General features: G+C 39.9%; 6 protein-coding genes and 1 pseudogene across 15 annotated transcripts; 3 read left to right on the forward strand and 4 right to left on the reverse strand.

Annotated features, from left to right (window-relative positions):
• Window positions 1-6459: 6459 nt before the first annotated feature.
• Window positions 6460-8256, reverse strand: LOC146651066 (toll-like receptor 8 pseudogene; annotated as a pseudogene).
• Window positions 8257-12808: 4552 nt separating this feature from the next.
• Window positions 12809-18379, reverse strand: LOC146651067 (toll-like receptor 8). Its single transcript, XM_085384883.1, has 2 exons — window positions 17921-18379; window positions 12809-16067 (listed from the first exon to the last, which is right to left on the reverse strand). Exons 1-2 carry the CDS (start codon window positions 17921-17923, stop codon window positions 12960-12962), a joined length of 3111 nt encoding a protein of 1036 aa, XP_085241009.1. The 5' UTR covers window positions 17924-18379; the 3' UTR covers window positions 12809-12959.
• Window positions 18380-18498: 119 nt separating this feature from the next.
• On the reverse strand, window positions 18499-21931 carry LOC146651068 (toll-like receptor 7). The gene is made up of 2 exons (XM_085384179.1): window positions 21917-21931; window positions 18499-21645 (listed from the first exon to the last, which is right to left on the reverse strand). The coding sequence occupies exons 1-2, from the start codon at window positions 21929-21931 to the stop codon at window positions 18499-18501; spliced, it is 3162 nt and encodes a 1053-aa protein (XP_085240305.1).
• A 1508-nt stretch (window positions 21932-23439) lies between these two features.
• Window positions 23440-60931, reverse strand: LOC146651069 (FERM and PDZ domain-containing protein 4-like). 2 transcript variants are annotated; one of them, XM_085385323.1, is made up of 17 exons: window positions 60809-60931; window positions 41265-41381; window positions 36632-36792; window positions 36252-36354; window positions 35541-35586; window positions 34535-34639; window positions 33510-33617; window positions 33010-33141; window positions 32442-32561; window positions 32159-32295; window positions 31721-31847; window positions 31392-31481; window positions 31101-31283; window positions 30796-30928; window positions 29747-30709; window positions 26702-27907; window positions 23440-25160 (listed from the first exon to the last, which is right to left on the reverse strand). In XM_085385323.1, exons 1-17 carry the CDS (start codon window positions 60880-60882, stop codon window positions 23905-23907), a joined length of 5061 nt encoding a protein of 1686 aa, XP_085241449.1. In that variant the 5' UTR covers window positions 60883-60931; the 3' UTR covers window positions 23440-23904. The 2 variants fall into 2 exon arrangements, with proteins under 2 accessions (XP_085241449.1, XP_085241450.1); XM_085385324.1 differs by lacking the exon at window positions 60809-60931 and adding an exon at window positions 48315-48623.
• Window positions 60932-63851: 2920 nt separating this feature from the next.
• On the forward strand, window positions 63852-90942 carry LOC146651070 (rho GTPase-activating protein 6). Of its 2 annotated transcripts, none has more exons than XM_085384424.1 (13): window positions 63852-64256; window positions 74994-75153; window positions 75736-75807; window positions 76573-76835; window positions 77034-77229; window positions 77711-77766; window positions 77856-78006; window positions 78119-78267; window positions 80408-80587; window positions 88568-88665; window positions 88835-89085; window positions 89594-89662; window positions 89747-90942. In XM_085384424.1, the coding sequence occupies exons 1-13, from the start codon at window positions 64110-64112 to the stop codon at window positions 90313-90315; spliced, it is 2361 nt and encodes a 786-aa protein (XP_085240550.1). In that variant the 5' UTR covers window positions 63852-64109; the 3' UTR covers window positions 90316-90942. The 2 variants fall into 2 exon arrangements, with proteins under 2 accessions (XP_085240550.1, XP_085240551.1); XM_085384425.1 differs by lacking the exon at window positions 63852-64256 and adding an exon at window positions 70530-70748.
• Window positions 90943-99790: 8848 nt separating this feature from the next.
• mid1 (midline 1) lies at window positions 99791-126035 on the forward strand. Of its 7 annotated transcripts, none has more exons than XM_085384049.1 (11): window positions 99791-99915; window positions 113893-114614; window positions 115821-115880; window positions 119686-119781; window positions 120227-120334; window positions 122588-122736; window positions 122833-122960; window positions 123582-123725; window positions 124275-124436; window positions 124527-124734; window positions 125011-126035. In XM_085384049.1, the coding sequence occupies exons 2-11, from the start codon at window positions 113949-113951 to the stop codon at window positions 125357-125359; spliced, it is 2070 nt and encodes a 689-aa protein (XP_085240175.1). In that variant the 5' UTR covers window positions 99791-99915; window positions 113893-113948; the 3' UTR covers window positions 125360-126035. The 7 variants fall into 7 exon arrangements, with proteins under 7 accessions (XP_085240175.1, XP_085240172.1, XP_085240173.1 ...); XM_085384046.1 differs by lacking the exon at window positions 99791-99915 and adding an exon at window positions 103536-103681; XM_085384047.1 differs by lacking the exon at window positions 99791-99915 and adding an exon at window positions 106481-106630.
• Window positions 126036-128648: 2613 nt separating this feature from the next.
• Window positions 128649-142565, forward strand: cog3 (component of oligomeric golgi complex 3). 2 transcript variants are annotated; one of them, XM_085384871.1, is made up of 23 exons: window positions 128649-128854; window positions 129098-129244; window positions 129345-129406; window positions 131237-131402; window positions 132441-132515; window positions 132836-132928; window positions 133929-134054; window positions 134156-134236; window positions 134323-134366; window positions 134488-134614; window positions 135247-135338; window positions 135611-135750; window positions 136889-137049; window positions 138918-139026; window positions 139119-139237; window positions 139351-139440; window positions 140058-140178; window positions 140478-140566; window positions 140692-140826; window positions 141266-141341; window positions 141451-141578; window positions 142063-142161; window positions 142328-142565. In XM_085384871.1, the coding sequence occupies exons 1-23, from the start codon at window positions 128687-128689 to the stop codon at window positions 142355-142357; spliced, it is 2478 nt and encodes an 825-aa protein (XP_085240997.1). In that variant the 5' UTR covers window positions 128649-128686; the 3' UTR covers window positions 142358-142565. The 2 variants fall into 2 exon arrangements, with proteins under 2 accessions (XP_085240997.1, XP_085240998.1); XM_085384872.1 differs by lacking the exon at window positions 129098-129244.
• Window positions 142566-144179: the final 1614 nt, after the last annotated feature.

Here is a 144179-nt window from a genome sequence, read left to right on the forward strand (position 1 = left end):
TTTTCATGTGGAGAAGTAGGCCATCGTGCTATTGGCTGCTTGAAAAGGAATATGCAGTCGGGAAACGAGTGCCGGTCAGGGCTGAGGGGCAACCCCTGACCAATCCAAGGGACAAATCCCAGCCCCATGATGCCACAGTACTAGAGTTAGGAAAGAGGGACCAGTCTATGAGCTTACAGATGGGTAACCACCTACCCCCACCTGAGAAAGTTGCCCCACTGATTGGCCGAAAATCCCTATTGAAATGCAGCATGAACGGCTATGCAGTGACTGCCATGTTAGACACAGGGGCAAATGTGAGCATCATAGACCACGCCTGGAAGAACAAGTACCTACCTGAAAAAGAGATCCGCCCACTGAGTGAACTAATGGATGAGGAACTCAGTGTAACTGCTGTCACGGGGGAGGCAGTGCCATATGATGGGTGGATGGAAGTGGTGGTAAACCTGCAAGGCAACAACGATCCAGATCTATCCATTAGAGTACCTTTTCTAGTTAGTCGACTAGATTTAGAAAGACCATTGGTTGGTTTTAATGTCATCCAAGAACTCATCAAGAGTAACGAGAGCAGACCCAAAATCATGTCCATCCTCGTCAACCTGCTGACTGGTGCCCTAGAGATCAACAGTGCAAAGGCAGAGGCTATTGTAAGCTTCATACAGACCAAACCAAAAGTAGAACAGAATGCGACTGTAAAGGTGGGCAGGAAAGGTGCCACTATTAATCCTGGTCAAGTAGCGTATATTAGGTGTGGAGTATCTTTAGACATTAGTGATTCTAGCCCACTCGTGCTGTTTGAACCTAACCTAGATGACACACCACTGTTGCCACTGAGTATAGGTGAAGGGCTATTGGCAATCCAGCAGGATGAGAGACCCTTCGTGAAGGTACCAGTTTCCAACCACTCTACCGAGACGGTGGTCCTGCCCAGCTCCACGGTCCTAGGCACCATTGAAGCTATTGATGGAGTAATAGGAACAGGCAGCCCAAGCGGCGAGCACAGTCAAGCCCGGGGCAACACTGACCCGCCACCAAGCTCCATGAGTGACCTGTCCCCTACTACACTGTGGCACCCGCCAGTGGATGTTAGTCACCTAAGTGATGAGCAACAGAGAAAGGTGAAACAAATGCTATACGAGGAGTCAGGAGCTTTTGCTTGTGATGACGAAGACATAGGGTGTATTCCAAGCCTGCAAATGTCCATAAATTTAAAGGACAACATCCCAGTACAGCGAACCTATGCTGCAGTGCCCAAACCCCTCTACAAAGAGGTTAAAGAATACATCCAAGATCTGCTTGCCAAAGGGTGGATAGTTAAGTCAAAGTCACCGTACGCAGCACCTGTCGTGTGTGTCAGAAAAAAAGATGGAACATTGAGATTATGTATCGATTACAGGCTTTTAAATCAAAAGACTGTACCAGACCGCCACCCACTGCCTCGCATCCAGGACCTCATAGACACACTAGGAGGCCACAGCTGGTTCACCATCCTGGATCAAGGCAAAGCCTATCACCAGGGCTACATGGCAGAGGGATCCAGACACATGACAGCATTCATCACTCCTTGGGGTCTCTATGAATGGGTGAGGATCCCATTTGGGCTCTCCAATGCCCCAGCCGCTTTTCAACGCAGCATGGAGGAGATGTTAGATTCCCTGCGTGATAGCTGCTGCATCCCTTATCTCGACGACATCCTCTGCTACGCAAAATCTTTTGACGAGCATGTCGAGGGAGTACGTCAGGTCCTGAGGTCTCTAAAAGCCCATGGTGTCAAGCTTCGGCCCACAAAATGTGAGCTGTTCCGGCAGGAGGTCAGGTATGTGGGGAGGCTGGTCTCAGCTGATGGTGTCAGGATTGACCCAAAAGACACTGATGCGATCAGGCTGCTGCAAGAGAAAACACCCAATACAGTGGGTGAGGTGAGGAAGCTGCTTGGGTTCCTGAGCTATTACAGAATGTACATCCAAAACTTCTCTAGCATCGCTAAGCCAATCTACGAGCTGCTGAATGTGAAAACCGCCCCAGCAGTAACAAGTGGAAAGCTCACGAAGGGAAAGGGGGCCCAGCTGCCATCAAAGACACCTATCGTGTGGACAGATGAGCACCAGAGGATATTAGAGCAGCTGATAGACACTCTGTCGCACCCACCCGTGTTGGCGTATCCAGACTTTGAACTCCCGTTTGTACTCCACACAGATGCCTCTAAGGAGGGACTAGGCGCTGTGTTGTATCAGCGCCAGGGTGGAAGAATGAGGGTCATCGCTTATGGCTCGAGAACTCTGTCCCCTGCTGAGAAAAATTATAACCTGCACTCAGGGAAACTGGAGTTCCTCGCCCTTAAGTGGGCGGTATGTGAGAAATTCAGGGATTACCTGTTTTATGCACCCCATTTCACAGTCTATACGGACAATAATCCCCTCACCTATGTGCTGAGCACTGCAAAGCTTAATGCGGTGGGCCACCGCTGGGTGGGTGAGCTGGCAGATTTCCGGTTCGATGTCAAGTACAGGCCGGGGAAGGTGAACATAGATGCGGACACATTCTCCCGGTTCCCACTTGACATCGACACCTATCTCACAAAGTGTACGGAAGAGCTCACGGGAGACGCTGTCCATGCTGCCTGGGAGGGTTGTGAGTCAGCAAAGACAGAGGACGTTGCATATGTTGCTGCCCTGAGCTTAACATGCCCGGAGCCACCGGTGAACGGATCACCATTTACAGTCTGTCACAGTGATCTGGTGACATCACAAAGGGGGGATCCTGTTATCAGCGAACTGATCAAACTGAAAGAAACAAAAACAGTAATAACGAATGACGACAGAAGGAGAGCCAGTGGCCCTGTGAGGAAGTTGATGCACGAGTGGGGAAAGCTCAATATCGAAAACCAACTACTGTATCGCACGGCAGGACAGCGGAGACAGCTTGTGCTTCCAACACAATACCACCCCCTAGTGCTGAAACATCTTCATGATGACCTGGGTCATATTGGGGCAGAGAGGGTCATTCACTTGGCAAGGGACCGTTTTTACTGGCCTTTTATGAAGAGGGACATTGAAGCGTATGTGACCAGGAAATGCCCCTGCATTAAGAAAAAGAAGCCGGTCAAACAGATCAGAGCCCCGATGGGATCAATCTCCACTTCTGCGCCGCTTGAACTGGTGTCTGTGGACTATATGCACCTAGAAGCCAGTAGGGGGGGCTACGAGTACATCTTAGTAGTCATCGACCACTTCACCAGGTTTGCTCAGGCCTACCCCACGAAAAACAAGTCGGGCTGGGGTTGCTCACTCGAGGACGACACCATATCATCCACAGGGCAACCCAGCCGAGCGATTTAACAGGACGTTGCTCCAAATGCTAAGGACGCTGGAGGAGAGGGCGAAGAGCAACTGGAAGGAGCACCTACCCCAGATAGTGCATGCCTACAACTGTACCAGGCATGAGGCCACAGGCTTTTCACCCCACTACCTCATGTTTGGTCAGCACCCCCACCTCCCAGTAGACCTAATTTTTGGCCTGTTAACCAGAGATCAATCTGAAACACCTCAGAGTTATGCCAAAAAGTGGGCATCACGGATGAAGGAGGCTTACCGTATTGCAGCTGAGAACAGCCAGCACTCCAGTGCAAGGGGTAAGAAGTATTATGATCGTCACATACAGAACACAGTCACTCTCCAGTCTGGTGACAGGGTCCTAGTCCGTAATATGAGTGAGAGGGGAGGACCTGGAAAATTGAGACCCTACTGGGAGCAAACTGTGTATGTCGTCAAGGAACAAGTGGGTGACAGTCCCATTTACAAAGTATGCTCTGAGGCAGGTGGTGCTAAAACCCGCATACTTCACAGAAACCTTCTACACCTTGTAAATAATCTACCTGTGGACTTACCTGACCTGCAGAGGGGGCCATTGCCATCCAGAGGGGCTCGAAGGAAAAGGAGTGACCCTGCTGTGGGACATGATGGGATGGAGACGCCCGAAAGCAGCAACTCTGAAAACTCAGACAGTGAAGCACCCAGAGTGCAGTACTGGCTCAGAGTATCACCACAGGCTCAACGCCAAACAAAGAATCTGAGACCAATGCATCAGTCCCAGAGAAATATTGAAGGAGCCCAGAATGTCCCTGGAAAACAAATATACATGCCACGGTCAGGAGGTCATATGGCAGAGCAACCCAGAGGCACTTCTCCTGAAAGAGAAGTTGAACAAGAACAAGGTGAAAACCAAATTGCAGACTGCTCTGTTGCTGATCCAGAACACCTTGATGCGGAGGAGTGTCCAGAGACAATGACTGAGGGTGATGAGGCTCGACCGCTGACTCCGCAGGAAGCCACAGTGAGGAGATCCGCCAGGGGCAGGAAACCCCCTCGGGTTCTCACATACGAGTCCCTGGGCCAGCCATCTTACCGAGCACACGGGTCACTTAACCCCGCTGGACTTTGTACAGTACAGGCCCTGCCAGTCTGGGGAATGCCACCCCTCACTGTGCCACACTACATCCCATACCAACCATTCCCCTGCACTGTTGTACCATACACAAACCCATATTGATACACACACTGACGAAATACCTTCGCTCTGAAATATGAAGATCAAGAACTGTTTCTAGGTGAGCGAGTTAAAGTGTTAAGAAGTGTGAACTTTTTGTGTATTTTCTTGAAATGTCTGGAGCCATCTTTTTTTTTGTTTGGGAGCATGTGATCCACACAGAAATGTGGTCACAATTGTGAGTTAAGTGTCGTGATATATGGAGATTATTTTGCATGTTTTATTTTGCTGGTTTATTGGTGTAATTTAAAGCCACAATGTCATGTAAGTTCCCTGTTGCCAGGAGAGTGTATAACACTTTGGACAGTAGGGGGCAGCAGCGTGCTTTGGGAACTGAGTCGGGTGCATAGCTGCCGTAAGTTTTCCATTCTGGCAAGACTGACCAGGCGAACGGCAGCGTGTCTCCTGTGCTCACTTTCTCTCCTGTTTTACAGGTCAGTAACGTGGTCAAAAACATAAAGAAATACACAGCTGGACACTGTGATACTTAAACTTTCATGACATAAGACGGGTCTGTGATATGTGATGTATTATACTGTCGCTATGTGAGCTACTTTAGCTCTGTAAGATGTTATAGCTAGGCTATATGCCTGGGTAACGCTAGCAAGCTGTTGCAACTGCGTATAATACTCCATATAATAATAAGAAGCACCAACCCAGTTAGGTTTACAGTTCCTGATAAACTTGTAGCTTTGTGTTCATGACAAATGTTTTGTATAACGCGTGTGTAAAGTGTTCTGAGCCCGCCTGAAGTCATGTGTAAACTTGCTGTTTCAGTGTTAGAATCTAACTGGTCTGAAAAGGACATATGAAGCGAGAGCGCTAATAAGAGTACGGCCAACAAAAATGCTGGCAAGGAAAGTAGTGCAGTAATGTTGAAAGTAGAGTTTCCTTTCTATGATGAGACACTACCATGATGATGTGAATTATTTTGTTTATCTCATTTATGGGAAAAGAGGTGTAGTTTTCATTTGTTTCATTCATTTAAACCCTTTGTTGTTTTATGCCAGTAGTGTGGACTAATATTGAAATGTACTGGTGGAAAACAAGCCATGTGAGGGAATGAGCAGTTATTGTGAAATTGAGTTAACGAAAGAGTGGAGCAGATATGCTTGTGTTGTATGAATAAATTCTGGCAAGACTGACCAGGCGAACGGCAGCGTGTCTCCTGTGCTCACTTTCTCTCCTGTTTTACAGGATCGTAATCTGGCTACGCGCCCATCATAGTGGGGCCTGTAACACCAGCACCATTCAGGCATCGTTACGATGGAGTAAATGTGACTAAAAGTCTCAGCTTGATAAATTACAATTTTTTAAATTTGCAATAAATATGCAACTTCATAACTCATTTTCATGTAATGGATTACGAGACTTCCAAAAAAACAAAGTGTATTAATATTGCATTGTTAATATATCTACTGACAAACTGATTTGTTTCTGTGTGGGATATTGACTTTAGGGTTAATTTGCAAGCTGCAACTGCATCACTGCTGCCACCACGTGGATAATTTAATAGCAGGCAAACACAGAACATGCTAGTTCTAACCAGTCATACTGTGTGGATTCTGGGAAACTCTGTGATGGAGTAAAGTTTAGGATGTGTCAATTTTGCTCGAAATTGATCTTTTGTGGAACTGTTGAACCTGGTAATGGTGTCCCTCAGCACAGATCTTTTCTAAGTTTGAAACGAGAGTGTAGACTGTAAAATTTACATTCAGAAATTGCCTCACATTTTTATATGGTTTCATTTATTAATGTACTTCACACACATTACAAAAATTCATTATGCTGTCTTGGCAACTATAAGGAAACCAGTTCTTAAAAACAGTTCAGTCAAAGAAGAAACACTTTAAAACCAAACTCGAAATTATATATAACACACGTGTTTTAAAACAAACACGTTATTATCCTTCTTCACTTGGTGGTGAAGTATTTTGAATAGGTCTTGTTGTACATCACTTGATTGTCGACTCTTATGACAGTTCTCAGGTTTTGCCAAAACCAGGGCTCTGCGGCTGCTGTACGCGGCCACTCTACAACACTGCTCTCGCACAGTCGCTTCCTCAAGCACAGAAAGTGAGAATGCTGCAGGACAGGCTCCAGCATGAGCAGTACTATCACATCCACATTTTCATCCAGCAGTCTTTGGTGGGCCAGATACATTGCTAGCTTGAAAGCACCGGTCTTAACGTAGCCCTTTGTTAAGACAAACAGAGTCTTGCGACTGTACTGGATGCTCTGGGTGAGGTTGTCCACCAGTGGGACTCCTGGGGGCCAGTCCCTCTCTTCCAGACACAGTGGATGTATCTTGTCTCCCTCTTCCTCCAGTTGCACCCGCAGATTGCTCATCACCCACTCAGAGACCTGTGGGTCTTTTGTATCATATGTCACAAAGACATCATAAATAGTATCTGGCAAGTTCAAGGATCTGTACTCTTTCAGCTTAGCTTTCATATAGTGTAGGACATAGGAAGCATCGCAGTAAAATAAGTGAGCAACTGTTGAAACAACCATGAAAAGAATAATGATAGAAGTTGTTAGAGCGTAGATCTGAAATGCCTGACTGGGATTTATACACTGATGAATGCTAAAATGTATCAATCCTTGTCCCTTTAAGTTCACTGGTGTGTTACATGTCACCTGAGTGGTGAGTCTTGGGATCTTTACATCACTCTGTTCAATCCACAAAACGAAGTCTAACAAATCACAAGTACACTCGAATGGATTTCCTTGTAGGAACAGAGTCAGGTTTGCAGGTCCTGATTTGAAGGTAGTTTCATTGACAATAGTCAATTTGTTGTTACTCAGGCTTAGAGTCGTGAGGCTTTTTAGACTCTTTAAAAAACAATTGTCTGCATGGAAAATGTGATTATGACTCAGGTCAAGGAAAGTCAAAGTTTGTGTGATGTTTGAGTTAATAGTTGTTAAAGTAGACAGAGAATTGTAACTTAGGTCCAAAATTTGAAGTTGATGGAAAGGCAGTTTGTCCCAATTAACATCACTGAGTGAGTTATGACTTATGCGCAGTGTGGTGAGGTTATGTGGCAAATATTCATAAACATCATCTGGAATCTTTGCAATGCCATTAAAGGATATATCTAAAATTGTCAAATTAGAGAGATTAGTGAAAAGTTTCTTGTATGTGCTATCCCTGTCTTTCCAAAGTTTCCCTAGATGATTTTGTGCAAATATAAGTTCTGCTAATGATTTGCTATACATCTCTTTTGTTGTCAGTGTGGAAATCTCGTTATGACTCATATTAAGGACTCTTAGCACAGGTAGATTTTGTGTAAAATTTAAATTAAGCGTTACCCCAAATGCTTCAAAGTAGTGTGAATTGTAACTGAGGTCTAGTACTTGTAATTTCTTTAGTTCTTTGAAGGCGTTGTTATAGGCCAGATCAACCCTATTGAAGGATAAGTCCAGATATGTCAGATTAGGCAACATCTTGAACTCTGTGCCATTAAGTGCCTGTGAAAATCCATTTCTGGAGAGGTTGAGACATGAAATATTTCCATAGCCCACAAACTGCTTTGGAGAAATGAAGAACAGATTATTTGAGCTGAGGATGAGCACTCGTCCAGAATTGGCGCATTCTTGCTTTGTATTCCTGTGTAGTACTTCATAAATTGAGTCTTTTGGAGTGAGTTTTACGAATGGTGACATAGAAACTTCTGAATTCTCATTAGATTTCAAGCTAGATTTCTGCATTCTGTCACACACACACACACAGCTACATTAATGGCTCTAAGTGCATTCATGTGTTGAATAAACAAAGATTACATGTTAATGTTTTGTTAGTACCCTTATTTCTTTGTGTTACATTTTACCCCAGGATATGTTACAACTAACCCAGACTATGGGGTTAATTGTAACATTTCACTCTTTGTGTTTGAGGCCATACCATGCAATGGGTAATTGTGCTGCAGAGAAAATAGCTGCACTATTTAATAGCAGAGACATGTAAATACTTTGCATTACATTTTGAATCCACTACCTTAAAAGAGCTCCAATTTACAGACAGAAATGTCAAAAATGTTACAACTATCCCCGGTCTCCCCTAGTTATACCTTTTGGTACTTCCTCTAGATGGCGGCCTTTACAGTCAAATTTGACCGTATTTGAAGCATTGTTGGATATGACATCACAAGGAAACTGCCGTGTCATCCAGAAGGGTTTATGTGCAGCCAGCTGGACCTCATCATGGCAACACAGACAGAACAACAGCATCCAGCATTTGGTAATCTGTGAAAAATTGATGAAATCAGTTAACTGAAATAATTTAAAGCTTTTGTTTTTGGTCATATTATTTGGACTGACCCTGAATCAGTTAAGCTACTCCAGGACCCCTCGTGCCATACTAGCGCTTCTCCTTGATTACATTGTTTTCACTTCCCATTTATTTATTAGCCTTGCATTTCTGCATGCATAAAGTTTGTCTCTACTCTTTCTCAGTATTTTCTCTTGTCCTGTTTGTTGTTTTGTGGCCTCTCCATATTTCTCCCTTCCACTCAGCCCTCAAGCAGTACAGTAGCAGCAAATGGCTGCTGCTTCTTTAGCCTAGTTTACCCTCCCTCCTTTACCTAGTCCTTGGTCATAGAGTCTTGTCTGCTTGTTTGGGTTCTTGCTCTAATTTTGTTGAGTTTGTGCCTTTCTAAATTACTTCAAGGTTCAGACTAATATTTTGATCTGTGAGCCCCAGATTATACACTCACTGCAGCAAAAGATGTTCTTGGCCCAATTAGACTGTAAGTCATGACATCCAAGAACTACAGAGATGTTTTGAGAGAAAACATATTGATAAGATAAAATAAGATGCCTATTATATATTATAGTATTTGTTTGAAATAAAATATGAAGCCGACTCGCATTCCACATTCATTATATGCAGTTTATTTTTAATTGTTATTTATTTAACTGTGATAAAAGGCATTTCTTTTTTGGCTCATGATGATTTGGAGATCTGGATGGCCAAAAGAAAACAACAACTCATTTGTTTGAACGCTTGCTGTTGGGCAGTTTTAAAGCTGTTCAAGTGCAAACAGGTTTAATCACAAAAAATACAGTGGAATAAAAGATTTGTGGATATATAGTGTAAGTGAATGAGGCCCATTGATGTTACAAAGTAAGCTTGAAGAAAATTGTATGTAAGTATGGCATCACTTCTACCCAGCAGGTGCCAATAAATCGTAAATCAAATTGTAGCTGGAAAGACTGTTCCTGTTTTTTGTCACACTTGGGAAAAATTTTAAATATCAAAATTACTGAACAGTTTGTGTAATTTTTGACTAATTTTTAATGTACATTTTAATGTAATTGGCCAACAAATACCAAATACCAAAAAAACCCAAATACCAAAGGCCATTTCCAAAGTAAATTAAGTCAACTGTACAGGTTTTTAGAATCAAATAAATCTATGAAACATTTTGTCACCAAAATCCTGAAACTAGAAAAATAATCAAAAATAATACAGATAAATGAAATTATAGCATATAAAGGTAATCAGAAATTTAATAAAATGTAAAAATGTAAGTAAATATAAAGAACAGAAACAAAATAAAACTCACCATTTTTTCTCCACTATATTGATCCCTGAATGACAATTTGGAAAATTATGCTAGTGTGCTTCAATTTTTTTTTCAATTGTAAGACTTGAAAGTTTCTTGTCTTTTATTAATGATTTCGTTACAGATGACCCTGTTTGTTCCCTTCAAGACAAAGAAAAAAGAAACACGCTGTTAAAACTACATGATAAGCTGTGTGAGGGAAGTAGCCCGTTAATTGAAGAACTGCATCTTTTTCATTTCCCTCCTTCAAAAATGCCAGTTTATTTGTCAGCCAAGATGAACACTGGAATGCCAGTAAACACAGCAACAGTGCATAGTGCCAGTCAGTTCTTCAGATTATGTGAAGTAATATGGAGTTTAAAAATGACATATTTCTTAGACATTAATATGACATTAGTAATATATGGCCTCACACACTGATTTATTTTTGAGTGGGACACTGAATTTAGGGCTAATTTGCAAAATGCACTGTATTAAAACTGTGTCACTTGCACCACCTTACGGACAATCTCAAAAATTTCCAAATGTGAAATAACAGATGAAAGCATGCAAGTTATATTACACATACTGTGTCGATATGGATTTTTAATAATGGACTGCAATTTAGGATCTGTCACTTTTGTACTAAATTTCTCTTTTGTTAACTGTTAAACCTGGTACTGGTGTCACTCAGCACAGATGTTTTCTAACACAGAAACCAGAGACTAGAGTATAAAATGCTGCTACTACTGCACATTCACCCAGTGTATATACTATATGAAAAAACACCCAGCACGCCCATGCGGGCGGTTTATCTTTCAAGCTCGGGTCCTCTACCAGAGGCCTGGGAGCTTGAGGGTCCTGCGCAGTATCTTAGCTGTTCCCAGGACTGCGCTCTTCTGGACAGAGATCTCCGATGTTGTTCCCGGGATCTGCTGGAGCCACTCGCCTAGCTTGGGAGTCACCGCACCTAGTGCTCCGATTACCACGGGGACCACCGTTACCTTCACCCTCCACATCCTCTCGAGCTCTTCTCTGAGCCCTTGGTATTTCTCCAGCTTCTCGTGTTCCTTCTTCCTGATATTGCTGTCATTCGGAACCGCTACATCGATCACTACGGCCGTCTTCTTCTGTTTGTCTACCACCACTATGTCCGGTTGGTTAGCCACCACCATTTTGTCCGTCTGTATCTGGAAGTCCCACAGGATCTTAGCTCGGTCATTCTCCACCACCCTTGGGGGCATCTCCCATTTTGACCTCGGGACTTCCAGGTTATACTCGGCACAGATGTTCCTGTACACTATGCCGGCCACTTGGTTATGGCGTTCCATGTATGCCTTGCCTGCTAGCATCTTGCACCCTGCTGTTATGTGCTGGATTGTCTCTGGGGCATCTTTACACAGCCTGCACCTGGGGTCTTGCCTGGTGTGATAGACCCCAGCCTCTATGGATCTTGTGCTCAGAGCTTGTTCTTGTGCTGCCATGATTAGTGCCTCTGTGCTGTCTTTCAGTCCAGCTTTGTCCAGCCACTGGTAGGATTTCTGGATATCAGCCACCTCCTCTATCTGCCGGTGGTACATACCGTGCAGGGGCCTGTCCTTCCATGATGGTTCCTCGTCTCCCTCCTCTTTCTTGGGTTTCTGCTGCCTGAGGTATTCACTGAGCACTCGGTCAGTTGGGGCCATCTTCCCAATGTATTCTTGGATGTTCGTTGTCTCATCCTGGACTGTGGTGCTGACACTCACCAGTCCCCGGCCCCCTTCCTTCCGCTTAGCGTACAGCCTCAGGGTGCTGGACTTGGGGTGAAACCCTCCATGCATGGTAAGGAGCTTTCTTGTCTTTATGTCAGTGGCTTCTATCTCCTCCTTTGGCCAGCCTATTACCCCAGCAGGGTACCTGATCACGGGCAGGGCGTACGTGTTGATGGCCCGGATCTTGTTCTTACCATTCAGCTATATATATATATACAATGTTCTTCCTCTACACCCCCCCCCCCCCCCCCCCCCAATTTTTGCACATGTCGAGGAGCGTGTCAGGCTACATTTCACTGTGTGTTATACTTGTATAACTATGCATGTGACAAATAAAGAACCTTGAACCTTGAAAATCTACATCTGCAAAATGCCACACATTTTATTTTATTTTATTTTTTTATTAATGCACTGCAGACAGATTACACAAGATTTATTATGCTTTCTCAGCAAATATAAGAAAATTTGGTTTTTATTGTTTTCTTATTAGATTCAGACAAAGAAGAAATCGTTTAAAAGAACCAAATAAGCATTGCTCTAAAGAACAGTGATTTTAAAGCAGGACCATGTTATTGTCTGCAGACTAGAATTACAAATCAGTCCCAGGCAGATAAGTGATGATTATCCTTCTTCACTTAGTAAATGGTAAATGGCCTGTATTTATATAGCGCTTTTCTAGTCCCTAAGGACCCCAAAGCGCTTTACATATCCAGTCATCCACCCATTCACACACACATTGGTGATGACAAGCTACATTGTAGCCACAGCCACCCTGGGGCGCACTGACAGAGGCGAGGCTGCCGGACACTGGCCCCACCGGGCCCTCTGACCACCACCAGTAGGCAACGGGTGAAGTGTCTTGCCCAAGGACACAACGACCGAGACTGTCCAAGCCGGGGCTCGAACCGGCAACCTTCCGATTACAAGGCGAACTCCCAACTCTTGAGCCACGATCGCTTAGTGGTGAAGCATTTTGAATAAGTCAATAACTCAACAACTATAAGAAAATTAGTTCTTAAAAACAGTTCAGTCAAAGAAGAAACACTTTAAAAAGACCAAACAAAAAATGATATATAAAAGCACTGGTTATATAACAAGCTCATGTTATTATCCTTCTTCATTTGGTGGTGAAGTATTTTGAATAGGTCTTGTTGTACATCACTTGATTATCTACTCTTATGACAGTTCTCAGGTTTTGCCAAAACCAGGGCTCTGCGGCTGCTGTTCGCGGCCACTCTACAACACTGCTCTCGCACAGTCGCTTCCTCAAGCGCAGAAAGTGAGAATGCTGCAGGACAGGCTCCAGCATTAGCAGTACTATCACATCCACATTTTCATCCAGCAGTCTTTGGTGGGCCAGATACATTGCTAGCTTGAAAGCACCGGTCTTAACGTAGCCCTTTGTTAAGACAAACAGAGTCTTGCGACTGTACTGGATGCTCTGGGTGAGGTTGTCCACCAGTGGGACTCCTGGGGGCCAGTCCCTCTCTTCCAGACACAGTGGATGTATCTTGTCTCCCTCTTCCTCCAGTTGCACCCGCAGATTGCTCATCACCCACTCAGAGACGTGTGGGTCTTTTGTATCATATGTCACAAAGACATCATAAATAGTATCTGGCGAGTTCAAGGATCTGTACCCTTTCAGCTTAGCTTTCATATAGTGTAGGACATAGGAAGCATCCCAGTAAAATAAGTGAGCAACTGTTGAAACAATCATGAAAAGAATAATGATAGAAGTTGTTCGAGCGTAGATATTCTTTGCCTTTTTCGCATTTACACACTGACTAATGTTAAAACTTATCAGTATTTTGTTCCTCTGGTTCACTGGTGTGTTACATGTCACCTGAGTGGTGAGTCTTGGGATCTTTACATCACTCTGTTCAATCCATAAAATAAAGTCTATGGAATCACAAGTACACTCAAATGGATTTCCTTGTAGGAACAGAGTCAGGTTTGCAGGTCCTGATTTGAAGGTAGTTTCATTGACAATAGTCAATTTGTTGTTACTCAGGCTTAGAGTCGTGAGGCTTTTTAGACTCTTTAAAAAACAATTGTCTGCATGGAAAATGTGATTATGACTCAGGTCAAGGAAAGTCAAAGTTTGTGTGATGTTTGAGTTAATAGTTGTTAAAGTAGACAGAGAATTGTAACTTAGGTCCAAAATTTGAAGTTGATGGAAAGGCAGTTTGTCCCAATTAACATCACTGAGTGAGTTATGACTTATGCGCAGTGTGGTGAGGTTATGTGGCAAATATTCATAAACATCATCTGGAATCTTTGCAATGCCATTAAAGGATATATCTAAAATTGTCAAATTAGAGAGATTAGTGAAAAGTTTCTTGTATGAGCTATCCCTGTCTTTCCAAAGTTTCCCTAGATGATTTTGTGCAAATATAAGTTCTGCTAATGATTTGCTATACATCTCTTTTGTTGTCAGTGTGGAAATCTCATTATGACTCATATTAAGGACTCTTAGCACAGGTAGATTTTGTGTAAAATTTAAATTGAGCGTTACCCCAAATGCTTTAAAGTAGTGTGGATTGTAACTGAGGTCTAGTACTTGTAATTTCTTTAGTTCTTTGAAGGCGTTGTTATAGGCCATATCGACCTTATTGAAAGATAAGTCCAGATATGTCAGATTAGGCAACATCTTGAACTCTGTGCCATTAAGTGCCTGTGAAAATCCATTTCTGGAGAGGTTGAGACATGAAATATTTCCATATCCCTCAAATAGCTTTGGAGAAATGAAGAACAGATTATTTGAGCTGAGGATGAGCACTCGTCCAGAGTCAAAGCACTCTTGCTTTATTAGCCTGTCCGATATCTCGTAGCTAAAGTCTTTTGGAGTAGCTGTTATGGAAAATGAAATAGAAAGGTCTGAATTCTGGTTGTATCTGTCTGTTAGAGTTGGTGGACTTTCTATTGTTGTGGGATATAACCTGTTTTCTGAGAGATATATCATTTTTACGTGGGAGAAATGGCTGAATAAAGTAGAGTTGCTGTAAATAATGAAGTTAGTACCTAAATTCAAAGCAGATAGATTTTTTAGATTGTACAGAGGTGTGAGTGTGTCTGGTCCAATACTCTGGAATACCAAAGCCTCCAAATGCAAAGTTTTCAGTGACCTGAGGTTTGAAAAGTTTTGTGAAAGAGTTATTTTTTCTGGGTACAATCCGAGAGCATAATTGAACGACAGGTCAAGCTTTTCTAGCCTGTGAAGATAACTAAATGCCTCAAAAGATGGTTCCTCACCAGTTATAGATTTTAGTAAAAAATTAAATGCCAGATATAATACTTTAAGATTCTTTAGACTTTGAAACCAAGAGGGCTTAAGGTAATTTAGTGAGTTTCCTCCCAGGTCCAGTATCTCCAGCTGTGTCAGTCTTTGAAATGCATCAGGATGTATGTCAATAGAACCGTTAGGGCAAGGAACACAAGGGTACGGAGCATTGTGACATCTTGGACAGTTGCCTTTTATATCAAGGACCTTTAAATTTAGCAACCCCTGGAAATCATCTTTAGATATGTTCTCTATTTTGTTGGAATCCAGACCTAAAATTGTAATTGACTGGGGTAGTCCTTTAGGAACGTGTGTTAAGTTGTTGTAAGACAAGTTCAGAGCATTCAGTTTGTCCAGTATTTGAAAGGGTTTTTCCATAATAGCAACAGACTTCCCACAGGGATTCCAGAAGTAGCAGTTTTTAGATAGAAACAGGTTTGTTATGTTTTTTAAACCAATAAAACTGTTGTCATGTAATTTATCCAAGCTAATCTTGTTAATTTCTAGCTCAAGTGTTTCCACACTGTGGGGGAGATTGCGTGGAATTTCAGTCAGACAGTTGCCGCTCAGTTCCAGTTGCTTGATTTTTGTGAGATTTTTGAAAGCATTTGCAGGAATGTTCAACAGTCTGCATCCATAACCGTCCTTGGATTTGTTTGCCCAGTTGAGATTGAGCTGAGTCAGATTTGTCAGTTTAGAAAATGATTCATCTTTAATACTCTTAATAAAATTTTCTGATAAGTCGAGATGTGTGGCATTACTGGTTATCCCTTCTGGTACTTCCTCTAGATGGCGGCCTTTACAGTCAAATTTGACTGTATTTGATGTTTTGTTGGATATAACATCACAAGGGAACTGCCGTGTCATCCAGGTAGGTGTAAATGCAGCCGGCAGGATCTCATGATGGTAACACAGATAGAACAACAGCATCCAGCATTTGGTAATCTGTGGAAAAATGATGGAATCAGTTGAATGAAATAACCTTAAGCTTATAAAAGGGCTTCTACAAAATTATAACACTTTTTCATGATTATTGTGGTAAAAAAAAATAGATAAAAGAACACTATTTGTACTATATATAATGTTATATATTATATTACTATAACACTTTTATCATGTCAATTAGGGGTTCACAAAATACAGTGATATTGGTCTGCAGATTAGGTTTGCTTTTAGAATCGGCTTAAAGCTTATATTTTAGATGTGACTAAAAGTCTCAGATTGATAAATTAAAATTTTTTAAATTTGCAATAAATATGCAACTTCATAACTCATTTTCATGTAATGGATTACGAGACTTCCCAAAAAGCAAAGTGTATTAATATTACATTGTTAATATATCTACTGACAGTTGTTAAAGGTTGACCCAAATTCATTCCCTCATCCCTACCAGGCTCGGACATCTGTGGGCCTTCCTGTGATGCAGTGAGCACTTCTCCTCGACTTCACTCTATTCACTCCTTATGTGACATATTAATGGATAAAAATCGATGTAATTTTTTCTGTGCATTACTGGTTTCCAAACTTTTTGTGAAACTTTTTTGTCTACTGACTTAAACTGTATATACCTAAACCGAATAGAGCCCTTATTAATGTTATCACAGTTATTTATTACACCACTGCTTTTCCTGTTTTGACATGTTAAAATATCAGCTAGGGAAAAGACAATGAGATTGTAAGGCAATCTTGAAAAAATTGTAAACCTGTCCTATTTGCAGCATGTGGCAGTAGGTTGGAAGTCTAGTGAGAAAAAAAAAATCTTGTTCTTTCTTTTACTTATCAAAACAGCAAGTAAGGGGTATGAAATGTAAAACGATACATGTAAAATGTACAATTACCAGCCTAGAAATAATTTTAAAAATAGGAGATATCAAAAATCTTTCAGGTTGTTGTTAAAGTACTTTTCATGGGAGCACGTCACATACTTAGTGATAAGTGACATACAATATCCCATAAATTTTCTAAATACATTTGTCCCATGTCTTCATTATACCTGTGCAATTTATTGAATTGAAATACCTAAAAAAAGGGGCATCACTTTAAAATAATGTAACATTATTAAGCATTATTAAGGTATTACTAAGGTTTTACCAAGTGGTTAATTCATCATTTATATAGCATCAGTTCTCCTGTTATGCCATTTATAAATACAGGTATATTATCACTACTTTGATTATGATTACTATTAGCAGCTATGTAGTAGCAATTATAGCTGTACATGATTTCACCATGTCCAGCAGTGATAGCTGTACATGGCGTAACAGTAACAGATGGATAAACATATCTGCATCGGCATACTAAGGAAGAGCAGTGATGTATAAATGATGAATTAAGCACTTGCTAATACTTTACTAACACCGTAATAATGCTTAATAGTGTGACATTATTATAAAGTGCTACCGAAAAGAAAGTCTTGACTGCTAAATGTATCTTTGACAGTTTAAGATAAAGTGTGGCTTCATAGCTTGTGTTCTCAAGATCGCCAAGTGCTGATTTCTAAAACAAGTTAAATAAAATGCCGATAATGATGCCATGATGTTTTTCTACACATTGGCTGGCAAGTTTTATTATACCTTTTAATTGAATATGTCAACACATTTCCAAACAAGCAAAACAGATTTAAAAGCAAAACACAATAAAATGATCAGTCTGGGTTTTTGGAGTCAGATATATCTATACAAAGTTTTGGCACAAAATCATAAAATGACAAAATCATCAAAGATAACATCAGAATGCAGAAAATCAGATTATTCTGATAAGTAAGTTAAAAGTAACTATACACACACTCAGTAACTTACCATTGCGCCTGTACTGTATTAATCCCTGAATGACAATCTTGAATTCAGATTTTCTCCTCTACCATTTAAAAATAAGTGGTAGTGGTTAAAAGACAAAAAACAAAAAAACAAAACCCAAAACCAAAAAAAACCCCCAACAAGTTGCTAAAAATCTATAAGGTGCATGTCTTGTATATCATCAAGTCGAATTAGCCGTTTAAACATCTCTGCACGCTCACATACACCCATCAAAATAAGGAAGGGGACTGTTGTACACAGCAGAATGAGCTGTGGGGGGGAGCAGCGTGTGAATTGAACAAATATGTCTGTTTCATTTCCTTCTTTCATGGTATGTTGCATTTCATTGCCAACTGAGTCTGAGAATCCCCCACTGGCATCGCAAAGAGTGGCAATGAATTTCCCAAATAATTTGAATACAGAGTTTAAAATTAGCACATCATTAATTATTAATATTTCATTAATAATAAAACTGCTCCCATTACAACAGTTCAGTATTCACATATAATAATTCATATACAGGAGTACATTTAAAGCAATCTAGAGAGAAGAAACTGCATTTTTCCAGCATATTGTTCTCTTTACAGTGTCTCTTTGAAGAGATTGTTGTATTGTTTGTGACCTTCGGTTGCTAATACACTCCTCAGGCTGAACCAAAAGTATGGCTGGGCTTGAGGATTTGTTGGCCACTCTAGCACAGACCTCTTATACAGCCTCTTTCGTAATCTCAAGTACTTTGAATTGCAGGGCACTTTCTCTAAGAATATAAGCACTATAACATCATTTTTTTCATCCATTAGCCTTTGGTGAGCCATGTAGAACGCCGTCTTGAAGTTTCCCCCTTTGATGTATTTTTTGGTGAGAATAAACACAGTCCTCTTGCTCCTGTGGATGCTTTGAGAGAGGTTGTCAATCAGGGGGCATCCGGGCATCCAATCCCGGTCCTCAAGACAAAGCGTCAGTCGGCGGTCTCCACACTCCTCAAGATGAGCGCACATTTCCTTCGTCACCCACTCTGATACTGCTGGATCCTCCTTATCATAGATCACAAAGGCATCGTAAACAGCGCTCTGGGAATACAGGCGGCGGTAGCCTTTGAGCTTGGCCCTGCAGAAATGGTAGATGTACCAGACATCCCACATGAAGAGATGGCTGGAGATGGACAGCGTGACCAAGATGAGGACGAGGGAAGTCATTAGGGTGGAGAGGATGATTGACAGGTAGTGGTGCTGGCAGGCCAAAAGGTCCACTGAGATGACTGGACGACCTCTTTGTGCCCCTGGGGCAACGCAGGTAACATCCGTGCCCAATCTAGGTATGGTTACTGTAGTCCTGTTGAGCCATGTGACAAACCAGGTGGCATTGCAAGTGCACAAGAATCTGTTTTGGTGCAGAAGTAACATGTCCATATGATTAAGAACATCATCTGGAAGGCTGGATTTTTCAATGTACTGGATGTGATTAGAACTCAGGTCTAGATATTTCAAGTGGTAGGCACCCTTGAGGAAATCTGGTGTAAGCTTTAGGATTTGGTTTTTGTGTAAAATTAGTTTCTCAAGAGATGTGGTGCAGTTTGATAACACATCTGGAACAGTAGTCAAGCTGTTTCCACTGAGATCCAAGACTCGCAATGAGTGTAGAAGTTGCAGTTTCTTCCAGTTAAAGGATTTTAGTTTGTTATTTTTGATATACAGCTCAGATAGCTTCTCTGGTAGACCACTGAATACGTCCGATGGGATAAAAGGGAGGTTGTTATGAGAGATGTCAAGGACAGTCAGATTAACTAAATTCTTAAAATAGTTGACATATCTGGTGTTCCCATCTCGCCACAGTACATCTAACCGGTTATCTCTGAACTCTAACCTTTCTAGGGATTGACTCTCCAGCTCTGTGTTAGTGGAAGTAGAGATCTTGTTGTGATTCATCAGGAGTACCTTGAGGTTTTTTAAATGCCTAGTGAAATTAAGCATGTGAGTCAGACCTTCTGATTCAAAATAGTGGTTGTTGTTACTTATATCCAAGATGACCAGATTTTTCAGCTCTTGGAACGCGGTAGAGTATAGCAGGTCCAAACGGTTCCATGAGAAGTCCAGATATTGTAAATTAGCCAGGTAAGTAAATTCAGAACCATTCAGACTTTGACTCATTGCATTTCCAGACAGATTGAGGCATCTTAGCTCTGTAAGGTTTAAAAATCGTGAATGCAGGAAGAATATATTGTTTCTGCTGACGTCCAGGGTTTTGCCAAACTGACTGCATTCTTTTTTGACGAAGGATGTAATAACTCCAAGTTCCTTGTCCTTGTATTTGCAGCTTCGTGCATACTCATCATATCTGAAATAATGAATCTCTCTCACGTCTTTGTTTTGGTACTCAGCAGCGGAAGACATCGGAGACCAGTCCGAGGTTTCTCCTCCGGACAAACCAAGTTCAATTTGGCCATCAGAGGGAGACGATATTTTGTTGTCAGACAGGCTGATTATTTTAAAGCTTTTCAATTCCATCAGAATACTAAGCTTTGTCATTTTAATGAAGTTTGTACCCAAATCTACAACCTCCAGGTTCGGTAGAGGTTTTAAATGAGCGATACTCTCTGTAGTTAACTGCTGAAACACATAACCTTTCATTCTGAAAATTTTGAGAGACTTCAGAGAGGAGAAACTGCAACTCAGTCTTAGCGTTTGAGGGTACTTCTGAAGCTCGTAGTTGAATGAAAGGTCAAGTTCTTCTAGTTTACCCAGGAATTTGGGGAAAGCAGTGATTTCTAGCTCCCTTGCTAAAAAGTTTGATGAGAGGTCCAGCACTCTGAGCTCAGTTGTGGTGTCAAACCATTCAGAAGGCACACTTGTAAGGGAGTTGCTATGCAGCCGTAATGTTTTTAGTTTGGTCAGCATTTTAAAAGCTGTCTTGCTGATTTTCAATGGTGCGTTATTTGGACATGGGCTACATGGAAAAGGAGCGTTGTAACACCGGGGGCAGTTTCCGCTAATGTCTAGAATCTCAAGATTAGTTAAATTTTTAAAGTCTTCATCAGTGACTTCTTGAATGTTATTGTTATAGAGATACAGCTCCTTCAGAGTAGTGGGTAGCTGATGTGGAATGAAAGACAAGTTATTTGATTTAAGAGATAGCAATTTTAAATTGTTAAACTGTAAAAATGCATCGTCTTCTATATCATAGGAATCATTGCAGGGGTTACGAAAATAGCAGTTTTGACCAAGGTAAAGCACCTCAACATTTCTAAGCTCAGAGAGGTTTGCTTTAGAAAGATAATAAATATGATTCACTTCCAAGCTCAGAAGGATCAGATTTGAAGGCAGGCCTTTAGGTATACTGTAGAGCTGATTGCCATCTAGATACAGCGCTCGCAGATTGCTCAGTCTGCTGAAAGTATTTTCCTCAATTGTCACACTCTTCAGGCACATCTTGTCCTTGGGTCCGATTTTGATGGGCACACAGTTGCACCTCATGTCAATCTCAGTCAAGTTCTCCAAACCGTAAAAGGAGGTGGAGTTTAAACTCGGAATATGGTTGATGGTGAGCGTCAGGTTTGTTGTGTCTCTCGGGATTCCATGGGGGATTTTTTTGAGGCTTCTCTCAGTGCAGTCCACCTTCACTTCACTCCCATTGTTGATCTCGTTAACATCACATGGCAGAGTTTTCGGGTAATAGATGCCAGTTGCCAAAATAGGGAGACAAGACCACAGGGTGAGCAGTGCCACACACATCTGCACGGAAACATGAGAAAGGTTTGCTAGTAGAAATCTAATAATACTGTAACAGCACATTATAAATGCAAATCATAACAAGGGACGCTAAAATCAGCAACTTTAGTAATCATGGCCAGCATATTATACTTTACTTTACTGTACAATTAGGAAATAGCATTCTCTCGCATTTGATTTTCTACTTCTCAACAGTTAACAGCACTTCTAAGCCAAACTACATTTGACAGCTTATGAATTCTGATACTATAGAGTATATAAAAATCATACTCACCAGGTGGAGAAACATTGTTTATGTGAGAAAACAAAAAAAAAGAGTCCAGCTCTGACTTGTCTTGTCTGGTTCGATGGAGTACTGAAAGAAGTATAACACTAACAAACATTCCTGAGGTGGTCGATGAAAGTAACAGGTGTCTGTGTTAGCCTAGTGTGTGTAGAATTAGCCGGCATCACTTCCTACTTTCTTACAAACCACAAACATCCAAATATTTCATCTTTTACTACATCGTGAAAAGGCTTATTGGTGCATTTATGCTATTGCTACTGTAAAGAGGTGCCTTTAATAAGATACAGCAAGTTTAATACTCTGACTCTTGTTGTATGGCAGATATTCCATGGTATTATAAAACACAGCTGGATGAGTTACAAGTTATTATTCAACTGAAACCAGTGAAAGGAAGAGTTTCATTTCTCATTAAATTTTAGGGGAAAATGAAACCTGTGGTGTGGTTTGGGTTTTACCACTGTACATGGTGGTGAAGTTATTTTAACATCAAGCAGAATATTTTTTTTTTGTTATCTGTGACTATATGACTAACATTCAGTCTCACCTACCCAAATTTAAGATAAATAAATATGTTCAGTGGTTTTAGGTACAGTTCCTACCGATTTACAGTAGCTAGACTGTTTAGCTGTCTGTCTTTACAGTGAAATGGTGTGATTTACTACACCTATTCTAGCAATACTAGGTATTCCTGTTGGTCAGCATACCTCTTGTTAAATTTGGGTTTATAGAAAAATGTCTTGAGAACTACCGATGAAGTGCTTTAAACATTTGAAGCAGAGATCAACTTCAATCATTATCTGTATTTTCCTTAAGCACAACTAACATTTTAAAATTTCCATGTATCCTGGGAAATATCCGTATATTTCAAATGGTTTGGCGTAAACACTCTGAGCTGGATAAGTGGTTTAGAACATGGTTTGAGCAATGGATGGACAGATGGATTGGTTTAATGTTTTTTCAATTCATTGCTCACTAGGTTGGCAATTTAAGTTTAGATGGTTGTTTGCCATAAAACAAGTATAAACATGCATGTCATCCTAAATCGAAGTGATCAGTGAGCATCATCAGGTCAATTTTGACCAGGAGTTCACTATGTTGGCATTTAAGCACCTTTATGCTTATAGCCTCACTGAGCTGCTGGCTGTTGTCTTTTTCATTTTACTCAGATGCATACACATAATGCACAGTGACTCGTTCTCAAGCTGTGCAAAAACATTCTTTCCAGCCCTGTACTGTAAGTGAAATAGGCCATCATCATCTTTAATGCAAAAAGCACTTTCACCACTAAAGCTTGAGCGAAAAGTAGAAAAAATTAATTATTGAACACACTTGAAACTAAATAAAGATGCTTTATTGAATGAAACTTCAGTAACAAACTTTTGTAGCCGAGAGATTGGTAATGACCAAAACTGTGAGCGAGCAGAGTGAAACAGAAACAGACAACAAAACAGTTCATACTTTTTAAAAAGTTTTAATTTCTTTAATGACATTGACAAAAATAACAGGAAAGTACTCAGTGTTTATGTGTAAAGTATTCATTAAATTAAGTGACTCAAGCAAATGAAAATATTGTACGCGTTACTTCAGCTTTATCATCTCTTGTCCTGTGCAGCGATTTGTTTAGAGCTTTATATAGTGTATGCATTTCTTCAGCTGTGTACTTTTTTTTACAAGTTATAAACAAGATACTAATAAGTTTGTGTCAATCTACATGTTAAGCTGTCAATAAAACCAATAAATCCTGAAAATAATCCCTATGAAGTAATATTAGATAATATATTTGAGAAGAGAGTCATATGCTTTTTAATATAGGCCTTAATATAATCTATTTAAAACTTTAATTATTCGTATAATCATATATTTTCTTTACATAATAAAATACTGTATACACAAGGCAAGTTTTTTAAATTTTTTTCACAGCAGTTCACATTGGTTGTTAAACCCATGTCTCTTATGTATGGCTTTGAAATCAATAATCAAGACAAAATAACAGTTTTTTTGTTTAGCAGTGTGTTCAGTGAGTGAGTTAGTGTGTTTAGAATAGCAGACATGGTGGCAGAATAATGTGACAATGCATTCACACTTTGGTCACCGGGGGAGCCTCCTGAAGCTGCCTCAGCAGCTTTCAGAAGACACACGTAGTTCATGACGACCTCATCCACCTTGGCTACCACCTCGCGCCGTTCACTGTCGGTGCTCAGGCCTTCTACTAGTGACATGCAGGCTTGTGTTAGGCAGCACAGAGTGTGGAAGCTGTGCGTCAGCGTGAGCAGCAGCTCTTCTGGGCTACTGTACTCCACCGCCATCTGACTGCAGGCGCTGCTCAGCACTTTGGCCTGCATGAGAAGCAGCTGGGCGAATGTTTCCATGTCAGCCTCGCTGACCTCAGGCATGGCAATTCTGGAAGGCTGGCCTACACTTGAACGCAACACACCAATCATCTCTAAGGCATCCTTCCGTGCAAGTGCGAACCCCGTGTGAAGGCTGTAGGTTTTTCCTTTCATTGAGTTAATGTGAGCAAGCCGATCTTTGAGGCTCATGTTCTTCATATATGAGGCCATTTTGCTCCATTCAGCTTTGTAGTTTCTCAAGATAGTGTTTTCCTTGCCATAAAAAGAAACTGAGCTGTCAAAGTGCAGATCATGTGAGGTTATCTCTCCACCTTCATCACCGGCATGAGTATTCGACTTTCTCCTGAGGAAGCAGTGACTGAACGGCCCACGGCACTTCCATGCACCTGTATCCAGCCTCGGTGCTGTTTGCTCGGGCATCAACAGAGAGGCTCCTCTTAGCAGCTGTTCACCAGTTGAATTACAGGCAACTGAACCTTGGGACAAGCTCGTGGGTAAGGTTTTGGCAGAAAATGTAATCTGCTCTTTTGGGGGATCTTGAAACTGTAAATTCTGACTATCATTCTTCCCTGTAAGTATGGCTTTGGTCTTTTCAAACAGTACTTCTAAGCTCCTGGAACCTGGCATTAAGGTACTCCAGCTCCTCCTGAGCATCCGAACCCTTCGCAGCTTCCGGAGGCTGCCTGTTGTTGGGTCACATGAAGATCCGCTTGAGGGAAAAGCCAGGGTGTGTGGGTCAGGCTCAGGGCTGGCCTGTGTTAGCCGTTTGGGCTCTGTGCTACTTTGTAATGATGAAGGTGACATGATTGTGGTGGTGGTACTGGTCTCATTACAGAGAGCTAAAGATGACTCTTTCCCAGCCTTCTTCAGCTGTGTGCAAGCTACACTAGGGGTAGTAGGAAAACAAAGAGAACTGTTAAGCATCTACCTTAACATTAACACAATGTTCTTCAGTCTCACTGTATTATTGGTTCCAGTGATAGAAAAGACATATAGTGCACAATTAAGAAGGAATCTCTTAATCCTGGTGTAACTGATGGAAAATGTTATAGAGACATATTATCAATCTAGTCCATATGAGAATATCATAACAGCTAGTTAGCTTAGCATTGCAAAAGACTTTGGAGACAAGGAAATTGGCTCACCAAGCTCAGTCCAAAGGCAACAAAATGTACTTATGAGCAATCATGAAAAACTTAGCTTACATTAATACTTTGTTTCTTGTTTGATGAAGCTGTACAAAGTGCAGAAAGTCAAGAGGTAACATTTAGGACAATAACTTATAGATGTATTCATACTTTCTCCTTGTCTCCGATCTTTACGGTAAGCTAAGCCAACAAAGCGATGTGAAGCAACAGATATAAGAGTAGCATCAGTTGTAATATTACTGCAAGCGGAATGCGATTAAGATTAATACCCAATATGTCGAGTGGTTCGTTTAAGAAAAAAGTGCAATGTATATTGGCAAGTAATTTCAAACACATAAAAACAGCAACATATTTATCCTCTGCTTGTATGTAGCTATGCTTATTGATCTGATTGTCAAATTTCCTAAATTTTGAAACATCTTTATATGTTGCAGTCCAAAGTACAGGCAAAATAGATTATGTGTGTTGTTCTCATAGCCATAATAAATGTCTAAAAGGAAAATTAAAATCAGCAAGTGCATATAACACCAAGCAGTTCACAGATATCAGTGTTTGTATTAAAAAATACTGTAAAATCTCATATGTATTTCCATGGAAAGCCTTTAAAGGCCTATGGACTATCCAGTTTAGTTTTTAATAGATCATCCTGACTGATATCTTGGGCTGTTATGGAATATCACAATTACATCAATGTCAGCATGTGTGTTGTCCAGTGGACTGACGTGAATACTGCCGAAAAGATGCCCACAGAAATTTGGTGTCAAGACACCCAAGTTTGTTCTGACTCCATAATTTCAGCAATGACTGCAGCACATGAAGCAGACTGTCATCACAGTTGAGCGGATATGCAGAGTCAAAGAGTGTCATCACAGTAAAAGGCGAACTATTTTGTCAAATATGTTAGGGGAAAGTTATTAAAAACCTGCAGTGACCCAGAAGTCCTGTATTGTCAGACACTGGTAAGACTGCTTCTTGTTACATTTATATATTGCAATCTCTTAGTGCTGTGTGTGTTATAAGCAAAATTTGATTCCCTTCTGGTTATACAGATGAGGGGTAGAAAAAGATATCATTGACACAAAAGCAAAATCTATCTATAGGCATCTGCCTTGAAAGTAAGTCAGGCAAAGTTTTGTTTGTTATTTTGGTAATTTGTGTAACCTGAGGATTTCAAACAAATTCTCAACCTTAGATTTGCCTGTTTTGATGAACTGTCTTAAATGTTGATCTTACCAGGTTACAGATTAGAGGTTCACCCTCCTGTTTAAGTTTACCTGTGGTTTCTTTTATCTTGGGCATTCTGTGACTGCTGTCCCGTGTAATTCCAAACCCAGGCTCAGCACTGGTAGCTGCATGGATCTTCCTCAGCAGGGTGGGGTCCATGGGGTGGCTGACTTTCCCTTGCCCGTGGGCCCCATAAGCCTTCTCCTCCGCAGTGACATAACTCAGCCCCTTGAGCGAAGATTCGGACAGTACATGCATATTGTCTGTGGCACAAAGGGGAGAGTCCATAGGGGTGACACAGCTGCTGCTCCCTGTGCTACAGCCTGCATCTATTGAGGAACACTGCGAGCTTTGGAGAGAATGAATGCCTTCGCTTTGAATTGATGACATGCGCTTGCTCACGTGGTATTCATATAACCGTGAGACATCTGGCTCCGACTGTGGAAGCTTCGTTTGCTGCCGCTCATTATCCTGTGAAGCAGCGTCGCCCTGTGCAGGGACGGGCCCTTTGGATGGGGAGATGAGATGGGCATTTAACTGTTGGCTTCTTTCATCTAAGTCCTGCTTCTCTCCCTTTGCTGTCAACCTGTCTGCGTGGGAAGCCTGTGAGTCACTCACACATTCTGGAGCGAGATTCTCAGCCATTTTGTTTCCAGGCACTCTCTGGTGCCATTTTTGATGCCTGTCTTTAAAATGAGTTCGCCCCAGATCAAGTTGGTTCATGTAATAGGAATCTCTCACAGTGAAAGCGTTATATTTCCCAACAAGATGAGGGAGCTCCTCCTTCGCTGAGTCTTGAGAAGCCGTGTTTGATTTGTCAGAATCGCAGGACTCTCCCTGGATTCTGCTCTCAGTCTCTCTCTGTTTTCCTCTCTGCCTGCTCATTAGAGAGCCAATGTGCATCTTAGTGAAGTATTCACTCACGGATTTTATTTCCATTGTCTCTGGCTCCATCTCGCCGCCATTCGAGTGAAATATCTGTGAGGAGGTGACAGAGGAGGATTTGGCCTCCTCCTCCTGTTGCTCCTGGGGTTTGTACTGCATAGCTCCTGCTCCACCATCACTGGGCGCACTCACCTCTGTCTTTTCCTCACTCATGGCGTGGTATCCTTCTGCCATGGCTACATGCATTCTCAGGTGGTTCTCTGAGTGTCTCTGAGCAGTGGCCAGCTCAGAGCTCTCTGTCATCTCTGAGGAGTTGGTCTCATTGCCAGAATCAGAAGAATCCGGACTAAATGCTCTCGATATTTCTACACCTGTGTACAAAAGAAAGACAAAAACCTCATTAAGAAATTCATTTGAGGCAAATGGAATATATCACAAGCCTGCAAGAGAGTAACAAATAATTATACGGATGATAGTGTAAATTACCGTGTAAATGATAGCTAATGTTAACTCGGGAATAACACATTTAGTAATAAATATAAATCATTACACAACAACATTCCACATAAGAGTCTTTAAAATATTCAAGTGTTGATTATGCATCTAATTAAAAACTAAGTAAGAAAGTAAATTAAAAAATAAATAAATCAATTCAATCAATCACACATCAGTCAATCAATCAGTCATTCAAACAATAAAGACATGAGTTAATCCCAAAACAGCACTGGAATTATAAAAATATACACATCTGCATGTATTTTTTTTGTCATGTGAAAAATGCTTTTTTACAATTCTAAAAATATTTTTTAAAAATGACAAAATTATTGATACCCCTTAAAAATTTAAATTGTTGGAATTCTGCAATATATTTATATTGTAAGCATATACGTGTTTTCAGAGTTTGATGCTTTATAGCACTTTTGAAAATGGTCAGATGAGACACGAATAACTGTGTCAGTATAGGCAATGACTACCAGACTGTTTCCAAGCAGGTTAATGTCATGCTGGAATTATTATTAATAACTTTAAGATCTATGGGACTGTAGCCAATCACCCTGAACCAGGCAGCAGGTGGAAAACCGACTCAACAGAAGGAGTAGTCTGTATGGTGGGTGAGAAACCACAGAAAACTTAACATACACACAAGCTGTCTTCCAGGTAAAATGGTATCTGGTCAAATGTAAATGATTTTCTAACTGAAAGTGGGGGATCACGGAAGAATACCCAGGAAAGCCCCATTTCTGAAAGAGAAACTTAAATACATGGAACTTGCTAAAACGCTTCTAAGTGATGCCGAGTCATACTGTTTCCGAGGGGATTTCCTTTAGACAAATGGAAGTAAATTACAGCTTTCACAAAAGAAAAGATGAGGCTTTAAAAGAAAAAAAAGCACCATCATCATTGTGAGGTATGGGAAAGGGTCCAGTGCAGACATTTGATATGAGGCTGCTTTGTTACATCTACCATGACAGGTTATGTTGACACTAATTTAAAAAAGCAGATTATTGAGGCTTTTAGGAGCAAAACATTAGCTGTAGCAGTATCAGAGAGCTCTGTCTCAGTCCCAGGTCATGGCTTTTCGAAGGCATAATGGCTCAAAAACATGCATCTAAAAGTAAAACATAAAAGAGAATGAAATATTAGGTTGTTCTAAAGCGGCCTGCTGAGAGTCCTGATGGTAAGCTGATTGAACATCCACAGATAAAATAAACAACTGAAGGAAAGCACCTGTGAAACCTAAGAGAACAGGAACAGAAATCGAAACTAACTGCTGAGAAGTGTTAAGGCTGCAAAAAGTTCCTGCCAAAAAAAGAAACTGCTAACTTAAATAGATATATTTGCCAATCTCGACTGATTAAAAAAAAATCGTCTTTACATTTGAGGGTACCAATAATTTTGGTGACGTCTATAGACGGCTATTTAAGATGATCTATTTTCTGTTATTTCTAATAACCAACAAAGCTTTCACGCTGTGTACTGTGCAGTTGTGAAAACAAATGGGTCCACAAAACAGGAATGAATCTCAAACTGACACAATAATGAACACAAATGTCTTTTCTCTCTCTCAAATGAATGAAGAAATACTCACAAATGGAAACATAGAACAAAATGGGCTTTATTGAAAAAAAAAAAAAGACCAACAAATCAAAATGAATGGCTGGAACATGTGTAATGTTAATGGATGAATGTTACAATAGTATAAGGAGAACCTGTGCTACTCTCTGACTGTGCTGGACTCTGTTCCTCAGATGCAGCGAGGGCTTCGAGTGCCTGTAAGGTGGATACCACTGCATCATCCAGTGGCTTCCCGGGCCCCTCTGCTCCATGGGTGGGTACTGAATCTATGAGGGACACTGGGATATCATTGCAGGCCCCGTGGGCCCTTATCCCAGCCCCCTGCTGCTCCTCCTCATCAGAGCTGTCCCTGAAACCAGGAGGAGGAGCAGCAATGGCCATGTTAAGAGAGTGCAGCAGTACGTCATTGTCCTCCTCGTCATTACCCTCCGGTGGGGGAGGGAGGGAGGTCAAGTCAATGATGTCATCGCTGGACCCTGAGAGCGAGAGCAACGTAGGCTTGTCAATGTCACTCATCACCATGTCTTCCTCACAGCTGATGTCATCCTCGTCCTCTGCGTCATCTGTTGTCTCAGCGTAGCAGATATCATGCAGCAGTGGCTCCTCGATGCACTCAGTAGGACCAAAGATTTTGGTAGAGTACTGATACCCATCCTCTATCATCCTATAGTCATCCTCGAGACGTCTGTACATGGGGCTGTGATTGTCTAAAATCTCTGGGCCTTCATCCATCAGTCTCTGGTAGCCCAGATTTTGGGGGTTTACGCTGTCCAAGGGTGGGTCTCCAAAAATGAAGGACACCTTTGCACTTCTGGAGGAGTCTTGGGGTTTGGGTCTTGGGACATTCATATATGTTTGGGAACATGAGACTCTGCAGCACTCCACTCTCTCTGCATGGTGAATTGAGTGCTGGGGTTGGTGGATCTCAGTTATGTAGACTGGCTGGCCTTCACATCTGCCACGATCGAGGTAATCGCACTCTTGGTCAGAATATTCTTGGCTGCATCTCTGGTTGTTTCTGTCCTCGCCTCCTTTGTGGGGTGTACTATATGTACACTCAATGGGTTGGTAGTTCTGCTTTGCTCTCGTGGCGTGACCTGCAAAGAGGAAGCAAGACTTGATACAAGTCTATATAAAAACACCCAATTCTGATGAGTCATCTTGCGATCAGTTTTAGGCATACTTGTTTCCATGCTGTCGGTGTTTTTGGCCACGTTGAAGATGGAGCGTCGAGAGTCCACCAGCAATCTGTAGTAGCCAGCAGTCAAACAGGCCAGATTCATTGCGTCAACAGACTCCATTAGGAGAGTGATGGGCTGTGAAAGATGCACACAATCAGACAAAGGGAACAAAATAAATGGCACTAGTTGGTGGTAAAATTAGATTATAATGACTGCAGAGCAGGCTTGCTGTTGTTAGGGTTAAAGCAGAAAGTATTTGTGAAACAACATATTGTTCTCCTTTTAAAGAGGCAGAAATTTTGTTAACCTTTACATCCAGAACATGTAGTTCCACTCGAACCCTGTTTTCATCTTCTGTGTACATCTCAATGCGGTTGACATGACTAAAGTCTGCCAGAAGAGCCACCAAGTTGGTTTTGGTGTTAATCACATGACTGATGCCATATTTCGGCCCCACCAGCAAAGTTACTTCTGTGTGCTTCTCGCCTTGCTGTAAAGAGGAAGAAGGAGGCACCGTAACTACCACTGCCGTTATGTAAATTAGCACAATGTGGAACAGGGTGAAACCAGTGAGAGGTGACAAGAAAGTTTTACTCACGACTAGTGTTGATTTAAAGACGCGTCCTCCATAAAGCCTCAAATCACTGAGATACTTTAGATAGTGGACCTTTGCTTGCAAAGCAGTTAGCTGAATGGAGTAAAAAATAAATAGTATAAGGCACAAGCTGAAAATGCTTAAATTAGTTAGGTTAAAAAAAGTGCAACACAGTCTGATCTACACAACAGCCCCGAATGATTTATTTCAAGTATTTAATACTCCACTAGGTGGAAGCCAAGAGTCAGATCTGGTGCAAGGAAAAGAGGAAGATGAATAGCCATACACTTGCAGAGAATAGACAAAAAGAGGAAAGCAGAAGCACAGTCTACCTTTTTACCAGGCGGCACCAGGTTTTGGTTGGTCTTGAGGATGTGAGTGAGAGCTTTTTTGATGTTTTTTTCTTTCATGCTAGACAGCACTGCGGGAGGCAGGAACAGCGCCAGACCCCACTCCTTCCTGCAGATGCGCAAAAACAAAAATGAAAAAAAAGGTCACTCATCCACTACGACAAACAGTCAATTAATCATTCTTTTCCTGTGACTGATTTACCCAGAGGCGGTGCGGGAGTTTATGGATAGGGTGCAGTCAAAATGATCATCTAACCAGAGATGTATCTTTTGATGTTGCAGCAGTGCTTGTGAGGTCATTATATCATTTTATTGTTTGAGTGGGCTTAAGTTTAAGTGTGATTTACAGCTGGTAGAAGCAAAATAGGCTTTCAATTAGATGACATGTAGTAAAACATATGTAAAACCCAATCTACTTACTCAATATACTTCAGGGAAACTTTCTGGGACTGTTTGGTATTGATGGTTAGTATATACATCTGCAGAGCAGCCAGACGGAGAGCCATGTCGTATTTCAGCTCTGACCCAAATCTCTCTAATACCACATCATTACAGCTCTGGAGAAGACACAGACAGGGAGAGGTTACACTTCAGTCACAATTGTCGTCATGCTTAAACAAGGCCCTAATATTGTCTAAAATAACATAAATAATGTTTAATTCAATCTAATTATTATGTATTATGTGTATCTCCTGATATTTACCTGAACATATAGGTACTCAAATGCTACTGCATCTCTTCTAAGCAGGTCTACGGGATCCTTTGGGACAAAAGTGATCCGAAAAAAGCACTTCATTTTGTGGGACCCTGGCCTCTGCGTCACCTAGAGGACAAGTCAAAGATAAGGAAGGTCCTATTAGTCATTAAGTGCTTATTTCCCCAAGTACATTGTTGTACTTTCAGATAAGTACATGTGAAAAAATCCATTACATGCAAAAAATAAAATACAATAGGGTACTATGTAACATTTACAGTCATTTAATTAATAGTTTAACATTTTTGAAAAAGTTAAATATGTCTTTGTCAAAGACTTTGGTCAAAAACATTCTGATAGCTATACGTAAAATATTTAAGTGGAGCCAGGAGATGTTTAGCTTAGTTTGGTGTAAAGACTATGAAGTTGACCAAATGAACACATTTTGTTAAATCAATACAAATATAAGTGTTGCAATTTCTTTTCTAGGATTGTTTTATCATCTTTATTTTTAACTTATAAAAGAGATACACTTTGGACTGTGTACTGACGCTCTGTTTAATGGCACCCGTCTCACCTGAGTTAGCATCTCCTGCTCATGCAGGAGCATGAGTTTGCTGGCAGATCCCTCAGCTCTCTGCTCGAGCATCAGAGAGAAGTGCTCGATGCTCTTAATAGATAGCTTTTCTTGCAGGGTCAAAATGACGTCCTGTCATATAAACAATGTCATGGTTAATACAACAAGCAAACTGTGCAGATGCAGCAGCTTTCTCATGCGCAGCTCAGTGTCATAGCTATAGATCATTTTCACAGCTTAGCTTATGCAAAAAACATGAGTGTTATTGAACAATCAGAATTTTTAACTGAAGTAGAAGAAAAATAATTTGGGGAAAAAGGAAAAATAGCTAATTAAAATACATTTTCTGCTTGGAATCATATTTTCACTTGAAAGGTTTTGAAGGCTGTGCTGAAGAGAGGATTTTCCACTTTATAATGTACATTCAATATTTAAAATGAACATCACTTAAGGTTACGCAACAGCATTTCATAGTGAAGGGGCGCTCTTCCACCACCTACCTTAATGGATGTGGTGCTGTCAAATTTAAATGATTTAGTTTGCCCGTTTTCCAGGTACACCTTCAGAACATTTGGCATGAAAAGAAGGGAGTTGTCCTTCACAGTTTCCTGAGGATATAATATAACATACGTGATTAACAGATTTGACTTTTTCTAAGTGAAAGTTAGCTAATTTGATAATCCACTGTGGTGCATTAGCTGGGGTTGGGTGGGAAATTTTTAACTGGAAGACACACTCAAGGAAATCAAAGAAAAGATAAAACATTTTGAGAAACATACTTTTATGAGGTGATAAAAAGAGATTCACACCACTGTATAGAATGAATGTACTGCCAGGAGACAGTTGACTTAGCTTTATGTAAAGACTAAATGTGGTAAAAGTAAACCTGGCTCTGTGCAATGCTAACACAACTTCTTCCACCTACTTCTATAGCTCGCTGTTCATCTCGCAATAGTACAAAGACTTCAGGAGGTGAATATTTCCTAACAAAGAAATGAAGTGTAACATAACGCTCTTTAAAAAATGTATCAGTTTTACATTGTAGTTTTTGAATATTTAAAGCAAGAAGGAGGTAACTTGTAAGTTGGTGAGATTGTTTTTTAAGGTAGAGCTTCTTATTTACAGCTAAATGTCACTCACAAGCATATGCATGACAGTCACCCTAATACTTTTTTGTTTTTTTTATTTCAAAATGGTGTGCCAGCTGTTGTAACAAATATGTGACTAATGATGTTTGTTTACATTTAATTTTCTCTTCTATAACATTTTTAAGCCAACAGAGTTCTGGCATTTAGAGTCAGAATAATACTGACATTTTACTTTACCTAACCCTAACCCAACAGTGTTTCCCCTTTTTTGTCAATGTTCTGTCTTTCAGTCATAAAGAATTTCATTTTACGGTTTGGGATTTCTAATATCTCTAAAAAAAAAAACCTTCCAGCCTTAAGAATTCAAGTCTGCTTCTCCCATCTTCTATTCAAAGCGCCAATGTGTAACATATGAATTAGTGTTCAATGTGACTTACTGGGACCTGTCCATTGATGATGACCTCTTCAGCAAATCGGACTTTAACAGGATTAGTCTTTAACTTGGCCTTTTTGGCTGCGCTGATGAATGCCGATTTGGGTGACTTTTAGAGGAAAAGAAGGTGGAAAAACAGGCATTAAAATGTGTGTGGTTTTTTTCACTTCACAAAATTCAAGGGCATGCTTCCTTCTTGAAACATGACACCCTCCTATTACTCTCTCTTTGATGATGCAATTAAGGTGGCACTGTGCAAAGGGATAAGAGAGAGGACACCCTCATGTCATTGAGCCTGCAAAGAAACCCCTGGTAAACAGAAGTAATTACAGACAGGATTATAAGAGCTCGGTCCTCAAAGTATTGTACACTGCTTTTCTGCAGCCGCAATCCTTGCTGTTCCTAAAGGCTTGTCGTGTTCAGGACTGAGCAAAGTGCATAAACAAAATGCATGATGACTGGATGAAATCTGAACTATAATAAACATTACGATTACTGTTTCATTGTATACAGTTTTCTACCACACAAGACATAGCACAGGTCTTGTGTCAAAATACAGTTTATATTTTGATTTTTCCTTTCCCTTGTTGTGAACATGCACTGACGGTTTGGTCTATTTTTGGAGGGAATCCAAGCATAAATCCATTCCCACTGAATTATTATGTGAACTGTAAACAAAGGCTGAATATATGCTCCTGGCACTGTGTGTTCACCGCCATCTGGTGCTCTGTGACTCTAGTAAATGCTGGAGTGGCAGGTTCACATGAGGTTCTGTGAGGATCTAACACTACAACACGAGAAAACTTGGAAAGATTGCAGCAATCAGACTCCCCGTGAGTTCACTGGGCTCTAACACTTAGCCCAGGCATTACCGATGCTGTGCCAGAACTAACATATGGCATGATTAATGGCTTGTTTGCACAGAGTCAACAAAATAATCACCTCCAAATGCACATATAGCCAAGTGGAATGTATCGGATTTCATTCATAAGGAGGACAGGGAAACTTACTGGGTACGGCTGAACAACAGTTAGCAATATGGACTCCTTGCAGCTCCTGCGGGATAAAAGCAACAAAAAAAATAATGAAAGGTTAAGTTTCAATAAATTTAGAAGTTTTTTATGAACAACACAATTAATACAGTCAGAAAAGAGCAGAACGAACACAGTTTCAAAGTGGTGCACCTGGCAGTCCTGTCTTGGCACCATTGTGCTGAGCTTTGCTGCAGAGAAGAAGCCTATTCAAGGCCACGGGAGCTGTAGAGGAGTGGCCACATGGGCACTTTTCCCTGTACTAATGTACTGTTTACAGACTGCAGCACAGGTCACGCAAGGACCAAAGGCTCAGTGCCAGCTTCTCAGCTGTGTGAATGAAATTAATCTAATGAGACGCTTGAAGAAACAACAACACCAGCATACAGCTAAATGAAGCAGGTGGCTAGAGTAATGTTATATTGCTTTATCTATCCAGCTATGATATTTGATTTTTGAGCATATCAGAATAAGATAAAGAAATACAGTGATGGTATGCTTAGAGTGCTTTATGTTTTTTGCCGTTATCAACAGTATCTCCATAGGCAGTAAACTGTTTTATATATTTTAGAGCAGAAATTTTAAGTAAAGACAGTGCAATGAACTACAATATGTCATTTTGTACAAAAAGTATTAAATCTTTGGATGTTTGGGTGTTTTTATTAAAGTTAATTAAGAGTGCTGTATTACCTGACAAGGTCGATAACCCTCTCTCTGGGTGCTGAACTGACTGCCTCATCATTAATCATGATGATCTCGTCCCCTGGGATCAGTTTGCCTTCTGATGGACCCCCTGCCAAAACACACCAAAAAAAGACTTAATGGTCCAAACTTTGCACGGTCCTACCTTTTTTTTTTTTTTCCTGTCTTGGGCCTCAAAGCTCTAATGAATGCTTTCTCATTGAGGACTGTTCAAATCAATGAATTATCGACGTAAACTACAGTCTCACTGGGTTTTCCTCTTAGCCACATTTTAGGAGGCTTTCATCTCGTGTTGATATAGTAACAGTCATGGATTGAATGAGTCACTGTGTTGTGGTAGAGTCCACTGTGTAGCTGGATTGTGCTACCTGGCGTGACTGAGCGAACCACCACAGGTTTCTCACTGCCTGCTACGAATCCAAAGCCAAGCACTGGGTCTCGCCTCATCTCCACCTTCCGGGGCGCTGGCGGAACAAACTTGTCTCCGTCCAGACGAACTTCCTCCAGGGAGTTGCTCTGGGAGACGTGGCTGCGGGGATAAAAAGGATATTAACTGTTTTTGTCAGGGCAGGGTGGTTTTGATTGATCCTAAATAACCTTTGCTGGTTATTAGTAATCTTGACATTTTTATAAAAATAAATAAATGCAATTTACAGACCATAAAAATAAGCCAGTAGATTAATAGCAGCGTCTCTAATTGTTAAATGCTTAATATAACCACTAAAATGAATGTCCTCTGAGAAACAATGACAGCTCTTACAAGAGATAGCTATTGAAAAATTAAAATGGGAGGACAGACATCAACTGCACTGTATACAAAACTGTAATTTCTTCCAAATACCCACAATGTTTAAAAACAAAATGCCACATATTGTTTCAGAATAACGAACGTGTACAATGCTGCAGAAATAGAGCGTGTGGGCGATGCTAATCAGGCTCCAATGTTTGTATTCTCACATTGTAATGCCTCACAAAGAATCTGTACTTCTCACACCGTTGTGTTAAATGTGTTAAATAATAGGCATGTGTTTCCTTGCCAGACTAATAAAGATCCAGGACAGTTATAATATAGAGTGCCATGTCAGTGAATTTTCCTCCAGACATTGCATTTTTTTCTTACAGCAATGTTCCATCCTTTGTGATACAGTCGGACAATGTAAATATTGATGCATTCGAAGAACAAAATATTAGGTCTTACGTAGAGTCTCATTCTTTTGCATAAGTGGGGACTTACACGTCTGGCAGAATTATGTTGCATTACCTCTCTCGAGCATGAAATACTGTAGCAGCCAGTACGTTTATTACCTGCAAAGACTCATGCAAATTTAAAGGGTTTAGGCTTAAACATGAATTTATTCTTATGATGTCATGATGTTTAGATCTATACTGTTGTGGATGCACGTTGTGAACGCGGTTTCTATGGTCTGTGTGGCTGAGAACATTGTTAGGGTTTAGCTAATGGGCCACCATGATCGAGAGTGCTGAGGTGATTAATCTAGCCTGCTTTCATTATTCACAGGGGTTGTTACAGTAAAATATTATACGAAATAGTTTGCTGTAGCTCTGCAGTGCATCCAAAAAAGCTTAATTCAGAATACATGTAGGCTGTGAACCTGCTCAGCATGAGAAATGGTGTTTGATTAGCTACATAGATGCAGTACCTTACCATTTTAGAGCAATAAACTTTTGTTGTAGATGACAGGCGCACAGTAAAACAGTTTCATTTTTAAGATTTACTCATATTGCTACCATTGATAGCTGGCTGCGAATCAAGACTCTAACCTTATCAAACGTTTTGCTTCAGTTACCATGGTAAAATGAATTTTCTCAATCTTTGTAAGAGAATCATCGTTATATTAGCTTTTTGAACTCAAAAGATGTGAAAAGCCAGCATGTACGTTTCACATATTCTGTGATCAGATTTTTTTAAATTTTTTTTACAGTGTTTCTCTGCTCTCCCTGGCTGCAAAAGCAGCAGCGGCAGCAACTCCATATGGTGCCAACAATGTTGGTTAATTAAAGCTGTGGGCAGACAGTGTGTAATTCACAGTTATTCTTGACACATGTACTGTTCACCAGTAAATACTAACAATTAATCTTTCACGGCACAAAGACACAGTGAGATCTGTCAGTTGCATTCCCAATGCAATGAAAAGGCAGCAACAGCAAGTTGCTGACAAGTTCAAAGATGTTAAATGACTGTCAACTGATATTTTGGAAGTGGAGGATTCAGCCGCTTCTTCCCAGGCTAATTAACATGTGATGTTCCATTAGGGTGAAATTCAGCTGCTGAACGGATAACAAAAGAAAACCAAAATGGTTTTGTGTTTTTCTTTGTTTGTTTGTTTGTTTGTTTGTTTGTTAGTAGTAGCAGCCTAGTCCTAAACTAGAATTGAATTCTTTCGTGTACCTTTACACAACATTTCAGATAGAGGATATTTTTCTACATGAAGTTGTAATTCTAATATAAAAGTCTATAAACTGGTTCTATAAATCATTCTCAATGGCACACTGATTCACGGTTGGTCAAGATTTTTGTATGATTTGTGTATGTATGCACTGTATACTAATTAACATTGACTGTGCTATATTATGCTGTGGCCATTATACATGTATTTGCAATTAGGAGACTATCGTGTTTGTTTAAAAAAAAAAGAAATTACAGCTTCAAGTCTTCCACTGGCAATTAAAAGTTGCAAAGCCAACCAACATACAGTTATCCCATATTACACTACAAAATCAACAGACTGAATACCATTTTGCATCTACATTTTAAAAATAATTGATTAAATGACCAAACAAACACAGGGACCTCTTGTCCTGGTGGTGTGATACAGTAGTATTGGCAGGCAGAACGACTGTGGGCAGAATGTGCAAAGTCTGATGTAACAAGACTGAAAACCGAAGCTTAGTTAAAAATAATGAGTCCCATTATGTCAACTACTTGTATCGTGCACCTGGCCATTTTTTTCTAAAATCTATTTGCTTCTGCACAATCATTCCACGTTTACTTAAAATCATTAAAAGGGCAAAATGTATTCGGTTATTTTATAGCTAATTAGGAAAATGTATCTGTCACATCTACTTCCCTAGATAGGTAGTCTTTTTAAACAGAGATATTACATTTCTTTGTACAGATTGTTTAATACATTTTATTTCAGTTTGCAAACATATAATCTTAAATTAATATACTACCTCCAGTGTACTCCCACGACTCAGGAGTATAGAATATTCCATAAATTATTAAGTGATGCATTTAAAAGAAATTCAAATAAGCTTTTTATAAACTGCAGCATTTACAAGACTTACGAATTAACCGTATGCTGGCCTCCTTAGCTTCTTAACCTCGAAATTTCCTCTTAAAGTCATGCATTTTGTCCCTGCCTTTAATACCCCAAAGCATTGACTGAAACATTTTGTCTGTCATCATATGACAACTACAGTTATTACATACTGTATCGCAAAAAGGAACATTTAGTTTGAATTTATGTGTCAGTTTTATCTCAGGAATGACAACCTCAGCAGATTGTGCACAAATCAAAACCATATGGACCTGTGCATTCAGGAAGAATGCTGCCGCCTCCTCTCCATGGCCACCTGCTAAACATGGCTAGAGTCCCATTGTGCGGACAGCCATGCATCCACTGGTCTGTAATCATACCCATTAGCTGCTAGTGTAGCTCTACCGCATAGTGCACAAGCTGCACTGTGAGCTAAACAAAAAGCGATAGGAAGAAATGCTGGGCCGATTCTCACTATTGCAGTCTAATTTTGGCCTAAAAGGTCATCAACAAAAATCCCAATAACACCCTCCCATCTCAGGTTCAGTTACATGAATGAGTTAATGTAACTCATTTAACTCTCCACTTGTGTCAAAACATATCTCTATATTGTTGTAGCTGCTTTAAATGACACGACATTAATAATTGTATGTCAATCTGTTCATATTGTCTGGTAAATGCTTTATTCATGTGCTCATCCCACACAGACTAGACATGTATTCCACTGAGAAATACAACAGTTTAGCATAGGCAGCTAAGAGGCTTGACAAACTAAGATAGCCACTTGATTATTTATGAATCTTCCTTAAATTTAGAAAGGAAAGGCTGGAGCCAAAACAGCCTCCACGATCTGCCTCTTGCAGACACACTCTGCATCCTGCACTTTCACTGCTCCTTACTTCTTATATAACTCCTCTGACATCACGCTTCTCATGCCATAACCCGTGTGTGACAAGCGCATACCTCCTATTCATATATTAAATAAACATTTGTTGTTGTTTTTTACCACAACTGGAAGACGTATCTGTATTACAAAACCTGCTGTGCTAATAATGTACTCGTTACATCCCATAATATTCAATAAGAAGAATTAAAACTCCTATGAACAAATGAAAGCAGAGAATATTTTTCCAGAAACGGTTAGTATAGATTAGGTTGTTAAAAGCATGTCTAATTTGTGTTTTGACGAAATAGTAAAAATCCCGACCAAATCAACATAACAGCAACACTTGTTACACTACTGCACACGCAAACACACGAAGAGCCAGTGAAGAGTTTCTTTTTACCTGTCAGTACAGATTTCCACAAGTGCCAGTTAAGAAGGATCAATTACGCTGATAACACTATAACCCTGCATCCTCTGAGGAATGTGAAGACTCTCAGATCAAAACAAGCCCATGCACAGGTGAATTTCTTCATCGTCATCATCAACAACAACAGCAGCATGCACACACTTGCGCTCTCAAAAGCCCTCTTCTGCATTTGGGAGACTGCATGAGGAGTATTGTGGGTGTGTGTGAGAGCGTGAGAGAGAGTGAGAGTAGGCAGGGGCAGAGTGTGCGCAGCAGCGGAGGGAGCAGAAAATCAGTATTCTGAATGCACAGATGGAGACAGTGTGGAGGCAGTGACGTGGCTGGAATAATCACAGGTTGGCAAAGCGTCTGAAACATCTGGAACAGAGCGAGCTCCCCCTCACTTTCTTTAAACATAGGGCACTTACTTGATGTAGCAGTCACGCCCCTCTCTGTTGGTGCCCATGTCCCATCCATTTGGGGGTCCCTGTGAAGCACTCCAGGTCCCTGAAGGGGGCGGCCAGCCTGAGGATTTGGTCCTGTGGCTGCGGAGGCAGAAAGAGGAGTCAAATCAAGCTTAGCTCCACTTTTTGTAAACATTTGTGGTTTCATTAAAACCTGTGCAAAAATGGTCAGATCGGCTAGTCTAACGGCAGAGTAACTAAAAACAGAGATTTTTGAATCTTAATGGAATAAATAAATTGCACAGATAAAAAGCGATTCAGCCCAAGTGATAAGAGATTGTCCGATTCCTGCGCGATAAACAATGTTCCATAGTCACTGTTCACTGAGTGCATACAAATCAAATTAATTACGTAAGCTCGACACACAGGCGGAGTTGTCATGGCTCACTCTTGTGCTTTGAGAGGCATGAAATTGGTTTTATTTCTAGATGTCAGTACATTCTTTATAAAAGAAGCCCAGGGGAATTCTGTCATGAAGTACTTATTTGATTTGCTCAACGCCAAGACGATTTGATAAAGTTTATCGGAGAATATAACCAGCCATAACCGCCATCCTCAAAACAGTTCATTTTAGCCTATTATCTGGAAGACAGCAGCAGTCTAAATCTCGGTTTCAGCTGATTTTCTGATTCTTACCAGCAAAACAAAGTTCTGCACAGTTAGAAGTTGGCAGAGTGAAGGTGTTCACGAGAACCGTAATTGGTCAAAATGCTTCCATCTGTCTTTTCCTCTGCATCCCATTTTTTTTGTTCCCTCTATCTCTGTCTTTGTGTCTGCACACTGGTGATGGTATGAAAGGAGTGGCAGTCAGTTGTGTCACTTCAAAGGCTTGTCTGCCGTGTAACAGGGCTCTTCGCATTCATTATTCAAAGCCCCTCTTTCTTTCCCTCTAAATGTTTCCCCAGTTACTGTACCAATGATAATAAAATGCGTGCGAGGTGTGCTTGTGTCTGTATGAAAGAGTGCGTTCTAGTGGGCGTGTGTGTGTATGCACATGTCTATTTCATGAGATCTTGATAAAGTATTACCATTTCATCAACACGTGTAAGCTGAAAGAAAGGCCACAAAACACTGCAAAGCTAGTTGGTGCAAACAGGTAGTCCACGACAAAGTAATGCAATAAAAGCTGGAGCACAGTTCTCAAGTCAGCTACCCTAATAAAAACACACATCTGAGTGCTGCTGGATGCATTAAGTCATATTTAATTCATTTCAAAAATTGAATTCTGCAGTGAAAATGGTGTTTTTCCTTTGGGTACCACATTTTACGTCTGCTTGTGAAGCAATGTGATTTACTTTAACAATGCAGTGGTGTGTTTTGGCGTTATTAGTGTTTCCACACAGATATGGATTTATTTGACCTACAGTACATTAGCTGGGAACAGGCCTCGATGGTGTATATTTAGAACATTTCCTGCAGCTCATATGATGTGTGTGGACACAACTAGATACTGTCTGACGCTGTTGGAGCCACCTCATTGACGAGTCCTCTTTGTACCCACCATTGTACTAGCAGCCATTTTAACACAGGCATTGTCTGATGTTGAAGATTTATACATTTTTCTCAGGAGATGTTCAAAAAATCCAACAAGTGCATAATATTGTAAAATTATGATATTTTTTCCCAACACTACATCGTCAGCAGTGATCTGCTTGACATTTTTTCCAAAGGTCTACACCACAATTAAGTGTATTACTTACAGTTCCAGATGCGGTGCCTTCAAAATATATGACTGAAGTAATGATTTGCTCCAAAAAATCCATTTCCTAACTCTATGCCACAATGTATCAGCAGCATAGTGATAGATACTGTGATCTTTGATTTCTTTTGTCTGCAGACAGGAGGACCATTATGCCACTACGTCGCAGCGCTCCAGCTTAACAAAGCGTCTGAAAAGGTTCACCCACTGGTGGACAGTGAAACCGATCTTCCTCAGTGAGCATCAATAAATAATGCCTCCACAGTCACATCGGACTAAGTAATCAAGCGCTAAGTAGGCAAGCCATGCTGCACAATTCATGAACAGGTTACCCAAGAGTCAGAGTGAGGACAATTAGAACAAGAATTTGGGAGGCAAAATGTAGGCTTTCTCAGAGCATAAATTACACTAAAACCACAAAATGCACAGAGGCCTTTTTTGTATTTTGTGCATGCTTTTGGATTGAGCTCATGTTATTAGATTGAGCTCATGTAGCAGCCAAAAACATTTTTTAAAAGAGCGCCAAAGGAACACTTAAAAGGAATAGGGAAATTAGGCTCTCCTCATGAAAAACTTTGCTAACACAGAAAATAACATCAGGGTTTTATAATCTAAACTAGATAAATGCAACAGAATGTTGCTCAATTGTGAATTTGCCTTGTTTTCAGAAATTAAAAGAGCAGATGTTCCAGTCAGCAGTTGGATTGTTCTGTCCTGGTGATGGCAAAAAGATCACTTTTCAGTGCCTCATAGAAAAAAAGCATGAACAGTGTGACCCTTGCTTAATCACAGGAGTTCACTTTCACTTCATAGAAGCAATCCAGTGTTATATGAATGCTGAAGTCCTATTTATGTAGGGAGTAACTATGCATTATAAACAAGCAACAACTAAGAAGAGCATTCCAACACAGGCATTCCAGTTAGTTTAAATAATTTACTTTGACAATCTTGATGAGGGTTGGCTATGTGAAACCACGTTCTGGTGCCACACGTGGGCCATTATGCATACAGAGAAAAAAAGAAAAGTAATTATTCATGAGGTATTTGTGGTATTCAAGATACACGCACACACACACACACACACACACACACACACACACACACACACACACACACACACACACACACACACACACACACACACACACACACACACACATATATAGATATAGATATACATATAGATGTGTTTTTGCTCTCACAAGTCTATTTTGCAACAAAGATTCCTGTTTGGAAGCAGCAGCCAAATTTTACTGATGTTTATGTGCCATTTCCCAGGGGGCCCGAACCTATTGCATTTCCTTTTTGTTTCCTACACATTTCCCAGCATGCACCAGGCAAGAGAAAGCGAATATCCCCAGGTTGAGAGAGCCATACTAATTTCCTTTGCATATGCCATCTTGAATAAATCATCACATTGTTCAGCAGCCAGATTAGTGTGATACAGGGATTCTGTCTTACAGCATTTACTGTATTAAAAAAGCATTTTTCTCTCAGCACACCGTTCAGCATTTTCTGCCAGACAAAGACTCTTAAAGACACAAGTTTCATATATTCCCACGATCAAAATGACCTTGCTAGCAGCATTAAAACAATTTTATAGCTATTAAAATTTGACATCACCTTATTCTAAGGTCAACAGTGGGGTCAATCTAACAATAAGTGGGTCTTTTTGTTCAACTCTACCTGCTTGACAAAAAGGGGAGTGTTACAAATATGATTCGAGGCACACTGTGAAGAGGCACTGATTCTGCTTTCTCAGTGCTCTTGATTTAAACAGACAGTTATGCATAGATAGACCACTAATGTGATTCTGTTTGGATATGAAATCAGTGGAGAGACAGCAGACGAGATGACCATCTCCTGGGAGAGAGCCCAGGGAGTAGAGCAGAGTGGCTCAGACAGAGTGGAACCACTCTGATTAAAGGCCCTATTCCTTTGCTCCTCTTTTAGAGACTGCCTCTTGTTTCAGTAAACATCTGCCCTCTGCTCGACTTGCCAAACCACCACCTTGGCTCTAATTCTTTGATCGATACGAAAGCACAAAAGAGCACGGTCCAGCCTGTGATTTATATTGTGTGCTGCTGTATACGCACCAAAATTAAAATGAAGGCTATTGCTACGGAACTACTAATCTTTGAACAAATTGCTCGCTTTTATGTACATAAATGCTTTCTTTGCTGCTCCACATTGCATCTATTTGACGTCACAGAAGAAATCACTGTTTTTCTACTCTGCAAGAAATGACTTTCCCATGACCACATCGCATTAACGCAGCCAAAAATCAAACTGCCTGGGTGATTAAAATTTCTTCTCTGTCCCATATAATGCCATTATACAATAATATTGAAATTGTCTGCACAATAACACTCACTCCAGAATAAGAGTGTCTGTTTTCCCCATTACTCTAAATGAATATTGTATTTCTGTGTTTGTCTTCGTAAGCACTGATATTGTTGCCATGGGCAACCGCACTATCCTGAGCAGCTCTCTGGTGCCTCTATATAGAAACGTTTTTTGGTTAGTTAATCTCCTCTGGGTGGGTATAAAAAAGCATCTGGGAAACAGCCCACCCACTGTGATCCCCCTGCTATGTTACAGTGAGTAAAGGAACCTCGATGTCCCACTGTTTACCTGTTAAATGACAAAACACCATTATCTTACAAAAGAGCTACTATTTGAAAGCTGGATATAGTCTGCAGTAGCACTTAAAATGTAGGAAACACAGAGCATATCACTAAATATCTAATCAGAATCTTAATGTGCATGATTGCATACACACAATGCGTTTCCCAGCCGAGTAGTAGACCTTACTACATTTGATTGAATTGGTTGAAATGATAAATCCAGCAGTAAAAGATATTCAAAGCTAAACAAAGAAATCTGTGTTTTTTGTTATTACACTGCATTTCCCCCAGCCATCCTTTGTGCTATAGCTCTCTATAGAAAGCATTAACCAAATATAGTGATGAACTTACCCTGTGGGTGCTGAACTAGACATGAATGCTCCTGCACCTCTTTGTGCTACTCACTGCTTTTACGCTAAAAGCTCTACAGCACGCAACATAATAAATAGTTGCCTAAGACCTCATCCACCAGCCAGCTGGCTACCATTTCTGACCCAGAGTCCTTTCTGCTCTACTCTTCCCTGAGAGCTTCTGATTTGAACGCTAAGTATGACAGATCTTTTGGTCTGTGTGTACTCTGATGAACATTTAGGCTAATCAATTTGTGTCCAGACCAGTGATTTCCTGTGAATAAAGTTTGCAGTCAAAACATGTTGAACAATGGCTCACATTATAGATTTTTTTTTTGGGAAAACACAGCCAGAAATGACCCAAGTGAGCAGCACAAGCATGAAGTCACACAGTCCAAGTAAATTAGCTTTAGCTGTTGTTCTGCATTACTTGGTTGCGGGAAAACATGCACATTTAATGAACATAGCCATCATTTATATAAGAGTGACTAAATATAGCTCCAACAAGATGCAGTGAACAATATTCTAGTTGTTTTTTTCATATATGAGCATGCTCAGCAAACAGCTACAGATTGCTGTACACCTTTTAGCAACCCAGTTGATTCAGGAAAGCCCTGTCTGCCTATCGCTGCTGCTTATATTTAGAGAAAATCAAAAGTGTAACTGTAATTTCCAGGAAAATAAGTTCTTAAAAGCTAAAGAAAAGCAGCAACTTCAAAGAGGACATCATTGCTTTGTATCTTGTTACAAAACCTTAAACAAGTGGAAATGCTAGCTTGATTTTTAAAACAACAGAGAAAGAAGAAAATGAAAGCTATATCAACCCTTTGTTTCTGATAGCAGACACATCTGGGGGTGTTGCAAGGCAGGAGGAAGAGACAATGAGGGGAGCCTTTCTTGCCTTTCTTGTAGCTCTCTGAATAAATACAGTGGGTTTCGCTGTGAAATACAGACTCGTGCTGACTTAAATTCCTAATGGTAGATGAGAGGGAGACAAACATCAGCAACAACAAAGGGAGGGGAATGCTTCTGTAGAAGTGGTAACTCATAGTCAGGGTTAGCATTGTGTGGCATTATTATTAACAGTGACAGGATGCAGTGATGGTGGTGGTCCACTGGGAGCCGCATCATTGCTGCCATGGAGGGATACTAAATAGAAAGCAGTGTTTCTGTACGACGATGGAAAATCACTGCTACCTGTTTGATTTCCAGCTGAAAAGTTATGAAAAAGGGCCTCGTAAATAAACCGAATACTGAGGTGCAACGCTAGTATTTTTGATGCATTTCTTTTTCCATAAACAAAGAACTAATGAAAAATTGCCAGTGCAGTTCAGTGATGACTCATAAGTGAAATGATACGCTCCTAATATACATTTCTGTGACACACAGTAGCTTGTTTAATGTATCTTGTTTGTGATCAGCTGTTCTTCTCATCAGTGGTCCGTGGTGCCTCTAATGGAGCCAAATCCCCTAGGAGGATTAATGTCCACTGGGGGAGATCAACTCAATCTAGCAGACCCATGTGCGTGCAAGGTGAGGTGTAAGCCCCGTCGACGAATGAATTCCTCAGGACTTATTTTAATCTATGCTTTGCATTATCATTGCTTCTAATGACTTCTTCTAAAACAAAACCAATATGAAACTATGAATCTGTCACAAATGAAAATGACCCACATGAAGGAAGTAAATGTGTAAACCGAAATGTGCTGTCTTTTAATTTTAATTGCAAAGTGTCATGATTTAAACGGCTCTTTAGCAACTGTAAATGTTCTTCCTGTTCAGGGCACAGGTATTTTGATTTTAAAGATAAAAAACCACTCATATGTCATAACTCTAGGCAGAATTAAAACATTTGAGAAAGCTATGATCAGTACCCTAAACTGACTCAAAATGAAAATGACTTAAAACTCTGCTGAGAACTAGCAATCACTGCTATGACTCAATTTCCTGGAATAATCTGAAATTTTGCAACATCCTCTGCTGCTTCTTCTCATGTTTCATAATATCTATGGTTACCTTATATTACATAATACTCGAGCAGTAACCGTGTCCACTGTCTGCAATATTTATGAACTTAGATACGTACAGTTTAGACACATGAATCGCATCACCAATTGCATCCACCCCCACTGCCATCTCTCTCACTTGCTCATTCATTTCACATCATACGTGACTGCACAACTTGCTCTCTTGAACAAATCAATAACTCAGCATTTTTAATAACACTTTCAACATGTGATCTGAATCATGCCTTTGAACATACAAAACGCCGGCTGCTACAGAACGAACAGGCAAATCCACAGACTGGCAAATTCATAGCAGCATTCGTTGGACTCACCCTGACAGCTTTGGCATCTTCACAAAGCTGAACACATCCATGTGTGCTGCAGACTGCAGTCAAGGCTACAGATTCACCATCTACTTCACTCCGGCCCCATTATCCCTCACACTCTTTGGCAATAGAGAATAAATAATTTAAGGGGGAAAAAGTGGAGCTTCCACAAGTCAGGAGGAGAGATTAGTCCTGTTGTCTGTGCTTCTGCATGGCTGAGTGATTCCCGTGTCCTCGCCTCAGCAACACAAATCCATAGCCCATGGAAAAGGATCTGGCAGTGCAGCTTCCCCTGGTTACATCCTTCAAAGCATGCCTCTGTTAGCTGCGTTAAGCCACCTTCATTTAATTTCCATTGCGCTGGAATGATGTGCAGGAGCCGCACAGTAACAACAGCTTTGGAGAGAGGCAGAGAGAGCCAGAGCGAGGGGCAGAGGGAGGGAGGGACATGTATGGCGGTGGTTGTGGGTGATGAGAGTGGAAAGAGGAATGTGAGAGGATTTGTGATGTTTGTGTGTGTGCTTAGTAGCAAAGGCACAAGAATTTCTAGTTAAGGATGGATCTGGATTCTAAGAATTGCTCGAAAAACAGTCTGATCAAGCTACATGTGGGTCTTTCCATAAAGCGAGAAAAGGTTGAAAAGAGCAGGAAGGATTAAATAAAAGCTGGCAACGCATCATGTGCACATTATATGCAACAGAGGAGTAGCAAGAGCAGCTGAAGAGTTGTGAGGACCTTATGTGTCCCCTCCCCAGATGAGGTCTCTGCATCACAGCTGCACATTATAATTCCTATACTGTACAGTGCATTTGTTTTGACCTTTCAAACCAGTTCGGCAGCTAAATGCTCACTCTAATTGATGCAATTCATGTGAGGTCAAACATTTTAATAGTATCGTCCAATTCAAATAAATAAAGAGTTAATGCACTTATCTTAAAAGAAAAGCATGACTTTAACATGTCATGATAACAGGATCTGTCTTATGTTGTTAGTAATGCCCAGAGTGCCGAAGCAGGAGGCTGTTGGAATTTCAAATGGTTCAGATGTTTAAAAAATGCCTCAATGCCACATATCCATTGCATTCGCAGATCACCACAAGGTCTAGTAACCCAAGGAGGAAGAACTACTCTTCATAAATGAAATACCTCAGATCAAACACCTCTACTGAAAACCACCAAGAGCCAATTAGCTTTCTCTCTGATCCAGGGAGGCCTCACACTTATTCATGTGGATCTGAAAGTTTGGATAAAAGAAAATAGCACAATTTGCTGTTATCGAGATCAGTAAAACATGCATTTTTGATGTTAGACAAGACCAACATCAAATATATTATATAAACACCTGCTGGCATTAAAAAGAATAAAAGCTCGACAAAAGTAAATAAACTAAAAACTGCCCAATTCTCAGATTTTCCATTTTAATCACAGTATAGGCAAAATGATCCAAGAGTTAAAAGGAGAGTCTTTTATCTAGTTCACTGCTCGGAACATGAACAAGAGAATCGGAGAATAAAAAACAGGTAATAAGAATGGCAGGTAGCAAAGGATAAATAAATGCATACACAGAATACAAATAGTGTTTGATTCTAGTTGAGAAAATTCATTCAAGCTACAACTTGTGTTTCCACAATCAAGTACCAAGGATCCTATATTAAAATGCCACAACTTATAAGGCTCTTCAGAGTGAGTCAGTGTGCCTTTGCTGAGAGTGATACATAAAATAAAGTATGTTGTCACTTCCACTCAGGGTCAGGCTTAGGCATGTTTGCTGCCACAGAAAAGATACAACTTAATGGGTAAAAATGGGTGAGCCTCCCGGTGAGTGAGCGTGAGCCCAGGTGAACTGCTGTTGATCTGAATATCTACTTAAGAGTTTTAGATTTGAACATCCATATAGCTGTTTTTTTTCCTTTGGCATTTTTGTGCTACTTTGTCATAAACCATCCAACTAAAAGAAAACAAAGAAAAGAAGAATGAAAACCCCAAAAAAGTGCTTTGCCTATGATTTTTTGATCTATCTAGCTATCATTTCGAAAATGTTACTGTTACAATCTGATTCTAAATTGTTGGACTGAAGCATCTTGAGCAATCCGAACAACATTTGGCTGATGATACATGTCTGAAAAAATACAGCCAGTCCTTTTTTTTTTGGATGAGATGGTAAAGATGCACTGAAGAGCAGAACAGAGAGTGTGTCTGACAATTTGCTTCAAATTCAACTGCAGTGTCCTGTGGCACAAAGATTGAGAGACTCAGCATATTTTAGACAGTTATGTTTGTCCATTTGGGTTTGTGGCCCAGAGGCCAACACGAGTGGCAGAGAATATTAGGGTCAGACAGAAGCGTGATATAAGGCGACTATGGCTGAAGCTTTGACCGATAAAGCCCCGCTGCCCTACTGATCCCTTGCTCTCCCCCTCGCTGAGTCCCTTTTAAAACAGCTGATTTCAGCCTTTCTGGCACACTTGGCCATTTAAAACCTTCACTGCTTTAATTTTGTAAGTACTGCCTGTGGACGACTGCCTTAAAAAATAATAAAAGTAAAACCACTAAATGTTGCAAATGATTCTAGATAACACAGGATTTCTTTAAAAAAAACCCATTCAGAATACATTTTTTTCTGGATACAAGGTAACGCCTGCTGTGACATCATGTTTTCATGTTTTCTCATTTTGTACAGTGCAGTGATGTGACTGTGTAGCCTCCGCTACCCTCTGAACTTCGCATTAGTGCCCTCTGGATCACAACATGTGTTTGAGGAGCCACTACAGCAAACTGCCCTTAGACAACGCCCTCATCTGCAGAGTTTGGTTTGTTTGTGAGTGTTTGCCTGTGAGCCACCTCAGAACCTCAACTTTCGCAGTCTCTTAGTGCGACACTAATTACGCCTTGGCTGCGGATGATTTATTCAGTGAATTAAACAGCTTTTAGGGGAGAGTTTAAAGATCTGAACGCCGTTTTGCTATGAATATTCAGTGGTGTGACTAATTGGGATAAGAAGTGAAGTGTTACCTGGCTGAGTTGTGCTACGCTTTAAAAAGATTACGGATTTGGTTTGCCAGTTTCACTACACCTGCTGATAAAGTTCAAAGTAATACTTGGAGGCTGTCGCCTATTTTGTGTGGAGTGAATAAAGCTGCATAATGGGGATACTGCCAGTAAGCTCATCACCATAGTTATCTGTGTGAGTGGTTAACCTGCAGGTTATTAAAACATGTTTTTGTGGGTCAAGGGTAGGTCATGTTTTGGTGCATCCATTTATTAAGAACCAGGTTAGAAATGTTTGCAGCAGACTTCAGGGACTAGATAGCCACCTCCAGGCCTGCTATCACTAACACGAGAAGTGATATGTTATATTAGCCTAAAAACAACTGCATATGAGGCCACTATGGTAACACAGCTAAAGAAAAACAAGCTTAATTCAACGGTCCCCTTAAACGTTTAGGCTCAGAGGTTTTTGAGCAGCTAAATTATTTTCTTTACTCATACTATATTTTGGAAAACTTCCAATCAGGCCTTTGGGCCCATCAGAGCACAGAAATGGCTTTAGTAGGGATAGAGATTGTAAATGGTGTTGGTATCGACTTGAATAGACCAATAAATAAATAAATAAATAAATAAAAATCCCTGTCCTTGTTCTACCTGACCCCAGTGCAGGTCACAGTTGACTGTATTGTCATAGACGGCCCACAGACAACAGGTCCTAATTCACAGCTAGATAGCATTTTCATTGTGCCCCAAAAATACATATGCCTCAAAAAAATAAACCCATCAACTGACATATAGAAGATTGTTCCACCACTGTTGTTTTTTCTTTCGTTTTTTTGTCTGTCAGAGTTCTACAAAAGTAAGTCTACATTTCGAGACACTTTTTTGATATACCATACCATACCACCTTTATTTAGATGACTTAGCCTGCAATTTCTTTCTTTTTTTCAGTGTTTGAAACAAACTTCCATAGTGACACGAGGCTCGATCCTGGGACATTTTATTTTCACTGTTTTTCATGCTTGTTTTCTGGTGTTGTCATCAAAAGACATGCCAATAGTTTTAGATTTATGACGATGATTCCCAACTCTACATTGCTGTTTCTCATGACACTATACGGATTCCATTCAGATGGGGGTTTTTTTCAGCAATAATCAGAGCTTACTTCAGCTCAATGAGGATAATACAGCAAGATACAGTGGGGCAAAAAAGTATTTAGTCAGCCACCGATTGTGCAAGTTCCCCCACTTAAAATGATGACAGAGGTCAGTAATTTGCACCAGAGGTACACTTCAACTGTGAGAGACAGAATGTGAAAAAAAAATCCATGAATCCACATGGTAGGATTTGTAAAGAATTTATTCGTAAATCAGGGTGGAAAATAAGTATTTGGTCACCTCAAACAAGGAAGATCTCTGGCTCTCACAGACCTGTAACGTCTTCTGTAAGAAGCTTTTCTGTCCCCCACTCGTTACCTGTATGAATGGCACCTGTTTGAACTCATCATCTGTATAAAAGACACCTGTCCACAGCCTCAAACAGTCAGACTCCAAACTCCGCCATGGCCAAGACCAAAGAGCTTTCGAAGGACACCAGGAAAAGTATTGTAGACCTGCACCAGACTGGGAAGAGTGAATCTACAATAGGCAAGCAGCTTGGTGTGAAAAAATAAACTGTGGGAGCAATCATCAGAAAATGGAAGACATACAAGACCACTGATAATCTCCCTCGATCTGGGGCTCCACGCAAGATCTCATCCCGTGGGGTCAAAATGATCATGAGAACGGTGAGCAAAGATCCCAGAACCACACGGGGGGACCTGGTGAATGACCTGCAGAGAGCTGGGACCAAAGTAACAAAGGTCACCATCAGTAACACACTACAACGGCAGGGAATCAAATCCCGCAGTGCCAGACGTGTCCCGCTGCTGAAGCCAGTGCATGTCCAGGCCCGTCTGAAGTTTGCCAGAGAGCACATGGATGATACAGCAGAGGATTGGGAGAATGTCATGTGGTCAGATGAAACCAAAGTAGAACTTTTTGGTATAAACTCAACTCGTCGTGTTTGGAGGAAGAAGAATACTGAGTTGCATCCCAAGAACACCATACCTACTGTGACGCATGGGGGTGGAAACATCATGCTATGGGGCTGTTTTTCTGCCAAGGGGACAGGACGACTGATCCGTGTTAAGGACAGAATGAATGGGGCCATGTATCGTGAGATTTTGAGCCAAAACCTCCTTCCATCAGTGAGAACTTTGAAGATGAAAGTTGGGTCTTCCAACATGACAATGATCCAAAACACACCGCCCGGGCAACAAAGGAGTGGCTCCGTAAGAAGCATTTGAAAGTCCTGGAGTGGCCTAGCCAGTCTCCAGACCTCAACCCCATAGAAAATCTGTGGCGGGAGTTGAAAGTCCGTGTTGCTCGGCGACAGCCCCAAAACATCACTGCTCTCGAGAAGATCTGCATGGAGGAATGGGCCAAAATACCAGCTACTGTGTGTGCAAACCTGGTAAAGACCTATAGTAAACGTTTGACCTCTGTTATTGCCAACAAAGGTTATGTTACAAAGTATTGAGTTGTATTTTTGTTATTGACCAAATACTTATTTTCCACCCTGATTTACGAATAAATTCTTTACAAATTCTACCATGTGGATTCATGGATTTTTTTTTTTTTTTCACATTCTGTCTCTCACAGTCGAAGTGTACCTCTGGTGCAAATTACTGACCTCTGTCATCATTTTAGGTGGGGGAACTTGCACAATCGGTGGCTGACTAAATACTTTTTTGCCCCACTGTATTTATCACTGGAGCACTTTCAGAAACAACTGAAGTCCCAGGCAATAATTCACAGGCACAAGGTTCTGTCATAGGATAAGAAGTGTGACTAAATACCAAAAAAACAAAAACAAAAAAACAGCAGGAGAAAAGCACGCATCACACCTTATTGAAAATTCTTACACTGAACACTTGTCTGTAGACTCATTATGTCTAAATATCTCTTATTTGCAGTATCACTTAGTAGTTCATAGGGTCCGGATACCAATGACAAGGCTGCTTTCAGCCACTATGGCTCTAATATCATCATTTTTACTTTTACTAGAATAATGTGAACGTGTCTGGAATTCATGACACTGAACTTACAGAACATCCTCACCTAAACCTTCTGCAACTTCATGGAGCTTTGCAGTAAGTTTAAGCTCATTATTTGGACTTTTAGGCTTCAAATTTATCTTTAAAAAATGGTAATGTTGCTCTGTAAGTGCTGGATGATGTTAGTTATTAATTGCTATTTTAGCCAAAGTCACGATATTCCGATACTGCGTTCATGGCTTGCTTTCAATGACTACCCTCAAGTAACCAAAAAATGTCTAATTGCAGGTTTAAATTTTTCAGTAAACAAAGCCAGTGAGTAAGCTTCCATAATAACATGACCTCTCAGCTGTGTGGACTGAATTCATCAAACATACTAAAGTTTGGCTGTAAAGAAGCCCTATTAAGGCAGCGGGTCCAGATGGCATCAGCTCGAGGGTCGTCAGGTCCTGCGCGGACCAACTGTGTGGGGTGATGGAGCACCTCTTCAACCTGAGCCTGAGGTTGGGAAGAGTCCCACAGCTCTGGAAAACCTCCTGTGTTGTACCAGTGCCAAAGACTTCATGCCCCAAGGACCTCAACAGCTACAGGCCGGTGGCTCTGACATCCCACCTGATGAAGACCCTGGAGCGGTTGGTCCTGGCTCAGCTTCGGCGCCTAATAAGCTCATCACTGGACCCACTTCAGTTTGCCTACCAGCCTGGCATTGGAGCGGATGATGCCGTCATTCACCTCCTACATCGTTCCCTCGCTCACCTGGAGACCGCTGGAAGCACTGTGAGAATCATGTTCTTTGATTTCTCCAGTGCCTTCAACACCATTCTTCCCTCGGTTCTAAAGGACAAGCTGGTGAACTCTGGAGTGGACCATCACCTCACTACCTGGATCCTGGACTACCTCACCGACCGACCACAGTATGTGAGGACTCAGGGCTGTGTGTCGGACAGGGTCGTCTGCAGTACGGGGGCCCCACAGGGAACGGTTCTGGCTCCGTTCCTCTTCACCATCTACACTGCAGACTTCTCCCACAATTCCACCCTGTGCTTCCTGCAGAAGTTCTCTGATGACTCTGCAATAGTCGGCCTCATCACTGATGGGGACGACAAGGAGTACAGAGGTCTGACCCAAGACTTTGTGGACTGGTGCCAGCTGAACTACCTCCAGATCAACGCCAGTAAAACCAAGGAACTGGTGGTAGACTTCCGCAGGCACAAGCATTCTCCACTGCAACCACTGAACATCCAAGGTATGGACATTGAGGCTGTGGACAGCTACAGGTACCTTGGTGTTCATCTGAACAATAGACTGGACTGGACTCATAACTCAGACGCCCTCTACAGGAAAGGGCAGAGCAGGCTGTACCTGCTGCGGAGACTCAGGTCGTTTGGAGTGGAGGGCCCACTCCTGAAGACCTTCTATGACTCTGTTGTGGCTTCTGCTATCTTTTATGGCGTGGTCTGCTGGGGCGGCAGCATCTCTGCTGGGGACAGGAAGAGACTGAACAGGGTGATCCGAAGGGCCAGCTCTGTTCTAGGATGCCCTCTGGACCCAGTGGAGGTGGTGAGTGACAGGAGAACGGCGGCTAAGCTGTCATCCCTGTTGGACAACATCTCCCACCCCATGCAGCAGACTGTGACAGCACTGAGCAGCTCCTTCAGTGGGAGACTGCGGCACCCACGGTGTGGGACGGAGAGATTTCGCAGGTCTTTCCTCCCCACTGCTGTCAGACTCCATAATAAAGACTTTAACTGATCAAGCACACACATCCATACATATGCAATAATACTAAGTGCAATAATCCTTTCTGTCATCGTTGTATTTTTACTCAGTTGTATATAGTATTTGTATTTGTATTCTATTTTTTATCTTATTGTATATTTATTTTATTTTATTCTACTGTATATAGTATTTTATTCTATTCTGTACAGTTGTGTACTGTATTTATTCTTATTGTATTCTAATTTTTGCCTCATAACTTTTGCACTGTCCACTTCCTGCTGTGACAAAACAAATTTCCCACGTGTGGGACTAATAAAGGTTATCTTATCTTATCTTATCTTAATCTATGAGGAAACTGCAGTTACATAACTTTGTGTAGCACCTGTTATACACTGGCATTTGAGTGGATAACCTCAACCACCTACTGTCACCATTCTACTACAAAATGCAAAGATGTAAAATAAAACGTTTTTATATAAGTTGTAAACACTATTTGTCTTTCACACCCACAGAAATATGATTGCAATGTATTGGTAAAAAGTAAGTTGGCCAACCCATGACCTTAAATCAATACACAGCAACAACCACAATCAATTCTTAAGTCAAGGAAAAAGCTAAAAGGTAATGAAATGCCCTCTAGAACATACAAATATGTTTATCTTTATGATTACACCAACTAGTTCTCACTGACATATGAAATACTAAAAAAAACACACCAATCCACAGCACTGTACTCACTGAATAACAGTGAAGATGCCGAGTTCATTGTCATCTGGGTCCATTGCTGGTGACAAGTCTAATCAAATTTAAAGCAGTGCTTGTTTCTGTTTTTCCTGTCCAGGCCTTTTAAGCCTTCTTCACTGATGCGTGCTCCCGTCCTTCCTCCTGACTCCAGAGTTTCTCGCTGCTTGATTTGGATTTTTAATAGTCAACTGCACTCCGCCTGACTAAGCCATTCAGTTATTATTACATACAGTGCCCCTGTCCAAGTGAGTGGCCAGTGCCCTGGAGGCGGAGACCGAGCTTGTCGCTTCTGCCTCAGTAATGAAATAACATCACATTCCGGCCCGGTGCACCAGAAAACACAGAGAGATCAATGCTGAACAGCTGGGCTCCAATGGGGTGCTGTGCTGGTTAAAGCTGCATCGATGAGCAAGGCTCTCATGAAAAACATATTTCGTTTGGGTGATCACACCTGTGGTGTTTTCATATTTCATCCTTACTTGACTCGTCATGCCAAGTTAAGATTTTCCAGTTTTTCCCGTTCAGACTGCTATAAACATCACTGCTTGCACTATAGTCTCAGCTTACTACGAAATTACATTATCTGAAATATTTATCTTATCCCTGTTTGAGGCATTTGGAAATGGCATGTGTTTTATCATCCATGAGAGCTTAAAAATTAAGCTTCAAGCATAATCCAAACTCTATCACTAGCTGCCTGCCAACTGTCACCCCTAACAGAGCCTAACCTAAATCCTATATAAACCAATGAATTAGATCTTAACCTCAATATTATACAGTAGCACAATACAGTATTATTTTTATCTAATATATCCATTATTTCATTATTCATACTAGTCTTTCCTTAAAAAAGTACAATAATGTAGCCTGTTAAACTGTGTATGCGTGGTGTTTTTAAGATAAGATAAGATAAGATAGAACTTTATTAATCCCTCGGGTGGGTTCCTCTGGGAAATTCGACTTCCAAAAAAAGCACAGCAACGACCAAAGTTACAGTTACAGAACTGTTATATATATATATATACACACACACACACACACACACACACACACATATATAAATACAGAGACAAATATAAATAAAATATACAAAGGGGATAAATAGAATAAATAGGAATAAAAAATAAAAATACAAGTGAATTGCACATTTCAAGTATTGAGTCTATTGCACTGTTGACTATTTACAAAAAGTATTGCACAAGGTATTGTACAGTGAGGTGCAGAGGCACTACAGCTTAGTTGTTCCCCCCTCCTTTGTCCTCCTGTTTCCCCTCCCTCTCCCCTCCAGAGAGGAGTTAAACAGTTTGATGGCGTGTGGGACAAAGGAGTTTTTAAGTCTGTTAGTTCTTGTCTTGGGGAGAAGCAACCTGTCACTGAACAGACTCTTCTGGTTGTTAATGGCCGTGTGCAGAGGATGCCCAGCATTGTCCATAATGTCCATCAGTTTCTTTAATGTCCTTTTCTCTGCCACTGTCACCAGAGTGTCCAGCTTCATGCCGACCACAGAGCTAGCCCTCCTGATCAGTTTCTCCAGCCTGGATGAGTCCCTCTTTGTTAACATTTTAGGCTTTTATGGCATTTTCTCACAAAACCGCTGCATTGTGCTGTCATGATAGTTCACGCGGGATTATACCATGTTGATTCTCTCATGCATGAATGGCATACACAGTCTTCCATTAGTTATGAACCGAGGCACGTGTCTTTGCCTCTGCAAGCAAATGGAGCTGCTTGCATAACACATCCCATGGCAAGTACACACAGTGGTCTACTACAAGTGAAAGTTCAGCTTCCTAAATAACAACAAGAAAGTGCAACAGAAAGTCTGGGCCTGTTTTTCATAAAAAATATTTCTTTATATACACACATATGTATATATATATATATATATATATATATATATATATATATATATATATATATATATATATATATATATATATATATATATATATATATTGCACCAGATTATTGCTGTAGTTATGTGTGCACATTGCCAACTGAGGACAGTTTTTGTTTATGTATATCAAGGATCTAGGCACGGCCATATGGCCAGGAAGGAGTGCTGTGTCTAGTTAAAGCAGACAAAAGCAGACCTTTCTGTGAGATAAATACCACACATGAATGCATCCAATCATGTGGCCAACTGCTCGCCCTTGGGCCACAGCGCCATGCATCAGTGGCCTGTTTTTCCATGACAAACAGGCCGCAGCACTTAGAGTGGGGACAGGGGATGTGCAAAGTGCAATGACCCTGCACAGTGTACATGACTAAGAATCACATTTAGCATGTTGTCTTGGGGTTATAACAGGGATGATTTAAGATGTTGATGATAGGCAGTGTGCTTTCTGTACTCATTTGATTTATTGTGCTGTTCACTGAGTGTGGGTGGCTAGCCAATCTGATTTCTTAGAACAATGTAAAATGCCATGCTCCTTTGCAAATTGCACTGGCATCTTATATGACTGCAACATTTAGTTTTTAACGGGCAAAAAAAAAGCCTAATGCATCTTTGCATTGACATTGGCCTTGGCAGGAGATTTGCTCTGCTAGTGTCCTTCTAGTTATTTAGTCCAACAGACTTAAGTGCAATGCTCTAAAATAGGTAAGAAACAAAAAGTCAAATAATAAAATTCAAACTAAGCAAAAGGTGCCGTTACATCTACAAGCAAAAGACCCGAAAGTGGCACAAGTTGGTTTCCAGTCCATCAAAGCAGATTTTGCCTCACATAATAACAATAAAAGTGACTTTTTCATTACTTTGTGGAGCAGAACAAACAGTAGATGCATTCATTTGCATAAAATGATGAGAGTGGTTCCATGCAGAACAAAAATCATATTGATATAATAAAAGCAACTGCTTGGCTCAACCTTTATGTTGCAAATCTATTTGAAAAAGCTGTCAAGCTCATTTTTTCGCGATAATGTGATTTACACTATTTGCCTGCAAATCTTATTCGTTATAATTATCTACATTGCCATATTGCCTTGCCACAGGTAATTCATCATAATTAATTAAACAAATTGAAATGGTATTAAAGGCAGTTGGACAGAGCCCTTGTTCTCATTAAGTCTAAAAGACAGTCTTGTATTTATTTATTTATTTTAATTACACAATTTAACCAATGTGCCTTGTCAGTAATACAGAGCATTTACAACACCAGCAGCTAAAAACAAGTTGTTAAATATACTCATGCCATAGACAGGAAGTACACAGAAGTCAATCGCACTCAATAAGATCCCAGGATATCACGTTCCTCAAATCAGATAGCCACTCTTGTGTCAACACACTACAGAAGCTCCTCCCTGCTGCCCGGGGAGGATAGGATTCACAGCATCCAGCAATTATCTGTAATGTGGGAGAAAAATCAATGTGCCCATGGAAAGCTGTTAAGGTCACCAAGCCGACGCTGTCACTTGAATCAGGAGCTCAGTGTTTCTGCAGGCTGGGCTCCAAGCCTCTTGGCCAGAATTTGTGAGCGCACGCATCATTTCTAATGCCATGGATTAGGGTATTATTAGCCCGACAATATGCAGCATAATTGGTTTTTGCATGTGATCATGGCTGAATAGAAATTTATCAAAAAAAATAAAAAGAAATTCAGCCATTAGTTACTAGTTTGAAATATAACTCCCTACGCAACTTTTTCAATTTTGTCACCACTGTTCCAAATAAACAATATGCATAGTACTTTGAATGCTATGCATATTAGAGAATTATTAGTTTAGTTTTCATGCCTCAGTCCAAAAGAAGTTACACATTACTGCAGGCAAAGTTACACCTGACAAGATTTACTGTCTATAGCAGAGTGGTTTGATTTGATTTGACACACAATTTTCTGTAAGAAACGTATACCACAGTCAAGTAGGTGACATATTTCAACCCCAAATAATTTGCACATAAACTCATGTATCTTTTGTTAATCACAAAAAAAGTGCAACAGCTTTTGACTCACCTCTTCTGCTGCCGGTATCTATCCAAACTGCCACCAAAACAAATTTCATGTCTGCCTGTTTTGCCAATTTCCATGTTTTCTCTCTCAGGTATGAACTCCCAACTGGAACAGTGTGAGTGTGCCCTGTCTGTGGGTGACAAGATCCTGACAGTACGCTAAGAGGAGGGAGGGGCAGGCCTCCTTGAAACATTGATAGTCTGGCGTAAATTCTATTAACAGCAACACGATATTGAGAAGAATGGAAAATCAATACCTTGTGGCCAGTAATGTTTGAAGGATCAGGCCGAGTGGAAAAGTGAGATGGCATGGTGTAGCTGTAATGCAGAGACTGCTTCTGTAAGTGGTTAATCGGGTGCTTGTCTGACATCTCGATTGCATTTTCCTCTCACCATTACGCCCATTTTCTCCCTTCGCTGTAGAGAAGATGCGCTATTAAATGTAAGAGATGGTAATCTGAGAAATAATAAAAGCCTCCAATCTGATATAGATGCACTATTCTAAAGAGATTAAAAACAGGGTTTTGTCTTCCCTTCTCGCGTTTCAGAAGACAAACGAATTTTGCTTCACTTCTGTGCCAAAGGCGTCAACACTGGGGCTGCCTACCCATGTGCCATGTACACGTTTGAATCTTGAAGAGCACAGCTCAAAAATGTTGGGGCGTCCACGATGACTGGATGAAACTCTTGCATGCTGCAGCTTTAAAGTGAAACCTCCATTTTTGTGTTTTAACCTTAAACAAAGGAAACTGGATCTGCACAACTGTAACATAATCACATAGTTTCTCCCCTCTGCATCACAGGCTTAAAAAAAAAGAAAAATCCTCGACACTATTAGAAAGCTGTCTCCCCGTTTATGCTCACTGACAGCTAAACAATAGTTACCATAAACAGAAAGAGCAAACGCACCATTTCAAAAGGTGTCACTCTATTTTTGGTTTGTCCCTTTTGGACAGGCTGTCACTTTAATGTGGATTAATAAAGGTTCATAACACAGTGATGCCATTGGGTGCTTGAATTAAACATGTGCTTCACAGTCCACCAGCACAGACAAGTGACAGAAAGGAGTTACTGCAGTAAGCTGAATTAGACTTATTATGCAATGTTTATGTTTTTGTATGGTTCTTAGATACAAATGTGCAGAGTTTATCATGCAGGAATTTGCAGCAATGCCATATTCTGCAGTGCATTTGATTCCATAATGGTTATATCATAAAGTAATTGCAGACAAAAAAAGAGACACATTTGCCTTTTTTCTAACAAAATGCAAAACTGTGCAAAATACAAATGCCAAAAATGCGCTGAACCCCTGCTTCTCAAGAATTAGATTGAACAGAATCTATTAGCCCTCTAAATGCATATTCATTTGCTATTGTGATGTATTGTGTTTTATAGCATCTGAATACCGCCACTAAGTCAGAATACACTCTTGCATATTTAGGACCCTAAGGAGCGGCTATATTGATAAATTTCTGTCTTGAAAAGAGAACAGATTTCATTTAACTGCATATTAATATTTTCAGTTGTGTTTAATCAAATTGCCCTCAGCTAACCTGAGGCTATGTGACATCTCAGCATAAATATTCTATACAATGCGCACATGTGGCTAAAAGGTTGCTAATAAGTTGCAGATACTAAATGGAAAGATGGCTAGTCTGTCCAAAAACAGTAAAATCTCCATAGAGCTGCATACCATGCCTTTACTCATTTGACAAAGTGAGTAATTTAATGCCCTCTAGTGGTCTGCTGTAAAGTTCTTGTTTGTTCAAACCAAATAAAGCATATAATCTCTCAGCTCTTGCCATGCTGACTCATACAATGTGGCACATTCTTGTACACATAATTCAAATGCTTCCCATTGAAAGTCTTTCTTAAACAACCAGTAAGCCTCAAAATACAACACATATGTTTCTAGAGTTTAAAAAAATCTGCACTGTGCTCTTCATATTTTCATCACAAATCGGAGAAGTCAGTACTACAGAATCTCAGTGACCCACGTGACTTAAGTAAAGAAGTGATATAACTTGCTCTTCTGTGCATGGATGTAAAAAAAAAACCTAAACCAAACTGTATTTTGCCAGGTATTCCAAAAGTCCACACAGCGTGTGTGACCTAAACACTTATACTTTACAAGGCTAGGTCAGTGTAAGCTGCATCTATCCCTCTGAGAAATGACAGAACGGGAAGTCTGATGAGAATCTGCAGGGAGTCTTACGCCAAACCACGCCACCACCAAATAAGTGGATCAAACGCGGGGCCGCTCTCTTATCACCACTTCCCCTGTCTGTTTGGTGGGCTCTGGTATCTGATCAGTCCTTATCGTGCCCATACAGTGCTGGTTCACATGTCATGTTATCACACAGGTCCCTTCCCCGGGGCTCCCACAGGAAGAGCCTGTTCCGAGGGCACTGCATGCCATGTATCTCAGCTGCTCTATGTTGAGCTCAGGGTGATGGAAGAGAGGATCATGAGGTGGGAAAAGATCCGTGTAATATTTCTGTCTTTATTGTTGCTAAGATGTAAGGTTTAACACAAGAGAGAGCCAAAAGCATACTTTGGTCTTTGTATTCATGGTGTGAATGTGTCCCACAGAAAATTCATCTACTGGCAGTTTCACTTTACATCAGTGTAATCAACACAGGCCCAGTTAGTGTAAAATGGACTTCACCATATTACCAGATCACAGAAAGACATATACTGTACATTTGGAGTCTTACAAAGAAGATAAATTAAGCTTCTTTCTAACAACTCTTTCAATTAAGTTAATGAGTTTATACTGTATGTAATAAATATGCAAGCAATATTTGGATAAGGTGTAAAATAGTCCAACAGTCTCATTTTTATTCTACAATAATGATTGTTCCAGCTTTCTAGGAGTCTCTTTAGTGATTTATTATTTTTGCATTGTGTTTTACGCTTGTGTACGCGATAAAAAATAAATAAATAAATATAAATAAAAATTCAGCTGAGCCGCAGGAGGAACTTAAATGCACGCTTTCTGAGTCACAGCCTACTCTAACTCCTGAGTGTATTGGCTGTTTTGGTGTTCGGGGGGGAATTAACATAACTTCTTTAAATGGATGTTAAATGATGAAAGCAGGAAGCAGTGAGTCAGTGTTGGGAGGTGGATGAGGCGACCTGGAACTCCAGGCGCGTATTTCATAATTCATAATACGGAACATGGTGACGCATTGGGGGACCTGCTGCTGCTGTGAAAAAGTCCTTCTTTCGCTCGTTTAGTTTGGACCTGATTATGAATCAGTTTTTCCACTTTTTTCTCCACAACCTGACAAAGTGAAGAAGATATGTCCGCTCAAGGACTGTTAAGCACTGTTTTCTCATGCTCGCTAAGCCCCAAAAGTATTGCCAAGCGGAGACTGAGGCAGACCAGGAGCTTGGACTCGGCGTTGATGCAACATTGCGGTACCGAAGCGGAGGAGATGTCGACTAAGGTCAGTTGACTCGCCAGGTTTGATTGACTGACACCACAAATATAGGCTAACCGGATTTTCGGCGTACTTCCTCTGGTGTTAAATGTATTAGAAGAGGTCGCAGACAGTGATGATGTTTGTAGGCGATTTTTGTGTGAAATGTTTTTGATGCTGACATGTTTTACTAAACTGTGGAGATGCACGTGTCCTAAAATTTAGGTTAGAATACAGAGAAATATTAAAAATGTTTTTTGTACCTAAGCGTGCAAGAGCGAAGCACAAGAGAGAACTTGTTTATACTGTTGCAAAATTCAGGAAGTAGTTGAAATTCCCATATGGATGATATATAGCCATTTATTATTTTATCTCAATTTTGCCTTTAAGGAAAACACTGGGAATTCGCTTTCAACAAATTTATCATCATCATTATCATTTATATTATTTGATTTATTTTTGATTTTCAGGTGGGCTAAATATCATAGGAAAATCCTCAGTATTGCAACATCACCAAGTCCATGACTAACAGAGCTCTTAGTTTCATGATGAGATGTGTAGACTTTTGATGCAGTCTGTGTGTCTCGGGACAGTAAAAGTGATTCAGCTGGTTGCTTTTGTCAAAGTGATGTCAGCACAAGTCTTTGTCTTAACCAGCTCGTTGAACTTTGACACATTTGGCGAATCTGACACAGTGAGGGAAATCGGGTCGAAGCACATAAAAGGACAGACGTTTCTTTAGTATTAGTATTTTGCTATTATATTTTATTTAGCATCCTATATAAAAAAAAAACACCCCTGTTCTTACTTAAGAACTCATGGTAACTGTTTGTATTGTATAATGGAAATGCATTACAGATGTGACATTCTAATAGGCTTCCAATAAATGCCAGATATCTGGTCTCTCTTGCAAATCAGAGCCTCAGAGCCTTCAGAAATTCAGTTTTCAGGGAATCTGAATGAAGCTGATCTAAGCTGGAGACACACCCTTTGTCAGCGAAGACTTTAATGTGATTTATGACTTTTTGGAGTGTGTGCATGAGTTAGCATGCACTTTTTCTCTTTTTTCTACTGAGCATTGTTGAATGTTCCTTGTGTTGCAATAACAAGCTTAGACGTGCAGGCAAATAACAGAGTTACTTTTAGTAATATTAATTTAACTGAGAATGTGAGGAAGTATTTACACATTTATAGAAAGTGCAGCTGTGCAATTCCAGCGCAAAACTAGGAAGAACTTCAGTCCCTTGAGCTGAAATCTGAAGTCTGAGATCATTTCTAGAGACCCACGTGACTGGTGTTAGCTTGCAGCGACAAGTGCCTTACTGTATGCAAACTTTATTCAAGGTCACAAATCAAAGTCACATTTTCTGAGTTTGTCCGACAAGTGGTTCATTCGGAAAGAGTCGAAGTCTTCTGCAGAAATATTAGTAAAAACAGGCTGACAGTGTTTTCGCCTTTCCACAAAATACTGCTGTATCTCCACCCACTAAATTCCCCAACTTTGCTTTTACTAGTGTTTTTAATTACTTAAATGCCAACCGCTATTGATTTTGGATAAGAGAAGATCACACAGGCAAACAGAGGGCTTATAAAAAATATAACACTGGTTGACACTGCTTTCTAATGATGACATGATTCAAATGATCAGGATGACTGGGAACTCATTGGTCCGTCAGTGTGATCCTGACATTAAAAAACACAATCTTTTCTTGTTTAAAGGGATGTGTCAGAACGGTATTTTTGATCTATGTTATTAAGTGGTTTGCTAGCTCCATAGGTTGAATATCATTGTGTTTTATTAGTGGTGTACTCACTCAGAATCTCAACAATCTGAGTGGAGATGGAAAGCAGAGACATCTGGTTTACATGAAGAAAGCCTCTCTTTCTCACAGTACAGCAGCATGACCTGATCCTTGGCTACAGTCCCTCAGGCACATATTTCTTCCCACTAGAGACTGTCCGACAAGAGACTGCATGGCATGGGGCTAAATCTGCTGGCTTACAACTGCAGCACTATAGTGTCAAGTTTAGTGTCTGATAAATGGAAACCAATGTAAACATATGTGCAAAATCATTGTTTTATATCATTTTGTCTCACATTCATCTTTCCACTGGTTACATAATAGAAAAGTTACGATCTGCTTAGTGTAAGTTAAACTGTATTCTCAGCCAAAATTCCTGGATACTTACACTGAATAACTAAAACCCATTCATAATCTTGGCTTCCATGAGCTGTTAAAAGCTTATGGATCACTTCTTTGTTTGTTTGTTTTTTTGTTTATATTATAGTTTCAGGGATTCCCCCCCCCTCCCCAGTTCTGATCTGTGTATGGTGCTCAAGAGTGCCAATGAGAACAGCATGGTCCAACACATTCTCAGAAGACAGGACACTGAGCACTGAAAGATTTATTAAATTAAATAATTTAATAATTTACTAAAAATCTAAAGTGTGCTCAGCGCTTCAATATCATGACAGTTGGTATGACTGCCCAACGCTAAGTCTGTAACTTTTTAATATGAGTGTGTTGGTTCTTTCTCATGTCCTTATAAGTACGTAGACTCAGTTGCAGTCATGGTAAGCGTCCATTTGAGCTGTTTTTGATTTTGCCTTTTACTGGCTGCAATTGGACTGGAGATATCTGAAAAATGTTTCCTGACTTTTAAATCGGTGATGTGAAAAACTGCATATTTGAAATCATTAAGTATCTTTTTTGGCACTCAGTTTTAATATCGTTCACATGGAAAGTCACAGAGCTTTTGAAAACTTGAATGACTCAATAGAGCCAGATTAGATATCCAGCTATAAATTAGATCTAACATGGTAAATGGCAGGGTTATAACTGGGTTATTGCTTATCAAGCCTTTAGAGGGAGCCATGCATCATTTTGCAGGAGTAATGTAGCGAAGAAATGAGGATATTCATCACTGGAACAATGATTAGGGCTTGTTAGGAGATAATCTCCAAATGATATCCACACTCATCTTGAATTAATTAGTTACTTATTAGTATATATTTTACAAAATGTCTGCAATTATACTGTTATCAACTTTCATACTTGCACTGTTCATACACAAGATCATTAGTCCGTCATTTGCTTAAGCAGCATGGCTATTGGGTCACATTATTTATTAACTTCATGCCAAGTAGGAGGAGGCTGAATATATAGGTTGATAGATTTTGTCAACAACATTAAAGCAAATTTGTTTCTGATGACTAGAGAGCTTCTTAATCTATTCAGGCCTTTTGCATCATTATTTATGTATAGATACTGACATAGAGCCTCAATTCACAAGCCACCAAGCATGCAAGCAATTTTCAAGCTTTCTAAAACTGCAGTGTTTGCGGCATTAAAGTTGAAAATGAGAAATCACAATGAGCCTCAAAACACATCAGAATGGAGCCCTGCGCGCTGGGTATATTGTTTCATGTAGAAAAAGAAACAGTGCAGCTTTGGCGTCATCTGCATTCCTCTAAGCATCACAGCACAGAGATGGCCTGAAGGGGGAAAAAAAGAAAAGAAAAAGAGCTTGCAGGAAACTCAAAACTGCACTCTCGAATCTCACTAAAAGGAATTAACTTTATTAAACGCTGGAGGAGGCATATTTAAAGTGAAATCGAGCTTGTTTTCAGAACACTGAAGTTAGAAAATATAGAACTAACAATAGCGCTGAAAGCATGACTGCAGTTAGAACGCATAAAGTGCCCTTTTGAGTCACGTTTGTGACTCACAACTGAGTACGAGGTGTCTCACCAAATTGTCGTAATCTTTCAGTGTGCACGTAAGCGTTGCGCTTTCAACAGGAACATGTGGTTTCTGAAAATTAGCTCTTAAACTTTGACTGTTGTTGCATTAACTTAATAGGAACCGTATTGTAGCGGGGTAAAAATTCCAGCTGTTCCAGCTGTTGTGTTCCCAATGATATGACAGTATGATTATCAGTCAAAGGAGCTTGGAAAGAAAAGCGTCTGGACTTCTTTAAGTTGCTTGAAGACGTTTCACCTCTCATCCGAGAAGAGGTGAAACGTCTTCAAGCAACTTAAAGAAGTCCAGACGCTTTTCTTTCCAAGCTCCTTTGACTACGATGACCTGGATGACTGAGAACCTTCACAGACATATGATTATCAGTCAAAATATGTTCCAGTGGATATGAAAAAAGCCTTTAAATGTATTATTATTGGTTATATCTGTTAAAAACAGTGTAACAAAATGTCATAAACCACCCTTTTTAATTGTGAATCCCTGTATTCACGTCTTTTTCCGAAACTACCTAATGTGGCGTGTACAATAAACAGTTGCTTAACTAACACATGAGCACGCACACACAGCGTTCGTCTATCTGTTTATTTTTTAGCACTTTAATGATTAACCTGCTACTATGATATTCGTTTTAGAGTAAATTCGATTGATCTCAGCTGTTTCTCAAGTTTTGTGGAAGAGCTTGCCGGTGATTCAGTTATTACTGCTAAGCTGTCCGAAGAGCTCTCAAAGTGATGGAGGATTTCTCCACCCAACATTGCTATCAAAATGTTTTGTGTCTGTCTGGCGTGCTGCTTCCTGTTTATCATCCCAAAGCATTAAGAAAACTCATTTCCAGAGAATAAGTCTCAGCGCACTTTACAAGAAGATGTGGAAGAAAAATAAACAAGAAAAAGAAATTTGAGGCATGACTCTAGTACAAAGAGATCTACAGGTTTTAAGCCTTGCTTTATTGTTCCTGTGGAAGAAGTAATTGAACTAAGCAAACCTGTAGATTGGAAAAAGTTTGGAATTGCAGATGAGAATGAAACTTTGTCTAAAACACTCAAATATTTTGAGTTTGCTTCTCGCAAGAAGCCTCTGCTTTCCAGAAAGGAGAGCTTAGATTTGTTGACTTTCGTAAAGCTGGGATTATAAAGTAATTTCAAAGTTAAATATTCATTAACTCACAATTGTCTGTAAGTAGAGAAAATTAAGTACTGTGGCTATTCTTGGTAGAAGTGAGCATTTATGTAAGATTACTCCAAAGACGCAAAGCAGAATGCTCATTTAAGTAGATGTTGTTAACATCTCTTTTCATCACTCTCCGCTGCGAACAAATCAGTGAACAGACATGTTGACGTTGAAGTGTATGGGTACTACAAAGGTGTGGTACATTGGAGGACTGCTTTGTTGCCTGTGGGCCATAACAGCTTGGCATCACCCACATGGAAATTACATTAATTTTACAGGATAAAATCACAGTGGCTGTTTATGAGTTGAAGCTCAGCATGTTAATTCTTTAAGTGTATTAACATCAGAACATTACTGTGTTAATAGTAATAAATACTTGAGTTTTCGGGAGATCATATCACACCTAATAACCGAAAACGGTTCACATGCTTTTCATCTCTGTAGCTGCTGGCCCTTTATTCTGACTACCAAGTTCTGCAGACACAATTCAGAAGCTTTAATTTCAGCACTATGTCAACGGTAGACTGCGCCAGCTGCTGTCATGTTATGTCAGTGTGGACGGGTTTCACCTAAGGAGCTGCTACAGTTTTGACTTATCATACAGTAGCAGGTAAAAGTGGAGACGTCCGAAGCAACACTAATGATGACCCAGTTCTAGTGAAGTGAGTACCTCAACCCAGCTCCTGAGGACATGAGTCAAGGGACTGTAGGGTTCATTTTCTCAACTACTTGTGCAATTCAGGATTGTGGGTGGGGTTGATGCCTTTATAAAAGACTCATATTGAGTGCAGATACAGATGAAGCCTATCTGCAGCGAGCACAGCTGTCTGCTGGATTTAACAGTCTAGCCCTTATTTTCAAGCTATTTAACTCTAGCGTTAATGTTCTCTGGCAAACGGCTAGTGTAAAAGCTTACACGATATAGGAAACGTGAACTCATCAAGCCAAAGGTTGCAGCACTGTGCACCAAGCAAAATGGCATATTATTAATATACCAATAGGTCTAGAGCATATCCCAGCTAGCAAAATGCCCAGTAAAGTAAAAGAACGAAGTATTAAAGTATTATTATACTTTAATATACTCTTTACTTGCTTTTTTAAATTCATTTACTTATTTATTTTATTAGAATTGGGTTCCCAAACTTCTCAGTAGCAACAGTGCCTGGCACAGCCTTTTGGGTAATGTAGTTCTAAGAATGATTGACACTTCTGAAGTATCGCGCAAAGCGACAAACTGGCTAACCGTGCGTGCTTCTGATGTACCTGCAGGTATGCACTTCTGTGCTTTGGGATTCGTTTGTTTACTTGACACAAAGAGAGCTGACTCTTCCTGTCGCCCCCTCCCTGCCAGGCCTAACTTTATTTATGAGGCTTGTAGCAATGTAAATCGTACCCAGAACTTGTGTCACTTGCCAGTAGACGTGAGGCCGGGCAGTGCTGGCTGTAAACATGTGGGTTGCTTGTATCAGGGACGATGGTGTGAAATCGGTTAATTTGGCACTAATGGGCTCTGAGCGCAGTTGAAGGGTCACTTCTCGTCCGCGGAGACTTTGTGATGGGGGATCTGGAGCGAAGCATCACTTACGCTGTGAGTAATGTTTCAGAAAGTTAGCGATCTGAGCTGTTGACGCTCTGAATGTTTCCTAAACAGTTTGCAGAGTACATTTGCAGGCATTAGTGTAATGACATAAACTCAGGACGTGCGCTTATGCCCGACAGACTTTAACGCTTTTGATCCGTACGATTTTAATAGAGGTAGCATCACAATATTTCCACTCATGCACCTGCACTTTTACTCAGCATACATTATGCGTCAATATTATTAGCCTTATCTTATGATGGCTCAGTCCTCTAAATAAATGTATTTTTTTGTTTGGTTGTTTCGTTTTTCAATAATGGAGGTTTAATAATGGTTGCAAAAAACTACAAACACAAAGGGAAATAACAGCTGACATCCACCCTTGCGTGCAAAAATCTGTATACCAGTGTTGAATGTAGTTGTTTCATTGCTTATTCAAATCTAATGCAGAATTCACTGTACAACTCTCCAGCAAATAATGTTGACACAGTGTAAGGGCTCCATAGAAAGCTCTTCCTGTAATGCCCCATTCAATGGCTTCCTGAGCACTAAAGAATATTCATCACCCCTCTGGATTTTGTTTAAGGGTGGTTGATTGGTGTAATCTGAGCTTTCAATCTAGCCATATTGTATGAACTACCTTGCACATTTCCTCTCATTGTATTCGAGGAAGCGCTATTGTGTTTCAGCAAGGCTTTGACTTAAATTTAGGTCCTGCACAACCGGGTGCACCTGTATTTGAGAGCTGTGTATCAGTGAAGCTGGAGTGTTTCAAATTTAAATAGATATTCAGATCAGTTGCTATAAGAGCATATAAATGGATTAAGTTAATCACTTGATATTAACGTACCAGTAAATTGAGGATAATGCCCCATCAGGGACAAACATGAGCAAACGGTAATTCCACCTTTATGATGACAGCTTCTGTAGCATCTTAAAACAGCTTTTTAGCTCTGAGGTCACTGTAATCTGACTAATTTGAAAAATTACAAAAGGCTACTACAAAAGGCAGTAATTGTCACAACCTGTTAATGATATGAAAAAGCACTGAATGAAATCTGTTCATGTTTGGACATGACAGAATTGAACCTATTGGCTAAGAGATATTGCATATGAGGACGGTGCTTGGAACTGCACAAAGCAAATAAGTGGCTCTTTGTTTCTGAGTACTGTAACAACTGGGAGAGACTGTGGGAACCCAGCTCACCATCACATCAGATACATGGAGTGCGTTTCCACTCCCATACAGTCACAAAAGAGGAATGTGTGAACAAAGTGACATAACTGCAAATGTGACTTACTCATGGCATTTATGCAACTGCAGTGTTAATGATTTAAGGTTTTAAGTGTGTAGTTTCTGTCCAATGGTCAAAAAGGTAATGCCAAAAAGCTTTGTAAAATGCTGACAGCTAAGATAATATTTATCTACCACTCATCCATCTCAGGGTTGTGAGTGATCTGGAGTCTATCCCGGCTGCCACAGGGCAAAAGTATCTCCTGCTCATTGCCACTTTGAAAGAAAAGCCCTTTATTTTCATGTATATATTATATACAATTGATCAGAACTGTTGTAAATGGCAAGTAATGATTATAGGAATCACTAATCATACATTTTTTAATGGAATATAGTTGTACACAAAAAAAAAAAATAAAAAAATCCAAGCTTATCACATTAAAAGCGAGACTGAACGTGCATCTAACATTTAAAGCTGGCAGCAGAAAAGAGTCACAAATCTATTGTGATACATGCCAAATACAGGTTATTGACTACTTTTCTTTGCACAGTAAAGAAAATATGTTTGTCATAGAATATTATTTGCCCGTGCATTACAAAATGATTAGATGCTAAAGAGCAGCTTCTTTCTATAGTAGTTCCATAAATTAATATTTTTTATCAGTTAGAATTATGCAAGATTATGTGCTGTAAAGAGGAGGATATCTAAAACTGTTCCAATTCTAGTTGGTACACTTAAGCACTGTTTTTTTTTAAGTACTTGGCAAGTAGGTTGTTCCAGCATGTTGGGGAACTTCCCACACTTCTCCTGCGGTTTTAGGCTGTCTGCATTGCTTCTGTCTCTTGATATCCTAGACTGACTCGATGATGTTGGGATCAAGAGAATCTGTGTGGCCCAGGCGATCTGTTGCAGGACTCGTTGTTCTTCTTGTCACTGAGGATAGATTGTGACTGTGGCTAAAGGTTTGGGCTCGGTGTCATGCTGGTGAATGAATTAAGACTTAGTCAGATGCCTCTCTGAAAAAATGCCTGCGTCTTAAACTTTTTCACTGCTTTTATACTGCACATTGTCATACTGTATGTGTGCTAGATAATGGTATGCTACTGTTACACAGCCCTAATTCTCATTTAATGGGAGTGAGCCACTTTAGTGTAAGCCTTATCCCGATAATGAGTTACTAAGCTTCTTTGGAAAATGGCTCATATGACTGGCTTGACTGTACTGGATCAAAGCAGGGTAATCTCTGGGATGGAGATGCTCAGAGGATGAGTATTTCAGATCAGATTATTTTCCTTGTCACTACTCCAGTATAAGACCTTTAGAATATCTGTAACAGTGTTTACTAATGAAGCATTTTTTGTGAAATGGCTTTTTAGACGATAGACAAGCACCTGCTAAAACTGTACACACTATACTAAATTGAGCTAAAAAGAAATTAAGATGATGCATTTCACATTTAAGGGGAGCTATTATTGCACAGTCAGTATTGGTGTTCAGCTGATCTAGTTAAGCTTTTGCTTTTTGTTTGGTTTCCAGCAGCTGTGCCCTATGGCAGCGTGTTTTTAGGTGTTGCACAAATCCATATGTCAGTTTGTTTCATTCAGATAAAAACAGTTATGCCATGAGGCTTTTATTGTGAAAAAGAAAGGACTCTGTAGTTCTGTGAAAAACTGAGTACTTAGTACTCAGTATGAGTAAGTATATGATGATAATCACATGCACTTGATTAATTTGTCATCAGCAAGTGTGACCACCCCTATTAAAGCCTAAGTTTTTAAGGTTTTTGTTGATCTGGTGTAATCGGCGCAATGCCGCAATCTTCACAGAAGTGGAAGTCCCAGCAAATTCATCCAAAGGTCAGACTCAGAGAGTCAAAGAAATTGGAGAAAAAAAAACTAAGAGCTACATGTCAGTCTTTACAGGCCTCAATTAGCATGCTAAATGTTATAGTTCATGACAGTGCATTTAGGAAAAGACTGAACAAACACGGCTTGTTTGGAAGGTGTTGCCAGGAGAAACCCTCTTCTCCCTAAAAAAAAACTTGGCAGCACAGCTTATCTTTGCAAAGTTGCATCTGAACAGACCGCAGGAGCTCTGTAACAATCTCCTTTTGTCAGGCAAGACCTAAGTGAAGATGTTTGACGAAAACCAAACACAGCATATCAGAACAAACACCTCATACCAGCTGTTAAGCACAGTGATGGAGGGGTGCTCTGTCCTCAGTCTGTCCGACAGCTACAGCTAGGCCAAAATTGAGTCATACAACAGGACAACGATCCAAAATCACAGCAGCAATTTGCAACAGAAAGATTGAAAAAGAAAAGTTGGGCCAGGTGTTGCATTGGCCAGTCAAAGTTCAGACTTTGGAACAATGTCTGCAAACCTCAATGAACTGCACCGTTGTACAGGATAGTGGGCCAGAATTCCTCCAAAGTGATGTAAAAGACTATAAAGTCATATAGAAAATGAATAATTCAAGTTATTGCTGCTAACGGTGCATGCTATTGAAAGATGGAGTGTAGTGGTTTTTTTCTTTCACAGGAATGCATAGAGTCTTGTGAACACTTTCTTTTTCACATGACTGCATGTGTGTGTGGACAGATATGGATGCAATCTGTAACTACACTGTATGGTGGAGGCATACGGTCAAAAGGCCTCACATTACTGGGGCACAAGTTCAGTCAGGCAGCATCACTAATGTCAACACCTCATAATTCTTGTTTCGACATGCAGAAAAAACATTTGCGATGGATTACATAAAGTGTTTAATACAATCGCAACAAGAAATGAATAACATTTGCACATTGCAACCTGTTTCTCCCGTGCAGTCTGTCAGTTTCCCTTGTGGGAAACAGTTTTGATGATTTTCAGCTGCCAAGTGAAGCAGAACTGCAAGTGTTTGCCAGTTGATGCACACTGCCATCTGCAGAGAGTGTGACAGGTCATGAACGTATGACACAAATTATGGATGTAATTGTCTGATGTGCTTTAAAACCTGCATGTTTGTGTTTGCCCTCAGGGTGACTTCACTTGGAACAGCTTGTCAGGAGGCACTGTTGGCCTCAAGCCCGTCCCCCTGCAAAGCCTCTCAGAATTGGAGAGGGTTCGTCTCCAGGATGTGGCCTTCAAGCGATTGCTTCGGTGTCATGACCTGGGCTGCCACATCACCATCCCTAAATGTATTACCACACACAGACACACACACAATTACAGGCCTCTTCTTGTCTCCCAAGTTGTTATTCTGTCTCAGGCAAGAAACTTTCTGAAAAAACACATGCTGAGCAACAGATGGGAAATGTTCCTCTCTCCCTTTTCTCCTTTTTGTTGTGTAAGGGCGTCATACTCATAAACTCATTGGTTTAATGACGTGAGTTCATCTACGTTCTCCAGTAATAGGCTGAATCATTTCTGGATTCCACTACTGCTGCCCTCTATAAAGAAAGCTTTTAAAAACTGTTTATTTTCTGGTGAGCTGTCTTGGTTTTTCTTGTTTCAAAATTGTCCCTGGAGTCTGTAGTGCTTTGAAAACGCCATAAATAGAGTACATGTGAAAAATGTGCTGTTTTCTGAAACGGAACAGTCCTGTAAATTCACGGTGAATTAAGATTTGCTTTGCATGTCATTATCTTGACATTTTTTATATAGTTTGTTTCTTAGCTCTTTTGTGTAGTGATCCTGAGAATATCAAGTGGAGCAGACATAAACAGAAACATATTATCTAGACCTCTGTTTTTTTTTTTTAACTGTGACTCTTTTTTTAGATGGCCACAAGCACAAGAAGACACTCAGGAGGAAGTTGGATTCATTATCTAAAGAGAAGAGTAAAGACAAAGGTAACATGATCAGGATATAGTCTTAATTCTGGTGCTTTAAAGGGTAGTTTTCTCCCAATTTTCTATTTACAACATGAAGTAATGGCAGCATAGCAGGAACTTTGGTGCTTTCAAGCACTTCTTAAAGATAAACACAGCTATCTTTTAGGTCTGTAGGAGAACCACTGAGTCTTGTAAGACTTTCATTCCCTTCCAGTTTCTAGTCTAGTCAGCCTGTGACATTTTAAAAAATACTCTTTTATCCCTTTTGGCTGAAGCTGTATCGACTCACTGAAGCCGACAATCTCAGCTTTTTATACCCACGGAGCACTGAGCGATCAAAATCAGTACAGAGAGGGCTGTGATCTCCAACCACCACGCTGCCCCGCCCGCTGCAACAATCCAACAGGAAAGTGATGTTCTCTGTCAGACAGGCAGTCGAGGGAAATAACTAAAACAATCTTAAGTGGTGGCTTGTTCGTTACAGCCTATCCTCAGGCATGCCCAGCCCCCTCTTTCCTCTTTTCCCTTTTTGTTTACAAAAGCACTTGGGAAAGTATGTGCTCCCTCACTCTGAATATTAAGTGTGGCTGTAGAACAGTGTTCTTGGCATTTATCTTGAGCAGGATTTATTTAAAAATATATATTAAATGCTTTCTACGGAAACTAATCCAGAGAGTAAAATGGATAATACGCTGCCGTGATTGACACATCTAAAGAGAAGCTTTCTGTTGACTTATATGTGAACTTTAAGTCTCGCTGTCTTGCTCTTCCCCCCTCACATAGACACCACGCCACAGGCGTTTGGCATACCACTGTCGCATGTCATATCCAACGACCGCATGCACAAGCTGCGGCACGATCACCCGCGGGAAGAGCACAGTGACCCCACTGAATTGATGCTATCCTTCCTTCATCTTACATCTAGCTACAAAAGGGCTAACAAAGAGCTCTCCAGCAGCAACTCGTCACTGAGCTCCACTTCTGAGACCCTTAATGAATCACCACTGCCCAGCACACCAGACATAGCCCCACGGACACGCAGACGGGTAGGCTTCCCTGTCAACAAACCTTACATACACTGATGTAGAATAACAAGTTATTTGTCTGATTATGCTTGCACTCGAGATTTCTTTGAGAATTTGTGACCTTTTTAGATGTTCCCCCGGAGGCTGATGATGTGGCCATTCACAGCATATGATCAATTGCTTTTCCAGTCATTATACTGTCACCCATCTGCTTAACAGGGCGGAGTGTCTGTGGATTGCATCACTGACCTTGATGACAACCAGTCTCGGCTCTTGGAGGCACTCCAGCTGTCTCTGCCAGAAGAGGCAGCTGGCAACACGAAGAAGCACCATGACGAAAAGCTCAGCCTTAACCCTATTTACAGACAGGTGCCCAAGATAGTGGACCAGTGCTGCCAGCACCTGGAAAAATACGGTACGTAGTGCACAAGTAAAGGTACATAAACACAGTGCAGAATACCAAATTAAATTCTATAAAATGTACAGTAATGCACCTCACAGAAGAAGGTCCTGGGTTCTAATCCACCATCTGGCTGGGGTCTGTGTGGAATTTGTGTTCCCCTCAATGTCTGTGTGCGTTCTCTCTGGACACTCTGGCTTCCTCCCACACTTCAGAAACATGTAGTTAGTGGGGCTAGGCTAATTGGTCATTGGAAATTGGCCTTAGGTGTGAATGGTTGTCTGTCTCTTTGTGTTGGACCTGCGAAAGATTGGGGGCCTGTCCAGGATGTACCCTAGCTCTCACCCTATGGCAGCTGGGATAGGCTCCAGCCCCAGCAGAAGAAAATGGATGGATGCAAAATGTACAGAATATCCCCTTAAACACTTGGTTAAATGTTCATTGTCTTGCGATGCAAATGCCTTGGAAGTAAAGGAGCATCTTTGTCTTTGTTTAGCCCTACAGACAATTGGAATTTTTCGTGTTGGGAGTTCCAAGAAGCGAGTACGACAAGTAAGACGTCAGCTTAGCTTTTTAACACCTCTGCACTTTATCCACGGGTAACCTTTTAACCATATCAGTTGTCACAATATTTTACCCAGCTTCGTGAGGAATTCGACCAGGGATGGGAGGTTTACATGGATGAAGAGCACAGCGTCCATGATGTAGCTGCATTGTTTAAAGAATTCTTAAGAGACATGCCTGAGTCACTGCTGACAAAAGAACTTTATACAGCCTTCATCAATACAATGTGTAAGAAAAAGACACACACAATAAACAATCCACTATCTTCTGATTACTTTGAAATTAATGTTAACTGTGTGTTTTTTGTTGTTGTTGTTGTTATTGTTCTTTTCTTCTACAGTGCTGAATTTTTTAGAGCAAGACAGTGCCATCCAGCTCCTGGTGTTTATGCTTCCTCCCTGTAACAGTGACACGCTACAGCGCCTCCTCAGCTTGTTGTCCACTGTGTCTGCACATGCTGAAGACAGCCTGGACAGTGAGGGACATAAGGTAGAGGCCGGTTTTTACAGCAGTCTAAAATGCTTCCAAGAAGCACAAGCTTTTGTGTGATGAATTTTATATAAGTGTGAGGTAGCACACAATGAGGTGATGATAATTTAGTTAATAATTTTGTCTTCTTTGCTCCCAGAAGACACCCAGAGTTTAACCCTTAGGAACTGCCTCTTTTGGCAAGAACTCACATTTTATAGCTTGTTGATTCTATCGCTGAATAGGAAAAAATATGTTAAATCACAAAACAATCTCATTGACAAACTGCTGATACATTGTATCCCAACTGCCATCGGAGGGAAGTCAAAAAGATATGCAGTACATCTGAGGCCTCTTATTTTTAATTTGAAGGAAGGGACATACCAAAACGCAACACCTTTATGGACAATATGGTTTCTTTAATAACCATTGAGTGAGGACATAAACACTGCACGTTGGTATCATTCTCTTCTGTCTTAGGGCCAGATTTACTGTTGTTCTGTGCAAAACCCTCAATTGGCTTTTTAAAAGCTACTCTTGGGATTTACTTAATACGCACAGTGTCAATTTTGTGGCTATAAAACATGGACACATTTTGTGGATTAAATTTCCCTCTCATGGTTCAGAATTTAGAAGATGAACAAAACATAAGCATTAACTTCATAGGTTTTGAGGTGGAATAAGTATCATTCAATTAAGTTTATTTCACAACAGTCAACAACAACGGTCGCCTCGAGGCAAGCATCATTTAATGAAATTTGGTAAATGCTCTTTTCACTGCGTGGCAAATAATAAACCTAACTGGAAGGGCCAATAAGTGTAAAAAATTAGGGAGGAGATTATTTAAATGAATCATACAAATGTGATTTACTAAGGACTGTTGCAGGCAAATTAGTGCAAATTACACCATTATTTAACTCGGGAAAAAGCATGTCTTATTTTGCGCCTGATGTGGCTGTGATAGTTGCCGCTAGGAACGTTAATTTATTTGAAATGCCAACAGGAGATGTTATCAGAATGAGTGCGTAATTGCTGTGGGTGGATTAGTCAAAGTTGTAAGTGCGGTGGCAGAACTTTGGCTCTGTCCTTTGGCTCTTCGCTGTTTCCTCCCACTGAATGTTTAGAAAAGCACTTCACATATTTCTTGTCCTCAATCACACTGGTATTTCAGTGTAACAGGGCACAACTTAACATGGACACGCAGTGGAAGGGGACAATAGTTTCCTAAAACAAGATGGATACAAACCGTGATGTATGAGAGGCAGCAAACGTACTTTTTACAGTGAACAAGGTAGTTTCCAGTATTTTGTCCTTCAAGTCACATTTCTACACAGAGATCAGCCCATACAGTGATAACTGCAGAGAGTACAAAAGCCTGTACATGTCTTTACTCAGCAGTGCATACACACAGTAGGGGTAACTCCATTAATATTCAGACAGGATCTGATGGCAAACAGTGTTTTGTGTTGTTATTCTGCACATCTCACAGGACAGCTGTTACAGATTCCAGGCGTATAGGTTTGGTTGTATTAAAGCAGTTTTTCTCCACACCTGAGCTGTCAAAGCTAGCCAAAGAGCAGATGGCCCAGCATCCAAATTCCCACAAAGTTCTTACCAGTTTCTTACAAATATATAAAACGTTCTCCTTAAGCTGTCTTCAGTAATTTGCTCTGCTCTTGGCAGCTTGTGTTGGTCATTACTGCGATGAGCCGGCTATGTTTGCATGAATAACTTAGTGCCTTATTAGTAGATCACTTGCAAAAGCTTTCATGCCCACAGGTGTTTTCTTTTTCCATCTTTTTTTCAATTGCAGCTAATTTTCCCTGCAAAAAACCTGATATAGATGGATCTGCATATTTGATTTGACAGATTTTTCACAGTAGATCTCATCCTGACATAATCCTAATGGGAATTTGTGACTCCTCCTGGACTCGAACCAGCGATTGTTCATGTTTTTGCACTGTTATGTCATGTTATGCAGCACTTTGTTTGAGAATTACGAGACAGTTAAAGTGATCAGCTTATCCCAATATGATTATTAATCATCAACTCAAAAGCAAAATATGTGCAAATACATTGATATAATGAAAGTTTAGTTGGAGGATGTGTTTGTTCAGTAGTTTAAACATGTTATGAGAACTCTGTGTTCTGTTTTGTTTAGGTTACAGGCAACAAGATGACATCGCTTAATTTAGCTACCGTCTTTGGACCCAACCTCTTACACAAGCAAAAAAACTCAGACAAAGAATTTGCAGTAGAGAGTTTTGCCCGTGCAGAGGAGAGTGCAGCCATCATCGGCGTTGTCCAAAAGATGATCGATACATATGATACGCTGTTTATGGTAAGGGCTCTAACTGCAAACTAAGATGTTAAACATTCTTAAGGTTTTCTTTGGTCAGTCAGTGTTTGCTGTTGTGTCTTGTGCAAGTTCACCCAACTAGATATAAAAATCGACTTCAAATAAAATATGATTCCAGCCTCTGTTTTGTTGGTGTGATGATGCCAGGATCCTCATCTTCATTATCTACATTCTCTGTTTTTCAACTGAAACCTCAGCCGAGTCACACTTTAGTTAAACTATCTGAAAATTATCTGTCAAGAAAATCAGCAGGGTAGAAGTCAATCAAACATGTATTTACATTAATTATTTTCTCAGTGCACCTTGCAAACATCTGGTAAATGACTCACTATAAACGAGCAGTGTAGGCTTTTTTTAAACCCTTCTGGGGGGCATCATCTAATTAATATGGAGAAGAGTTTCGTTCTGATGCGATTAATCATGTTAAGGTTCACAATTGAGGAAGGAGAATACAAACCACCCATGGTCCAGAAGGTCTTGGTCAAACAATGATTTTAATGACTACACACGTGTGGGAAGAACACTCTGTACGCCGACAGCAAGTGATCTCCGACTTAATCAAAGCATAAACAGATATTTTATAGCATCAGGGTTTGATTTACTGACGCCCCTTCATGCGTCACAGATACATTTTATACATAGATCAGATCAACACCACAATGACTTTTAACCCAGAAGATCATCTTCTATTTTCATGGCTGGTACTTTCCGTTCTTGTCTTAAAGTGAATTGTTCCTCTTTCTTGCCGAGACATGACTAATTTCTCCTCTAAATAAATCTAACTCATGTGTGTGTATGTGTTGACCCCACATGCTCTTTCTCAATTCACCTGTTGCACTTCTGACCTTTTACCAGACCAGAGGCTCACTGAGACTATATGTATGTTTTCTACTAAATAAATGTTTTAACCAAGAACCTCTACTTAAACCTTAATATGAAATGACCTGATATATAAGTGTTTTGTAAGCATGTATTGCAATTCCTTCTATGGCTCCAAGTCACTTGCACAATAGATTGTCCGGACATCGCGCCGAACAAAGCTTCCGACCCCCAATTAATTGACCGAGCTCCAACTCTTTAATAAGCACAGATATGCATTGTGTATAAAATAGTCATAACTGCTTAAGGCCTTCTTAAAGCTATCTGTTACATTGTTAAAGCCTCGTCTTAGCCTGCTGCTCAAAACAACTTCCACTTCTGCAAAACTCTCCAAGCCTGTTTCCTGTCCTGTTACTTTTAGCCTTTCTGAAAGACACACTGTTTAAACCTCTAAACACAATATAAACTCCAGATTATATTATTAATGCAATGGTAATGATGACAATTATTTAACAATAGCAGTAAAATAATTTCCCTGCTCCACACTCCCTCTCTCGACCTCTGGAACACCAGAGGTCGCAATACATTGTGTCCTCGCTCAGACCCTCTCTAGCCGTCCTCTGGCTCAACCAGCTCCCATTCGAGAACACTCCATGTGTAAGCTTAGGTTTTCTCGGTCCCTCTCTGGTGGTTCAGCAGGCCTCGAGATCTCCAGGATCCTCGCCCCTCCTGTGGTCGCCGAGATCGATCTTCTGCAAAGGAAACAAAACACCTTTTCCTGCCTCTCCCTAACTTATCCTTTTTGGGACTCTGTAATCAAAAGCATGATCCTAATTATGTTCTTAACTTATTGACTTGTATTTATATATATTCTTCAACGTCCTATGTGTTAACTTCATTTTAACCTCACATTTCCTATGTTATCACCTGTTTTTGGTATAGCCTTTTATTTCATTTTGCTCATTTTAATGTAACAATACCTTCTAATTCTAATTTATCAGACTTAACCAAAATATATGCTTTCCTTCCTCTTTGGTCCTTCTTTAAGTTCAGTTAAAAGCTAAATGAATTTGAGGCCTTTTGCCTGGAATCAATACTGTCATGTGTGTTTCTGTGTAATATCTGTCTGTGTAAGCCTACATTATAACCACTTCTTCTAAAGATCAAAAAAGAAATCAAACCTGTTCTCCTCCTTCAACCCTCACTAATTTTCCCCTAAGGATATCTTTTTGTCAACGTGTCCCACAATTTCCCTCTAAGATTTGTGCACAGCTTTGAAAAACCGGCATTGTATCTTCTAAACAGGATTCAGTTCTTTAATCCTTTAACCTTAACATAAAAATAACAGTTTCAGTTTTACCATATCCAAATGATCAAAAACCCAAAAGGTCCTAAAATGATCCTAAATTATTAAACAATTAAATTATTAAACCCTAAACCCCCCTTTATCTTGATACATTTCATGTGTCAAGATACTATACAAAACTTAAAAATGCTCAGTTTCCCCACTCATGATCCAATCTATGTCATAAAAATAAACTTAAAACAGAACAGTTATCAGTCATGTGTTTCTTCAATTAATGATAACTGAGTTACATCAAAATGTTTCCCCTTTAACATTTGGCATTCTCCCAACAATATACTATAATCCCATAATCTAACCCCAGTCAACAAAACAAAACAGAAATTTTCTCTGGTAAAAGCAAATTGTTTGTCCACATTTATTCATCCTCACATTCACTCACACATTCACTCCATATTTTTGCTAATAGTGGAGCTTCCCGCGTCAGATTCTCCACCCTCAGCAAAATGAGCTCAGTCATTTTTTATTTTCCATAGGAAAATATTTCTTTATGCTTTTGGACTGGATTGACTCGCATAAAATCCTTTTTACAGGGACTTACGACCTGAATAGTCCCCAGGTAGCTTTCTCCTCAGCCAATTGTAATCTGGAAAGCCCCCTTATATTTGCTCTTCCCGAGAATTTTCAGCGCCGTTATTCACTGTTGCAGGCCTGCTTAAAACAGAAATGGAAAAAATAGAGCTGATTGTTAGCTCATAAAAACAAAACAAAATCACCTGACAGGTTTTCTTTAAGTGCACTGTTACAAAATAATGGGCCCAATTTTTAGACATGTCCATGTTTCCTAAAACTCCCTCTATTAAAAACAAAAACAACAACAACCCGAACCTAACTGACAGAATCAACCCATCACCACAACAACCTCAACAACCTTAAACACACAAAAGTTTTGCCACCACATAATTTCACCTCCTCAATACACCGAAAGTCTCATTAAAACCACACAATTTGCACACAAAAATCACCCCCTTATGCTCTGTAACATACTTCAATTCAGCATAAAACATAACCCCCCTTACAACAACATATCACTAAACTATAAATTTCCTACCCAAATCTGTACTTCTCTTCTCTGCTATGCTTCCTCTTCTGAAAGTCACTTCCTCAGTCACACACACACACACACACACAGGAAGTTCCTTCGTCACCACTCACTCCAACTAATTTGCATACTGAGTCATCTCTCAATGAGTTGCTGTAACAACAGAAACATATGTTTAAACATTCCCAACTCATTAAATCATTTTATTTCTTTCTACAGTGATCACTGGTTTTGATCACTCAGTACGAGAGAGCACTCCTAAGTCACTCTTTTTAAAACTACTTTAATCACTTTTTGTTTACATAACTCCCTTTGTCATATGGCTTCTTCTATTCCTCAATTACAAACTCAAATGCATTTTATTAAACATTCACACCATTGTATCATTCATACAAAATAGCAAGCTGTTCTTCATTGCATATGTTTGTGTTCTTAGCCAGGTTTAATCAGTGTCTATGCATTAAACTCCATGAGCTTGTCTTGTCTTTATAAGGTTAATGCATTTTCTGTTTGTGTATGTGAATTTGCATATGTTGCTTTTGCAGTGTGTCAGACTCCTGCACAATTCTCCACTCAAGCCGTCAGTTGTCTTTCCCAAATTTGCTAACCCAAATTTTAAGTTCCCACCTTATTAACAGCATCCCTGCTCCTCAGCCAGAAGTTAGGGCCCACTTGTCAGGTTTATGGAGACATGGCGCTGTGAACAATTCAACCAGAAACTTGCCTTGGCATGTCCAGTCAAGTTAACCTACAGGTTTCTTCCGACCGCTGCATGGGGAGAATTGATCCAGGTCTCTTTCGCCCCTAAAGAAACACAACTGAGACATTTTCATTATTATCATAAGTACTTAAACTACCCGTTTCCCTCTCTCTGGTCAGAAATCCCAACTTATGTCATGTATATACGTGTAAGCAGGTCTTCATTGCTTTTCCTATGTATTTTGTTAATGTTCAGTGAGTGTAAGCTGCTTTCTTCATTGCCTCTATATGTTATAGTCAGGTTTAATTCATGCATCTTTTCCCTGATTTCTTAATTCAAAACTATCTCACTTCTGATTCTTTCCAGAAATAATTTCACATGTAACACTTTGTCTATGTATGTTTTCTATTCTTGTTTACCTCTTTGTTTGTGACGGTGGACATCTCTAAACCATCATGAGTTCAGGCTTTCATTTCAATCCAATTACACCCTGTATTCTCACAGTCGAACTCGTCCGGCTTCGCCTCTCACTGGTCACTGTCCTCTTCTCTCAGTGTCCCTTTGTTGTCTGGAATTCCAGCAAACACAGTCTGTTTCTTCTCTGTTTCTCTTCAGTATTTTCCTTTTGGATCAAGTCCCAGCCTGGCAAAATACCACATTCAGTGCCTTTAAACAGTCATGTCACACTGTTCTTACCAGCCTGCTGTCCACCGTGCATGTTTCATCACGTGGTTTCTTCTTTTCTGTTGATCCTCTCAGTCATCTCTTTCAAGATTAACGAGTCAGTTGCACTGTCTTTTGGCTGCTGTTAATTCTTGAAGTCCACGATGTTCTGTCGGTCTTCATCAGGAGATTAACTGTCCTTTGAGCTTCTTCTCAGGATGGGGACAAGTGCGAGGTCAAGCTGTAAAATTTTAAGCCAAAATCTGGCCTGTTTTCTCCCAATTATGCTACTCTAGTGGTTTTGGCGCCGTACTCAAAATTCCAGGTTGAGAGAAGTCCACCTTTATTTATCTGTAATCTGTGTTAACACACTAAAACATACAATTAATATCCTTTTCATTTCTTTTCTCAAAACCTCCATTCGCTTTATCTGCCTAAAGTTTAACTCATCTGTTTCTCTCTCTGGGTGCTCACTCGTCACAGTCACTTCCTTTTATGCGCATGTAACTTCCTGTCACACACACACAGCTTCTCAGAGCAGCTCAAGCTGCTTTTCTGTTTCTGCAGGCTAATCAAACTTATTTTGTATTTACAATCTACAAACCCTCTGTAATTCTACTAACTTTTGATCTAAAATGTAGCATCATTCACACAATGATTTCATAATCCTCTCACACACACACCTTTTAAATAAACTAAACTCTTATAACATCACTCATGCATCTCTTAAATTAAAAACACTTTCAAACTTTAAAACATCCTACTTTACATCACCAAAGAAATACCTCTCACACCTTTATTCATCATTCAAAACCTTCTAGTCACCGCATTCACACACTTAAAGTGTGACCAGAGTTGAGGAATATAACTCAAAACACACTTTCCTAAGAGTATTTTAGACATGCTTGTCATAATCAAAAAGAGCAAGTCAAAAACAAAAAACAAACGAAAAATTGAAACCTCCATTAATTCTCACCGCACACACAAGAAATTGAAAAAATAAACCACACCAGCAACTAATGCTGGAGAAAAGTTACTACTGAAAGTAATGTGTTAGTCTTAAGTATATACAGTGCACTCAATATATTTATATATCTGCATCCAAACTCAGTCAATTACTATACATCCACTACGGCAACTCAAAACTTTATTTATAGTCCTCTAATAAACATAAATGGCATCTTAAACACACACTCTACAATGTTTGCAGCAGTATTTGTAAAACCAACTGTGGCTTAAACAGTTCACTGCTTACTCATTTGCATTTTCACACTCACACACACACATCTAAAAATAGCAGCAGGCAGTCAGTGCATTACTGACTCGACACACAGAGATCTCTCACACCAAATTTTCTTATTCTATATTACAACGACGTCTTATATTTACAACCACTGTCAGATCTGTCAGCTTTAGCGCCTACACAATTTCGACAAATTTAAAATAACCGCCCAGCGGATAAACTCCCTGAGTTTTTTGCGACCAATTCACCAGTATCTGTCCAACAGTTTCTGGCCTCATCTCTAAAGTCCCTAACACAATTTAAAAGCGTCAACCAACCCAAACTTTGCCTGAAGCTCTATTTTTGGCGTTTCACAGCCAAGGCTTACCCCGAAGTGTTAGGTTAAAGTTACACGCCCGAAGTCCAACTTCTTCTGACCAAAAAAGCGCAGGTACCGTTCCAAACGGTAAGGAGACTAACTCCTAGCTTCATTCCAGGATGCCCTGTACCCCACAGTTAAGCCAAACTGAACTAACCCTGTTCGCCGACAGGTCAATGTCGCGCGTCCACGACAAGGAGGGAGCATAACCTCCGGGCTCTGCGCTTCCTAGAACCCCCACGGTTCCGTTCTAAAATAATTTATAATACTTTGAAACAACAATCAACACCCAAAACAAGTGTATAACTGAGGCAGATGCAACCTAGTGGTCAATTTGACCGCTCAGGTCCACTCTTATGACCAAATTTGGACTCTATCCAACAAAATAACCAATTCCCTACCAAACTACTTGAGACTCGAACTCAATTTCTTTGGGACTTCCACCCAGTATTTAAACTTTTCTTATCAGACTCTTAACTGCTTTCATTTCTTCTTAGCAGAACTCTAACTGCTTCAACTCATGAGATTTTTCATCAAAATCAAAACAGACATCCACCAGTAATTTCAGTGAGTAGACTTAAATTTTATCATATCCAATTTGGCACACTTTGGAAATAATTCAACAGGTAGTGCCTTACCTTTTGGATAAGCCGGCTTATGCCCACTCACTTCGACCACTGGAATTCATGTCTGCCCGTCAGACCACCTAAGACCAAATTTCTCCATCTACACCTCCAATTCTCCCTCCTCAACCACCGGACGAAGCCCCCAAATGTTAAGGTTCACAATTGAGGAAGGAGAATACAAACCACCCATGGTCCAGAAGGTCTTGGTCAAACAATGATTTTAATGACTACACACGTGTGGGAAGAACACTCTGTACGCCGACAGCAAGTGATCTCCGACTTAATCAAAGCATAAACAGATATTTTATAGCATCAGGGTTTGATTTACTGACGCCCCTTCATGCGTCACAGATACATTTTATACATAGATCAGATCAACACCACAATGACTTTTAACCCAGAAGATCATCTTCTATTTTCATGGCTGGTACTTTCCGTTCTTGTCTTAAAGTGAATTGTTCCTCTTTCTTGCCGAGACATGACTAATTTCTCCTCTAAATAAATCTAACTCATGTGTGTGTATGTGTTGACCCCACATGCTCTTTCTCAATTCACCTGTTGCACTTCTGACCTTTTACCAGACCAGAGGCTCACTGAGACTATATGTATGTTTTCTACTAAATAAATGTTTTAACCAAGAACCTCTACTTAAACCTTAATATGAAATGACCTGATATATAAGTGTTTTGTAAGCATGTATTGCAATTCCTTCTATGGCTCCAAGTCACTTGCACAATAGATTGTCCGGACATCGCGCCGAACAAAGCTTCCGACCCCCAATTAATTGACCGAGCTCCAACTCTTTAATAAGCACAGATATGCATTGTGTATAAAATAGTCATAACTGCTTAAGGCCTTCTTAAAGCTATCTGTTACATTGTTAAAGCCTCGTCTTAGCCTGCTGCTCAAAATAACTTCCACTTCTGCAAAACTCTCCAAGCCTGTTTCCTGTCCTGTTACTTTTAGCCTTTCTGAAAGACACACTGTTTAAACCTCTAAACACAATATAAACTCCAGATTATATTATTAATGCAATGGTAATGATGACAATTATTTAACAATAGCAGTAAAATAATTTCCCTGCTCCACAATCACCAAATCAATGAGTGAGGATGAAGGAGAAACCAAATTTATGTCTTTTTTTCTAGGTGCCCCCTGACCTGCAGAATGAGTTGTTGATGAGTTTGCAGGAAACAGATCCTGATGTGGTGGATTATTTACTGCGGAGAAAGGCCTCACAATGCTCGTGAGTTTCTGCCTTTTGTCTCATTGTGCATTTATGCGCATGCATGACTACTTAAATGATCAGAATCAAGCACACATTATAGCTCGTGGTCACAGGTTTTTCTAGAATTGAGTGTTTTTGTCCAAACATACCCATCCATTAATATATTGCGTCTGCTTTGTCTTCACAGAGAGCCCAGCCTTAGGTCAGAAGAGTCGTTCTCTCTGACTGACAGACGCTTGTCCAGTGACTCACACAAGCCATCTAGTGGAGAGGTTTCCCCCTATGACAATAACTCCCCCGTCCTGTCCGATCGACCGCGGTTTAAATACACAGAGGATGGCAGTCTGCTCTCAGACAGAGTTCCCAGACAGGACAAACTCAGAGACCAATCAAAAGACAACTCTGGCAGTACCTCCCCTACACTTTCTACTGACAAAGGTGAACAAAATTCATTTCAACCATAGTTTTAATGTATAAAGTGTAACTTGAAAGATCTGTGGAATTTTCTTCCTGAGAGTTCACTCCCACATCTATGTTAGCCAACAGTGCCTTAAAGTCACATTAAAGTCACATTAAAGTTCAGATATAATGAATACATTTGTAATATGAACATAAAACAGTAAACATGACAGTATATTTCCAAATAATAAAACATGATAACTTCTATTTTTTATGGTATCATTTTGATGCTTGAAATACTCCCAAGGAGGCGTTTATTTCTCTCTTTAAAAGACAAGATGGTCACATGTCATTAAACATTTCCATAACTTCCAGTATCTAATATATCTAAGATAATTTCTTTGTAAACGTCACATTGCCAAGGCCAAAAGGAAACAGAAAGAGGCTTAAAAAAGGTGAAATAGCTTTAACCTTCTCATATTTTGCATTGAGATAATATGCATTAAAGCAAAGAAAGTAATCCTCTTAGTTCTTTTGTTTCTGTTAGAGACCTCAGCTGACAGTTTCTGGGACACCTGGCATGAGCTGTTCGGAAAGGATTTCACTGGCATCGCCGGTAACTGAATCCATTTTACATGTTGCTCCAGATGGTCTTTGGATATGGAATAAATGCTGGATGCTAATGAATGTTTTCTCCCAGGATACCTTGGAGACGTGTCGGAATGTGACTCATACGGCTCATCCGAGGGGCTGAGCAGTCACCAAGGTAACAACAAGCTGCCTGTCAGTGCAACACAAATGTCATTGGGCGTTTCGGAATGCAGGCCACACCCTCCGGTGACTCGCTGCAGCAGTGGTCCTGATGACCAAAGAGAGCAGAGACATCCAGAATCGTTATTATTACATCAGGCAATGAGCAGCCAATCGGGAGCTGTTAGCTCAGACAACTTAGCACAAAGGACAGGATGCACTGAATGTCCATTACTCCAGGTCAGGACTGACAGTTTATCTTCCCTTAACTGCTCTCGACCTCTAAGAGAGACTCATATTTCTCACTCCACACCCTCCCTCTTAAAATCTCAGCATGACCCCCAAATCCCACAACAGTCCCAGCAGAGCGCTGACTTCAAGATTGTAGATACAGCAGATGCCACTGGGCCTGGAGAGGAAAAAGGCCCTGATTCTTCAAACTGGCAGAAAGAGAGGTGGCATATATGGAAGATGATGTCAAAAGAAAATCCAGAAGCTCTACCAGAAACGTTGGTGTGACCCACTCTTAACTGATAAGCAGACTGTGGATCAATGTTTTATAAAAACATGTGCACGTCTCCTGTCACATCATCAGGTTATCATTGTGTGCAGTTAACATTATCAGTTGATTTTAGTGTTTTATACTGAATATAAAATGCTAAATGATATATACTTGTTATTGTTATTTTGCACTAACTATATAGTTTAAGCATGATTGTGTATGTTTTTGTATTTTTTTTAAAAAAGAACCATGAAAAACTTGTATGTAGACTTGAATGTAATAATTGGACTTGAATATTGTTTTATATTAATGCTGAATGTAAATATAAAAAAATGTTTTTTAATATTTCTTTAAATTTATAGCAACCTAATCTTGACACATCTGTAAATGCTGCAATAATATGTGTGTCTTGAGTTCATGGCTCATTGTTTTTTTGTATTTTTTCTTTCAAGAAAATGCTTACATTTTAACAGAAGTTCGTCAGCTTACCAACACTCCTAATTTTGTGTTTGCTACAAAAGAAATTATTGTTAAGCAGCATTATTTGCAGATATGAATATATTTAATATAAGTTTACAGTCATTTGTAATTTAATGAAAAACAACTTTCTCCAGGTGTCTCCTAATAAACAGACTAAGAGTTGTCTCTTTGTGGTCACATTTCCTGCCTCACACATTTGGCTTCACTCAGATTCCAGAGTCCTATCTATCTAGCAAAGGTTGTGGGCTGTACCAGGAAGTGGCACGTATCAGCACCGAACATTGAGATATAGTATTAAATTACATTATATGATATGAATATATGTATATATTCATTTATTCATTTATTTTAGGTTCAGGTTTACTAAAATGGCTACTGGTAGGCAGCAGGAGTTCAGAGCACAGTGAAACAATTTCCTAATCTGGCCACAAGAGGGAAGCATAAGACCAGGAAACTTTTGTATAGTTGGTTTCCTTGCTGTTTCGAAACCTTGAATATCAATATGGATCTGTCAGTGGCTATAACAATTCATTACATATTAAATAGAGTTTTATTAACTTTCATTCCTATTGCTTTTCTTCCACCACTATGATTGGTGGTGGGGATTTCATGTGTTGGAGTTGAGCTATGTTCATGTTGGAAAAGATGAGTGATCTTCTTGGGCCACGGATTTTGCATTAATCTTACTCTGTGCTAATGGACATAAGATCTGAGACGAGCTCATATTTAACATTAAATGGATGTTTTGTTGGACACAAAAAAATCATCTGTCTATGAAATTTGGCACAGATTCCAGACAGCTGTGCTTCATTATGATTAGTCAATGTAACATGATGGAATGATTGTGATTGCTTGAACTGCCTATTTTAGTTTTCACGTATCAAGTTTAGTGGTAGGTAATTTCTCACCTACATAGCACGCTCTTCTTTTATTCATCAAAGACAGCAGATTTCCTCAATACAAAGATTTGTGGTTAAACTTTGAAGGCTCCACAGCTGTCGGACTCAAGCTGTATTGGCTGCCATGCAGTCCAATTCTGATGAGACCAAGAAAACAGAACAGGATGTCTGGATGTGTTTCACAGAGAATCCACTCTCACTGCCATTTGTCTTCACGACTTAAAAATAAAAAAATCTGTGCTGCAAATGGAACCATTCATTGTTCTAAACACTACCAGGCCAAACACTGAAGGGCAAAAACAAACAGACCGCAGCTACCTCCTGAAGCAAACGACTGAGATCAAATATTTAATTCCACGTCTTATCTTTGCAGTACTGGATGTAAATTGATCCTCTGCTTCTGTTCCCAACAGGAGGCCCATCCTGTCTGAGTCCGCTCCTTAGCATCAGGAGCAGCTGCAGGGAGGACAGAAGAAGGTCACAACCAAAATGAGACTCAACAGTCAGAAACAAGAGAGCCCTGGCCCTGCAGTTTCAAGGTCGAGATTGATACACAGCTCTCTGCAGAGGAAAAATAGAGCTCAGTGGAGCTCATTAAAGTGTTAGTCATGCACAATCACTCAGTCCTCAGTCCTTTTTCTGTCATTTTAGGCACCAATTCTGGACCACTTAATATGCAGCTGCACTAACTGCTTTTCAGCTATTCGCCATATATCTGAAGCCATCTAAAGGAGATATTCCCTGGCTTGTTAAAGCAGTCGTGAGCACACGTAAATGTAAATGCTTCCTCTCTCCTTGTGAAATTTAACTTAAAATTAGAGGGTGTGCCTTGAAGTCAAATCTTGTGCTCAGTCACTTGTCAGTGCCAAGGTAATGTGCTGCATTTGCATTCCCAGGAAGGTGAGGCAAGAAGCTGTTTTGCGCTGACTTATGATTCGACTTCTTTGGATTTCGGTAACTTTAGCAGAACTGTAAATAACTGATGATGCCCAGCATTTCAGCTAATGGAAAAATGGATAATACACTGGTAAGTAAATGCAAGAGTTACACACGGCCCTAATGTCAATAAAAAAGAGGCTTATGGCAGTCATAGTCCTGACTGGGTAATGAAGTTTATTTCAAAAGAAAAAGAAAAAGTTCCAGATTAAAGGGATTAGCAGTGATTGCATTAAGCCTCTCATCTTAGTCCACCTCCACACTTGATGACCAAAATGTGATGGTTTAGATACCAACTGAGTCACTGATAAAACAAGCTTAAGCAGTTTTGTGCAGTTCTTGACTTGCTTTGCATTCTGAGCAACTATCTTCTGTGGAGGGGTTGTTTGAAGTAATGCTTAAAAGTTACTTTTCTAAAATTTTAATTTAACATCAATGCTTTCCAACTCAATTAATCTATGTCTGATTGCTATGATCGGGCCAGTATACTGAGAAAAAGTCTTCCCCTCTCCAGTTTGCCACAATCTCCGTGAAGCAATGCAAGAGCAGCCTGCAAAATCTCGTTTCATTCTTGCCATCTGTTCTGCCTCATGCTCCAATTGGAAATAAATGTGATTAATATTTCCCCTTTTGAAACAGAGACCACACTGCACCTAGAGTAATGGATGAAATTTGTGTTTTTCTTTTTTTTCTCATTCTGATGTTTGTATTCAAGTCCTATATACATGTTTGTCCCGAACAAATAAGTGCATGGACCTGAATTTGTTTGTGATGTCCGAAAAATTATATTACCAGCGATTCCTCTTCACTCCCTGGGTCTACAGGACACAGCAGAGGGATGCAAGCTGTATATAGGGTGGGACAAGGGCTCGGGTTCAAGTCCCACTGTGTTAGACTGTGAATGATTCATTGTTGAAGCTGCGGTTACAATACCTTTTGGGAAACAAAATCCAGTTTTCACAGGCAGTTTTGTTCAGTCTTCAAAATTGCGCAACAAACAGAAAACTGCGTGGCTGGAAAAAAAAACCCACTTCCATGCAACACCAGGCATCAGAGCAACCAGATGTTTTCCTCCATAGCTCATTGTTATCAAGCTTGTTTTATGGGACAACTACACACATACTGAATCTGTCTGCTTATTAGTATTACTGCCATCTCTGTCTCTCTTTTTTTTTGTCTGACAGTCTACTTGAGACTGTCAGAATGCCATTTAGCGGTTAGCATATGCGCAGAGATATTTCACAACATATGTTCGGTGAAAATATGTGTGTGTGAGAGTGTGTGTGAAAGACATGTGACTGTTAAATTTAGACGGGGAACTATTTTAATAATTTCCAACTCCTTTCACCTCTGTTTATGCCCTCTTACTTCTGACTAGCTGCAGTTTGCAAACACAATATTTGCTTTAAGTCTGAGCTGTGTGTCTGAGATGACCATATTAAATATATTGTCTGTCTGTTATTTGAGCCAAGAGAAGAAAAAGCTGAACTGGAGAGTTTAGAGCACTTTGAAGCTAGAGCTTTGGGCTCATAGGGATTACTTGAAAATGTGACTCATGTTTAATATGAGCATTCACCACTGCAATGTAAAAAAAAAATATAGATAGATAGATAGATAGATAGATAGATAGATAGATAGATAGATAGATAGATAGATAGATAGATAGATAGATAGATAGATAGATAGATAGATAGATAGATAGATAGATTCCATTTAATATGTTTATTTTTAATCATAGTCTTATATGTAATCCTTATTTGGGTGGCAAAAATGGGGGGTGGGGGGTGGGGTGGGGGGGAATCTAATTATTTTCTGGTAAAAGTGATCAGTACCAGAAAATGTCTTGAAGAGAAAGTGGTCATTATCAATACTCTGCAGGGCAATTTAAAGCTCTGTTTAATTCCCCTATGTACACAGGCTGCACGCAGGCAAAGCTAGTACACACAGAGTGTAGAAAACATGTTAAAACAAGCTTCAATTATATATAACCTTTCTTTGTTATGAATGAAAGAGGCTGCCAGCAGTTAATGATTAGGCAGAGAATGGACCGTGATAATTACTTCAAAAATGTCAGTGTTAAAGTGCAAACATCCAAACACCTGGTAATATGACTGTGTGCCAATAAAGAAGCCGAGCTTTTAATCAGCACCCTTTAAGGTTTCGCACTCTCGTCTCAAAGATGACAGGGAGCAGCAGCTCCGAGGCGAGTTTTCTCTGCAGCTTTTTTTTTTATCGCCGTGTCCTCCTATTTCCTTCTAGACGATTTTTTTTCTTTCTTGTCGTCTTGGTTGCATCCTTATTCCCTCGGGTCTTCATTTTCAGATATAGCAGATTCTAGTAATGTGCTATCTCATATGTTATTCAGTTTGGCAGTCATTTGATGTATAGGATTTGTGGAAATACTGTAGTAATCATCATGGGGAACTTAGCAGCCAGCTAATAACAACCAATACCGCCAGATACACTGAGCCAAAGCTACCAGACACTTACAAACACAGCAACAAATAACAAACGCCAACACTGTCAGGCTGTAAAATTGATTTTTAAGCTCTTCCAGGTTTGATTGAGGTGCTCGGTTTGTAAACAGTCTCTATTCTGCTCTCTTCCTTAAACATAGTGGAAAATACAAACCAAACGAGTTTGAATGGGAAAACAAAGACAGCCAACGTGTTTAACAAATTCTATGTTAATACTTATTTTATTCCTAGACTACAGGATAAAAGCCATGTTCCCTCGCTCCTAAGCCTATCTTTTATCAACTGTAAGCTGCTAACAAGTGCCCATTGATGATAGTTTTCTTATAAAACATGAAAACAAACATCCATTTATTTTCTTAACCGCTTATCCAATTCAGGGTGGCAGGGGCACTGGAGCCTATCCCAGATGTCAAAGCACACAGGGCAAGATTATTCATCTAAAGCCAGTCTAAGTATAAAGCCAATTACCAATTATAGGAATTACCAATTAACCTAACAGGCATGTCTTTGGACTGTAGGAGGAACCCAGATTATCTGGACAGAGCCCATGTGGACACCAGGAGTACACATTAACTGCACATAGAAAGGCCCCAGCCACTGAGAGGATTTAAACCAAGGATCTTCTTACTGTAAGACATCAGTGCCAACCCCTGAGTCACTGTACTGTTAGTTAGTTGTACAGTACTGTACTGTAAAATGTCTTGAACCACCCCTCAATGGGAAATAGATCCAGGAGTGCAGTATGTGCAGTATGACCTCATTCATGTAAACTGTTTGAGTAGTCTTCAGTCTTTTGTTCCAGTGATCCCACACTGCTTCAGTAACATTGCTTGGATTCCAGAGAGCTCAATCCATGACCTTATTGGCATTGTGTCTGAGGTCATTGCTTAAGATGGTATTGCATGGTGAATGAAAATCTGATGGTATTTTACTGTGTTCCCCAGTGGTGCACGCCAATGGCTGAAATGCACCCCGAATGATGTCAGAGCCTGCACCGTGGTTTACAGATGGCTGTATACACTCACTGTTTTACATCTCGATTGACCTCCAAACATATATATCAGTTGATTTGAACAAAATAATTCAAATTTGGGTTCATGGTGCCATCAGATGTGCTCCCACTGTCTTTCAGTTTAGCTCTTTTATAAATTAGCATAGATTCAGTCTTTGCCACCCTTCCACTGAGATCATTTCTGATGAAGCTTCAGAGAATAGTAGATGGATCGACTGCAGTTGTTGGTGACAAATGCAATTTTATGCCTCTCAAAATGTGTTATTTTGGTCATTTTATTCATGGATTCAACTAAAGAAACAGGATACAACTATTACTAACAATTACTAACAAAGTACATGAAGATGCAATTAAAAATTGTCTCTTTGCTAACTTGCCTGTTATGTGCAAAACTGGTTCATTCATTCATTGGGTGCCCTTTTTTATGCTTGACTGAGATATAGGTCAGTGTTCAGTGGATTAACAAACAAACAAAAAATACTCTTCTTCTGAAAATGGTCAGGTACAAAGATTGGACTGAAAATGAGTGGAAAAGCAACCAATGTCTAAAGAAAAGATTTGAAATACCTTTAAAAAGCCTTTAAAAGCTGTTGCTTAAGACCACTCTAAAAATGACCAGAAATCCTGGGTCCTTCGATGCAAAAAGCTCAATACTAAAATGTAAATGTTTTTATTTAAATTATTTATTTATTTCACTAAAAATATGATTGTGGCATCTTTTATCTTGATCCGAAACATTCTGGCATTTTATTCTCAAAAGGCAAGCACATTAGCTCCTCTTTAATCCTATACTGCTGGTAACCTTAAAACCAAATTTTCAGCAGTATGAAACACCATCTCACACTTCAGGTGTCTCATACTATGTCTGATGCTCCACAGTAAATGTTCTGCATCCCTGCCCACTCACTGCTATATTCTGGAAATTTGGTGAAGTCATCAAACTGTATTCTGCTCAAAGAAATCATAAAGGTGTAATCATCCCACCTCAACAGGTGTGTGAAAAGTCCCTTGTAATTCCTATAACTTTTTCCTGGTTTCATCATATGTAGGCAGATCTAGGGAGTCAGCTGGCCTGTGGAAAATGCTCTCTTATCATAAAAGCACACAAATAGTAGATGTTTTCAAAGTAGATTGAACCTTTCCCCCTTTACCAGCTTTATGATGATTCTAACTATTCAAATATTCCATCAGTCCACCAGGCACAGTTAGATCAATTCACTACAGAGAGCCTAAACTTAGTTTTAAATATTTAGTTACGAAACTCCAGTTCAAAATTCCTGAACATCAACACAGGTTGGAACAAGAATCCGTCCCAGCAAAATTTTCCACCTCTAATAAGTGCCACTTTCGTACAGGAAGGGTAATTATAAGAGAACGAGGTGCTAATCAGAAGATGGAAGCAATGACAGATGGAAAGAGTGAGATTTAAATGGTGTGCCGGTTCGGGGAGCAACTCATTCATCAACTCTGTTAGATGCTGAGTTAGCTGATGAGCTGTCAGCTTGATCATTCTGTGTTCTCCATCGTGATCATGGCAGAGTTAACAAACTCTGATCATGTTCATCTCATCCTCGACCGAGCATCAACCTTTGCCTTGTAATCCAGCGCTTACAAAAGCTTCCTCTTGAAAGCACAAAGTCACAGTGCATGTTACACAGACAATGAAATCAGTCTGATGTGCCACAGTCGTCACTGAAAACCTCATCAGAGGCGTCTCGATCAGATCCAAGATTTTCAAAAAAGGATCATTGCTGTTAAAATCACCAACAGGCAGATGCATCATAAGATTGAAAACTCAGATGACTTAGTAAACATATTCAGAGCAAGAATTCAGTCTATGTTCTGCACAGCAGAATATATTACATTATTATACTATATAGTAGTAGCAGTAGGTAACAAGAGAGGGCATAGAGGGCTATCCTAAAATGTTCATGCTTTATGAAGTTTTTATCACAACATGCTGATGTCCGCCTGCTTTTATAACAACACGGTGATGTCTGACCTTTAACCTAAGACCTTGAAGCATTACTAAAATTATGTATTTTTATTATCTTTCATATTATTATATGATTGGAGCAGAATTGCCTGAAATCTTTGGCTTCTATAAGCTGTAAAAACTTTAGCTTTTAGGACATAGTCATGCAGTGTGTGATTATTTCAAGAACTTTGGCATGTTTGTGATGTCGTAGCGCGTCAAACTGAAAAAAGAAAACGTGTGTTCTCTCCTTGCCCTTATATATCATATATTACACTCGATATGGATTCTTGAAATTTGTTTTCAAGAACAACTTTGACCTTGGGCACTAACAATGAAGGTCATGGTTAAATTCTTTTAATTGATATAGCATGTCCCCTAGGCCTAGTATATTGTTCGAAGGCGATTGATAAAAAGTTGTTTTTACTGATTTTCACATATGGTGTGAACCTGACTTTGACCCATTTTACCAAAATTGAATCAGCTCGCACTGTTATTGGTATCTACCATAACACAACATTTTTAAAATGACATCTTAAAACCGTGGATGTTAGCCTCACCTTCACACCATCAACAGGTCAAAGTATAGGAGATGTGGTTGCGTTGACAGATATCAGTCCTTTGTCCCTGCCTTATTTTTTAGGTTTTCCCAAATCCTTTTCTATATGATACACAACCTAACCGAACACTTCCCCCAAAAACTAAAGCGACTCTGACTTTATTTGAACTCCTACATGATTTGTAACTTTCCTTTCTCTGATCCAAAATAACCTGCGTAGGCTTGCAGTCTTAGGTTTCTAAGTTTCCTCTAAGTGGCAGCTTCCAGAACTTTCCAGTCCATTTTTCAGTTTTGTTTTGTGTGGCCTTTTTTTATTACTTGACCAGATCCTAGCCACACACGCTTTAAAATCTCTACCTCAGTAGAACTGGGTGAAGAAAAGCAAGGTTCTCTCTCTGTTTTTTCTTCCTTCCTGTTATTCCTTTTCCTTACAGCACCTTGTTTGACATGTGCGTACTGTGAATGTTAATACTCAGTGATTTTATTATTAGTTGAAAAGTGAAAATTTCATAAGATAAGGTGAGGTCTAGCTCAAACCCTTGACTTTTTCTTCCTGCTTGAAAGCCGTACACCCAATTCCTCAAATATGATCTCATTATTGCAAGTATGGAATTGTGTTTTGAGACTGACTCATCTATCTCAAAGGATGAATTCTCATTAGGGTGGAGGAAACCAATTCTCTCTTGCTTAATAGCGAGAAAGATTATTATTATTTTTTTTTTTTTTTGCCTTTGCTGCTGGCTGCTGCAAATCCTTAAGCTTAAAACTTATTTTCTCTTCTTGCCAACACAAGCCACCCATGGTGAAGAAGTAGATCTCTTTATCAGCATTGTTATGATGCTGATTTACACTATATCTGGTCACCCTTTACACTCTGTTTTTGAAAGCTGGAATGCTACTCATTAACGGCCATTAATATCATTGCCACTATCTTAATGGACCAAGAATAGAGTCCACAAGCTTTTGGGTTAGGTTGGATTTTCAAGATAATCAGTGTCTTTAATGCCAACTCATCAAAGGGTTAAGTTTCTTCTCAGGAGCTTTCCGTGCTCCTGTGCAAACCTGTACAGCAGATGAGAAGCAGAGTGAGTGTCAGTGAGGTATGTGTAGGTACACACCCCAAATGAAGGGGAGTATACATGCAGACAGAACACCTTCAGCCTTCTGTCTCCTGTTTTACCTCAGGGGAAGTACCAGCTGCCTGACAGTAACACTCAGTTTTAGCCTAATATTTATTCACCAGACAGAGACACATACCACTGCAGCCATGGGGAAGCAGGTAAGATCTGTTAAAGAAACACTTAGTGGGACTGGATCAAGCGACTTTAATTAGTGCTGAGTCTTGACTTTAGATTTTGTTTGTTTTTTAATTGCATGACCAGTGCTAATCACCTCAAACTGAACAGCAGGGAAATTGACTAGCACTGTGCAAAGTCACAAAGGGTGAAAGTTGGGGCCTTTATCCTTTCGTAAAAGGTTTCTGGCAATTTTTTCAGCTGTTCCTTGGAATCTGCTATAGTCTACATAAGAAACTTACACACTGCAGTCTGCACAGTGAAGGAGAATACACGCATGGATGCACAGGATTGCACAAACAGGTTTGCATAAGAAGAAGACGTAAGACACTAAAAGTGTGGGTTGTTTGTGCTTCTCAACATAAAAGTTAATTTAAAAGGGAGGGAGGCCAGATATGTTGTCTTAATATGAAGTTCACTCATGCGTGCACATGCATCAAATCTGCTGACAACTGAACAAAACAACTGTTGGTAAATTATTCAGCTGGCAAAAATAAATAAATAAATCTTTTGCTATTCACAGGAAGAAATGTGGTGCTAAGGTTTTGTGCAGTTTTGTGTATTTTTCCTGGATCGCTCATAAGTTTCGACGAGAGGCATTTCCCTCCCTCAAACTTTTATTTTGGTGGGAAGTGAAGCAATGCCATGTTGTTTCAGACAGAGCAGAATGTGCAATTGTGCCAAATAACTGCGGATAGGGAACTCTGGTGAATTAATTTAGGATTTTAGTACTTTCCTACATGCAAGCATCTGGATCTGTTTTTTCTCTGAAACACCCTGCTTGCTACAGTTTTAAGCGACCGAACTATTTCTTAACATCAATCTTTTGTGCCTGAGGTATTGAATAATAATCATATTATAAAGACACAGAAGAAGATAGCTTGAATGTATTATTATTCCCCTGAGTGCTTTGGATGTCTGCTGATTTTAATATATGTTTTAAAACTCCCTCTCGCCTTCATTATATAGCTCTATTTCGTCAGTCCTCACTCCAAATGATAAACAAAACAGTCTCCATCGGCTCAGCAGTGCCAACTCCATCAGCTGTGAATTCTCTGCGCCTCGTTGTTGTGACAGAGCGAGAGCTGATGCTAGGTCACTCTCATTGTCAGAGCCAATAACTGTAAATGGGAATGGGGTCTTGTGGGGAAATGGGGCCCGTGTGATTGTAATGTGTGCGCATGCATGTGTTTGGACTCGCTGCACAGTGCAGCTGAAGCATATCCCTCTATCAGTGATACCTCTGCAAATGTTCATCCAGTTTAAAACCTTGAAGAATGTGCTTCACAGGCCAGGGTTGAGTAATGTGTCCTAAACTGTCTCGAAGGAATGTTTTGTTGACATGTAGATGGAGTGTAAGTGAAGGTTTTTTGTAGGGCCGCACCAAGCCAACATATACAGCGGAGCAGTAACACCTCAGTGACAGACTGTTATGTGTACGTTCTCTACACGACGGCGGTTATCATGGTCAGTGCTAAATGAAACGGCGACGGTAGTGTCAAAATTTAATTTAACCCGCAAAGATAGTGTGTTGAAAACATCGCTCAGCTCAGACGCAGCTGACCCAGATCACAACAGCTGCACTTCTGCTTTTGGCTCCAACAGTCTCTATGAATGCATGAACACAGTGCACCAAAACAGATGTTCAGAGCTCCTCAAGCATATCCTGGCGTAGGATGTTTGAGCACAGTGGCACTGTGTCTTTGTTTCTCTAACGGAGAACTGGAGAACAGATAAGTGTTAAACCTCTGCACTGGAGAGTAGACGGTACACTTTTATTCCTTCCTGTGTTGGATAAGTACTGTCTTTAATTGCTGCCTCTTGTGTTTGTGGGGGTATTTAGCTCAATGCTTCACTATCTTTGATAAGATAACTCCAGTGTTGTCAGTGAGAGTATAATGATAAAGACGTGACACTAGTTTTAGTGGGTCCCTCAGAAGCTGGAAGCAATTACAGATTCCTCCAAGCAGCAAGAATGTAGCAGGCGTTCACCATGCACTCTTTCAGAAAGATACATTTTTGTCAGGAAAAATAAAAAATAAAATAAAATACAAGCCACGACTTTCAGGCCTTGGGGCTGTGGTGTGGACTAAACATAAAACATGACCTTACTTTTCCAAAAAAAAGGGGGGAAAAAAATCCTCAGTGTTTCAATTCAATGAGAAAGCACCAGACACAGTAGGCTTTGAACAACGCAGTATAAGTAGTTTCCTCTGTAAATGATATATGAACGTTTCCTTTGTTCTTCCACTTTTTTCTTTTGATCCCTTGTCATAATTTTCAAAACTTCATGCTCATCATTTCAGGGTGGAGTGTAGTAAATATACGCTTTATACGTGCCGAATAAGGTTATTACTATTCAAACATTAACAGAGTCTCTTAAAAGCGTTGCTTTAAAAGCACTAAACAGACATGCTCTGTAGGGAATCCCTTAAAATATGCCTGTTTATGTCAATATTTTATAATAAATTCAGTCCCACCACTTAGGATCACAGCATGTATTCGTTTGATACACTATAGTAGAGAGCAGAACAGGGCTGATAATTGATTCTGTTGCTGGCATAACTGAACGTAGCATCAGCGAAGCCGCAGAAAACTAAGAGGACAAGAATCATTTCTAGGTCACGGCTCACAGCGGCTCTATACGTTCTGCCAGTCTATCATAAAGCACAGTGAATGTGCGTATGTAGATGCTGGATCTTCTACAGTTTATATCCTTAAACCTCCTACACTCTAAAAATGAAGACGTGCAGATTTTCTTTGAGATACCAGCTTAAATTGCACAAAATAACACCTCCGTTGAAAGCTGAAGATAAACTGCAGTGAGTGTTAATTGGCCTGGTACTAACGGGCTCGTTCATTTGGTTGATGTTTGGATTGATTGTGTGTTGCTTTGTTGTGGGCATCATGCCTTGGGGATGAAAGCAATTAAAGTGTTGAACCTCTGCCATGGCGGGGGCAGTCTACGCTTTCATCTTATTGTTTATTGGCAAAATGAGAAGTGTTTTGGACTGTCCTAGTTAGGAAAATAATTATTGCTGCTTAGATCACTGTTTGCACTCAAAAGGACAATCTGGATGCCAAAGCATGCGCTAACTCAATTGGGCACGTACATTCAGACTTTAATTACCGTCATTTCTGAAGGCTTAATGGCAAACATAACATTGTAAAGATATTCTCCTTTGTGTTGCCTTTCACTTGCATGTGCTCTATGAGGTGATGCGTGCCATTTAGTGAGCAGACCTTAACAATTGTGAGGATGTATATAGCTGTGTATTAAAGCCAGCCATGCAGGATAGCCCTGGAGACTGATCCCATCTGTTCAAGGCCTGGCTGCTTAGTTAGAAACTCATCAAAATGTGGTCCCCCTAGGTTTGTGGACCCCCCTTTGTCTCTCCATTTGTTACCTCTTTGTCTCATTGCTGAGAGGGTGGGGTGCCAGGGGCAAGAGCTCAACCCCGGAATAGGGGAGGGGTTGGTGGGCCCAGGCATTAATGGAGACAGTATCCATGAAATAGCCCAGTGGAAGTGACGCTTCCTGGACATGTTTTACGCTTGCATGAGCATACGGCTGGGGTTGGGGTAGGGTAGAGAGCTTTACCAATGAGGGAGGGAGTGTGGAAAGAGACTAGCCAGGATGCTACTGTATGTTTTGTTTAATTTCCCATGTGCTGCTGAAAAACAGAGCTGAGCTGTCAGTGGGAGTTGCATCTTACTTCTGCGTTTTTGAAGATTATTCTGCTATACCATGTAAGTCAGATTTACTTGTTACTGTTTGGCTGCTAATGAAATACCCTGACTCTTTAATTAGTCCTGATGCTTTAGTGAGCATTTCTCATCATTGTCAGAGCATTGTTTGGAGCATATGGTGTCTGTCCTCTAGTTCCAAAATGTCACCTTAAATTTTATTCTCTGTTTAATGTATATTTAAGAATTTCTTTGTTAGGTATGAAAGAGGTTTGAACTTGGGAAAGAATAAACACCAAGATGAAACATATGATGATGATGATGATGCAGTTTAAAAATGTCTGCTCATTTGTTCACTTGGATAGATCCTGTTTTTTCCCTCATCAAAGTTTATGTAACATTCAATTTCACAGCCTATTTTTTTCTAACTTCTTATCTGCTTTTTCAGGAGGGTATTTCTAGCCCTTTTCAGGGCTTTCCCCCCCCCAATTTATAGAGCTTGATGTGCCAGCCATCATCAAGAGAACTGCCTCAGGCTGTAAATGGCCTTATTTAGTGAGGATGAATATTCATTTGTTTAAATAATTATTCCAGCCATGCTGTTATTTATTGATAAGGAAATATATGGGCGCTATAATATGACCTTTTTTTTAATTCTAGTAAGATTACACTAAGAAAACAGTTCACAAAAGGTCACATATACAAATGCATTAACAAAGCATAAACAAAATTGCTTCTGTTACTCCTCAAACATCTGGAGTCCAATTTGATATCAGCTTGATAGAATGAAACTGCCAGTTTATATTTCAGTCATGTTGATGCATTATGACATAATCCGTGGTAAATATTTGGATTTATACAGTTTATTATATCTGCTTTTAGTGGAAAGCAGAGCTACTAAGTAACAAGAAGATACCAAAATAAATATGGATCAATTTGCTGGACTTGAAAGCCCCTGAGAATTTGTGTGTTAACAAGGATCAGATTGGGTTTCCAGTGGGTGAGGTGGGGACAGTTGTTAAAACCACAGCCCAGACAAGTTTTATATTTATGGGATGAGTAAAACAGAAACAGACATTTTTCCACTTCGCGTTTATTACAGTTCAGAATAGGGCGTGACTTTAGACTGACCCTGAAGTAGCAAGTCATTTTCATCTTTAAAAAGCACTGGCCGCAAATGTCAGGATGACTCTAATGTCCTGAGTTTTATTGCCTTTTACTGCCCTAATATGATTCTCAATATGAGAGCAAGCAGTGAACTAATTATTCTGCAGACAATTTGTGGATATATATATAGTACTCAGAGCAATAGCACTTTCCTGCTGATTTTCTTGCTGTTGGAAATTATTGAAAAGGTCGTGTGCATCTAAGGACTGATATGAGGAATACCTTTGCTGTGTTTTGCACCCAGACTTAACTTTAGCATTATTATTGTTTTCTGCTCCCAGAAAGAAGAGAATGTAAGGAAGGAGTGTTAAAAGAGTGCTAAATTCTCAGGAAATAATAGCTAGCTTGTTTAGCAAGGTCCTTTTACAGACTTTCTGGTCGCACAGTCACATACAAATAAAATATTTTAATTGTAATCACCAACTGGACAAATTATTTGTCCAACTGCAACAAGAAGTCAAGAAGAAGTTCAGTGACTCACATTAGCGCAGGTAAAGCTTAACAGCAAGCTAGCAGCCTTATTGGTACTAGCTCGCTGTACCACCCAGAACAGCCCTGCCATTAATTTTAAGCCATAAAGTGAATTATTTAAAAATGATGCCATAAATGTGTTTATTTCTGCTCTTTGGTTTGGGAGCCGGCCTTAAAATGCCACTAGGTTTTTGTGACAGTCATATTAGCTTCATCTTTATATGCCGCTTGGTAGTTTTTTATGTATTAAATTGATTTGTCCTGTGAAGTTTCACATCCATTAGTATGTTAGTTACATGGCCATAGGAGTCACCCGCTTAATTTGCCTTTTGTTTCTCAATTTAGTCATGGTCACCGGGAGGAGAGCGACCTCTCTCAGGTATTGTTGTCTCGCTAACAGCGTCTTTACACATTTTTGCTCCTTACAAAACGTTGCAGACTTTAGATTGGCATGGGTTGCTGGAAGGAACTGGACAGTGACAGACAGCAGTAGGCTTGACTGAGAAACAAACAAGCTGTGAAGAGAGAGCTGAAGGTTTGCCAGTGAAAAGATTAGAGTGGCATTTGGCTGGAGCGCCAAGATGCACCGTTGCTCTTGCCACACTGTCATGGCAACGGAAGCTTTATACTTGCCTCGCAGTCCCCCCGCTGAGTGTCCAGACTGTACCAAAGAGTCATTTAAAGATCCTGGGATTATTTGTGTTGACAGTAGTTAGCCGTTTACAACATAAATTACATTTTCCTGAATTCAGCTGCATTAAATAGACATTTGCTGCCCTCTTTGATTATTCATTACCATGGCTTTACATTCTTTTGACAGGTGAATGAATAAGACGCAAAAGGTCTATTATAAAAGAGCATGTAAACTTCGCTGAGCATCTTCACAATTCAATCTATCCCAGAGCTCTCATTTGTCATGCAGAGCACCTCTGTTCCCTGGTGACCAATCAGGAGTTCTTCCCTGTTGGCTAAAAGCACCCCCTTCACTGCCTCATCATTTGTGATTGACAGCCTCCCACAGGAAGGAGGGGGCTTATTTACCTCCTTGTGTTCTCATGGGACTAAGTTAATGATCCCAGCCAACAAAATAATACAAAGAGGGAAAAGCCTGAGAAGTCGGCGCCTGGTTGAACCATTTGGAGCAGTTTCGGCTTCTTTTATAGAGGATTAGAGAAAAAGAGGCTGTGTGAAGAGAATTTCAGAGATAGCAGTGAGACAGATGAAGCAGCAGAACCCAGACAGAAAGTGGGAGCTGAAGGGAGGCTTCTGAGGAAAGCCGGTGTTTTGAGAAAAATCCCTTCCTGGGCTTTATTTCTGTATTCATCTGTCACCCTGGCTGTGAACTGTGTGCTTGACTGAGTAACAGACAGCGAGGTAAGGCGTGATCTGTATTTCCAGTGGATGACACTTTAAAAGCTGTTTAGGTTTCTTTTAGACTTTGGAGTTTGGCTTTGAGGGAGTTTTAGTGTGCTAAATTAAATACGGTATTCTGCATATTTTTTTTGTCTGCATGTTTGAAATGTAGATATAAAAATGTAAACAAACATCAATGGTGATTTTATGGCCCAGTGAATTTTTCTGTGGTGCTCAGTTAAATATTTTTGCACTTTATTGCATGCTTCCACACTGCACATGGTGCTGACCTAACTGCAGCTGCAGTTATGATGCATTTCAACTCATTATTTGAGTTAACATATATAAGAATCTAAGTGTTTTTGTCATTCCCCTACATTTCTTTTGATCCTTTTTTATACTGAAAAATAAGATCTCACTGCTCCTCCTCCGGGGTTTTGGCTTAAAGTTAATCCAAACCAAGCCATGCCTTATATATTGTGGTTTAACCCCACAACATAAACGTCTGCTTTATATGGATGCCATTTAAAAAAAGAAGAACAAAAACCACTCTGACCTTATGTTGTTGACAAGGTTGTTGCAGGTAATGCCCTGCCTCAAAAGTAAGCTCGAATTCAGTGCTAATAAACGGATCAAACTTGATGTTATCAGTCTCACTATTTGGATGCCAATCCTGTCAGCCAGCACATGTTTGCATTGGAAGCGTTTCTGTGAGACTGGTGAACAGATGCCAACAATCTGAGAAAACTTTCAACAATATCTAAGTCAGCTGTCGCAGCCACATTACATTCCTGTGTGTTTCCATTTCAGTGAATGTGTTCACAAGAAAAAAAAGGAAGAAAGAAAAAAAAAGGTGTTATTGCTTTAAGAAATAAGCTTTCTTCTGAGCGTTTTCCAAGCTAACATAAAGTAACCTTCCTACCTTGAGCAATGTTATTCATCAGCATTGAGATAATGAAGATAGCAATTCTTAATAGTTATATGGCATAAATGACTGACAGTCTATTAATATACCTCTGCTTAGCCATGATAGCATTTGCAAAGTGTCGCTCTTGTACTTTCTGAACAGTTGATTAATAATTGATTACTGTGTTTCATGAGGCACTATTCCATTTGGCTCCATTGAACCGTGACTTAGGCGTGAAGCTGCATTATTCTAGACTAATTTTAGCAGGGTTAACTATAAAGCATTGCAAATTTTGGTTTATATTATATGCAAATCTCATCGTACGAAACATGCAATGAATCTGAAATGAATCTGTTTATTAATGCAGTGCATGTTGTTTTTGTGGCATGCAGCTCAGCTATTTGGGGGGAAAAATCCATTGGAGGATGACAGCAAACCTCTTTCCGGAGTTATGGTAACACCCTATGCTCTAACAGTTCCGAGAGACAGACCAAACCAGTGAAAGGCCTGCCCCTTTCTTATGATTGGCTATCTCAACAATTTGCAGCCCACTACTTGTAGATGGGATAGGTGCAGTTCTCAGTGAGGGAAGAGAAAAGGGTGGTAAGTTTTGATCTTCCTGCTGTTTTTTCAGTAGGCTAGAAGGAAAGAGTTAGTGTCAGAAACTCACAGAGATTCAGGGGGCGAGTGACTTTGCTTAAAGTTCAGACCGCTGCAGTGGATCAGCTTGGTAGAGCCTAACTATCTGCTTGTTTATTGCTGTAATCATGTGGCAGGTAAGTCAGAGGGTCATTCTTAGCTCTGTTCACTGTGTTTCTGTGCCTCTGTATTTTTCTACCAAAACAATGAGTCATATGTTTCTAAGCCTGTAGGCAAGGATCTGTGCAAGAGCTGAGGTGGTTTGGCCTTGTGGTGCTCACAGATTCCTTCATGTTATGAAGTGTGGGTAGAACTTGTGGAATAAGATGACTAACTTGGAGGGCCAACAGGGATTTTGTAATTAAAAAGCGTCAAAGAGAGTGGGAGCAGACAAAGTCGATTTCCAGTGTTAAAGCAGCAATTCAGTGTAGCATTTCCTAAAACACACACTTTTACATGGCCTCTGCCTGAAAGAATATATCTTTTAGCCTTATTTTCTTTTCTCCCTCCCTCTCTCTCTCTCTCTCCTCCCACTTCCCTTTTTTTTTCCAACCCTTGCTCAGACTTAGAGATCCACTGCAGCACTGAGGAAGATAAAGCCACTCTTCCAACCACAATCTTGTGGCCTCGTGACCTACAAAATACCATTTACGGAGCTGATAAGATAAAGGATACAGACATTTTCCCTCTGCAAAATCTATCTCTATATATATTTATATAGTGTGTGTGCGTGTTTGTGCGTGCATGCGTGAGCCCATTTGCATCAGCCCTGCATACATAAAAACAGAGCAGAGCTAATGAAGAGTGAAGCTGAGTTATCGCATTTGAGTCTGTGGTTGCCCCTGTTAATAAGTAACTTATCTCATTCACTTGAGGAGGAATGTTAGACATCTTCCCACCAGAGCACTGCTTCTGATCACTAGTGTGACAAATAGATATCAAGCTGTCACCATGGTAACTCACGAGGTCTTTTTATAATGTATAATAATTAGAGTTTAGGAGAAGGAGCTGCAAGTGGTGGACGCTTTGGGAACAGAAGTATTAACTGACTATTAAATTTTTACACGTTTCTTAAGATTGCAGTTATTTTTTATTTGGGTGGGAATTTATAGGTCACCATTTAATTTCAACGTCAGACCGGACACTGTGCTTGCTGTAGTTCACAAATCAGCCACACGATGTCGCTCTTTGAATGTTTTCCACAACAGTTAGACTCATTCTTGTTGAATGACGTCTGCAAACTGGTTGTCCTTGCACAGGGGACAGACGGTAAACAAGAGCAGGTCTAAACATTATTTATGATTTCAGCAAAAACGTGCAGATTGAGATAGATCCGAAGTGAATGAGACATTTCTTCTGTGTGGACGTTTGAGTCACAAAACCACAGCTGCATACTTGGAAAGTCACATTTTCTAAAGTTCCTGTGGTGGTGGAAAGGATACAGTGTTTCCCCGCTGATGCCACCTGCCAAGTCGCCGAGAGGAAATGAGAGTTTGGTGCAACTTCTGATGTTGACCGGGATGACCTGTGTCAGTAAACATGCAGAGAAGTGACAGGCAGGAAGAATGAACATATTTCAGCTGACCTCTACACCTCCGTTTCCATTTCTTACGCTGTGAGAATGCCATTGCTAACATTAATTGGACCTGGTTTCCAGCTAAAGCTTTGTTTGCACAGCCACAACACCAAAACTTATAACGCTGTTATTCTTCTCCGTGCAGTTGTGCTTGACAGATGCGTTTTGAATTCAGTTGCCGAAATATTTAGATTTGTAATTAACTTGTCCTCCGTAATCATTTAAATAACAGCATTTGTAGCCCTTGGTCAGGGCCAGTTCCCATTAAGCTAATCTCAGTAATGTGTGCAGCTGCACATCAGGTAGATTTGTCAGTCTAATCAGCTGATTTGTGCTGCTGCAGCTGTAAATCATATTAGGCCAGAGTGGGCCGCTGCTGAGCTGGCTGCTTCAGGGAGCAGCAACAGGCCACACATTGGTCACAGCTACGCTGTGAAGACAGGATTATAGATAAATATGTTAGGTGTGTGCCCCAGGAAGGAAGACAAAGAGCAATCACACTCTTTCAGACTCCGAATACAGGGTTCAGAGCTATCATTAAGGGCGATAAAAGACCATAACCAAAGGGATTAGGCAGTACTTGAACAGGAAATTGTCTTCATATCTGAGACTTTGTAATTGTTTCATCTCTTAGTGACCCATTAGGCGACTTCCTAATCAAATAAAATTACACATGTTCAGTTAATACTTCAGTTTAAAGACAATCACACATTTAATTTCTTATTTCCCATACCTGTGATTCTTTGGATACCATACCCTAAGCATCTTCCTCAGTATAGAGTATGAAGAGAAACTGTCAGCTGAAAATGCTGCACTTATCCAAAAGCAATCAGTTTGCCAAACGTAGCTGTTAAAGTGATGTATAGAGTCAGATGTTTTTGTACAAGGTTTTATGTAGTATTCTGGTTGTATGGTCGTATTACTCTCCAAATTTAAGGTCTCATCTTATTTAACCATTATTGTTGAGAGAACTGAACTTTGGATCTCATTTGTTTTCATATTTAATGCTTTATGGTCTCAAAGTATGTAACTTCATAACACCAGAATACTCCCATAGCAATATTATATCAATACAATGTCTGTCATTATTAATGCATGTTCCAATTGGTGTGGATATGTGATATAACCTAATACAGCTTGTCCCAAAAGGTAATGAAATTTTATGTAGGCAATGTTACAATGCCCCATAGACAGACAGTAAGTACCAGAATTTGACTGTTCCCCTTTTTCTCATTAAATGGGAACAGAAGTCAGAATTTTGCCTTACACTTGTGAATACTTTGGTAAAGAGCAAAAAAAAAAAGAGGTTATTTTTAAACTTAACTTTGAATCTTTTCAGTCATCAATGTGCATTTTTCTCCTGGTTTCCCTAAGCGCTGTTTATTCAAACTGATCAATTCTCTGTGCGATCTTATGATAGACACCAAATTCCCTGGCAATACCAGTGACATTCCAATATGTATCTCGCAAGCAATGTACCTTCTACCCAGTCCTTTGTACGAACTGTAGCATGCCTTTAATAGTTATAGTGTACCTGTCTCTCAGAGAGAAAAGTCACCCTGGGGACTCTTTTGATTGACAGAAGAATTCAAATGGAGCGCAGCAGGGGTGTGTCTGGAAATAGAGGCACATGGTAAGCAGATGGTACCTCAGTGATTCCCACATGAGGGCCAGCTGGTACAGACTGGAATGTAGCACATAATGTTAGAAAGTGCCAGTCTTTATTTGTAATTGTATGGCAGATTCTTCGTGCCTCAGCATTTTTTTTGCTGAGCAACTTTACAGTTATTTTGCAGCCTGTAAAAATCCATTGCATCAGATTTGTTGCATATTAAATAACAATGGCCTCAGAGAGGAGGGATAACAGACTCCGATAGATGGTGAACCAGCGATTCCACATAATTTTCTTGACTGGATGCTGCGGGAATCCCAAACCTCTGTCCCACATCACAGATGAGTCCCGCTGCCTCCCGGGCTCCTTCTCATCTGTGTTTGTGTCTTCAGCCTTTCTTTTTGAGTCTCCGGTGGAATTGCCAAGTACCTCAGCATTGTGCTGCTTGAAGCAGAGGTACAGTCACACAAGGGAACCTGAAACTGATCCGAACGCTTTGAATTTCTGAATGGGCAGGGCTGAGGGGACACTGACCTGCCTGTGAGGATGTGAACTAGGGCTCTACATGATACTGTGCCTCTGCTTATTTGCTGATTTTGACTCTCGCTCTCTTACACGCGCACTCTCTCTTTCTCCCTCTCTCTCTCTCGCTGTTGCCTGCTCTCTCTCTCTCTCTCTCTCTCTCTCTTCTTCCAGTACTGGCCTGAGCTCCAGCTGTAGGTGGAGCTGGCTTTCCTGGAATTGTCGGGCAACTTTTCCTGTTGTGCTTGCTACCTCTTGCTCAATCACTTGCTTAATGACAGCTCTGCTGCAGGACTTATGGGGCTCTGAAAACTTGTGCCATCTGGATGCATATCTCTACAAGCATGCTGGAGTTAATGACTGGTGCATTTTGTGGTATAAAGATATTTTCATGATTCGAGTCAGAAGTTCTCCTTCAGCAAAAATGTCTCGGCAGTACAAAGTGGGGCGAAATCCATCGGTGGGTAAAGTAAACTGTGTATGAATGGGAGCACTTTCAGGAGTGCGTAATGTACTTGGGGCTGTAACGCACTTTGCAAGGGCTCTTTGCCACAGTGTTGTTTTACAAGCTTTTTATAATGTGTGGATATTTTATACCATAAGCGATGACATCAGAGGATAAGTGTCTTTTTGCTTTGTGTTTGTCACACAAAGCCCTTTATTTAGTTTGTATTTAGGGCATCCTATTGAAAATAACAACTCGCAAAAGCATTATGTTTATCCAGTTGCTTTGCTAAAAAAAATATAATGTGTGATTTTGTCTTTTCTCTTGCTGCGGAAAATCTAACAAGTGGATGAAATTTTGAACAAGAAGTTGTTGTTTTTTTACCATGTTTTACTATCATGTTGTTACCCTGTAGAGGTTTATTTGCTTTAGTACAATGCAACAATGACTTCATATCATCTGTAAAGTTAACATAATATAGTATTGTTATTAAATAACATTTGTTCCTGAAAGCATATTTTGTTCACACCAGAGGGGTTTGGACAATGGAGCGGTATCCCTTGATTCTCAATTTCTAGGCACCTACATTTGCTGCTTTGCCTTTAAAGAACAAAATAGCACTGAAACAAAGGCCCGCAGATGCATCAGAGTCACAAGAGACACGTGCAACAATTGCTTCTTTTCTTGTGCAGTACAGTGGGATCGCTGAATGTCTGCGAGGATTTGAATAGAATAGAAAGAACAAACCCAGGTTTGTAGCTCATAGGTAATTGCTGTATCCTCATAACTTCAAAAGGCTACTTGTGCCCGACTGTCCTGATAATGAGCTTTTGCCTTCTTCACACATAATGAGTGGAGGTAGAGAGTTCACATAGAAAGACGCTGTGAGCACAGTGTGTCCACTCGCAGCTGGGGTGTCTGACTGGCCGGGAACAAAGGCTTAGTGTCTGTGATGGTGTGTAGCCCCAGCCATCAGCAAGCAGGCCAATACACTTCTGCTTGGCTGAGTTGTCAGTCCTCACTGGCCTGCTGGCCTACGGGCTACAGTATAGACAGGCTAGACTATTCCTGTGCCAAATTAAAAGGAGCTGCTGCTGCATTCTTTAAGTTCTCAGTTGAGCCACACAGACCAAACTGAAAGCTGATACATGTTTATGTATTATGTGCAAACACGTGTTTTTGCCCGAGAATTCTCCTGCTTGCTTGTTTTATTTTTCCAGTATTCTTCATTTCCATAATCAGATATCTCTTACAAATATTTATGTAATAAAATATTAATGTTTTTTACGTTCAGTCGATTTCTGGTGCATGCTGAAACTCAAGTAGAGATGAATAACTTTGTTTTTATTATCATAAATACTGGTAATTAGATCGGGTATGCGTAATGTGTTTTTTATTGTTCCTTCCAAAGAATATGTTGGATTTGATTGTGGACATTAGGACTCCAGCTAACTATTGTTTCTCCATCAGTTAATCTCAGAAAAATAACTTGATAGAAACTAATAAGCAACAGTCTATCATTTTTTTAACCTTTGTCGCTGCTGCTAGCATTTCCTGATTTATTTTTGTGTCATCTTTACAGATAGCTGATCAGCTTCCCTGGATTTCGCTGAACATCCCGCTTTGTTTTGCTTGAAAATGGAAACGCTGGAGTCTGAGTTGACCTGCCCAATCTGTCTGGAGCTTTTCGAGGACCCACTGCTGTTACCCTGCGCTCACAGTCTTTGTTTCAATTGCGCCCACCGAATCCTGGTCTCCCACTGCACCCCCAGCGAGCCAATTCAGTCCATCAGCGCCTTTCAGTGCCCCACCTGTCGCTATGTCATCACCCTCAATCAGAGGGGCTTAGAGGGACTCAAACGCAACGTCACTCTGCAGAATATCATCGACCGCTACCAGAAAGCTTCTTTAAGTGGACCCAACTCTCCTAACGAGACTCGGCGTGAGCGAGCCGTCCCTGACAGCACAGCCATGACGTCCCCCTGCAACCGGGTCCAGTGTCAGTTCTGCGAACAGGACCCTCCACAGGATGCCGTGAAGACTTGCGTCACCTGCGAGGTGTCATACTGCGAGGAGTGTCTCAAGGCCACCCATCCAAATAAAAAGCCTTTCACGGGACACCGTCTAATCGAGCCCTTGCTTGACTCACATCTACGAGGGCTTATGTGTCTGGAGCACGAGGACGAGAAGGTCAACATGTACTGTGTGACGGACGAGCAGCTGATCTGCGCATTGTGTAAGCTAGTTGGCCGACACCGAGACCACCAAGTCGCAGCCCTCAGTGACCGATATGACAAACTCAAGGTAAGAAATAATTTTAGAGAAGCTCAGGGATTTAGGACACAGTGAGAACAGATTTTTCACTAATGTTACCAGCACATAATTGAGAGACGGTTTCTGAATTTTTCAAAAACCTCTTTCAGCTTCTCAGCATGACAGGTTGGCAAGCTGATAATGAAAATATTGAATTTCCACATTATGATAAACTTAAGTGGGCTTTTTGCACAGCTCGATTTTGGCAACGCACAAACACACAGAGATAAATTAAGAGTATTGATTACAGGAATGTGAAACTAAATCTCATCGATCTATTTTTTAAGTCGTTTATCTGAAACAGACAGTCAACAAGAAAGTACTCCATGACGGATTTGCTACTCGAAAAATACAGATGATTTACAAGAATAAGTGCAATAATACTTCGCAGTTCTAGTAAGAGAGATAGAAGGGTGTTTTTGTGAAGCAAGTTTAGAGTTGAGTTTTTCTGTAGCGAATTAGCAAACACTACAAAAGCTCCTTTATTCGGCATTGTGAAATAAATAATTGTACGAAATGACTTCCTCTCTAAATTACGCTTAGCGATAATGTGTTTACTTTGAAGCTGTTTCCCACTTGGCCAGTCAGAGACTGCTTTCACACTTTTAGGTAGTACTGCTCATTGTCAGTAGATGGGCCGACATGAATAAGACATAAGAAGATGCTGTTTGCTGGAGTATAAAAGGGCGGTTTGGCTTTTCTTCACAAATAAGCTTCTATCATAAAAAATCTAGCTTAGGTAGGTGTATAAAGTAACTCGCAAACTCAACAGGATGATTTTATCGTCCACTATAAGCCAGTTGTTCCATGGAACTTTAACACAAAAAAGAAAGTTACCATACACAAGGGAACATCAAACATTTACTGTTTTAATTTGGGAAAGTCTTAAACTCGGCTGCAAAAAGCTTTTCAGTTCAGTTAAAGTTCACCTTAAAGTTTGTCTGCATGGCATAGGCTGCATAACAAAAAAAGAGCACCCTTATTCTTTTCACAAAACACTCCCTTAATGCATGACTCACAAAAGGATAGTTTTATGTATCACACGCAGCACTGAAAGCCTTTTTTGTCCCCATTCCTTTCTTTCACAATGCTTGGTCACAGTGGAAGTGGGATATAAACAATCTTTTTGCAACATATTGGGAAGATAGGACCAGCCTTAACCTCTCTCCTTTGTTTGATCGTGCTGTCATTGTGCAGAAATCTCCCGGCCGCTTTCTCTGTGTGGGGCGTGATCATTCGTTCCAGGAGGCAGAGCAGGTGATCAGCATCATTTCTTTAATTACACATTCGGGGCAGATTTACTGCGTAGATCTGCCTGGACCTGAATGTAACTTTTGAAGGGATCGATTACCAAATCAAGACCAGTGAAATGAAAGTGAAACGCTAGTTGCAGCTGGTCTGCATAACATGAAGTAATGAGGCATGGCAATATGGCCTGGATGGTTATTAATGCTAGAGTTAAAGCACTCAGCATTGTGAGCCTGGTGTGTTTTAATTATTTCACGAAGTAGTTAATGTGTGCTGTGACATTGTTACTTCCCTTTTAATGAGAATAAAATCCTGCAGATGTTTGCAGACATTAGGATTGTGGGTGAATTAAGGCGAACCGAATCATTTTCATCCTCTTGCAGACTGTTATAAGCAAAGGTCTATTTTCTCTCTTGAAAAACATTAACCAATTACCTTTTTCGGTATCCTATCGCCGTATCTCATATTTTACTATTTCATGTGTTTACTCTTTTTTTTCCCCCTTGATGCACATGCACTGTTAGTTGCATTGTTAGCCCAAGTGAAAGAGGAAATGACAATTTTCAACAAAGAGAGAAATAGTTTTTTTCTCATGGCATAGGACAGGACCCAGGTGGCATGCAGCTGAGCTTGTTGATAGTTGTTGGCTTTTTTCAAGCACATGTTTATAGCCACAGTGCCTCACATTTCTCGCAAATTCCCAGACAAAGGGATACTGTGACTTGTAAAGGCACACATGTGCGTCTTTGTGTGCGTGTCTGTGTTTCAGCCTTAATTATGTGACATGATCCCAGTTAAATAATTATAAATCTTATATATCCATGTTATATTTTCTTATATCGCTGCATTCCTATTAAAGTCATAGGAAAGGCAGAAGCATTAAGGAAAACCCCCTTTTTTGCCAGATAATCACAGAGCTTATATGTAAACATACGAAACAGTCATGCAGACGTTGTAAAGCTTGAGCTGATCAAACCAGCTAGATTAAAACCGTGGGAAGAAACCCATGTAAACATGTGGAAAACAAGAGGAGGAAATGAAATTAAGACCCAGGACTACTCTATAACGAGGTGACGGTGGGATACTCAACCACAGCGCTGAAATATTTATTTTCAGTGATAGTAGGAAATGGATAAGTTACATTTTCTTCATTTCACTGTTATGACCTTGTGCGCGCCTAATTAAAAAGAGATTGCACTCATGTATTCCGCAGGTATTAGTTTCACCTCTTGACTTTGACGTACGCCTCGCATGTTCTCGTGATATAAATTTCCAAACATTGTCATCAGAGAACTTATACTAGAACAGCTCGGTCGCACACAGTATGTGGGTACTTTTAAAGTTCTATAAAAATCAAACCAACTGATATTTAATGTGGTATTTTTTGTGAGGAAAAAAAATCTGCATCATTACAATCAGTGTTGGAAAAGTTCTTTTTGAAAGGTTATAGAATAAAGACTACTAGTTAACCTGTTCAAACATAAATATGATTGTATTAATTACTAACTTACTACATTTGATGTCTTCAGTAAAACTAGTTCAAGTCCATTGCATTTTGATTTAGAAAGCACTTTCACAGCTGGTGAAGAAGCTTTATTCTGTTTAGTGTCAAAGCCTGTTTCTCATTTTAGAAGGAAACCATTGTTGAATTTTTAGCAATATCCAGCCCTGAGAGGCATTCTTGTTCGCCAGCGTGGTCACTCACTTTGGTGTGGTTGGCTGGTCGCAGGCATAGCAGGCTCGGTTGCTTGGAGCAGTACGCATTGATTTGACATTTGGCAGAGAAGAGGTGGTTTAAAACTAAAACAAGAACAATCAAAAACAGCATTCAAGATTTCATATTGCCACATGAATGGAGCCTGTTAAGATGTAGAGGCAGCTGACCTGCTTTTTCTGGAAATATTCCAAGGCAGGACTAAAGTGAACAATGAAAAGCAAAAAATGGATTCTACTTACAAGCTCATCAAAAAGTAATTAATAAATGTATAAGTTGATAACTTATTACAATTGCATCTATTTTTGATTCATTTACTTAAATACAGCACAGATTATACACATGTATGTATACACCAGAGTTACCACACACACTATGGTACAAATACAGTTACGGTGTTCTCCAGCAAAGTAATGCAAAACACGGCCTGTGTTGCTCACAGGATGAGGAGTCGCACAGTGAATAAAATTTCTAATGTTGACACAGGATAAAAGTCTGAGTCCTGACGTTGACCTTTCAGGACTCTAAGAGGAAGGAAGAGAGGCCAGCCAATGAAAAGGTGTGGAACCAGAAGCTTTCCCATACAAAAGGAAGCCACTATTCTTTCCTCTCATCAGATTTAAATGATTTTAGGAAAGAGACCTCCATTAGACAGAGCTGTCTAAACATGTGAAGAATATTCACGCTGCAAGAGAAGTTATTTTAGCTTAATTGAAAATGGCTGTACAGTAAAAATTTTCGCTGAGGTGATTTTACTTTGTTGTTTTTAACGGTCATACTGTATTTTGCTGTATTCACCATCAGCTGAATATCTTATGTTTCGTACACCACTTAGGAGGTTTCAAAGCCGCCATAACCTGGACCTGCAACGGATCATCTGAAATGGCTTTCATCACATTTTCTTTTCCATATAAATAAATTATCTTTGTAAGAGCAGTAAAACAGAGGCTCTGCTATTTTAGTACAGTGACTCACACACCTTATGAAATCACAATGTGAGACTGAACTAACATGACAGAGCCTCTCCCACCATCTATTTGCTTTAAATCTTTGCAGGCTTCTTGTGCTTGTTTGGTCTCATCTCAAAGTATTTGTGGGTTCTTTTTTTTCCTTTTGAATAAAGGGATGTTAGTCAGAGTTATATTTTTGTGATTAGTGTTTATGGTTCTCTACAATAATTTCTTTTAAATCAATGTTTTAGGAACCAGGTGCTATAGTTACAAACAGTGAAATTCAAAGGCAGTTTGTAACTGTTTGACTGTAAAATTTCAGATCCATTCACATGTATTGCTGAAGACTTAATAATAGATTGAAATACGTTGTTCTGCTTGTATTTGATTTAGCTGGAAATGCAGGTTTATTTTATTTTAATGTCTGGTGTCAGTTTTTTAAATGATGCTAGTATAGAAGTACTTTTAACTGCTTTTTTTCCCTAATGGGAAATTTGTAAATCATGGTCCAATTTGGAATAAAATAGAGATCATGAACACACTATAATTGACAAGTGGCTACAGCATGGGTGTGCAGTATCCTTAGTTTGCAGTCTAAATCTGTCATCCATATTTGAAGTTACAACCTTCTCCACCCATCTGCTTTTGGTTTTGCAAGACCACAGTTTTGTTTGAATTGAAATCATTTTAATATAATCATGCATTAATCTTTTACTTCCTCTGAATAATGCTTATAATATTAGACATTCTGTAATGTCACAGGACACCATCATCATGCTGCCCGATTATAGTAAGAGCTTAAGTTCGAAACATCACCCTTTGATCTGACTCGGTGATTAGCACACCCTGGGTTCAGTTGTCCAAATTACTGGCAGATGCTCTGCTTAGCTTCATGGCCTCAGTGGGCAGTATGATGGGATCTTTGGCACAAAGCTAGGACTTGGGGGGGGGGGCTCACACTGATCAGAGCCCAAATCTGGCCACTCATATCCAGGGGCAACCTTGTGTGTCCTCTCATGTGCTCATTACACTTGATATGGTCCTTATGTTCCTATTCACCTAACTCTCTTCCAGGATTTATTCAGCTGTTTACAGTTTGATTGGGGAGGCAGTGTATAATGAAATGTTCCCTTTCAATTTTGTTTTGCAGCAAGCCTTGGATTCCAACCTCAGCAATCTAATAAAGAGGACCAGTGAGTTGGAAAGTCTGATGGGCAAACTTATCCAAACCTGCCAACATGTGGAGGTGAGGTTATTTGTCTGTTCCTTTCAGGTTGGGGGTTTTAGCTTTCCCGGCAATCCGTGGGCAACAACTCATTAAATTATTAACACCGTGATGAATTACTGTATCCGAATGTGGAATTGTATCATGTCAACAAGACTGAGTGCTCATTACTCACAAGCTCAACAATTATTGTTAAATGACTGCAAATTTGGTATTTTAACAGCATGTGTAAGCTAAATATGAATTTATTTATGTCTAGATATAAATAAATAAATATGTATAAAGTAAATAGCATGTGATTCATTGAAAAGCCTTTCAAATAAAGGATTAAGATACTGCATTATGTCAGTTATCTCAAAATGACTGTGCTTTAAATGAATATATGTGTATGTGTGTGTGTGTAAACAAGGACAGCTGATTGCAACTCTGCTCTAATGTATGTTACCTGTACCCCTGTTTTGTCTAGGTAAATGCATCGCGACAAGAAAACAAGCTGCAGGAAGAGTGTGACCTGCTGATTAATATCATACAGCAGCGAAGACAAATCATAGCTACCAAGATAAAGGAGGGCAAGGTACCGTTTATCACACTTTGTATCTCGATAGCTTTTGTTTGTTTGTTTATCACCTCGTCCATGTTGATAACCTTGCTTCTTCACCCTAGGCTGCTGTTCTTATTAGAATACAGCAATAACAAATCACAGATGATGGGTAAAAAAAAGACTCTTCACACGTCTACTGCTCAAAGGGAGAGTATGTAACGCACGAAGGACGCATAAGTGATGTAATGCAACGTCTACAAAGGAAGATAAAAAAAATATGAAGAGTTAAACATATATGTATTGTCTAATACAAATCAGCAGTAGGAAAAGCATTGTAATTGAAAAAGCACTGTACAGTAGTTTAGTATTAAAAACACTATGATTTACTGTATTAATGATGTCCCAGGGATCTTCCAGGAATGGTGATACTATCTTCCAGAGAACTGATTGGTCAGTGGAACTGATTGGTCAGTAGGCAATGATTTCATGCCTGCTGATCTCTAATCTTTAATATAACCTGCTCTAGAGGCAAAAAGTGAACTGCCTTTATCATAAAGCAAACCCATGGTAACCCTGAAGTTACCTGGATAAGCCAAAATCAGGCTTTCACAGTGTAGGCCTCTGATTTGACTGGTGGCCAGTGTTAGCTAATGTGGGCAGACACATACTGCTTTGTAATCTGTACTGATGTTAGTTCTCTAAATGTGACATTTGGCTCCATCTGGACACATGTTACACTACATAAAAGCAGGTCTTGATACATAGTTTGATTTCCAGGCAGCATAAACTTTTGTATAGTTCTAATAATTCATGGAGGAAGGATGACATTTTTTCCGGTTTCTGGTGACCATAATGGTTCTCAGAAGTGTTTTCTTTGTTAGTAGCAGGGACTTTTCCTGCCAAGAGGAACCGTGGACATCAATAAAACAAAACAAACAAAAAAAAGTGAACATTAGCTAAACATCAGCTATGCAAGCAACAATTTTTTACAGTCTAACAAATTTGCAATGCATGGAGAAATGAGCAGTCTGTGAAGTGTTTGGCTTATTGAAACTCACACTGTGTTGCAAAGTAGAGAAAAAATAAAGAAAACTGAAACAGGATTATGGGAAAGTGAAAGTAAAGGAACACAGAAAGCGTGGATGGTGCTGTAGCCACCACTGGTCAGCTATTAAGTCCCTTCAGAGTTCCTATTAGCCATGTAAATGCAAACAGAAGGCAGGCCCTGAAAATGTGTTGTTCTCAGCGGGTAGCTTCTCTCCCCTGCCCCCCAGCAATCACCACTGGCTTTTCAAAAGCAGCTTTTATCAAAAATATACAAATAGTAAAACGTAGCACACATTACCGTGATGTTTACTGTTTCCTGCTTCACATCTTATTGAGTATTCAGTCAAGCTGCCTAACAGTGGGGCTGTTTTAGCAACTGACTGAGAAGAATCTTCAGGGAAAGAACAAAAAACATATGTGGCAAAGAGACATGCTTCAAGAACTAAAATGTAATTGCTTGCTATCCTGTTAATGTGAACAATTATAGGGCAACAAGCAAATATATTTTTGCCACTGTTTAGGAAGATTTAGGCACAAAAACAATTTACTTGGCTATGTTAAGGTTAAAGAATACAATATAGAATAGTTAAAAGAAAAGCTGACTTTGGATTCTAAAGAGAAAACAAATTGCAGTTCTCTTCTGCAGTGTGGACCTGTGTTTCAACATATTGATGGCCACTTATACTGACGAGAGTTTATTGCTTTGTTTTGTCCTCAGTATCAGGAGCGGGTGTCCATAATTTTAATATGGAGGTGTTATGCCTCTTGAATGGTTTCCCTTCCTTTTCCCCTGTCCGCCTTAGAGAAGCGGGAGCATGCTGTGCCATGTTCAGTGTCAGACTAAGATGAGTCTTGCTTCCTGTGATGGTCCACTCTGGAGGGGGCCTCTTTCCTTCCACACCTCATGGCTCATGACACAGGTTGTGAGGTTGCTTTCAGCCACTAAGCCATTGAGCCACAGAGGGGGGTTAGAAGGGTCTGGTTTCTATGACAATACTGTGTAGGATGTCTCATGAATACCCCTCTTATGCAAGTATTGCTTATAAAACAGGTTGTAGGACAGACTCTTGTGACTATGACACTACTGAAAAATCAGAGTTTTTTTCTCCCCAGCAGGATTTCCTTATTGGCAAAGTGAAACCCAATTTTACATTGGATAAGTTGCCGTCTCATAGGTCATGCATCGGTTGGTAGTTTACTAAGCTATTCATCTGTCTGCATATCCTATTTTCTGCCCAGTCTGTGAGGCTGAGGAAGCTAGCCCAGCAGATAGCCGGCTGCAAGCAGTGCATTGAGAGGTCCTCCTCGCTCATCACCCAGGCTGACCAAACCCTCAAGGAGACAGACCACGCTCGCTTTCTTCAGACAGCTAAAAGTATCTGCGAGAGGTGAGACACCAGCGAAAGGCAGACACGGGAACAAACAATAGAAACTGTGTGTAAAACTGTCGCCACATATTAATGTTAATATTTTCTTTGTACCAGAGTGTCTATGGCAACAGCATCCTCCCAAATCCTGTTACCAGAAATTAACCTGAATGACACATTTGATACTTTTGCTTTGGACTTCACAAGGGAGAAGAAAATGCTAGAAAGCTTAGATTACCTCACAGGTGAGTCGGGCCACGCATGTTAAGCACAGAGCATTTAATTGTTTGAAATGAATCCTCCATGTAAATTACTATAATCTGTTTGCTTGTTTAGTACCGCCTGATCAGTTTCCCCAAAACTTTCTTTTTCATACGATTTGCCGGCTTCCTTTATTGAAAGATGCACTTAAAATGAACCACAGCTTATCCGTGAATTATGGATTTATAAAATTACAGGCTTCGGCAAGCATAACAGCGGTGAGTTCATATTTAACTATGTGATTGTGAAGGAGTGGCAGAAAACTAAAAAGCTCATATAATTTACAGCAATAGTTTTTTTGCTGCTGAATGAAACAGGTTTGATTGTTTATGCACGGCTCCTGTTGTGCACTGTGAATTTAACTCAGCGTGGGGGATGTAGCTGTAATAGCTGGAGGAACTCCAATATAGATTAATTACACTTGTCAGAATAAAGGACACATGCAGACACTCACACAAACACACACGTGCATACACACAAAGGGCTGGTGCTGTTTATCCATCACTGGTCTCTGTTTGTTATTTTGATGTTGTGTGCAGAATGAAATCAACACTGCTTTCATTATTTTCTCTGGGCAACATTTACCTTTTGTTTTGTGTTTGAAGCGCCAAATCCACCAGTAATCCGCGAGGAACTCTGTACAGCTTCATATGACACGATCACGGTTCACTGGACATCAGATGATGAATTCTCTGTTGTATCATACGAGCTACAGTATGCCATCTTCACCAGCCAATCTAATGTTGTCAGTAAGTCCATATGTTGTTTTCTAAAGGAACCACAGTCAAATGTTTGGGGTGGAAAACACGATAGTGGTGGGATTTGAAAAGGATTTCTGAGAAAGATTTTCAAATAGTTCGAGGGGGTATGCTACAATATCCAAACATAATATTGTGTTTTAGCTGCTGGAGTGGAGAGCATTGTCCTGGCTCTCGTGGGTAATGAGATGTTTCCAAAATGCACTGTAATTTTTGCTGCATCTCAGAAGGGAAAGGAAAATAACAGTCAGACTGGATTTACATCCAGATGCACATCGTAAGCTGGATATTATCTCGAGGTTGAAATAAAGAGCAGACTGCTCGAATTGATCGCCCTAATTAGCCACAACATGCTCGATCAAGCATTTATTCTTATCTGCCTCAGCGCTTGAGCACACTTGAGTAGCAGTGCAACTATACTTGATGAATTAAAAATAGCAGCCTTAGATTGAAAGAGTTCATGTTGTTATACTGTGTTGTCTCACTCCTTAGTTTAAACTTAGTAATAATTCTCATGGTGAATTTGTGCTTTGTCTATAGGTTTGTGTAAATCTGCTGATAGCTGGATGATAGTACCAAACATCAAGCAAAATCACTACACGGTGCACGGACTCCAGTGTGGCACCAAGTACATTTTCATAGTGAAAGCAATAAACCAGGCTGGAACCCGCAGCAGTGAACCAGGGAAACTCAAGACAAACAGTACTTCAGCAGCTGTTCAGAAATGCTTGTGTTACTAAATAATTATTAATACTTGACAATTGTAATTAATACTTTTTTTAAAATTGTAAGGTCAGCCATTCAAACTGGAACCAAAGTCTGCTCACCGGAAGCTGAGGGTGTCCCATGACAACCTGACAGTAGAGAGGGATGAGACATCGTCCAAGAAGAGCCATAGTCAGGACCGCTTCTCCAGCCACAGCAGCTACGGTGTCACGGGAAATGTCTACATCGACAGTGGGCGCCATTACTGGGAGGCTCTGATTGGGGGAAGCACATGGTAAAACATTTAAGTTCGTAGCATGGCTCACAGGTAGTTCAGTGTCAGACTCCTGGTTGGCTGGACTCAAGACTAAACAAAGATAGGCTCGCTAGTCATTGGATAGATTTCCATGAAATTTGCTACATTGCTACAGTTAGAATGTCTGCTCTTATTTCTGCTTAAGTCTGTAGATGTATTGTTTTTATGTAAGCGTGAATGATGTTTCAGATTTAGAATGTTACTACTAAACCTGTATTTATGAAATGTAATTATTTCCTCTCATTGGTTACGCAGGTTTGCAGTAGGAATTGCGTACAAGTCAGCGCCGAAACACGAGTGGGTCGGCAAAAACTCAGCCTCCTGGGTAATGTCTCGCTGCAACAACTCATGGGTGGTGCGTCACAACAGTAAAGAGATTCCCATCGAGCCCTCGCCCCACTTGCGGCGTCTCGGGGTGTTGTTGGACTATGATTCTGGATCTCTGTCTTTTTATGACGCTGTTGGTTCTCAGCACTTGTATACGTTTGACATTGACTTTGCTCAGCCAGTCTGCCCTGTGTTCAATGTTTGGAACAGATGCCTAACAATCCTGAGTGGACTGCCTATCCCCGATCACTTAGAGGGAACAGACTACAATAACTGATAAACCTGCCCCGTCTTTCCTGGATTTTCTTTTTTGTATCCAGAAAGGGACTTGATAGTGTGCACCTTTGAAAAAAAGAAAAAAGGATACAGTGACATTGGTGTAGATTTCCAAAACTAATCTGAGCTATTTAATAAATGTTTTCTTTGCTTTGCACATTTATGTACATTACTCTTTTGGTTGGTGACAATTCCAAATTCACTAGCTGGCTCCACATTTTTTTACATTCATATTGCACACTTTTTTATTAATATACTTTTAAGGAAAATGGCGAATTTTTAATGACATCTATTAAGGGGGCTCATATGTTTGTGGAAGGTTGATTTAGAGGCCATTGGAAATTTTGTGTTTTTGAACTTTTTTAAGTCGTAGCACTTTGATAAAGTTGTCATTATAATATAAATGATTACTTGTCAATGTTTCTAAGAAAAAAAAAAACATGTAAATGCAGGATCTAAGAATAATAGTTAAGAACGGTTTCACTTTTTTTTTAATTCTAATAAGAAATCAGTCAATTCAGGGGTTTTTATGTATTTATTTCTGAAAATGTTCTAGTAAAGTTTAGCATCTCGGGAATATTCATCTCCTCATTATAGCCGTTTTAAAATGGATCTTCATCATAATTATGCCATTTTAAGTTTCTCTGACAAGATCTAATAAAAGTGACTTCGCATGATTATTTGCGTGACTATCCTCCTTGTGTCATGAATAATGCAATCCACAAATGTGTTTCAGTAGGGCTGTCACCAAAGCAGATTTGGACAGGATAATAGCATACTGAAAAACAACTGACAACAAAGGATTCACTGCAAGTTCTATAGAAATTTTGAAGAAAAGAACAATTAATTTTTTAAAAATCTGTGCATTGACTTTTCTCTCTCTTTCTGACTGACTGATAACCCCCCCCCCACACACACACACACACACACACACACACACACATATATGTATATATGTATATAAACGCACCATTCTTTACAATTTTGTAAAATGTGTGCCTCCTATAATATATCTGCTTTTCTACCTCATTTAATCATCAGTAACAGTACATTGTAACTTAACACAATGCACCATCATTTATTTTTGAGTTTTATTTTAACATTGGAATGCTTTTTTTTATGAAAAGATAACACAGCCATCATAAAGAAAAGTGTCAACGTTGCTTTGCAGGACTGACTTTAACCTGCATTGAGCCACAACACAATTTTTGACAAGATTTGCTCTGACATTTCGTTTTGTATTGGAGTAGCGTGGCTTGAATTCTGCAGCGTTTCCTTTCAACAAAGTACAAGAGCAAAAAAAGAAAAAAAAAAAAAAAAGAAGATCTGAACTCTCTGTGACCTCCCCATGAGACACCCTGCAGACAAAGCCATAATAAGTGAGCACTACCTCCTCTATGTAATGTCACCAGAGCTTGATTTTGTGATGTGTTCATTTTTTGCGTGGGAAGAAATACTTGAAGCTATTTGTGAAGAGGATCTAGTCAACCAGAAGTATACTAAATGCTACACATTGCCAGTTGTCATTTCACCTCCTCAATTAAAAAATAAATCGTTAAATTAAAATTAATTATTGAAATTTGTCAGTAGATTTGTTAGCTGTAAAATAAACAGTGGTATTAAAGTTCCTTCCTGTTAAATAGTAACATTTAACTTAAGGACAGTTTTTTTCTACTGATTAAAAAAAAATAGTAAAACCTGCTAAGCTTATATACATCAACTTTAGTAAAGAAACACTGTAGCATGAAAAACACAAGTAGACACATTATTGTTTTTACTTTTACTTCTGCATGAATAAATGGACGCAGACATAGAAGAGTTAACGGAGTGAAAATATCCCGGAGCCTGAATTTTTGTCTATTAAAAATGTTTCCCAGGGCTCCACCTGCTGGATTTATTTATTTTTTTCTGTGATAGATTAACGTGTTGCTGGGTGCCATTTTTTGTCCCGCCCACAAATTCCATCTGCCACGTTGATCTGTTTGTTTTGTGGTGTTTGTTTAGTAAAACCTACAATGGGCCTTCACCATAACCTGGCTGATAGCTGAAATTTCTGGTTAGGCATCTAACATTTATTTATTTATTTATTTATTTAACGATCAAAACCAGCTATGCACGAACAGTTACTTTCAAGTGGTTCTGTTATGACCAGTACATGCATACACACACTTTTCCCAGAGAAACAAAATGCAATAAAACACACAAACAGGAGTGTTCCCAAGATTTTTTGAAATGAGGTGGCACTGGGGGACCAACAATCAGCTGGCAGGGGGCATGAGAAAACAGAAAATTCTATGAGAAATAAATATCAAACCACGTCACTAAAAGACAAACTGAAAATTCAGCACATTAGAAAAACTTTAGTTGTTGCCTTAATAAATGTGCATTGGATGTGGGTGACCCTTGACCATGGAACTGAAACAAAACATTAAACACTGAGTCCCAAGGTAATGGAGCTCACAAATTGCAGTCTGGTTGCAACCATTAATGTCTATTGTTCTGCTGAGTGGTAGAATTAAAGACAGATCTCCCATTATTCCTTTGTTTTATGTTAACCTGTGCAAGGTAAAAAAGTAATGTTAGGCAGTGGACCAAGTCACTGTGAAGTACATATATGAGTCAGTTTTTTATTAGCACACCCTTATTATTCAGTTGCATATCGTTATATAGCTGTATTACGATAACTCACTGAGGAGCACAATACTGTTTTTCCTCAAAAACAGATGATGGTGTTGCAATGTTATGACAACACAGCTTTGGAGAGGTGACACAGGAGGCCCAAAACTGTAGCCACGTCCTTGAACATGAGTAGTTATAACTTCTATCCCTCCCTCCATCCATCCTTCCATCCATCCATCCATTTACTTTCCCTTATACAATTCAAGGATGTGGAGCTGGATGTCTGGAGCAGCTAATCCCCACCTGGCAGCAGGGGTGCATCCTGGCTGGGTAGGTTATCAGAATCCATTACGGACAGAAAACCTCAAATTCACTGTCAAATCCACATCTAAACCAGTTCAGGAGAATGTCTTTGGACTGTGGGCGGAAACTCATATGATAATATCTTCCATTGTACCATTTTGCTTAATAACTCGTTTTTTTAATACTGAAAAAATGTCATTTTGTAATTTAAAAAAATGAAGACAGAGAAGTTCTGTATATTATCCTTTTCATGCTTTTAAAATATATTTGCAAAAGTGTTTTAAGACACGGAGCGAAACTCACCATCGCAGTGGGATCACCGACCTCTTTATCAAGCCCCGCCCACACTCCCGGAACAGGAAGTACCAGCGCGTTGCTGCTGACGTTGGTGCTGTCTAATCTAACGATGGCGTCCACAGATCAGTCCCTCTTGGACTTAACAGATAAGGAAACCCGGGAGAAACTGTCGCTATGGGACCGCCGTGCCGATGCCACGGCTCCCCTCACGGAGAAACAGATGGACTCCGTCCTGGAGATCCGAGCCGCGGCCGAAAAGCTCTCTGTGCCCTCTGAGGTGAGCTGGAGCTCTGGACTCTGCTAGCTAGCTAGCAGTGCTGCTAACTTACTTTCTAAACGCAAGTGATGTCAAATAAAAGTCGAGGCTGCCACTGTATGACCTTAATTCCCCCTTTCATTACGTTACAAGTTAATTTATCTGGCATGTATGTATTTGTGCTTCACCACCTCGTCAACATGTCCAGGTAGTTAGCTTGAAATCAAGGAGCTTAGAAATAAGGAGCCTTGTTTTGTTTTGCAGCTACCCATTGAAGACTTGTGTAGCTTGTCATCTAGATCCTTGCAGTCCCCTTTCACTGCGACTGTTCCCGATTCAACAGAAAACATCCTGCTCAAAGGATTCCAGATGCTCAACATGGAAAACAATAGAATAGAAACTGCACAACAGGTGTCTGACCCAGTCAGCTTTAAGCAGTTATGCACCCAGTCAGATTTACCATACCTTAATAAGATGCATGGGTGTAATATAATTCCTTTTTTTTTTGTAGTTTTTTGCCTGGTTTGCCAAGCTGCAGGCAAACATGGGCCAGGACGAGAATGCAAAATACAGGTATGTAAATCTTATACTCCTCTGTAGTGTCATGCTGTGTGTAGGGCTGGATATTGATAAGATTATATACAAGTTATAGGCTGGATCCTTTACCAGTTGTCTAATTTATTCCTGATCAGCTTTCCAAAAAGATAGGCCTTAATAGGTCATGAATCAAGTTATGTATTAGTCTCAAGTGTACAGTACAAATAACCTCACTGAGGTTCGCATATGCTTCACTGCCATGTGTTTTTCATAAATTTTAATATTTGGTATTGCTCTGCTCCAGAACACCAGGCATTTTTTTGTTTTCAAACCAGCTCTTCATCTAAATAATCATCATTGCATGTCTAAAATCACAATTTTAGTCACCCATCATGCTTGGATTGAATTTTCCCTAATATCGGTTTTCCATCACTTTTATATCAAGATGAAATCTTTTTGCTTGCTCATCGCTGACATAACCTAAATTTGGTGGAAAAAATTAGAGATGAAAATGTAAAACGTGCATCTTCAGTGAAATTCTGGCCCCCTACCCAGCATGTTGGCCATAAGCTCAGCGTTATTCTCTGCTCTGCAAAAATTCTGGACAATGTGCACCAGTGCTTCCAAAGCTGCAGATTCATTTGGTGTCATTTTTCTTTTTGAACTTGTCACCGAGTATCCGTTCAGTTTTCTATCCAGTCATTCTCGTTGTTGACTACTTGGAAAATAATAACTTAAAAAAAAGAACATATACATGAACCAGCAAGTGAAATTTGTAAAGGTGTTGGTGAAAGTGCTTGTTGAACAGTGTATCAGATGTTTGCATTCTGAATCAGAGAAACACATCAGCTTTGATTTAAAGGCATTATTAAACATGCATAATTCTATTTGCAAGGTTCAAGCTTTCTGTTCGGTCAGACAGTCAGATTTATGTTCACCAGTCATGTTTGAGAAGACATTTGCATGCAGCTTAATAGTTGGTGAGGGCAGCAAAAGAAGAAACGATTGAAATGAGATTTCTAACCATCGGAGATACTCCAACAGTTTTGTTTTTTAAAATCACTTTTTATAAAAGAACTCATTGGCATTTTTAAACAATGACTGGCAGACTGAACAGGAAGGTTTGACCCGGATATCCACTAACTCTGCGAAGGCCAGCAGACAATAGCCAGAGGTTTTCCAGATTGTGTGTGCGTTGACTGGGTGTTTGTTTAGAGGAGGACAAGGTCAAATTACATGTTTTTGAAAGAATAAATCAGAATCAAACATGATGCTCTGTGATGCATCCATCCTTCGTCTGCTTATCCAGTTGAGGGTCGTGGGGGGCTGGAGTCGATCCATCCTACTGTTAGAGGCAGGGTACACCGTGGATAGGTCATTAATCAGGTGTAACACACAGAGACAGATAGCCATTTAAGCTCACATTCACATCTACTGTCAGTTTAGAATCACTGGCCTAACGCCATGCGGGAGGAAGCTGGAATATCCAGAGAGAACCCACGCAGACAGATGTGTGACGGTGCTAAACACTGCATCACCATTCTCTCCCACCTCTGTGCTTTATAAAATGCACCATCATACACTACTCACTCAGTTTTCAGATCTCTTAATTGCAGCAAAGTTGTTTCAAGAGTAAAATGAATGAAGTAAGAAATGACAGCTCACAGTGTGCGCTGCTTTCACATATCATCAGGCATGCGCCGCTGTGTTAGTTTCACTCAGCCAAAAAAGTGCAACCATCAAGTGTCACCTTACTGTTGCTGTTGTCAAATCTTCTAAAGCATGAAGCCAATATTTAGCTTCAGTGCACTATGCTGTCAAAGTTGAATGAAAGGAAGCAAAAGATAATGTCTGCTTTCCACTTAGGAAAACCAGAGATGATCTAAACTGCTACCAGGAACACTGTGATGTTATACTAAAAGATGTCAACACAGCTCTTGAGCACTTGGATTCCCTTCAGAAACAGTACCTGTTTGTGTCCAATAAGACTGGCGCCCTACATGAGGCCTGTGAACAGCTTCTTAAAGAACAGGTGAGATGCGCACGGGCACATCAGACTGTAAGCACTTTCCTTTATTAAAATCAGAAGATCCCTGGTAATCAGAAATTGTATGTACTTTGATGCAATGTAAAGCATATATAATTATTAAATAAAGCCATTTTTGGTGTCATTTTGTAAAGATTATTCTTATTTTAAGTTAATCAATATGTGCTTGAAATACTGATTTCCTGCTTTAATTCAAGTTGTTTTACAATAAAATTGTATTAACTGTTTATGAATTCAAGTCAAATTTATATGAAGTCCCCAGTTTTCAACATTAATTGAACACTCACAACTGCCTGAGAAGTAATTTCATGGAAAGATGAAGCCTGTTCCCTCGTTATTTCATGACAAATGAAGAAGATAAAAAAAGCTGTTTTAAATTTGTAATTAAAAGCTTTTCAAAGGAATATGAGGATGTCAGAGAGATGATGATGATTCAAGGGAGGGAGATCATCGTTAGGATAAAAAACAAAACAAATGAACCTTCCAGAAAAATAACATCATCTTTGGAAGTGGTCAAATCAGCAAACTGGTGCATTCTTAAAGATAATGAATGCACTGGCCAGCTCAGCTATGCCAAAGAGCCTGAAAGACCACAGAGAACTAAGTGCGTGATGACAGAATTATTTCCATGATTAAGAAAAACTACTTCAAAATATCTAACCAAGTCAACAACACTCTTAAGGTGGTGGATGTATCATTGTCAAGGTCTACAAAGAAGAAAATGAAATTATGGACTATACCAAACCAGGGATGGTAATAATTGTTTCGCCGTTCTCTGAGGAATAAATTAGTACATTGTTGAGTCTGCTGTTAAATGTCTTATAAATGTGTTATAAACTCGAGCTTTTTGCTTTTTGTTCTTTTTTTTTCCCCCCACAAGTGTTGGAGATTTGTGCTCAGGCTCGTAGAGACTGGACTGTTGTTAGAAGCTGAACTGAAATTATTAAGCTTCTTATAGCATGATTTTTATTATCTATTTTTGCTTGTTTTAACAATGGTGTTTTGTTTTCTCTCTGTTTGCAGGCAGAACTTGTTGACCTGGCAGAAAGCATACAGCAGAAACTGTCATATTTTAATGAGTTAGAAAACATAAACACGGTAGGCTGTGTCTGTTTGTTTGTTCGTTTGTTAAATGACTAAAACTATGCACTGAAATATGTTTAACTGGTTATTAGATATAGATTTTATTTTCGCACTCAGTTGCTGTAATTTTAAATAAGAAATTATTCTCAATTTTTACATCTTGAAAAATAAGACGAAGTAAAATCTGTAGTTTCTTGTTTTTTTTCTAGATATAGATTTAATTTTTACTGATCTGAAATTATGAATAACACACATAGCAGTGTTTACCAAAAACATTTTTTTTAAATTATAAAAAAGTATTAATTAATTAAAATCGAATGTCTTTGCCTTTGCAGAAACTGAACTCGCCAACCTTGTCTGTAAATAGTGAAGGTTTTATACCAATGCTGTCTAAGTTGGATGACTGCATTGAATATGTTTCATCACATGTAAGTACATTGTGCTGTCAGTTTTGCCTTTGAAGATCTCGTTTTACCTTTTTGTAGGAATATCAGGGATAGAGTAATCAGTAATCAGAAGGATGTGACATTTTTGTTGGAAGCGAATTTCCTTTTATGTAGTGAATGCACATTTACAGCGTGTGATGGAAAAGTTCTGTAAAAAGATCCATTAAAATCAAAAACATGCCCTATATTGTGTTAAAGGTCATATTCTTTTACACCTCTAAAGCATTTTTAGTGCAGATGGTATTTTTTACAACTTTTAGTGGAAGTCTTGTTATTGTCCCTTGCACTTGTGATCTGGACCTCTACCAGCGTGTCAAAACTGCAGACATTGTTGCTGGGAGACAAATCTCATGAGTGGTTCTGATGGTGAGGGAAAATTGTTTTGGTATACCTCCAAAAAAGTGCACTGTGAGCCATCCCGCCGTGCACAATACTTTAGATTGTTTCCTCAAAATGTTCTCCGTCAGACACCTCAGGATGTTACAGTAGAACTCGGCATTGATAAAATTTATGTTGAGCAATAAGCTGCCTTCAGGCTTGGACACTCAGGAGTCATCAACTTAAAAAAATGCTTGCTCATACCCAGAGATCCAGATGTCTTGATGAGCCTCCAGATGAAATCATGTTGAAACAGGAATTTGTGCTTCCTCTCTGTGTGAGTTTGAGGTCCAAAGTGAAATTGCAGAGTGCACAGTGCATGTGGTCAGAACAGGATTTACAGTCTAGAAATAGCACCATGGACACGACCAGCAAGGTGACCTTGAGCGCGTCAAATCTTTTGATTATCATGGAGGTGCTCTCAGAACACTTTAATCACACCTCATATGCTCAGTGTACATTTACAGTGAGTAATCGGGCACCGGTGAGTAATCAGGGATGTAGACAAGGGGGTGGGGATCAGGGAAACGCAGACCAAAATGATAACCTGTGATAACTCCAGAATGAATGATGTTTAACACTTGCTTATCTCTTTTCATTCCAGCCAAGTTTCAAGGACTATCCTGTTTATTTGGCCAAATTTAAACAATGTCTCTCTAAAGCTATGCATTTCATGAAGATTCACATTGTAAACACTATGCAAAACCTCACAAGCCAGTTAACAAAAAGGGTAAGTAAGCATTCTGTTTTTCTTTAGTGCTATTGACCACTGGTACACACACTGTATGCGTTTAGTGGAGTTTAATTTTGATTTCTTTTTGACTCCCACAGGATCCAATGGGTTTAACTAATGCAGACAACGCCTTTACCCTTTACTATGTAAAGTTCAGAGCAGCTTCACCAAAAGTTCGGGTGAGTTTAACGTTCTGTTGCCTGCTATTTATGCAGATCATAATTTTCTACAGTAAAAATCAAAATTTCTTTTTTCCCCTCTTCAGTCATTGATTGAACAGATAGAGCAGCGAGCAGAGAAGATTCCAGAGTGAGTATTTCTTTAGAAAAAGGCAGTAGTGGCACCGGTAGCATTAACCTTTTATAAATGTATATTTTGTTATAGTTAATGTGCTAAATGAAGTCTTCTATATTTATATTTATGCAAACAGATACCATCAGCTTCTTGATGAAGTTCATCAGTGTTATCTTGATCAAAGAGAGCAGCTCTTAAGTCCCTGCATTACATCCACCATTACTGACTTGACCAGCCAGAACAGCAAAGACCACTGTGCTTTGGTAAGTCTACTTAAAGGCTGGAATGGCTCTTTAGATATAGTAAGGTGACATTTGAGTTTGCTAAGAATGGACAGCTTGGGGCCCTCTGGGATATTTTCTGCACTGTGTTGAAGCACAAAGCTGTGCACATTATAAATGACCTTAACTTGAAGTTGTGAACAGCAGGGGTCCAGAGATTTCTCCTGTTTTATTCAGAAGTGGATTGCTTTGGAGACTAGGTGTTGTCAGTGTATCCCTAGTCATCCATAACAGTGCTGATTATTACGCTTTGTGTCTGAAATTTTAATAGACCCAAAAATTGGCACAATAAAAGTAAAACTTTTTTCTTTTAGTCATCTCCAATTTCATACTTCCGACAAACCCGATCCAGTTTTGAAGCCTGCAAAGGTTCAGTATTTTGACACTATCATGGCATTTGAGGCACTTCTCTAATTGGCTTGATGGGGATGCTATAATTAAAGCATTTCATGCAACAGAACGTCATAACAGCCGCACCATCTGCTCAGGTTATGCATCTTGTTAATGACTGCTGTAATAGGTGGCTGTATCATTTATGTGTGTTTGCTTGTTTGAGGTGAAGCCAAAGTATTTGCAGGCAATACAGCATGTGATCATTATGTGTATTTGTACAGGTTCGCAGTGGCTGTGCCTTTATGGTTCACGTGTGTCAGGATGAACACCAGCTGTACAATGAGTTCTTCTCCAAACCTACACCTAAACTAGAGTGAGCGGTATTCACATTAGTGTTTAGTAGCTCATGCAGGAAATGTGTGTTTGTTTAAGGTGTGGCATTTTAAACAGAACAATAGGCATTTCCAGTTTTGCTTATTATGTGCAGTGTTATGACAGTTTGTATTGTAGTTTAAGGGCTTTTTTTGCATATTTAAATATCGAAATGCCATTACTTAAGTCTTTGATTCTGCCAATGGAAGCTTAGACAGAAAGTATCGCATATGTTTCTTACAATGCATTGAAACAGTTTTTAATATCTGACAGTGAGCTGCTGGAGAAGCTGTGTTTGTCCCTGTATGATGTCCTCCGGCCTCTGATAATTCACATCATCCACCTGGAAACCCTGTCTGAGCTCTGTAGCATCCTCAAGAATGAGATGTTGGAAGATCATGTTCAAAATAATGGTATGTTGGAACTTGGTTCCTTTTTCTTCTTTCTGTAGGCGATTATTTGACTTGCACAGTCATGAAGAGAAGTTAAAAAATAAATTCTGCCAGCTCATCAATATTTCTGACAGTCTTCTTCAGTGCCACATCTCATATCACAACATGTCAGCTGAGTTATTGTCAGGACTCTTTTTCAGCCACTGTTCTGTGTTGTTGATTGATAGACTTGTATCTTGTGGATCGATGTTTTTGTTGCATCACCCAATATTTCTTAAGCTAGAGTTCTTGTATTGCTTGGCTGAAATTCTCCCATAAAATTTAAAATTTCTTTCAAATAATTGCAAAGCCTCTTGGCTCCTGCTCAATCACACTCCACAGTTGGGATGAGGTTTTGATATTGGTGTGGAGTGCCTTTTTTCTGTCCTAACACAGCAGAAATGTTGTGCAGCACCGAGGCAAACTTGAGACATGTTTCTTTTTTTAAAAACTCTTGAGAGCAGTGGTATTTTTTTGTAGTGTTCTTTCATTACCGTCATTTTCATTTACTGCTTTTCTTCTTATGGACATGTGATCAGAGACAAAGCGAGCTGTGAGTGAGGGTCCTTGGGTCCTTTTTCACATTGTGCTTTTGGCTTGATTTTTGCCAGACACCCACTCCTAGGTAGAGTAGCAACAGACCTGATTTTCTTCATTTTGTGGTGAGTTTGATAAACTCCCAGGTCTGCAAAATTCTGGGATAATTCTGGCTGGATTTGTAGAGTTGATTGATATTGTTTAGTTTCCTGACACCGACCCAGCTTTTAAACATAGTCAGCAAGTTTTCAATAGGGTTGAATTCAGGGCTTTTGGAAGGCCAATCCAGAAGCTCAAGTCTAGGCTGCTCTATCCATTCTGATCCCAGTTTTGATGTGTGTTTGGGATCATTGTCCTGTTGGAACACCCAACTTTGTCCAAGCTTCAGTCATCTAGCTTTTGATTTGAGGTGTGAAGTTGAAGTTTGAAACTTTCCAACTTGTATAAATTTATATAATTCACTTTCTTAGATCGTCATAATATTCAGGTTATAGTTCAGACCCTAAAGGGACTTGTATTTGTTGAATCTTTTCACAGCAAAGTAGTGGTTGAACTGTAAACTGACCTGCGTGCTTTCATGCAGCTGCTCAGCTGGGGGCCTTTGATGCCGTTGTGAAGCAGATGCTGGAGGACGTTCAGGAGAGGCTGGTCTATAGGACTCACATTTATATCCAGACCGATATCATAGGCTACAAACCAGCTCCAGGGGATCTGGCTTACCCTGAAAAACTGGAGATGATGGAGGTAAGGTTTTTATATGTTCCTTTTAAGATCTCTGTTATGTAGTTTTGCAGGCAAGCTTTAAGGGATAATTTGGTTTGGTTCTTATTCAAAGGCAGTGGTCCAATCCAAATATGTGCCCTAAGACCTAAACAGTTCACCTAGTATGTGATTGAGTGTTAAAAGATGCAATTGCTCAAAATATTACGAGTAGGAGTAAATAAGACTTTTGACATGTCTTATTACTTTTGTAGTGACCAAACATGTTATATACTGTTGTTGGTTTGGGACTTTATACTTTTTTTGTCTTAAGAGTAAAGATACTTGAGAAATAACAATAACTTGAGGTTAAATTGGTTCCTTTGTGTTTGTATAACTTTGTCTAAATCTTCTGGAGCTCACCTAGTTGGTGCTTTGATGTCTGTCTTGCTGAGTGGGGACTTTTTTTTTTAAACACAGTGCTAACCTTTGGCATAAAGCTAAATGTATCTCTCCCTATAATTTATGATATTTTTGCCACTTAATTTTCCATTAAAGGTCTATTTTTAAAAAGGTTTTGGTGGAACTGAAGTCATTATTAGTCATTAACCATCTGTGCCCTCCTCAAAACCACCAGTCAGAAACAGTCATTTCACCTTGCAGAACATAGGAGTTACCCTTTAAAACATCACAGCTGAGGCAGCTGTTTTAGCTGCTGATTGGAAAGGCCTGTCTAACAAAAAGAGGTGTAGAGGTGAAAGTATTCCTGAATACGGCATGCACTTTAACTGATACAATTTTTGGGTTAGCTGGCTGAAGCACATTTTGCTGCTGATGTCTTTCACAGCAGTAAAGTGCTTTTGCTTCCTTTTTTTTGTAGGGAATACGCTGTGAATGAGTTCCTCATACAACGTCCTTTCAAAGAACCAGAACTGTCATTCTAACTTATAAATTCTGTTATGTGCTGTGGTGTCATAGTATATACTTGTCCCTCTACATATGCTTTTTTTAAATAAATAAATACTGCTGTAATACTTTCAGCTTCTATGCAGTTAGCTGCTATGCAACCTCGATGTAATTAGTGCTGCAAAAATAGTATTTTCATATACTGTGTATGTATTTTATTTCTTTTTTTATTGTTGATACACTAGTTTAAATTATATGTCAGTAGAAAGGAAAAGTGGTGATCACAAGCTCCCACGTAAGTGTTTTTTCATACGCACCATTAGCACTGTCTGCAGGTCCATGAAAATATATTTTAAGTGTGAATTTAAGCCTTAGAAAACTTAAGTTTCATGAATGTCTGAACGTGTTGTTAAATATGCCTTTGAATTGTTACTAATGTCTTAAAATCTTCTAATGTCTTGCATACATACACTTTCTCAAACTCACACATTCTCTGATATTTCCTCTGATATTTATGAGTCTTTTTGTCTCGCTTCTTTGACTTTTTAAGTTTTATTTTATGTTAAACTTTCAAAGACCCATAGATTTCTTCTGTAGAAGAGACATCTAACGCTTTCTGTCTGCAGCTTCATAATAAGTTTGAATGTTTTAAGCTGAATTATGCAAATTTATTACTGTGGAATTTCTTTGGTCTTGTGAATACTCAAATGCCGTTAGATATGCCTTTGAGTCCTAACTTTTATTTAATGACTTTTAAATGTTTTGCACCTACACTTTTTTTCCCCATTAACATCAGAGCACCCTGATGTTCTTAGTATTTCTTAGATGTTTATCTGACTTCCTGTTTGTATACAAACTTGTTTTGCAAGTAAAATTTTATATTCATTTAGCCTTTTCGAAACCCGTGGGCCTCCCGTTGAAGCAAAAGTGGAAGAACATGACTTTCCAGAATCTTAAAATGTTCCTGCCTACCAACTCTCGCGTTTTACTTTCCCTGTCTTCAATAGAAAATTGCTCAGAGCTTGAAGGAAGAGCAGATGAAGCAGATGTCACAGGAGTCCGTTTTTTCTGATGTACAGCTTGACGATTCTAGTGGAAGAAGAAACAGCAGCGCTGGTCTGTGTTTCCAGATTGTGACACTAGCTTCCTGACAGTGTTTGGTGTTGCTGTCATTTATTGCCCAATGGCTTCTCCTCTTTTGAATATAGGCAAAGTAGAAGCATCTCGCCTCCAGACATCCGTCTCTCCTGCAGATCTGCATGGCATGTGGTACCCTACCGTCAGACGAACACTGGTTTGTCTGTCCAAGCTCTACAGATGTATTGATGTGAGTTCTTTGTGTTATTAGTTGTTGTTTTTTGTATGGAAACGTGTACAGCGTTTATTTTAACGCTTTTAAATTTCTTATTCGTGCATTTCCAACTCTTGGTCTTTTTCCAGAAAGCAGTCTTCCAGGGTTTATCTCAAGAAGCCTTATCTGCCTGCATCCAGTCCCTGCTTAAAGCTTCTGATATCATCCTTAAAAACAAGGTTGGCATGCAGCGTAGAGTATGCCTTTGTATTTCTTCTGAGCTTTTAAAATTGCATTTTTATTTAAAAAAAAAATAGTCTGGAAAGTGCCTTTCTTTTTACGTAGTAAATAAGATGTGGTCCCCGCTAATGAAAAATTCCTTCAGGCTACAAGATCCTGAACTAAAGCAGCTGGGATGTCATTTAAAGTTTATTTTAATCGGTACTTTATTATGCTCCACAGAGTGTTCAGCAGACCATCCCTTATTTATGGGCTTCTCTCACCTTCAAATTTGCTGTCAATATCTGTGCTAACTGGCCCATTTCAACCTAACGCTTTAAATTAAAGCAGCAGCATCAGTCTCAGAGGACACATTCCCACCCCTTGTTGATGTCTTTTTCCAATGTTTTAGTTGCTAGTTGAGCAATAAATGATTTCAGATGCCTTTTTCCCCCCCTCACAGTAATATGTCTCTTTCTGGCTATGGTTAATCAGCAGTTATTAATTAGGCATATTCCCTTATCGTCACTGAGCCCATGCTTTTTATGTTCTCTGTAGTTTGGATAGTCATCAGATGTCCTTTTGTTCTTGGCTGCCTGCAGTGTGGATTTTACCGTGTGCCTTTTACGTTCTGTAGACACAAATAGATGGGCAACTTTTCCTGATCAAGCACCTGCTGATAATGCGTGAACAGATTGCCCCATTTCACACCGATTTTGCCATCAAGGAAATCTCACTGGACCTGAAAAAAACGCGAGGTAAGATAATTAAAGGTGGAGGGAACATTGACGTTCAGCTCCATAAAGCCACTCATTACATTTTCATGCTCATTAAGCAACTTGTGCCTATCACATGCACCGGTGGCAACAATTAATGTGGAAATTGTAATCCAACACTATAATGTACATTAACCAGTGGCACACAGGGCAGATTTGCTCCCCCATCACCCTTCTCATAGTCAGTAAAGTATTACATGTGGCCACTAGAGGGCAATCTAATTCTGCACCAGCACAGATTTAGCGTCTCTTCTGTTTTTTCTTCTTTTTTTTTGGTTAAGATGCTGCCTTCAAAATCCTGAACCCTAAGGCTGTTCCCAAATTCTTCCGACTTAACAGTCACAACGCCATACTTGAATTCCTGTTGGAGGTAGTGTTTTTTTTTCTTCACCTTTTTTGACTAAATATACCATACACTTTATGTACTTTGATAGCACCCTGCCTGAGGGAAATGCCACTTGATAGTCCTAAAGCCTTTTTCTCTGTGGCCCCCAGGGAACACCAGAGATAAAGGAGCACTACATTGACTCTAAGAAGGATGTGGACCGACACCTGAAGTTCAGCTGTGAGCAGTTTATTCAGCAGCAGACTCAGATCTTTGTGGGGAACCTTGAGGAGTTTCTCACCAAGGTAACTGTTAGAGCGAAGGCAGAGTTAGCCTCAGGCAGCAAAGGCTCATCCTGACCTTCATTTTTTTCAGCTTTTACCTTTTACAAACATTATTTGCTTATTCAGTGATCACTGAAGGTCTCGGTACTTAACTGACAAGCGAAGATAAAATGACAGTTTGGTTTTTTTTCTTCATCGAGAAAATCTAATTCAGCGTGTGTATATATGTGTTCTTGTGCTTTGTGTTCTTTAACTGCAATAATTCTACCAGGTAACACACTGCCTATGCCTTCTTTCTACCTACCAGACTCTGTTTTGTGCTATTATTTATGTAAATACCGCTGTGATTGAATTAGTTTAAATGGCAGCAGACCCTCTTGTGCTTGTTTTCTTACCATAAATGACACAATTTAAGCCTTTTCAAATTTTCATGTTTTACCTTGGCTGCGTCTGCTTTCAGGTTGCAGCTCTTAAAACTATGGCCATCCAAGGTGGTCCCACGTACAGTATGTCTCAGCAACCTTGGGCACAGCCAGGTAAGATTTGTCTCAGGAAATGCCATAAGCATCGTACTGTAATTCATCAAAACCTGTATAGTAAATGCTAGAGGGCATGTCAGTGTTTTTTTTCTTTCTCTCTTTTCAGCAAAGATCAACGATATAGTGATGGCTACCTACCGCGTGATGAAGAGCAAGCTGCCAAGCACTTTACAGAGCATGTCCTTGTACTTGGCCAATAGAGACACAGAGTTCATCCTTTTCAAGCCTGTCCGGGTGGGTGGCAGCAAACCAAGGATATAGCATGTTACTACATGAGTCACTTTCTTTTTAAGCCATTGTTAAAGCTCGAGGAATCCAAGAATCCTTTAAGACTGTCTTTACAAAGCAGGGATATTATGCTCCCCAAGGTCCAATCAGCAGTTTTTAATAATATAAATAACACTGTATTTGCATGTATCATTTTTCGAGAGCTATAGAAAAAGGTCACGTTTGAAATCTACTTTTGGAATGACTCTTGTTTAAATTTTGGCTTTTAGATTGTGCCTTTAGCTGTAAATTGTTAGTGAGATTGAACTCTAATAGAGAAATCTTTGTGCTGCCTGTGTACTATTCGTCAAGGTGCCAGGTGAGGCTGAATGAGAGAGAAACAAAATTCAGCGGTTGACATGGAAACAAGATAGCGAGGGGACATAGGCCAGATGGAAATGCGGTTTTAATTTCCTTCCAGCACTCAGTAATAGGATGGCTTTTTCCACAGAATAACATCCAGCAGGTATTCCAAAGACTGCACGCTTTGCTTCAGGAGGAATACAGTGGAGAAGACCTTCAAATCATTGCATGTCCATCTATGGAGCAGGTACAGCACTGTGGGATTAGCACTGCCTAAAGGCATCTGACTTAGTTTTAATAACACTGCTGCAGCATCCAAAACTGCTGAAAGCAACTTGAGTGAAGAAACATTAAATAAGGTATATCAGCTAAGGCACGGTGAGCACTCATCATTTTTCACGGCTCTCTTTCAGATTAACCTGCTGCTGTCTGTGAATAAGTAATGTGGGGTGTAAGGATTCTGATTTAACTGCCTCTGGATAGTGATGGGCTGCTCCAGCGCCGGCCATGACCAGGAGCTTTGAGGTTGAGTGGGCGAGATGACCAGATGACTGCACCTGAGCTGCATGCTGGACCAGGAGAACTGAACCAACAGCAAAAAAAAAGAAAAATCAGCACAGGGCCAAAGAATTTCCTATAGAAACTCAAGTAGCTACAAGTATGAAGGGGGTTCGGGTGAAGTCTACACACAAACTGGGAAGTGGAGATTATCCTGTGGGTTACTGAGTTGATCATTTTGTTTGACTAAAATTAAATGTGGTGTTGGGGGTTTTAAGGTTGCTTTGTTGTAGAACAAATCCACTTTGAAAAGGGCGGATTTGTGATTACAGTTGCATCTCTCTGTACACCAAATTGAATTTGCACACTCTGTGATGGTGGGGTGCAGGCAGCGGCGCTTCAGGTGCACGAATGGAGCCACTAAGTAGTCGCTCATCAGCGCAGGTAGCTAACAGCCAGTAAAAGGGGCTCACATTCAGAGCTCCCTTGAGTGGTTTGGAAGGGTAAGAGAAAATGCTGCAAAATGTTTTATTCATCTATTTTAAACTGTAAGAGTCTTTGTAACACAGTTAACAGAAATATGATGACCTGTAGTACGTGTGTCTCAGATCCAACAAAGTTTTCCCCTCTAATCAACGCAAAATCCAAGCAGCTGTTTTTTCACCTCCTTACAAATTGTTTTCTTATTTCTATTGCAAGTGTGTAAAGACAATGGAATGTTATGTTTTATACTTTTTCCTTTTATAACTAAGTTTATTAAAACAAATATACTTCTACTCTATCACAATAATAGACTGTTGGGAGCTGTGCCCTGCACATGACTTGTGGGTATGTTTCCTGCAAGGTAACAAAAGTAACAGGACATTATACATGTAACTTTTGCGTAGCTCTGTCCGATGTAAAATGATGTGTACAGTTATTATATTTAAGGACATTCTGATTTTAAAAAAAAAAAAAAAAAAAAAAAAAAAAAAGTTGATGATCTTCGGCTCGTTTTATAAAGCTCTTTGTCACTGAATTCAAATTCGGAGCACACTGCAGCTTTAGTCACTTCAAACAAATGAGAAACTGCCATTCAAGGACATCATCGGCTTTAGGGGGTCTTCTTGGCAGACCGTTGCTGTTTCACTGGCAGCTGCCGTCTTTCCATCTGAGAGATGAAGCTTTGCTGACCTTCTGTGGACTGACAGGCTTTTGATAGGTGATGAGGGACTGGATGTTCTGGAGCAGGACATTGATCTCTGCACTCTTCTGCTGCAGATACCTCTGAAGCATGTCAGGCTCTGGCAGCATTAGACCTTTGCCTTGATTCAGCTGCGACAGCAAGGCAGTAGAAAGGAGAATCAATGCTTTGGTCTAAAATTAGGTTTGCTCTTCGTATCTTGTATTCCTGCAATTCCTAAAAAACTATAATAATAACACAAGCCACACTAACTTACTTTCAGTTTTGTCCAAACTTTACACTGACTTTATCAGTGTTTTGGATTGAATGCAGTTGTGTTGGGCAGAAGTGCTGTCACTGTGAAACACTACATGATGCTTATTGTCAAGACAGCTCCGGTGTTTTGCTTTTGTTTTGTTTTCCTTAAAATGTTTTGAGTTACTACAGTACGTGCCTCCACATGAAGTCAGATTTACCCTTATAAAGAGAAGCAGCGGCTGAACAATAAACCCCTCAGGGGTCTTACTGTCTCTTCCAGATCGTTTGTCATTTCCTTCTGCTGCCAAGTTTGTCAATAATTGAACAGTGAAACTTGAAATTCTTCA

Source organism: Rhamphochromis longiceps, linkage group LG16, assembly GCF_057381845.1.
Source record: "Rhamphochromis longiceps isolate RC_006_pf linkage group LG16, R_longiceps_female_GT1.1, whole genome shotgun sequence".
Taxonomy (NCBI): domain Eukaryota; kingdom Metazoa; phylum Chordata; class Actinopteri; order Cichliformes; family Cichlidae; genus Rhamphochromis; species Rhamphochromis longiceps.

What these genes read in the sequence shown, in the direction of transcription:
- LOC146651069 (XM_085385323.1), bottom strand. Translation starts at nt 60,882, where the DNA reads ATGGAAATTGGCAAAACAGGCAGACATGAAATTTGTTTTGGTGGCAGT. An exon ending in CACCGACAGCATGGAAACAA is followed by an intron (nt 30,710 to 30,795) that starts GTATGCCTAAAA and finishes TCCTCTTTGCAG; the next exon opens with GTCACGCCACGAGAGCAAAG. An exon ending in ACAGTCAGAGAGTAGCACAG is followed by an intron (nt 27,908 to 29,746) that starts GTTCTCCTTATA and finishes TTTTGTACACAG; the next exon opens with GTGTAGAAATATCGAGAGCA.
- LOC146651070 (XM_085384424.1), top strand. Translation starts at nt 64,110, where the DNA reads ATGTCCGCTCAAGGACTGTTAAGCACTGTTTTCTCATGCTCGCTAAGC. An exon ending in AGAGAAGAGTAAAGACAAAG is followed by an intron (nt 75,808 to 76,572) that starts GTAACATGATCA and finishes CCCCTCACATAG; the next exon opens with ACACCACGCCACAGGCGTTT. An exon ending in AGAAAGGCCTCACAATGCTC is followed by an intron (nt 88,666 to 88,834) that starts GTGAGTTTCTGC and finishes TTGTCTTCACAG; the next exon opens with AGAGCCCAGCCTTAGGTCAG.
- mid1 (XM_085384049.1), top strand. Translation starts at nt 113,949, where the DNA reads ATGGAAACGCTGGAGTCTGAGTTGACCTGCCCAATCTGTCTGGAGCTT. An exon ending in GCTAAAAGTATCTGCGAGAG is followed by an intron (nt 122,737 to 122,832) that starts GTGAGACACCAG and finishes TCTTTGTACCAG; the next exon opens with AGTGTCTATGGCAACAGCAT. An exon ending in CTGATTGGGGGAAGCACATG is followed by an intron (nt 124,735 to 125,010) that starts GTAAAACATTTA and finishes TTGGTTACGCAG; the next exon opens with GTTTGCAGTAGGAATTGCGT.
- cog3 (XM_085384871.1), top strand. Translation starts at nt 128,687, where the DNA reads ATGGCGTCCACAGATCAGTCCCTCTTGGACTTAACAGATAAGGAAACC. An exon ending in GCAAAGACCACTGTGCTTTG is followed by an intron (nt 134,615 to 135,246) that starts GTAAGTCTACTT and finishes GTATTTGTACAG; the next exon opens with GTTCGCAGTGGCTGTGCCTT. An exon ending in AAACCTACACCTAAACTAGA is followed by an intron (nt 135,339 to 135,610) that starts GTGAGCGGTATT and finishes AATATCTGACAG; the next exon opens with TGAGCTGCTGGAGAAGCTGT.